This window comes from Chamaea fasciata, unplaced genomic scaffold (genome assembly GCF_029207755.1).
Source record: "Chamaea fasciata isolate MVZ Bird 193981 ecotype frontalis unplaced genomic scaffold, bChaFas1.0.hap1 SCAF_13, whole genome shotgun sequence".
In the NCBI taxonomy this organism is placed as follows: domain Eukaryota; kingdom Metazoa; phylum Chordata; class Aves; order Passeriformes; family Sylviidae; genus Chamaea; species Chamaea fasciata.
In genome coordinates this window covers 4,016,396-4,139,788 of record NW_027094098.1, presented here as the reverse complement: position 1 = coordinate 4,139,788, position 123,393 = coordinate 4,016,396, and the positions used below count along the sequence as shown (strand labels likewise).

General features: G+C 45.8%; 4 protein-coding genes and 1 long non-coding RNA gene across 12 annotated transcripts; 3 read left to right on the top strand and 2 right to left on the bottom strand.

Moving 5' to 3' along the window:
- Positions 1–32,176: 32,176 nt before the first annotated feature.
- On the top strand, positions 32,177–41,325 carry TSEN2 (tRNA splicing endonuclease subunit 2). 2 transcript variants are annotated; one of them, XM_066195588.1, is made up of 12 exons: positions 32,177–32,216; positions 32,993–33,182; positions 33,940–34,021; positions 34,709–34,745; positions 36,377–36,881; positions 36,972–37,049; positions 37,509–37,559; positions 38,206–38,344; positions 39,299–39,335; positions 39,963–40,074; positions 40,482–40,571; positions 41,010–41,325. In XM_066195588.1, exons 2-12 carry the CDS (start codon positions 33,009–33,011, stop codon positions 41,067–41,069), a joined length of 1,365 nt encoding a protein of 454 aa, XP_066051685.1. In that variant the 5' UTR covers positions 32,177–32,216; positions 32,993–33,008; the 3' UTR covers positions 41,070–41,325. The 2 variants fall into 2 exon arrangements, with proteins under 2 accessions (XP_066051685.1, XP_066051687.1); XM_066195590.1 differs by lacking the exon at positions 32,177–32,216 and adding an exon at positions 32,804–32,853.
- Positions 41,326–41,629: 304 nt separating this feature from the next.
- MKRN2OS (MKRN2 opposite strand) lies at positions 41,630–45,869 on the bottom strand. Of its 3 annotated transcripts, XR_010722915.1 has the most exons (5): positions 45,660–45,869; positions 45,146–45,195; positions 44,365–44,527; positions 42,618–44,101; positions 42,254–42,499 (listed from the first exon to the last, which is right to left on the bottom strand). XR_010722915.1 is itself a non-coding variant. In XM_066195472.1 (4 exons), the coding sequence occupies exons 1-4, from the start codon at positions 45,854–45,856 to the stop codon at positions 42,086–42,088; spliced, it is 663 nt and encodes a 220-aa protein (XP_066051569.1). In that variant the 5' UTR covers positions 45,857–45,869; the 3' UTR covers positions 41,630–42,085. The 3 variants fall into 3 exon arrangements, 2 of the variants coding, with proteins under 2 accessions (XP_066051569.1, XP_066051570.1); XM_066195472.1 differs by lacking the exon at positions 42,618–44,101 and having other exon boundaries at positions 41,630–42,338; XM_066195473.1 differs by having other exon boundaries at positions 42,254–44,101.
- A 73-nt stretch (positions 45,870–45,942) lies between these two features.
- On the top strand, positions 45,943–54,411 carry MKRN2 (makorin ring finger protein 2). The gene is made up of 8 exons (XM_066195471.1): positions 45,943–46,024; positions 46,523–46,651; positions 47,651–47,799; positions 48,418–48,734; positions 49,472–49,686; positions 50,618–50,728; positions 51,755–51,899; positions 52,381–54,411. Exons 1-8 carry the CDS (start codon positions 45,999–46,001, stop codon positions 52,522–52,524), a joined length of 1,236 nt encoding a protein of 411 aa, XP_066051568.1. The 5' UTR covers positions 45,943–45,998; the 3' UTR covers positions 52,525–54,411.
- A 724-nt stretch (positions 54,412–55,135) lies between these two features.
- RAF1 (Raf-1 proto-oncogene, serine/threonine kinase) lies at positions 55,136–116,372 on the bottom strand. 4 transcript variants are annotated; one of them, XM_066195470.1, is made up of 19 exons: positions 92,837–92,863; positions 83,518–83,573; positions 75,164–75,379; positions 74,343–74,455; positions 73,211–73,313; positions 71,427–71,584; positions 70,399–70,497; positions 68,803–68,956; positions 67,283–67,342; positions 65,479–65,506; positions 65,259–65,386; positions 64,112–64,229; positions 62,817–62,901; positions 61,814–61,990; positions 60,872–60,918; positions 59,393–59,511; positions 58,055–58,186; positions 57,327–57,461; positions 55,136–56,212 (listed from the first exon to the last, which is right to left on the bottom strand). In XM_066195470.1, exons 3-19 carry the CDS (start codon positions 75,368–75,370, stop codon positions 56,072–56,074), a joined length of 2,004 nt encoding a protein of 667 aa, XP_066051567.1. In that variant the 5' UTR covers positions 75,371–75,379; positions 83,518–83,573; positions 92,837–92,863; the 3' UTR covers positions 55,136–56,071. The 4 variants fall into 4 exon arrangements, with proteins under 4 accessions (XP_066051567.1, XP_066051565.1, XP_066051566.1 ...); XM_066195468.1 differs by lacking the exons at positions 67,283–67,342; positions 92,837–92,863 and adding an exon at positions 116,353–116,372; XM_066195469.1 differs by lacking the exon at positions 67,283–67,342 and having other exon boundaries at positions 92,837–92,937.
- LOC136296402 (uncharacterized) lies at positions 116,284–117,903 on the top strand. Of its 2 annotated transcripts, none has more exons than XR_010722916.1 (3): positions 116,284–116,618; positions 116,737–116,917; positions 117,367–117,903. It is a non-coding gene; the product is annotated as an uncharacterized lncRNA (long non-coding RNA). The 2 variants fall into 2 exon arrangements; XR_010722917.1 differs by having other exon boundaries at positions 117,352–117,903.
- The last annotated feature ends 5,490 nt before the right edge of the window (positions 117,904–123,393 follow it).

Genomic DNA, 123,393 nt, shown 5'->3' with positions numbered 1-123,393 from the left:
TGCAGACCTTGAAATCCTTAAGCCGACGCAAATGATGCAATAAAGAAGCTGGGAGAGGTAAATATGAAAATTAATCCTTCAGCTCCTGCCTTCTACACTTGGAAACGTTTCCTGCTGCTGATTTCAGGTAACCTCTGGGCCTGAGGTCAGCAGTGAGCGTTGTTCCCACCAGGAAGTTTGGGGAATTGGATCATTCAGCCTCCAGGTTTAGAGCCCCCGGGTGGAATTGCACTGAGCTGAAGTCACAGAGAACAGCTTTGATCCTGCCAGGCTGGCAGTGAGGTCATTTCAGGTAGCTCAGAAAGGATGGCCCTGGAGCAAAGCACAATGTTGCAGCTCATGCTCAGCGCTGCAGGTTTGCTGCACGTTTCAGGTGGTTCCAGCTAAGCGTGGCACTGGCAGGAATGACAGTCACACTTTCATGGCTGTTACAATGCAAAAGAAAATACTCTCTCTCTGGTTTAAGTTGTTTTCCCCTGTTCCTTTGAAGTGTTGCCTTCCAACTCTGAATTCCTGGAACAGCAACACCCAGCAAGAACCAGGAATGGGAGCCTGTACTTCTTAGACAGCCCTATTTCCCCCTGGCTTCCCTTGAAATGGAAGTCCAGAAGCAGTTTCAAATAAAAAAGGAATTCTAGGGCATGTCTGTCTGTCCTTACAAAAGTAATTTTCAAATAATTTGGAAATAAGTGGCAGAGGTGCTCTGACAGGGAAATTCAGTGCTTTGTTAAAGTACTGAAAAAAAAAAAATCTGTGTAAGCCAGCAGCACATTAACCAAAGAGCTTCATCCCACTCCTGCAAGGGGCAATATTTCTGAAAGTGCCCATTCAGCAGTGACAGAGTCTAAGCCACTCAGTCCAAAAATCCCTGTATTTTGAGAGTGGTAATGCAATCACAGTCAGAAGAGTTTTGCAGGAATGGGTGTTATCCTTCAGGAGGATGAAGGCACTGAATGCCCCAAAGCCTCTACTTCTCTTTCAACTGTATCAGCTGCTCTAATAAAATGTATTGTTCTCCCTACACCCTGTCTTCTCTCACATTTTGATATTATTCACCCTGTTTTCCTCAAGCCGTGCGAAGTGTTAATTTTTTTCTGTGAGTTACTAATCACTGACATGTTCTGATTCTAAGCGGTTACATCATGGTTAAGAAGTTTTTGCCTGAAATACTTTTCTACAAGAATAGGTCTTGAGGGAAAAATGTTCATTTAATGGACAATTGCTATGTACTAATTTAGAACAAATGACTGTTATGAGGATATGAAAACATCTTCTCAAAAAATAGCATTTTCTCTTGTGAATTCTATTCAGAATTTTGATCTAATTGTAAATACTTTCTGTTTCTATGGGACTTTATTTATTAAAAACAAAAACTTGCTAATGGGAGTTCATCAGGAGGTTGTAATACTTTCAGACTCTCCAGAGTTTTGGGCAGAACGGGCTCCGCCATAAATGAACAATTTGGGTTTTGATCTTCAGTGCTACCAAAAACATCTAACAGCTCAAAAATAGAAGCAGTCAGCTGGTACATGCCTGCCTTTGAAAATTTGCTTTTGCTGGTGCTGTGCTGTTCCTTAGTCATCTGTGCACTACATCATGACATCCTCGGGGATGATGTGGGATCCTGGAGGTTCCCACAGGCTTTGAAACCTCTGGGCTGTTATTCTGTCTCGTATTTCACACTGCTCTGCTTTTTCTGTGGAGGAACTGGAGGTAAATTGAGTGCAGAGAAAGTCACTTGGTGTCCCTGCACACATCCAGCCCGTTCCCCTCGCCCTGTCAGGCATCAGAACATTCCTGGTAGGAGCTCAAACGTCCCTGTTCAACCTTCATCAAAAATTACCTTCTTCAGACAACATTGGTGAGCGTTTCTCCAGCCAGTGTTGCTGTGAGGGCCTGGAATGAGAACGGAGAGGAGAGAAAAGCATTTCCAGCACCCCCATTGTCGTGGCAAAGGCAGCCCAGGCAATTTTAGTCACGGTTTCTGTAACAACGAGGAAAACCCCTTTTTGTCCCCCTGGTGCAGGTAATTCACCAGCCTTCAGCACTCCCCAGCAGCACCTTCTCCCGACACAGCCAGCCCTCGGCACCCCAAACCACTGGGAAATGGGAAATAATGGGAAATAATGGGAAATAATGGGAAATGGGCTTCCCAAGAGCTGCTGTCCCACCTTGTGTGACTGAGCCCCTTCCCTCAGCTAACACACCCAGGGCTCCAGTCCCTGTGCGTACAGATAAGCCCTGAGGGATCAAGATTTAATATTTGTTTTGTAGCTGTAAACTCTGCCTTGAGGTTGGGTATGTTTTAATGGGACTTTTTTTCCCTTTTAAATCAGAGGTAATATCCCTTAAATGGATGCAACATCAGCTTTGTAAACACCGGCAATACAAAGCTGCAGCTAGAGATTTATAGGAGGAGGAAAACAAAACGGAGGGGGAGCAACCCCAGCAAACAGCTCCTGGATCAGCAGCTCAAACATTTCAGGCAAACATTTCAGGTTCTTATTCAAGCACTGGGAAAAAATTATGGGAGTCATCATAAATCCCATTCCAGGTGCTTTGACTGAAAACCAGTGGTTAAAAATCAGCTGCACAGGGGCGTACCCAAATCCATGGGTACGAGAAATGTTCTCCCATTCTTCTCAGCACTACCCAGCCCTGCAAATGATGGCTGCAGGAAGAACAATTTCAGAACTTCTGGCTTTTCATTTGGGTACTCAGGGTATGGAGAGGAAATTAGGCAGCACATCTTCAGTGGCTTGAAGTAAACACTCAGGAGGCAACGACTGTCCCAACAAAGGAAGAAAGGAGGAAATGAATCCACAGCTTTGGATGCAACAAACAGTGTTAGATATGTGTGTGTGCAGGGCGTTTGGATGCAATAGAAATGCAGCTTTGGATGCAATATCACAGTGTTAGATATGTTTGTGTGCGCAGGATTTCACCTTTATTTCTTTGTAAGAGCCAAATGCTCCATGGACCTGGTGTTTGCAAGAAGTTTTAATGTGCCAAAGCCAGCAAACAGCATCTATAAATTGATGTGCTCCCAAAACAGGGAAAGTTTGTTCAATTCCCTGTCTCTTCCACTACATCTTTGTTGCTTAATGTGGTGGATGGTGAAGCGTTGCAAGTCTGTAGCTTGGCTGGATCATATAGCAGGAATTCTCTGGGCAGGTCTTGCTCTGGGCAAGCATTAGTCAAGGCAGTAACTCTCAGATTTTGGGGGTTAAATGCTTCAGGACTTCTTTTAAATGTGAAATTAATTTGCTTCAGTAGATTTTTGCGAATGGCTGAGGTCAGTTCCCAGCTCTCAAACTGGATGAGTTTCTAATTAGGATTTTAACTAACCGAACGTGGCCCTCAGCCCTGCTTTAGCGAAGGGGAAAGCCAAAAAAGAGCTTTAGCTGCTGGTGAAAATAGCCCTTCTATTGAGACACCAACTAGTTAAAGGCTTTCTTTTTAATTATTAAGTTTCCTTCTTGAGCTGGAAATGGGGGAGCGTTTTCACAACAGCGTTGGCCAAGAGGAATATCCATTGCTCATGATGTTATATTCTGTTACCCAACGAGGCTTTTTTAGCTCAGTGGAGACAGCAAGGGAGAAGTGGAGTCTCCAGAGGCAGGGGAGGGAAGGAGGAACACGCAGCACCATTGGTTCTCACACTGGGAAGAGCTGGCAGTGCAGGAGGAGATCTTGTCCTGCTTGCTGCAATGATGATTAAAGCATTCTGTGGTGTCAGCATATCCTCGGGTTGTTAGTGCTAACTCTCAGCTGGCCATATCCTGCCAGATTTGCAAGCGAAGCCTGCCAAGCCATCTCAACAAAAAAATGTAGCTTTAAATATTATAAATGATGCTGCATTTTGCTGTGGAAATGTTTCCTGAAAAGGCTGTTCCAAAACATCCTTTATTGTTGGGGGAGGGGAGTAAAAGGGGCCTGGGAGAGGGAGGAGGGAGGAAAAAGAGCTACTTTTAATAGACTTTTTTTTCTTTTGAGGCCACAGATTCATTTCACATCATTCTGTAAGACCAAATGGATATTTATTTTTTTTTTCCCAGTGACTATAAAACATTACAGTAATAATTCTGTATGTAAGTTTTGGCAACTGAGCTGGAGTGGGAGGAAGGACAGAGGGCATCTGATTTTCTGAAGGATTGCAGTGAGGGATTTTGCAATTGATCAGTTAGTAAAACCTTCTTGGTGAACATCTGCTTGCTGGCAAGGGAGATCTGTCTTCCTCCTGCTGTAATAAATGGAAAATCTCAGCAGAGTGGAGGAGGTGGCCCCTGTAACCAGGGCAAGCTTTGGGTCCTAGACCTTCAAAAAAGGGATTTGGGTCTCTGTTGATAACAGGATCACATCAGGGGCTGATCAGTGGGATCCCTCTGAATCAGCTGCTCTTGGTGAGCTTCGGTTGCTGGGTTTCCTTCTCTCCCTGCCCGTGGCACAGAACCCAAACCAGCAGCACTGAGCCACGAGCGGCACCCCGAGCATTTGTGCAGAGGCACAAATTCAAACTGCCCACGTTCACAATTCCAGCTGGGGTCCTTTTGCACAGGGAGGTCCTTTTGGAAAGGATGCAGACTCACAGAATTCCTTCCCGCTTCAGCCTCAAAGCAGAACAAATGAAAGGGAAGGAATGATCAAAGTCAGAAGTAAATGAAGATGTGTACAATGCGAAGGAAAGGGTTTGTCGCTGTGTGTCGGAATTCAGATTCTGTTAAACTTGCTGTCTCTTAGCTGAGCTTTAATCAAAAGATCCAGGAGCTCTTCAGCTGAATATTTCCCCAGCTGAATATTCCTTCTTTTATATTTCTTTTCTCTTCAGTTTTCACGTTTTAATGGAGATTAGTGTGATTAATTCTAGGCTGGTAGGAAAGGCACAGAGACGTGCAGGTTCCTCTTCATCTGGGCTCTGCCTGAACAGCTGGAGTAAAATATTTGATATTTTCAGTCTAAGCATTTTTACAATAAAATATAAACAGGGGTAATAAAGCCAGATTCAGAGAAGATGAGACTTCCACAGTGCTTTGCCTTTGCAAGATCAATTTATGGAATCAAATTCCCTGAGTCCTCCTATTAAGCTTGGAAAAAGACAATGGAAAATGACTATCAGAGACAGGCTTGTTCTAAATATTAAAAATAAATCATACCAAATTCAAAGTAAATGCAAAGTAAAGTCTTTTCTATTTTGCAGTTGTTATTGACAAAAAAAGAAAAAAATGAAGGTGGTGGAAATTTAACCAGGAGTTCTTCACCTTCTCTTCTGGGTGGGCTCTAGAGCAAGGACTCTGCATTTCCCATTGCAATTCCAGGGTGCAGAGCCTGCTTGCAGGTGTAATTCAAATGCTAAAGTGGCCTTGGGGGCAAAGGCATCGTATCAAAATGAAGTTACAGGGGATGAAGCCGTGCTAAGAAATGGATTTTGAAAACGCTACAGAGTTCCAGCGGTGCCCTGTAGGAGTTCCTTGGACAGTCTGGGTGCTGAAGAGGGCACTTTTAGCACCCAGCAGTAAAAATTCTGTGCCACAAAGAGGGTATTTTCTGATGTCAGCTATTTTTGGTTCCCCAAAGGCGTCGCTTCTCATTTGCTCCCTGTCGGAGGTTGTGAGGTGTTCACCTGCCAGCTCCAACATGAGCGGTGCCACAAGGAATTTTCAGCAGTGGAAATGAAACAACCCAAACATTATCACAGAAGGGGTTGGGTTGGAAGGGACCTTCAGGAACATCTAACTCCAATTCCCCTGCCATGGGCAGGGATGTGTTGTGAGGGAGGAACCGGCAGGCTGTAAAGCACCCAGTTATGAATTTGATATTTAATCTCTCCTCCCTGTTTGCTCTGCACTTCCTTTGGTACACAATAAAGCTGGGCTTAACCAAGCCTGGCACGCAACTAACCCAGAGTTCCACTGGAAACTGCCCAGTGCAAGGGAAGAGCCTCCAGTCTGGGATCAAGCCTAGATGGGGGAAGCTGCTCAGGTTCAGAGAAAAATCCCATTTGTGTTACCAGTGACACCACTTAGGGGTTTATGGTCTGGGCTGTGTTCACCCCCAATCAGAGAAGGTTTCCAGAAGTCTTTGAGGCAGGACTTGGAGGATTGGCCTCCATGGAATGAGGTACAGATGAGTTCCATGGCTCCCAGGGAGGAGGGGTTTGGGTGCCCAACATGAGCAGGATTTGATCCTAAATGGAACACTGGGGATACCTGATATACCCCAAACCTGCAGAGGGGATGTCTGAAGAACAGTAGAGATGATTTGAAGAACAGATCAGCCATTAAAGACCGTGAAAAGGGATTGCCATGAGCAATGAATCAGGCTGTGAATCCTGCACTGCCAACCTGGGCTGGGCTCAAGCCCCACTGAATTCCAGCAGCTGAGGAATTTCTTTCCGTACAGCCAGAATCCTCAAACTTCCTCTTGCAGGAACATTATTATTATTATTATTATTATTATTATTATTATTATTATTATTATTATTATTATTATTCAGTTGTGGGCATCATTAAAACAAGAGAGAGAGAGGAGATTTTGTCATCCCAAGGTGTCTGCCTGCTTTGCCAGGTTCAAAAGCACAAGGAGCAGAGCCAGGGCAAGGCAGGGGCCAGCCTGTGGCTCCTGCTGCACCCCAGATTCTTCCCATTGTCCCCAGTTCCTGTCCTGCATCCTGCTGTCCTGCCAGTGTCTGTCCTGCCCAGAGTTCTGGCACGCTGGTTTGCAGCCAAGGAGTTGAGGATACGAGAGGAGCATTTCCTTCCCCCAGCCCACAGTGCCAGGGCAGGGAGCTGGGCAGCTCCAGGAGGAGCAAAACCTTCTCCCAGCAGGGTGGGAGGGAGTTGAGAACTCATCATTTAAAGTGCTTGTATTAGTCAGTAAGAGAAACCCTAAAGCTTAGTTTAAAGTTTAGTGATGTTATTTAAGTTCGTTAAATTTTAGTTATAACAAAAAATAATGTAGCTTTGTTGAAAATTCTTAGATGGGATAGATGGAATTCTATACGTAGTAGAACTTGTGTGAGAATTTGTGTTTGCTTTCGTACATGAATCTTAACCTAGAATTGGTTTAGTAAGACTACAGAAAACATTTTCCCTGCTGACTGTGGAAACAGGAGAACCCTCCTGCAAAAGCAGATCCCAACGAGATCCACAAAATGAGGGTTGGTCTGCACTGGGGCAAAACTGAGACAGTTCAAAGCTTCCACGGCCACATCAAGAAAAACCCTTGTGAAGCTCAGCCAGGCTCTTATTTTGAGCCTCAATTCCGGAATTTAATCTCCCTCACTCCAGCACGTATCGTGGTCATTGCAGGCAGTGTCTCTGCCATTGTTTTTCCTGTTGGAAAAAAAATTATAAAAATATTATAATATCAAAATGTCCTCTTGCACTTTGCAAGAATGAGCAGACACAGAAAGTCCCAGTGCTCATCTGGAGGGACTGGAAATCCCTGTCCCTCACACTGCAGCTCTCACTCATTGATCGGCCTCTCCCCGTTTGGCATTCCCAAGGTCTGGGATCCAGAAGTGCTGAGCAAAAGGCTCTGCACACACACACTTAAATCCAGATTTCAGAGCCTGAAATGAGTTAGGCCCTGGTGTCGAAATGCTTGTGCAATTCACACTGCACAGGCAGTGCAGGGACAGCAGCGTGTCCAGGAGACACAACAAACATCTCTTTACTTTCTAAATGAGCCTTCCAGAAGGAGGAGATGGAGCTGTTACCCAATCTCTCATGGTGCTTGTTGCTTGGTTTTTGGAATTTTTTTAAGCCCTTCCAAGGTGCCCTCCAGATTTTTCGAGAAATGTCTTGTGCCCTTTTTTTTTTCCTTTTCAGTAAAATGACAACAACAGAACGAACGAGTCCCATGCTGCAGAGCAGACATCGTTTCTTCACGGGGTTTTAAAGCTTGTCGTTACACAAACACAATTCCTGCTGCCAAGAGCAAGCTGATATACTCTTGGCATGCCTGGTGAGCCTCAAATCCCAGGCAGTGGGTACATCCTGCCTGACAGCCAGAGGAGCAGAACTTTCACTGTGACGGGTGCAGGGTAAAGAACTTTCTGTTCAAAATCGAGCCTGTCCCTCTCTGCTCAGCCACACCAGAGCTCAGGAGCTCCTTTTGCACGTCAGGACTGCAGGGCGGGCAGCAGGATGTTGTCAGATGATTCCATCTCCCGATTTTCTTAGAAACCGCCCCAGCTGCGTTTTAATGCCGCCGCCAGAGTTTGAAATGAGCAATTGCTCAATGGATGGAGAGGCCAGCGTGTTTTATTGGGCGTTTTAATGTGTCTCTCCGATGTGGTTTGCTCAGATAACATCTCGGCCTGCCAACTGCACCTTCACCACGGGAAACTCCTTTTTCCACCTGGCCATTCCCAGGAATGACCCCTCCAGAGGAGAAGGGGAGTTCAGGGTTGGGCTCCCAGCAAATTTCTCCACATTCTTTGCAACAATCAGTGCCAACTGTGTTTATTTTACTGCTGGAGGAGGCTGGAGCAATGGGGCTGCAGGTTTGGGATCAACCTCAGATTACCCAAAAGTTGCACACCAAACCTCATCCTCAATTCCCTTCATATGGGATCTTCTCCAGGACACCAGAAAATTTCCCTTTTTCCATGAAAAATCCATTATAAATTACCACTAGAAATAATTCAATCCACAAATAAGAAAGCTAAACTGGGAAATTTTCCTTTAAAATTCTATTTTCCCGGCTGTGTGTTCACTTGGAGGTGAGCAACTCTTTGAAGTTTTAGATTTTTTCTTTTCCTCCTTTTTTTCCCCCTCCTGGTGGTTTTGAGTGTTACACTCTCAGGTCCTGAGTGTTATCCACGGTGCCTAAATCCAGGTACCCTAAATCACCTCAGGTCAGTGTAGCTGTTGATAGTCAGTAAATTCAAATTAATCTCTCCGGTGATATGTCCTGCCCCCAGTTTCTGGGCTGGGGCACATCACTGGCAGCTTTGTTGGGCAGCTTTTTCCACCCTGGCTCTCAAATCAAACATTTCCCTTCTGTTTGTGCAAGCCCAGGGTGGGAAATATCCAGTGGAGCTCCAATATTAAAGCAGCAAGTGAGAAGCTTGCAAGAGGCCTTCAAGGAGATGAGAAAAGATCCTGTGCTTTAAAACAAACAAAAAGATAAAAAATCCCAGCACTGCCAAGGGAAGATGAGGAAATAGCAGAAGAATAAAGATTAATTGTTCAATGGTTTCTTTTGCTTGAGTCTTCACAGCAAAAGGTTAACTCCCACCAGATGCTTAAAATGATTAAAATTAGCAATAAGCTGGGCTACAGAGAGGAGGAAGAGAAGAGGTTAAATATGTTCAGCTGGGTTAGATACATTCAAGTGAGCGAGCTGCAAGGAAATTTACCCTGGAGTATTTAAGGAAATAGCTAAAACAATCTGAACCATTAAATGATTATCTTTAAGAGCTCACGGATCACGGAAAAGGGAGGCCTCAGAGGACCCAGGAAGGAAAAATTTCTTCTTTTTTTTTTTTTTTCTTTTTCTTTCTTAAGAAAGGACCAATTACAGGTTATTCCAGCCTCAACTAGCTAATTAATCATCGATTTTTTTTCACTGTCCATCTTAGGATACCCAGCCAATAGCAACATTACAGGGATTTTTTTTTTGTCAAAAATCATGTCATGTTAATTTAATTTAATTTAATTTCCTTTTTTGACAGAATAATTGACCTTGTGAATGTCGGGGAAGCAGTACATGTGCTGTGCAATGTAACATTCCCAAAAATAAGCTGGGGAAGCATTGAAAGCCGAAACTATTGCAGGTGCAAAAATGGATTTTAAATTACTTTGGAATAGTTTGTTTTTGGGATGGTTTGCTGCCAAACTGAGAGCTCATCCCAGCTGGGGTGCACGAGGGGTTTTCTGGGTGCCCCTTTGCTTCATGACTGGGATAACAAAATACACAGTGCACCTAGAAATTCTAAATGCCATCAGAGACTGGAGCGCTCTGGAGCCAAGATTTTAATCCAAGCTGATCCTGAGCTGCTGAGATAAATTCCTGCAACCCACACAACAAGGCTCAGCCCCCAGAAATGTGAAGTTTTACTCCTACAAGGCAAAACTTGCCATCCCAAGCCATGGATTAAAGGCAGTGGGGCAGGAGGATGAGCAAAGAGTAGATCCCAATGCTGCCGTGGCTAAAAAAAGGTGGTGGTTTGGTGGCCAAAACGTCTCCTTGGTGGCCAAAACATCTGCTTGGCTGACAACTGGCTCTCACCAGCACTGTCCATCGTGGTTTGTGCTGGGGTTTCGTGGTGCTGGCAGCCCAGAGGTGCCTGAGAAGGAGAACTGGGAAACCCCCAAGCAAATCCACTCATCTCTCACCCAGGATTGCTCTCCTTGGTGAGGGCAGCCACCCTCCCAATCCTGCAACAAACCAGCCCCTGCCACATCCAGGCTGGGCTTTCCCTGCTGGCATCTCCGACTCCTGGCTGTCAGGGCCTTCCCAAAATCCAGGCTGTGCTTTGGAGGCAGCAGCTCCTCCCAGAGGCATTTTTGGAGCCCAGGGATGGCACAAATCTGCCTCTGCCTCTCATGGCTCGCCCAGGCTCTCTGCACAGCCCACTGTTCCCACGAATTGCTGCAGAGGGAGGACTTGATGTTCCCCAGTTCAAGAAAAAGCCTCAGGAAATTGCAAAAAGTCCTAAAAAGCCACAGTTTGTTTTCATAACATTCTTTTCCTTTTAGAGAAGTAATTTCTTTTTTTTTCTTCTTCTTCTTCTTGACATTCTGTCTGATATTTCAGGAGTTAATGGACATCAATGATCTAAACACCGCAGAAAAAAAGGATGGCACAAGACACTGGAAAGTGTCCTGGCTAATTAGCAGGGCTTCATTTATGTAGGAACAAAAGGATGTTTAAGCTACACCAAGGAGACTCAGATTTATTTTTTTTTCTGCCATCATCTGGTCCTGAATGAATTTCTAGGCTCCCTCTGGATCCTCTCCTCTAACTCTTTGACTATTTACAAAGCAAAAACGTGCGTTTATGTCACGGCTTGGTTTCCTAATCTTTCATTTCAGTCTGTCCAAAAGCCAAGCATCCAATTAAACTCGTTCTAGGATGGGAGGAGCTCAGCCTGGCAATAATCTCCTGCAGGGATTGATATTTCAGGCTGGGATTTGCCTTGTTCTCCGGAGGTGCTGCTCCTTCTGCAGGCTCTGGATGGAAATTTTAGATGACTGAGTAAAAATGAGACAAATCCCAGTCTCCACAATCGTGTGCCACCCCAAATCTTCTTTCCAGTCATGTACAGGAGCTTCTTTCTCTCACTTAATGCATGACATTTTAAAGAAATCTGCTACTATAACTCAATAATATCATTTATTTTTGGAACCTAGCAAAGCTCATGTCATTAATCCGTTCTTCTCTCTTTCTTTTCCTTCTCACCTTCACATCCATGAGACTTGTAAAATAACCTGGTATTGGGGAAAAAAACCCCGAGGCACAAGAAATTTTGAGTCTGTCTGAAAAAAAAAAATCTAGAATTTTCCTCTATTATACAAAAACTTCACTTGATTGGTCGTATTTGCTTCTTCCCATGCTGGAGTTGGGTTGCCAAGGCTGTTTCCAAGCCTTCAGGGTATCCTGAGTGCTGCAAGGATTTTGTGTCACTGCAGACATTTGTCACTGGCTTTTCCTACGACCTGGACAAAGCCTGGCTGGAAGTGCTGAGATTTGCTCTGTCCCACCCAGCAGGAGATCCTTGGAGGGGGATCTTTGCCATCCCCTTGCTCTTTATTCCCAAAAAGATGGCAAAAGGGCTCCCAGAATTTTCAGAAAACAAAATAACTTCAAAATCTGTCAGCCTGAATTCAGGGCTCTCCGGATGAAACCATCCCATAAAAGAGGATCAGGGTGACTTGGTGATACAGGTGTGATCTGATGGTGATATTTATCACAGTGTTCGAGAACAAACAGATCCAATTTACCTTCCCAAAAGCCTGAGCCAGCCTTCCCTTGTTCTGATTGCACTGTGCACCTTACTGGGCCCTCTCCCAAAATGTTGGGTGCTTGGAACTGCCTGTTCCAGGTGACAGTTCCCCTCTTTGTTTCCAGCTGTTGCATTTATTATCAGAGGACAAGCAACAATACATGAAATGCTTTCTTAATGTTTGTTTCTCTTAGGCAATTGCATCTGCCTTGGGGATACCACGCAATCAGGGCTGGAAGGAACAGCAGTGTTTGCAAATCTTGGGTGGCTGAGCTGGAAATCTTCACTGGGTGCACCCAAGAGCAGAAGGGGAAGGGTCTGCAAGGCAGGGTTTTCATCCAAGTGTGGTGGAATATTCCAATGTGGGAAAATTGAAAATTCTAATTTAGCAGGAAATACAGAAAGCCGTTAACAGGTGGAATTGGGCAACAGAAGTCACACCTCCAGATGCTGCTGCTGCTGCTGCTCCTGCAGCCAGTGCTGCTCTGCTGGCCCCTGTGAATGACCTGCAGTTTTATTACTTTCAAAGAGAGAAATGTTCATTCTGTATATTTATAGAAGATAAATATTCTATATATTTACATTCTATAAATATATGTATAGAATAAATACATATATATATATATTTATATATTTATGACCAGGCTGGTCTCATTAGCAAAGGTTTAGGCAGTGAAGCAAACAGTAACTGCACAAATGTCCTCCCCCACTGGCCTTTGATAGCAGGAGCTGCAAGCCAAGGGGGTTTCATCCAGCTGTGCCCTTACTTTAGCTTCAATATCTTGGGTTTTTTCCATCTCCCTGGTACCAACAGCCCCGGAGCTGCCAAGGAAACCCCACCTTTGAGACAACAAATAGACTGAATTTCTGTTTAACTGTGTGGGAACAGGCAGGTCACAGATCTGCTCGTAAAAAGCAGGAGATGGTGCAGCAGGACAGGCTACACCTGCCATTGTCCAAAGCTTTGTGCCTCTGCCCTCAAATAAACCTCCAGTAAAAGGGGAAACTCCACAGAATGCTCTTCTCCAGCAGCCAATCTTTCACATTCTCTGCCCCAACTTCTGTTTTCCCTTTCAGTCCACCAGGAATAGCTCAAGACTCTCAGCTCCTGCCTTGGAGCAGGAGAATGGATTAGATCTCTGATCCCCTTCTAACACTTCTCTCCTAATTCTCTGTTCTGAATGTGGCATTCAGGTCCTTCACCAGCCCCCCCACCCTGCTCCTCTTCAATCCATCCCTGATGTCCCAAGTGTTCTCCAATGCTTCTTTGAATTCCTGTCCTTCAGAGCTGAGAACAGCTTGATGCTTCATTTTACCTGGAGTAACAGTGGGCACCATGGTAGATTCAGCCTTGCTTCAAGCCCTGCATTTTACTGAGTTTTCCACATCATTTCTGTCTTCGAGTAACAGAAAATAAAAATACACACTGGGCTAGTTCAGCAGAGGCTGAGGGTTTCAGCCTAATAATCACCACAGATTTCCCTTGATTTAATAATTGATTTCAACAGGAAGAAAATAGAACTATAAGATATAATAACTATCATTCCTCTGACTCAGTGCTCCTGGAAATCTGTTCGTGAAGTAAACTAGGGAAATCAGAGTTTATCTATTTTTCAGCACAGCTCTTTTCCCTGTTATCAGCTGCCTGAAAAATGTGTGCAATAACCTAGAGCTGAAGGGAGCCTCCAAGCCTCCCCCTCCCCTCCCCAGGTTTTGCAGTTGCTCCTAGCAAATATAATGATATTTTAATGCTGCTCCCACACTGCCTGGGCTCTGCTCTGGAATGCACTGAGCCTAACACACCTCTGGCCACAGTGTAATACAGGCAAGCAGGTGGGAAAATAAAATACGGTTTTATTTTCCTGCCGTCCACTAACTTCTTACTACACCCAGAGCAAAGAGGGATTATAAATTAGATCTCGCTTTTTGTTTGTCACTTGATTGATGAAGTGTTTAAGTAATTCTCACCAAATGCATTTAAAGCATATTTTTTTCCCTGCCACGGTGTGCTCTTGGCTTTCTTCTCCGGGAGCTTGTGTTTATAGAGCTTTGCAAAGCCTCAAGTGCTGGAGCTGAGTGAGCAAAATTCCTTGGCTGGGTTGTGTAGGATCGGGAATATAGGCAAAACAGTGGAGTGGCAATCTGTGAGCAGAGTGCCACTGCCAGGCTGATGGCAGTGCCTCCTGGCAGCTGATGAAGGAGTGATGAAATCACCAGCCAGGGAACTTTGGGACTTGCAGCCTGTGCTGGGGGAATCCAGGGTGGGTGAATGTGTAACCGCAGCAGCGGCAAACCCCAGCCCTGGCAGTGGGTGACTGATTAACTGAAGAGCAGAAGCTCTGCTCCAGCCAGGTGAGCGGCACAGGCTCCTGCCAGGGTGTTCATGGGCAGCTCTGGGTTTGCTCAGCTGATGGACATGTCCTGAGAGAAGCACTGCAGAAAACACTAGCCAAAAAAAACCCCAAAAAACTCGAAAGGAAATTGTCAAAAAAACTCAAACAAAACCCCAAAACTCCAAAATAAACCTCAGTCTGGTGGTGGTTTCCAATAGGTTGTCACCCTCCTGTCACCCTGATGGCACACACCCCCTGATTCATCAGCATTCCTGTGTGAAACAAGGGGAGCACTCAGAGCAGAGCCTGCCTGGACCTTGTATCCTCACAGGAGCCTTTCATGCCTGCCTGCCTGGCTGCCAATTAACCCCAGGAGATAATCCCCTCACCAAACCCAGTTTGGACACTCCCCAAACTTTAATTCCAGACAACAAGTGTGTAAACTTTCCTCCTTGTTGTGGCCCTGTTTGGCAGCAGCCTCTGTGTCCCACGTGTATAAGGAATCTCAGCCCAAGTCCTTTTTCACTCAGCTCAGAAGCGCAAGGTGCAGGCAGCTTCTCACAGGCACGACGTTCCCTCTTCCCAGTCTGAGAAAGAACGTACTTTGTGTTGTTTCACCAAGCCAAACCCACCAGGGAGAATTGCTCTTAGGGTCAGAAAAAAATGGAGTGAAACAGAAGCACTTTTAATAAAAATAAATGCTGTTTTCATTCCCCGCGAGAAAATTTCCTTCTCCATGAAGGACAGAGTATTCTGTGACAAATGTTCTCATTCCTCTTTTATTTTTAATCCAAATTCCCAGCTGTGATTGGCCTCGGGTCACATGCTATTTGTTCTGCCTGAACATCCTCAGATGATGGCAGAAGTGCTTGTGAGTCATGTTGTGAGAGAGGCCGCCCTGCACAAAGTCAGAGTGGGACAAACTCAGAGAATTCCCCGTGTGTGCAGAGAGGTGATTTGTGCACACCTCTTGGAACCCCGGGCACTGAGAGTTTCAGCCGTTCTGTGCTGACAGGCACCGACCCCCAGGCAAACACTGCATTGACCTGAGGCCGTGGAAAAGGCTCCAAAATTGAGTGACAGCGCTGGGATTGTGGGTGTGGGGTTTGAACACAAGTGTGTGATAGCACAGGGGGAAAAACTTAGAGTTTAAGGGTTTAGAATATAGTAATATATATAAAGCAAGATGAAGTTTTAGGGCCTAGGCCAGTCCTTCTTTTTCACCTTCTTCTTCATGGCTCTGGGTGGGATTTTGTAACTGGATAGAAAAATCCACATTGTGGGCCCTGGGTGGTTGGTTATTGAGTTAAAAGTAAAAATAATTTAGGTGTCATCTCTTAATTGGGCAGTTTATCCTTAAAAGGCCTTGTAGAGAGAGAGATGGGGCTCCATTTTTAGTTTGTTAGCTGGAAGTGCTGCAGAACTTATAGTTCGTGAGACTGTAACATAAATAAGAATTAATAAACATCTGAGTCCAAACACGAAATACGGTCTGGTGCATCTAATCCCGACTCTGGCAGAAAAGGAAGATAAAAAAGAAGATAAAAAAGAGACACAAGTCCTCTGTCCACACATCAGTCAGGGAAGATTGATGGGGCAGTGGCCTTGTCTGGCTGCTCACAGTGGAGAGGAAGCTGTCCTGGCAGCAGAGGAGGGGACAGCAGAGGTGACGTGCCAGCTGTCAGGGGCACTGAGGGAAATCACTCCTCCCGAGGTGCTGCAGGACAGCTCTGTAAACAGAGCCACCCTGGGAAGAATTACTGCCATCCTGCTGAAATCTCAGCAGGATTTGGGTAAACAGCTTGAGAAATGCTGATCAGAGAAGAGCTGGGGCTCGTGTTTCCAGCAGCTCTCTGCAGCTCCCTCTCCTGACTTCTGACTGTGCATTTTCACTCGGTCCTTCCAGCTGGGTGACATCTAAACATCTCCAGTGGGCTAAGCCGCTCTGATCCCTGGGTTCCTCCTCCTGCTTCCTCGGCTCCAAGGAAGCCTGTGAATTTCTGGTGGCTGATCACTCCGTGTCACTTTGTTTTACAGCTGCCTCTGGACAGGAAAACCTTTCCAGATGCCGAAAATTGAGCACCACCGGATTTATGGCTGGATGCCACTGCTCTGCTCGTGGAGATGAGAACAGGAGCATTTACTCCAGGAAATTGCTGCTTTCCCTAATTCAACAAAATGACGACTCATTTGAAGCTTCTTGTGCCATCCCCATGGCCCCTGGGGCGTTTTCCTGCAATCAATGCTCTGATGTAGGAGAGCAAATCCTTTATCATCCTCATGATAAAGGATTTGTCTTTGGGGCCGTGGTGTGACCAGCAGGTTTTCCAAAGTGACAGAGGAGTTGTGGGGAATATTTTCAGCCTGGTCCTGGATTTGGTTCTGCATGTCACCCCAGCAGGTACACAGAGCTCTCCTGGGCTGTTTTGTGACATCTTTGACAGAGGCATTCTAGATATCCAACCCTACCCAGATTTAACACCCTGGCTCTACCTCACAACCACCCAGAGGAGCTGGGGAGACTCGATAGGAAGAATTTTTATTGTATTTTCCCTCTCTAAGAAATGAAATCAGTGGGGTCAGCAGCCTATTTCAGCTGCTTCTGCCATATTCCTCCACGGATTTGAGAAGAATGGCTGGATTTATGGAATCCTAGTCAGGTTATGTCTCAGCCATTTGTTTCCTCCTCTTTTTATAGAGATGAGACGGATCAAATCTCTGGAGAATGAAGTCAGTTTACCTGCAGAACAGTGGGATTCAGCAGCAGGGCTGCTTGAGAAGTCCCTCCCTGCAGACACCAGCCTGGAAAGGCACCTTTAGAGCCCAGATTAATCCAGAATTTGTAACCATTCCCTCCTGGTCCTGCTGAGCCTATTGACAAACAGTGCTCACTGAATTTCTGCTCCTTTGCTGTAAGAATGGGCTACAACCACTCAGTTTTCTGTGAATTTGGCTGAGCCATGCATACAGCCCAGATTTCATCCTCTGGGCAATAATCAGGAGTTTCTCTGCTATGGAAGATCCCTTGGTTCATGGCCAACACGATGGGTTTTTTCAAGGAACATTTGTATGAATTTTTTTTTAATGCGATTTTCCCTTTTATTTGTTTTTTGTAGCATTTGTATGAAGCAGAAATAACAGCTGCCTCCCGAAGCAAGGCCAGCCTCAGCCTGTTTTCCAGGTTCTGGGATTATTATAGTTTAACTCAGTACAACTTCTGAAATCTTTTTGCAATGAGCACAGCCCCTGCTGCATTCCCCAGCTCAGGCTCCTGTGGCAGCCACAGACATTTGCACTGAATTTAGACCCTGAAGTTTTGCGTACCAGAAGCTGCAGATAACACCAGAGCTGAGCTGCTGCTGATTAGAGATAATTATACATTGGCCTGCTAATTTTTAGAGCAATTTGGAAGCTTTCACAGAAGAAGGAATGGAATAATTTCTTGTCTTAGCAAATGACACCCATTTGTATGCAACTGTGTTAAGGACTGCTCTGCATCCAAATTAGTGACTGGAACAGAGCCAGAACTCTGAGGCAGTCGGTGGGGATGGCAGGATGCTGGCTGAGGGGACAAGTGACAAACCTCTCCTCTTTCCATTTCACCCAGCAGTTTAAATACAGAGAATTCAAGTTTTCTTCCTCTTCCAACCAGCACAGGCACAGAAATTGCTGTGCCCTGACTCAGCAGAGGAGGGGAATTGCCTTTTGCAGCTGCCCCACGCCAAGCACTGGGCCTGGAGAGCAAAAATAAACTTTTACAGGCACATCTGGAAGTGAAACCTGTTGACCAACAGCCTGCAGGGTCTTGTCACCACACGGGTGACTCAGCACGGGGGCCGTGTGTGGCACAAAGGAAGTGATGGAGCAGCAGTGACAGCACTGTCAGGTGACCACTTGTGCTGGTCACACCACACTTCTGACATTCATGGCTCCTGCTGGGCTGATTTTAGGGCCCTGATTTGTTCTGGAATTGGACACGGAATCCTTGTCAATGAAAAATCATCGTGGAAAAAGCTGAAGGGTTCACACAGGAAAAATGTTAAATGATCCAATACTGTTTTAAAAGATGATTAAGTTCCAGAAGAGGCTGTGCATGAAATAATAACCAGGTTATGCTTTATCTGCTTATGCCAAAGTGGAAAATAAGTCGTGGCAGAATGGTTCATTCCTTGCTTTTGGTGCTTCTTTGGGAAAAGGGGGCAAATATTTCCTTGTGGGAAGGAGCAGAGGTGAGCAGGGCATCATCTGCTTCTGCCCCATCCATTGGAAGACCTGGAAGCCTCAGTTTAGCAAAAGTTTTGACTTCTGCTTCAGTCTTGAATTGAAATTCTTGGTGAATCCTGAACTCTATAGCCAAAAAAAAAAACCAACCAAACTCTGGGGACACTCTTGGAATAATCCTCAGGCTGCAGAAAACCGAGGGATAATTCTTGGCAGGAGGCTACTGTACTTTGTGAGAGCCTTTCCAATAGTCCCGCTTTATTAAACAGAGAAATCGCTCTGGATTCTCCCTCCTTCAAATCACAGCCCTCCCTCCACATGTCCGTGGAGCAGCTCCTTTATTCCCCCAGCACCCAGGCCTGTCCCATAAATCACCCTGCTACAACAAATAGGATTAATTATAGACCCAGAAATATTCCTGCCCACATTCCCACCCCTGCACAGCCCACAAAGCCCTGTGGCAATTAAAATATGTGGATTATGGGTTGTTTCCCCCAAGGTCGCTGCAAAGCTCAGGACAGATGCTTGGAATCCTCTGGCTGTCAGGAGTGCTGCTGCTCTTTTAGACATTAGTCGCAAATAAATAAATAATCTAAAGCCAAGTTGGTTTTTTATTCTGTTTTGAAACCTCGTGTTGATGCAACAGGGCCTTGCAATAGGGCTGTTTGAAAAAGACAGTGAAAGTTTCACCTCGGGACCAGACAAAATCTCATTAATTTTGTTAACAGCGGGCGTTTGGTGCAACTCCAAACTGGGAAGAGCTGCCTGTGGTACTCTTGTCCTCAGTGGCCTTCCCAGGCCTCCAGAGTGATGGAAATCCCAGAAATCCCAGCCTGGTTTGGGTCGGGAAGACCTTAAAGCCCATCCAGTGCCACCCTGCCATGGCAGGAACACTTTCCACTGTCCCAGGCTGCTCCAACCTGGCCTTGGACAGTGCCAGGGATCCAGGGACAGCCACAGCTTCTCTGGGAATTCCAGCCCAGGCCCTTCCCACCCTCCCAGACAGGAATTCCTTCCCAAGATCCCACCCCAATCTCCCCTTTCCCAGTGGAAGCCATTCCCTGTGTCCTGTTGTCCCCAGTCCCTCTCCAGCTCTCCTGGAGCCCCTTGAGGCCCTGCCAGGGGCTCTGAGCTCCCTCTGGAGCTTCTCCTCTCCAGGTGAGCACCCCCAGCTCTCCCAGCCTGTGGATGAAGCTCAGTGACCAAATTTTTCACGTTGAGAGGTCAGAGAACATTCCCGTGGAGAAAGACACGAGGGACTGAGTTTGCCAATGCAACTGGAAATACTGGAACACAATTAAGACAAAAAAGCTGTGGTCAAAACATCAGGGAAGTCAAGGAAAGTCCATAAATCAGAGATTTCTTTTTCCCTGAAGTTCTGTTTCTTGGGATCTTAAAAGCAAGTGTACCCTGGTTTTTAGGGTAAACTTGAAAGTCATTTAATCTTCCTGAGGTGCCTCTTTGTCTCTTATTACAAGAGCTTCTCACACCTTGAGAAGGCCCTAAAGAGGAGTAAGGGGTTTGTTCTGCACTCCTGCAGTGAGTTGCATGGAATTCCTTACATTTCTCTCCCTCTTTTATTCTCCAGTCGTTTCTCTTCCCTCAGAACATTCCCTCCTTCCTGGCGGCCACGTGAAGAGCAAATCAATGTTTCTGAGCCAGGAAGGGTAAAGGGGCCAAGGGCTGGAATTGTGGCTGGCCCTGCCTGTGTCACACCGCTGAAGGGAAGAAGGGGACAAATTCTAGAAAGCTTGAGACACACCGAATTATTTCTTTATGGCAAAGAGCTCTTCTAGAATTTACCATTCTATTTACGTTCAGCAATTCAGATCGAAGAAATACGCAGTGGCAGATTTTTGAGCCTTGAAAGAAGCTTAGAAAACATTTCATAAAGGCAGAGCAGGAGATGATTCAGATCAGGTTTGCTTTCAAAGTCCTCTGTGACTTTCCCAATTTTAGCAGAAGGGAGGAATTCGCTTCAGCATCATCAGAAAAATTTATTTTGAGGACATATTGATATGAATTAAAGAGACTCAGAAATTTTACAGTAGAAATCTGCTCTGTATGGGCTAAAAATCCTTTTTATCCCTTTCACCTCTTTTATGGTTGCAAACATTGCAGCATTAGTTCCACAAAATGACCGCTCTGGACCCTTGCGTGAAAAAACCTCTCCTAGAATTAATGTTCTTAACATTGCTCCTGTGTTTTAAATCATTCATTTGCTGTGTCTGCTGGGATTCCTCAGAGCAGCTGATGCACCGAGGCTTCCCTCCTTCCCTAAGGACCGGATTTACTCCAGCATGAGCTGGAAATTCTGCAAACAGGTAGGAAATCACAAGCACACGGAGTTCCACGTCCTGGGAATGCCACCAGGACATTTTTACTGTCCCTGTGTGTCCCGTGGCACTGCACAGATCAGCACTGGATATCTCAGAGCAGAGCTCGTGCTCTGGCACCTCCTTTTTGTTTTGGCTGTGCAAGGATAAGATCCAGCAGACTCCTGGTTTTTTCTTGGGGGATAACTTCTTGGTACCCACTGCCTGCTTTCTTCACTGATAATTAGACTCTAATTGTGAAAAAAACCCATGTTGCCTCACACAATGTCATGCACAGTCCACCCCTGAGCTCTAATCCAGCATCCCGGACATCCTGCAGTGCAAATAGATGTTGTTATTACAACTGAAGTAGTAAACTCCATATATTTAAGTTATTTCTGTGCGTTGGCGCGATTTAACATTGCACCAACGTGACAGAGACTAAACACTGGGGTTTGCCTTGACTTTCTGATATGTGGAAGAAGCAGTGGTGAGATTAGGCTGCAGCAGTCTAAATTCCAGTGAGGGGCTCCACATCTTCCCTAATTCTAAATCTCTTAGTTAAAAAAACGAGAGGCAGAACCGAGCTGAGTGCCAGCCAACCTTTCAGTGCTGTGTGTGGCTGTTCTGGGCCCCTCTGAACAGATCACACGTGGGAGGGAGCAGCAGGGCTGGCACTGCGGGGAGGTCAGACCACAATTCCAAAATCCATCCCGGTTTGTGGGACGCAGCTGGAAGGGGAGAAGTTCTGCTGCTGCATCCACGGCCTCAGAGCAGCCATCAAGGGGAGGGATCCCTCCCTCTGAAATGTGGTGTAACCTGGCTGTTACTTGGTGAGAACGAGCTCAAACCCAGGCAGTTCAGGTTTATTGGTCAGATTTCGCTCATTTCTCCCACAGCCACAGCTCCCATTCTAGCAGGCAGAAGATTCCGCAGAAATGCAACATTTGACCTTCATTTTTCACATCTTCCTTTGAAGAAGGAGGAAAGTTCACACTGCAGATTAGAACTACCTGGGCTCTGGTACAGTTTAGCAATTCCTAACTTCTTTTTCCGTTTTGTTTTTTGTTTTTTTTTTTTTTTTGGCACATTTGGAGACTTCAATTTGCCATCCATAAAAATCTGGATTTCCATGGGAAGACTTTGATTAGGAGTGCATTAGAGAGCCTTTTCAGATTCCTGCTGCTTACCTATGAGAGCAGAATATTCCTCCTGGAGCAGGGAGGTTTATGGAGATTTTAAATGTGCATTATAGATACTTCATAGGATGAGGAGTAAATTTGCATTTAGATAGATGCTACTATTGCTGTGAATGCATAATCACTTTGAAATGATTTTTTTTTTGTCAACAAGTTGCTTTTAAAGGAGTGTTAAAAGGAATTATAAGAAATAAAAGGTCTTAAATAACACTCCTATTTTCTGTTAATATCAGAGTTAGTGGTAGGGGAGTGACTTCATTCCTTTTTGCAAATAGAGGAGTGAGTAACGGAGGTGTTCCTTGTCCAGTGCCTGTCAGAATGGGCAACAGAATCCAGAATTCAGGTTTTTTAATCTGCCTAGACCCTGCTGCCTCCAAAAGCCTGCTGGAAAGGTGTCAGAAATGTGGCATTTTTGTGAAAGCCTGTGAGGAAAGTGTATAGACCTTGCACAAGAGCTAGTTGCTGGTTTATTTATTCCAAGTATTGGAATGCAACCACGAGTCATTTTTTAATCAGACGCTGCTCTCTGGGGGGGCTGGGATGCCCATTGCAGGAATTGATGCAATCGTGCTCCAGTCTTGCAAGGAGCTGTGGTCAGAGTTTGCAAGACTTTCCCCAAATTCCCATTTCTGCCATCAAGCTGCCACTGGGTAACCCTGCTGGTAGTGGAGATGGGATCCAGCACTCTCACATGCCAAGGGTTTTGCCTGAATCCAAGGATATTTTCTTACTTTATATAAGGATATTTAAAGAAATATCCAAGAATATTTACTGTGGTTTTTGTAGTGATTGACACCTCACTTTGAGGAGTGTTGGAGGACAATAATCACATATTTATGTGTTTAAGGAACTACATTGACCACAGACCTTGCAGGAACTTCTTGACTGCCAAAGTCTGGCAAGTTTAGCTTGGGTTCTGGAGCACAGGATCTGAGTTTTTCCATGCTCCTTGCATGTGCCCAAAATGAAAAGGTTCCAGAGGTCAGATGAGGCCCTCAAACTCATCCATGCCGTGCCCCATGGCAGCAAACCCTCAGTGACCCACCTGCCACAATGCCTTTGGCTGAAACTCAGCAAACAATCCTGTCTGTAGACTCAGGGGATGAGCTGAAACCCGCAGTTCACTCTCTTGGAGCTTTGTTAACTCTACAGTATGAGCAAAAAAATGACCAAAAAAAATCCCTTTTTTCCAGCTGCTGGGCTGAGATGAGCAGAGGACAGCGTGCTCCTGAAGCAGCAGCGCTGAGAGCTGTCTCATTTTCTGAGGGGAGCTGCGCTTCATCTAAACCAAACAGATGTGAGTGCATCTCAGGGAGTTTGGGCATGAACCCACGGCATGCTCCAGGCCTGCTGAGAGCCAGGTGACACCAGAGAGAATGTTCTGTCCCTTAATGGTGTGACAAACACTCCAGGCTGGCCACCCTAGCACTGCCTGCACCGTGGCAGTAAGTTATTAAGTTATTTCTGTGCGTTGGCGGTGTTGATTCAACAAGATGGGAACAGGAGGGAAAAGCAGTGGCTCAGCAGCAGCTGGAGTTTGGCAAACAGCCCTGGGGGGCACAAATACCCTTCCTGGAAGAGGAAAATCATTCCTTTAAAAGCCGCATCTCCCCGTTTAAAATAAGACAACATCCTGCTCAGAAAAACTGCCCCAACAGCCCCGCAGACACCTAAAAAACCTGAATTTCCCACCTGGTTCCTAGGTTGTCACCTGGTGAACTAAAACTTTTGGTGGCAGGCTTGTGAGCTCCCTCCTGTGACATTTCAGTTCTGAAAGGGCAGAGTGGGGGCTGTGCCCACCACCCTCCAATTTTTGTTCCACAGGGAGTAACTCAAAGCACTCCACGGCAGGCAGTTCTGCTGTCAGACATTTACCAGGCAAGAAAATGATATTCCTGCTCACCCTGAGCATCACGCTACGGAATTCAGCCCCGGTAAAATCCTGAAGAACAGATTGGGGTGTGAGGAGCTGCAGAGCCTCGGCAGATGGGACTGCAAAGGCTTTTCTGACAGAAAACCAGCTGAGCCACGCGGAGATGAATGAGCTGACACCCAGAGTTCAAGTGTGGGGAAGTTTATTTGGCCCTGCAAATGTCTTGATTTCCAGCCTGCTGTCTATACCCTTCTTGGGACTAAAAATAAACCTCCAGACACAGTCAAGAAAGACATTTGCTGGCACTTGGGCCTGATTTAAGAATTGAAGAAGAAGGAAACATTAGTTGCATTTCTGGAAAAAGCACTTAATCAGCAAAGCAGAGTTCCTTTAAAGCCTCACAACGGTTAATTCCCCTTCCTTTTACTAAGCAGTCTTCCCCTTCAAGCTTCAATAATTATTTCTTTTCCCAACAAAAGCCAGAAATAGTTTTAGAACAACTTTTCCTAATGTATACTGTGGCATATCGTGCTTATAAAATCTTTTTAATCTGTAACCATTTAACTTTCCTTGGCAAGATAAATCCAGGGTGATAGAGATATTTTGTAAATACCACTCCAACTCAGCATCTGAGTCAGAAGCAGATTATAAAAGAAGGTGCCATTTCAAACAGAGCGGGGCTTGCAGGGCAGCAGGACACATTAAGAAAGAATTTGAGGATGAAGCAGAGTTGAGGGTTCAGGATGTTCTGCATGGCACAGACGGCAGCTCTGTGCCCTGGACTTCTGTGAGGGCATTTCTGAGGTCAGCAGCCCTCCCTGGGGGAAGTGAGTCAGCAGAAGCGTGAGTGATTTCAACACCTTTGGTATAAATTCCATAGATTAGTAATAGGAACTTTACAAAACTCCTGCTGATTCGGGACCTGTGAGACTTTCCACTGGGTAACTTTAAAAAATCACTGCCACAATATTTGCACTGCAGCAGCGCTGGGACTCAAGCAGGAGCAAGATTTGACTTTGCTGCATTTGAAAACTGCCCCTGCCCCACAAAAAGGGCGAGGCGAGAACAAAGCCCTGGCTCGCTGAGCCTGATGTTCCCCTCTGAAATGTCAGTGCCTGTGCCAGCGATTGGCTGTGTGGCTCAAGGAAGATGCAGAAGCACCAGGTGGAGGTCACACATCCTCCCCAGCTCACGCCCAGGGACGTGAGGTGCTCCCAAACCCCCCAAAAAGCCCCATAACACTGCCCATGCTTTCCAGCCTACCTGTCCTTTACACGGCTTGACAGATGGAAACAAGATTTCCCTGCTGTTTGCACTTCCTTTTATGAGTTATTTACCTTTTTTTTTCCTTTTTTTTTTTTTTATCTGGCCCTGGGTTTGAGACACTCCTGTGCCCACAGCTCTGCTCCTGGGGAATGCAGTCAGTGGCTGTTTGTGGTTTAGTCATTGTTTAAACAAACCCACAGCACACCAGGGCTGTGTGAAGAGAGCTGGCCTGGTTTATACAGTTTATAGGTCTATCCTACAGAAATAAAACTGCATTTAAAGAAATGAAATCCTTTTTGACACAATTTGGCCCAAATTTGCCGTAGTTACTGCCTTTGCCACAACGAAACAGGCAAGGCCAAAGTAAATCCAAACACTTCTGTAAGGAGCTTTAAAGAGCTTTGAGAGCTCTTTGTCATTATTTCTTCCAGAGTCCGGTCCCAGGACTGACTGTGTAATTAAAAACCAGCCCTTCAGTTGCAGGTTTGTGACAATACTCAGATTGTTGTCCGAATATCCTGAGCTGGAAAGGGCCCGCAAGGATCACCAAAAGTGGACTCAGCAGCAGAGAGGGGATAAACCTTCCCCCCAACACTCCCATACCCAAAGCAGCAGAGCCCAGCAGGTAACGGGGCAATGGAAAAAGGGGATTTAACCTGCTCTGGAATCCAGGAGGTGCAGAGAGAGGTGAGGAGCAGAACACAGGAAGGGCAGGGACAAAGGAGCCAAGGAGCTGCACAAAGAAGTGCAAATGAGACAACCAAGCCATCAGGAGCTGCTCCCCGGGTTTATGACAGTAATTGTTTGCCTTTGTGCGCTCATAAAGGCATTTCAAATAAACAGAACATTTCCTAGTATAGGCCATGGCACTGTTTTCTTCCTGGTAAAAGTTTCAAGAATACCAGAGGAATATTAAGATGCTGACATGTGAAACTCAACAAAAGAGCAACAAGCCTTTTCCTGTTATTAAACAAACGGAAAGTAAATATTCCAGATTGGGATATATTCCATAAGAGGATGTTCTGGGTCTGGTTGGTTTGGGGTGGATTTTTTTTTTTTTTTTTGGTATTTAAAAACATGTATACCTCTGGCAGCAAGTTGGTTTATTTCTTTCAGTTCTTAGAATGTGATGATTTAGGGGTTTTTCTCGATTTGCTTGTTATTTTGTGCTTGTGTCAGCTGTGACACGTGAACCTAGAGAGCATTTGGGATGAGCTCTGAGACACGTTTCAGGTAAAATCTGAGTTCCACAGGATTGTTCCTGTGCAGAAATCTTCAAGCATATTCCTGGATCAGGCACGCTCCAAATTAGATGGAGTGGCACCAGATTTCCATTTTGTTCTATAATAAAACAACCTATTCTGCTTCCTTAGCATTGCAAATGAGGTAAAAGTTTTGGAGCCAAACTCAGTTTTAGATGTTACACTCACAGCTATGGGAATTAGAAATCACTAGAGCCTCGTTTGCATGTGGTCCTGGATGTTGCCTTCAAATGGTCTGGCACATAGCATTCCCTAAAATTCTAAGATATTCTCTGCCTTACATTTAACAAACTGAAAATGCCTGGGAAACCAGAAGAAAAACAGAAAAAAAAAAATTTAATCTGCTGGGTTATTCCTAGACTGGAATTCAGTAATCTTAAATAAGGCCTTCTTTTCAGCTCCTTGGAATTCCCTCGTATCTGAATGAAATCACTGCTCTATGACCTCTTATTAATGAATGGAGCTGCAAATCACAAACACAAGGAGTGAAACACATCTTCAATAAATGAGCACCGAGGCCCAAAGGCTGCTACCTACAGCTTGTTTAAAATTGGGAGCATGAAAAAGTCCATGTGCTCACTTAGTGCACGAAACTCTGCCTTCCAGCATCCATTAGATACCCAGGAAAAGTAGGTAAATATTAGACATCAATATTTGAAGAGAAATGTAATGAGCAAAGCAGTTATTTAACAATTAGGCAAGTGCTTCTAAAAACCTGAGCCGCTGCTTTGGGGCTCTGTGCTCACCTGAATGCAGAAAAAAAAAAAAAAAAAAAAAAGAGAAAAACTGGAAGTCAAGCAAAAAATATTTTAAAATACCTACTAAAAACCTGGAAAGCTTTTTTCTGTTTGTTCCTACAAGTTAACACAAAGCACGTGATATTTTGAATAACATTAGAAAAAGCAAGAGAGGCGATAATCAATATCTGAAAAGTCTGCCAGCCCTTATGGGACTGGTTTGAGTGTCTAAGATGCGCAATTTAAAGGTGGTTTTTGAGTGCTCTGCGCCTTTTTAGACGCAGGCCCAGGTGCACACTTGACTGATATGAAAATCTCTCTCCCATTTCCATCTTCCAGTGGAGCAGAACCGTTGCTCTGCGTTTTGCAGGGGCCGAGTGGAGCCCTGAATGAAAATTGCTGAAACGTGGACACCTAGTGGAGACACCCGACACCTACTGTGCTCCTTCCAGCCGAAACACACACCCCAAAAAAAGGGATTTTTCCTGCTCGTCTTGCTGGAACCGGGAGTTTTGTGCCCAGCCCACAGTGCTGAGCCGCACGAGGTGAAGGTGATGGAGTCAGGATTTGGCCAGACAGAAGCTTTGCCTCATTGAACAGCTCAGCCAGGGGACTGGTGGAGCAGAAAAACTAATGAGCCACGCAGAAACAAATGGTTCTTCAGCTAAAGGCAAATAAATCTGGGGCTGGAGCTCCGGGGCTGGGTGAAAACCAGGGGGTTTAAGTGCCCTTAATTCCCCCTGGAATGGCCAGCTCAGAGCTTTTGCATTTGTTTCCAGGGGGAGGAGGAAAGCAGTGGCTTTGGGGAGACTGGATGCAGAGAAAATGAACGTTCACATCATTTTCCAACCCATCTAGAATACAAATTGAGGGCAAAGAGTGACTGTGATGCTCTCAGAGAAAGCCCTTCATGGGATGGGATTGATCCTACAAGAATTCCTGATGGGATGGGATGGATCCTACAAGAATTCCTGATGGGATGGGATGGATCCTACAAGAATTCCTGATGGGATGGGATGGATCCTACAAGAATTCCTGATGGGATGGGATTGATCCTACAAGAATTCCTGATGGGATGGGATGGATCCTACAAGAATTCCTGATGGGATAGGATGGATCCTGCAAGAATTCCACATCCAAGTACGTTCAATCTCCAAGAACACACAATCACTGTCCATGTCTGGAGTAAATATACCCATGACATACTCATCTCTAAAGTCCTCTTTTCTCATGCTGTAAGTTCCCTCCACTGCCATCCACCCCGGGATTGCTGCTATTATGGGATTCCTCACTGGGTTGATGCTTGGCCAGTAATTGACTTCTCTTTTTCTTGTCCCCTGTGAAAACCATCTGAAACTAAGCAGAAACCAACCTTGATTTATTTCTTTAATAAACAAAATTAAGATGCTGCACGTTAATAAAAATGAAAAGTATTCCCTAGTTGGGTTTGTTTTTTTTTATTTAAGTTTCCAAAAACAGTCCCATATCTCTGTCAAAGTTAATGTAACCAGAATTTCCATGGGAATTTCTGTCAGTCTGGGGAAACTGGAACTGGCTAATGTAAATAACTGCAGCCCATCCTCCCACTGCTGTCCACATCACCTTGTGAGAAAGAAAAGGGCTTTATTCAGAAAGGAGAGTGTCATCCTGGGGGTTTGGTGGACTACAACTCAGATGGGATAACAACATTTTACAGGAACGTGCTGTCAAAGCCAGACAGAAATTATTGCGATGACAAATCATGACTTGAATTTCATGGGACTCCATGCAAAACCCTTTTTCTTTTTTGGCACGGATTCCAAAATTACCTAAAGACACTGTAAGAACAGATCTTCTTTTATGATTTTATGAGTAGCTTTCTACATGGGCAAATAGTTTTACAGGCTGACATTTCTGTTTCTTTTAATAAGCCTAAGCATGTAAAATATGTATTTAAGGAGTACCTGGCCTGTATGTTTTGGCCGAGGTAGGACTAAGAATTAACTCCCAACTGCCTCTAAAATCCCCAAACACTCAAAAAACCACCTTGGATAACAAAACCCCCCTGTACCTTCCTGCACATGGCAACTCCATTTTACTGGGGTGGAAACTTCATAGCACAGTAACTAGTTAATATTAGCTGTTAAATATTAGTTCATATCATATAAAACGAGCTCCTATTTTAATAAATGGAATATTTCTTCCAAATGCTTCCAGATGGGCTCTGCAATGAAGCAGTGCTTGTGGAAGGACACGAACCACAGGCAGGCTTTGCAAAAATGTTGTGCAGATTTTAAAGGAAATCACCACTTGTGTGGTCACAGGAGGAGCTCAGCGAGCCTGGCAGGGAGATCCCGTCTTGCCATTGGTTTTCAGCTCCATTCCTCCACCAGGGCCGGAGAAATCCTGTGACAGCACAGAGCAGGAGCGTCTTCTCCCTGGAAAGATCTTGGGAGTTCAGAGGGGTTCCTATGGGTGTGCTGGATCTGACAGGGGTGCCATAACATATCCGTATTTCTATCCATATAGCCTGGAATTTCTGGGGCTGGCAGTGCAAACAGTGGGACACACAGCCAGGCAGCAGAGCCGAAAACCAGGCAGCAAAGGCAACTGTGCCAGGGTTGAAGGGTGACAGCCACGGTGATTTAGGGAAGAGTCTATCAGCTTGGACCTTAATTTAATAACGCAATAAATCAGCTCAGTATCAAGAAATAGTAAGCGATTGAATGCCCTGCGTTAGAGCAGTCAATCAGCCAGGGACAAGAGGGAATTGTGTGTTCCCAGGCTGCCGTTCCGAGCCCAGGGGCCGAGCACGGAGGGGATGAGGGGAGGGATGGCTCCGAACAGCTCCGGGCGTTCGGGCCCCCGCAGGGCAGCGCGGAGCTCGCCTCCTCTGCCGCACTGCAGGCACAGCAGGAGCGCTCCAGGAAGGGGAAATAAACCCTGGAAACTCCCAGGAAAGGGATCTCCGGTGCTTTTAGTGCAGCCCTGTGTCTCGAGGCAGGATTAGTTTTATTTGTGCTGTTCCTGAAAGGTGTTTGTTTAACCTGCTCTGAAAAGTCCCAGCAGTGGACACGGTACAATCCTCAGCCTTGTCCTCACTCACAGGTACAATGTGATTTCGCAATATATTTAGCTCCTCCCATATTCCAGTGGCTCTGCAGGCCGATGCGGGTCTGTTTTGTACATTTTACCGTCTCCAGACTGGGTTACTTCAGCCTCGTCCCTCTCTCCCCTTGGCTCCTGACAGCAGTGGGACATTTCTGACCCCTCGGGATCCCCTGAGACCTCAAGGGCCGCAGTTCAGAGCCTGTCAATGGGGAGCTGCCTGCTCATCATAGAAAGGGAGCCTGCAGACATTTATGAGAGTGTCTGTACAATTATTGATAGAAGAAATTGACAGATAAAAAGAAACGTGACTCATCTAAAACTTGTCCTTCAGACAGCGAGTTCTGGCTGCAGCATGATCTGGGCTTATCAGGAACGGGAGCAGATATCAGGTTGAAGAAATAGGAGTGTGATTGAGTTAATTGAGAGTCTGGCTGTGGGTTCCTCTCAAGGCTGCACACAGATAAGGAAATGTGAGTGGCCTGTAGCTCCTCGTGTTTTGTCTGCTCCTCCCTGCAGTGAACGTCTCATAGTAAATGTATGTGCACAAAGAGAAAATACAGATACAGCTAGCAGAGATAAACCTCGCTTTCATTCAAGTGAGACTTGATTTAGAATTTAGAAGGGATTTTGAATCAGAGTGACATCTTTTCACTTTCATTTTGTTGCCTGGAGTATTTCAATTTGGGTGTTTTAATGGCAGAGCTCAGAGAATGAAGCTGAAGCTACCAGAGCATCTCGGTACTTTGGTGACAGGAATACATCAGGCCCCTCTGAGGTTTGGCTTCAGCGCTTTTTATATGAATCAGTATCAAAACAAATTAAAAGTCCAGAGCTGGTGTATCAAGTGAACCTCTATAGGCAATAAATGTAAGAACACAAGCTGAGTATTTTCATTTATTGTGCAATAATTCCTGTCTGGCCTTGTAACCACTATTGCCTGCCCTTTGGCTCACCATAAAAAAACAGGAATGAGAGATAAAATACCTCCTAAGAAGGATGTACTATTACAACTTTTCATCAGGGAATTCACTGATCTCTGTTGGGAATCAGAATTCACTGCTGAAAATCGATGTCCCTGGAGCCGAATGGTTTTGATCCTCTGTGTGACTGTGGCACCTCCCAGGTTAATCCCAAAACAGGAGCAGGTGTGTCGTGGGTGAAGGTGACTGTGGGTTTAATGAGTAAGGCTCAAGCTGTAGAAAAAGGTATGCCATGTCCTAAATAATGAAAATGTTTTGCATTTTACTCAGGTGCTTTTATTTCATAGTTGCACAAGCACGCCCTGATTCTGAGCTGCAGGATCAGCCTTACCCGGTGGGACAGCGGTGCCTTGTCCCGGGTGGCCACGGGGTTTGTTCCGGAGCCAAAGGAGTGGAACATGGTCCCTGCGTCCCCCACACCGCTAAGAAACCATCTCCCCGTGTCGGCTGCCGCTGCTCCTGGAGCTTATGGCTCACTCCAAAAGCTTCTCTCGCTTGGTCACGCTGGAGCTGCCAGCGCCGGCTGGTTTGTCCCCGGGAGGGAAAAATTTCATCCCGGCGGGGACATCACCCCATCCCGGGTAACGGGGATATCACCGCATCCCGACCGGGACACCACCGCATCCCCGAGGGGACATCACAGCAGCCCCAGGAGAAGCAGGACCAGAACCCCTCGGGTGGGACCGGATCTCCCTCTGGGCTGGGACACAAGCGGGACCGAACCAGCGGCAAGGATGGAGCGGGGCGGGGACGGGGACGGGGACGAGGACAGAGCGGGGCGGGGACCGAGGGGGCGGGGCCGGAGCGGGGCGGGGCGGGGACAGAGCGGGGCGGTGACCGAGGGGGCGGGGCCTGGGCGGGGCGGGGGCCGAGGGGCGGGGCCGGGGCGGGGCGGGAGCGCCGGGCGGGGCCGAGGGGCGGGGCCGTTCCCGGGCGGGCTCAGTGCGCAGGCGCGGCGGCGGCGCGGCGGTGACGGTGCCAGTGACGGTGCGTGGTGCGCGCGGGCGGCGGGAACGGCCCGGGCTTGGTGTGCCCGGACCCACCGGGACAGTCCGGGACCGGACACTGCCCCTCAAGCCCACCGGGACACCCCGGGAGCGGATACTGCCCCTCACACCCACCGGCACCGAGCACTGCCCCCTGAACCCGCCGCGACACCCCGGGAGCGGACACTGCCCCTCACACCCACCGGGACACCCCGGGACCGGACACTGCCCCCGGAACTCACCGGGACAGCCCGGCACCGGCTCTTGTTGCACTGTGCCGCCCTGGGGCGACCCCTGGCCTGCCGTCCGTCCCCAGAGCGGATCCCGGTTTCAGGCAGGGAATCCTGCCGGGCCCGGCCCTTCCTGCGGAACGTGTTCCCGACCGACAGGGGCACGGGATGTGTTCACCCCAATCTCACCCTGTGCTCCTGGAGCTCACACTATCCAGAACGGATCATATTTAGGCACTTGTGTGGTTTCTGTTTTTGTGCACATTCCTGTGCTTTATTCCTGAATGTATTTTACTCCTTTATTACTGGAGTTTCCTTCATAAACTCCGGGCTGAGGAGCATCTCCGTCTGCCCTGCAGGGGATGAGCCAGATCAGAGATCTCCAGCACATCCCTGCCCGTGTTCGGTGTAAGAGTTCAGAATTAAACCTGGGTTACCCTGCAGGATCCATGGAGAATTTCCTGTTGTAGAAGGGGTCTTGCTGAAACACAGAAACATGGGTGAGCCTTACTTCCCGAGTGTTAAATCTTTTCTTTCCACTTTTTAGGAGGATAAGTTAAGAAATGGCAGAAGCAGTTTTTCACCCCCCAAGAAGGAAAAGAAGAGTTTTTGAGTCCTACGAGGCTCCCTTTCCTGTGGATGTAGGGGGGAAGGATTTCAGGCTCTGCCAGGCTGAGATCATTAACAACAACGTGATTGTGAGGAACCCCGAGGATATTGAACAGCTCTACAACAAGGTGCTGCACCCTGTTTGCACAATATTTGTAGTGTTTTAAATGCAGGTAAAACATAATGCTGGTTCAAATCTGCTGCCTTTGTGCTTTCCTGCCCCTTCAGCCTCCTGTGAATCTCCGTATTTCCCTTCTCTCCTGAAATCAGTACAAAAAAATATATATTCGGTATCGAATGTGGGAAGTCTTTCTTATCCAAGCAAATAAATTTTGGAATGAAATGAGAGTGTGAGCTAAGAAACAGCTGCAAAGCCTTCATGTTTGTCTCCTTTCAACATTTCATGCAACTTTTCAAAGCATTTTCTTGTTTTTAAAGCTCAGGACGTTGAAATATTAATGGTTTAGACATGTTTGTATAATTCTTTTCACTTCAGAGTGATTTATTCCTTTGTAAAGCAACCTGTGTTAAGTTTTTTGTGTCTGAAATGCTGCTCATTTCAGCAGTATTCTAATGCAGTGGTGTCTCCTTCGTTTCAGGTGTTCTTTTCAAACATTTGCTGGGAAATGTTGGCTGACAAATATTTAGAATTCAGGGGAAAAGACCCAACACTCTCCAGGCTAAATGGGATTTAAACACTTGGTTAAATCAGGTGTTTCATAGTGAACCAGTGACCAGCAGCTAAACAAGCTTTAGGCAGAGCTGAGATGCTGCAGGAGTTCAGCTGTTTGTTCCAGCTGATCTCACCATCCCCCATTTTATAACTGGGAAAGGAGTTATTTTTTGTGCCCTGAGATAATTTGGGGTTTTTCCTGTCCTTTGCAGGGCTATTTTGGAAAAGGGATCCTTTCCAGGAGCCGGCCAGTGTTCAGCATCTCAGATCCTCTGCTGGTGGCCAAGTGGAAAGGTAAATGGGGGCTCTCTGTACCTCAGCGCTGCTCTGGGAGCTCTTCCCTCACTCACTGAAGGTACATATTTATAAATTACATGCAGAAGAATAATCTGCTGGATTGGATCAGGTGAAGGAATCTCTCTCTCTCTCCCCATCTCTCGTGCCTAGGAAAAATCCAACAATATGAAATCCATGTGGATAATTCCTTAGTCCATTCTCCCAAACCTTCATTGAGTTGTTGCTTGGCAAGACTGAATTAAAAGGATTATCCTGGGGCTTTTCTTTCCCTATTTTTCCTGGGATTCCTGGGATAATCTGCAGGTTTTGGTGTCCCTGAAATGATGAGGGAAGGCTTGGTGAAGTTTTCAGTCTGCTTGTAGCCACTCACACCCAGTCTGCTCTTGGCTGTTTATACAAAAACTCAATCTTTACTCACCTCTCCCATGACAGTGAAGTCCCAGTGGTCATCACTGGATTTTATCCATAATTGCCTGGAGAAAAAAAAAAAAAAGTGTATGTAGTTCTCTGTGCAGGTTGTTGCATTTCCTGGTTCTGCTGTGTCCCTGCTTGAAAAGTGGGACCAAAATGGCTTTGAGGACTGAAAATGGGCACAATTCCTAGGCTGCAGATCACCCCAGGGATCAAAATCACACCAAACCATCTTTATATCTATGAAACAATGTATGATTTTTCTTTACACAGGTATTAACACAAACATGCCCATAATTACATCTCAAAAGTAAGTTAATTTGCCTTTTTCTTGGTGTTTTTAGGAAACAGATTGTTCTGGTTTCTGTTTCTCTTCCTGGGGTTCAGCTTGTTGGCTGTATAAATAATGAGGGTGTTTTGCCTCTGTTTCTTCTCTCATTGTTTCATTTATAAATCACTTTAGAAGAAGTAGAAGTAGGGTAGGGGATGATATTTGGGGTGGTTTTTCATGAAAGCTTGTAGGTGTTGATTGCTGAATAGAAGCCCTGAGTGCATGCACAGAACGTGTAGTTAATTAATAAAAATTAATTACTAATAACAATTAATTATTACAAGCATAATGAACATTCTTCAGGTGAGGAGCAGGAAAAGAAGTTTCTGGGCAGGCTATTTAAAATATCCCTTCCATTTCCACATGGGATTTTTATGGTGTAGCTGAAGCAGCTCTTGAACTTCTACAATACATTGATATTTTACTTTTTTTTAAGTATCAGTTAACATTGGTCATTTGTACACTTGGAAAAACAGAGCGTTGGAACCACATATTTATTTTTTTCTGCTTAAATAGTGTATAAACTATTAAGCATGTGCAGGTGAGTTGCTTGGTTTGAATCTTATGATAAGTTAAAAAATTCACTTAAATTTGAAAATTGTGCTCCTGTAGCCCTCAGTTTTAGGTAAGGAAAAACATTTTGTAACTAATGCCATTACAGTTACTACTGCCTGCAGATGCTGGGCATCAATACAAGTGTGATTTTATTGGTGCACAAAATGCTCTGCCTCAGTAGACACCTGCAAGTGCAAATGAAATGGTAACTAAATAAAAGGACAAGGAGGAGTGTCTTTTCTATCACAAAGAGCACAGCACTGAATTGTCCAGCTTTATCAGGAGCCTGCAGGAGGATTTGTATTTGTGTTGACACATGGAATTTGCATTTAATTGTCTTTGTTACCTGGGCTGCAATTGCTGCCTGAGGATTTTGTTCAGAGAAATAAAAAACACTGGATGAGATTTGCACTTTCACGGAGTGAAGAGTCACGTTTCAACTGGATATTAATGTTATTTTCCAAGAGGAGGGGCTGAAAAGGCACTAAAAATCTCTGTCATGATTGAAAAATATTAGAAACAGTAGCTGAAAGTTGTAAATATCTCAGTGATGGGATAACTGTCATTTCTCAGGGATGTAACTGAGGGGTGGTTCCTGCTGGAGATGTTTCCACTGGTGTTTCTGCTGTGCTGCTTCCAAGGCAGTTAAAGCAGTTTTGCAGCTCCTGCTCTCAGCCCTTGGCTGTGTAAAAGCTGAAGTGTGAGGGCTCTTGTTCCATGTTTTAATCCTGCAATTGCAGCATGGGTTTTTTGGGGAATTCAAGATTAAGGCTCCCGTGGGAGAAGGAACTTGGTGCCTGGTGAAGTTCCTGCTCCTGGAAGCTGCAGCTTGTGCAGGGCTCAGCAAGGGTGTTTGCTGCCAGAGAAATTCAAAAGGCCAGGCGCAGGCAGAGGAGGCAGCAGAATCCTGATGTTCATGAAACTCCCTAAAAAAATCACATTTGTGCCCAGCAGCTGCTGGGGGGTGTTTGTGAACTGTGCTGAACCCTCTGGGGTTTAAAAGTGTTAATTAAAGGATGGAATCCCCAGAGTTTCTCATTTTCTGTGTTCCCCAGGTACCAGCGCCGTGTGCAGTGGGCTAAAAGTGTCCTGCGGGAGCAGGGCCTTGACGACTGCTCCATCACCAAAATCCTGGAGAGTTACACCAGAGCCCAGGGGCTGCCCTTCTCCAGAGGGGATGGGGCTGGGGACAGTCCCCAAACTGGGGACGGCTGCACCAGAGGGGGCCCAAAGGCAGGGAATGCTGAAGTGAGCAGGAAACCTGCTGGCACTGAAGGAGCCCAAAGTGCTGAGGGACAGAACGGGGGCTCCCAGGAGGGAGGAGAGGCAGCCCTGGATGCTGGGAGTGGCTCCAGGCAGCAGGAACAGGAAAATTCCAGGGAAATGGCTGAAGGGTCCTCCCACAGGGACCTCTGTGGCTGTGAGGTGAAGCAGAGCCCTGAGCAGAGGGCTTGGGAGGGGTTGGACTCAAGGGAATGTGCTCCAGAATATGTGCTGGTGCAAGAGGAGGAAGAAGGAAACTCCTGTCCTGAAGATGACTCCACTCATGCACAAGAAAATGTAAGAAAAAGGATCCTAATCTTTTAGCAAAAGCTGCTTTCAGAATTCAGTGTTTTTTCCAGTTCTAACAATAGTCAATTTTTGTTACAGCTTGTCAAGAAGGAAGTATTAGTCTGCAGAAAAAATCCATTTAGGATTTTTGAGTACTTACAACTCAGCTTGGAAGAGGTATGTGTCAAGCACAGTGCAAGTTAATTTGCTTTTCATCTGAAAAAGTAAACCTTAATCTATGCTACATTGTCATTTAAAACATGTTTCTAAAAGACAGGGTCCTCCTGTGTCTCCTAAGTACCTTAGTCATTAAACTTAGCTTTAATAAGCTGTGGTAATTACATGAGATGGTTAAAAAATAGGGTCCAATCCTGTTTGCTTTAGGTGAGTAATCCCACTGACACAGAGACCAGTGACAGCACTTGAATATAGAAATACCAGGAACACAACATTCATCTGAATCCTGTTTCGATTCTGCTGCTTCTAAATATATTTCTGTGCTAGTTTTAGCACCATGCCTTCAGCAGGGATGACATTGTGGAAAATTAATCAGTGAAGCCTTTGTTCTTGCAAGGCTTTGTGTATAAACTACAGGAGGCATTTTATCAGTTAAATTGACTCTGTTTGTTTTTTCAGGCTTTTTTCTTGGTGTATGCTCTGGGATGTTTAAGTATTTATTACGGGGAGGTAAGAGATTGGATTTATTTTGGATTACTGGGGATGTTTTTTCTTTGTATATGGTTTGGTCTGAATCTTTACCTGTATGGCAGGGATTTGTGCTGTTAGTTCTGGAGGAGGAAATGCCAAACATAGGAATTGGGAAGATTTTCTTACAAGTCATGATATTTCTGTTTGGGAAATACAGGTCTGAAAGCTTTAAGTGTACCAAGACAAATACAATTAAGCACCGACTGTCTGCAGAGAAAGGATTTTTGTTGCAACTCTAGGCAGGAAATATAGGAGAAATAATATGGTGAATAATCACATACCTGAGATGGCAAAATCCCTTGGGAGTTTCCAACATTAATTCTATCAAGCTGATATTCATGTAATGATAATATGATAATGATTAAAAAATAATAATTGATAATGATAAATAATTCAAACCTGTGCTTTTAGTTCAAGATTTATCAGCCTTTCCTTTATCGCTCATCAAAAAACTCACTAAGTGTGGCACCAGGTTCCTGTCTTGAGTTTGGGGATTCTGTATTTTCCTGTCTGCAGTCCATGCTGTGTGCAGCAGCCTGTGGCATTCATTTGCCATTATTTGGCCGTGATGCTGTGAGCACGGCTGGTTTGTGTCAGTGCAGTGCCCTTGCTGTGTGGTTTGCAGGAGCCCCTGAGCATCGTGAAGCTGTGGGAAGTGTTCAGTGAGGTGAAGCCCGATTTCAAAACCACCTACATGGCCTACCACTACTTCAGGGGCAAGGGCTGGGTGCCCAAGGTGGGGCTGAAGTACGGCACGGATCTCTGTGAGTACCTCCCCAAAACTGGGATCCTTTCCTGCTCACCCTCCTCCAGGCAGGGCAGAGCTCCAGGCCCACAGAGGGGTTCAGTGAGGAGCTGCAGGACTGGAGCAGCCTTTGCTGCCTGCAGCTGGCAAAGGACATTTGGGGTTAGCAGTGAATTTGGGTTTCCCATGTGCTGTTGGTGAAGAGACAGCTTGGAAGGTCTGGCTTGCTTCATGAGGTTCATAATTCCTACAGGATTATCCTGAAATTCCCTTCCCAACTTTCTCTGTCCCCTTCTAAACACCTCTCCTGCAGTGTTAATATCACAGTCTCCAGAATAACAGGTTTGAGTCCAGATCCCAATTGACATTAAAGTTCATGCACCTCACTCATCCCATTAAAGAGAAGCTGGACTTCTGCTGAACTTACTGCTAAGACTGCTTCTTTGTGTGGGGTTTGGGGGGAGATAGAGAACGGACTTGGCTCTTTTACTATTGCTTGGGGGTTTAATATTACAGAAGTAATTAGTGGTGTCCTTGCCAAGGAATTCAAGAACTCCACTTAGCTCATGTCAACGTAAGCAGTGCAGTAAAGTGCATTACAGTGAGGTATTTTGGGATGTGAGGAGCCCGGCAGGTGTCTTAATGCTGCTGAAGTGGTGACACACAGTTTGGGGGTTGTGCTCAGCAAGTCCTTTAGGTCAGTGTGTAGCTCTGGCTGAATTCATCATCCCTGCCAAAAAATTCTTTCCTACAATTGCTAATTCCTCTGGTTCTTCTGCCTTACCTTTGATGTGGCCTGAGTCACTCTGCTGCTCTTGCCTCTCTCCACTTGCTGGGACAACCTAATTCTGAGCAGAATTCAGAAGAGAGGAAGTTTTGTCTTGTGTAATTAAAATTTACAGAACATTTGAGGGGCCTGGGATTAAACTCATTGGAACTCTGATCTAACTGAGGTGTTTCTCTTTCATTTCAGTGCTGTATCGAAAAGGGCCCCCCTTCTACCATGCCAGGTTTGACACTCCTGTTTCTGCCTCATTCCTTTGCTTCCAGTTAAATTTCACTCACACCCATTTAGCATCTTCACTGGTTCAGCACATATTCATCACTCAAAACACGTTGCCAGCTGTGTTCACACCTGGAACGCGACAATCCTTTTAGCAGAGGTGCTGAATGACACCATTTCTTTGAATATAAATAACAGGCATTAAAAATGACAAGCTCCAGTGGATTCAGTACTCATCTGACGGTGCACTCAGGAAAATAATTGGATTTTGTAATACTGACTTAGAAAAATATGTGGTCTGTGTCATTTATGTAATTTGGGAGAACTTCTAAGGGGTGGTAATTGTCTATATTTGTTGGGTAGTCAGGTTGAACTCCTGATAATAAATTGGTTATAAATGTCAGCTTGGCATCAACAAAGAGAATGCTGCAAACAGCAGGAGGGTGGGGAGGGAAGGCTCCATTGGGCACATCCACAACTTCAGTGTTTCTCCTCTTACAGAAAAAAGACTCAATTTCACAGCTTGCAAGCAGGCAGATTGTTTAATGCCGGTTTTTAGCCTCTAGCTCGTGCGTTGTCCTCAGAAAATGCCACTTTGCTCTCTGTGACTTGTCCTGCCTGCTGTGTTTGCCAGTTACTCTGTCATTGCTGAGCTGGTGGATGATAATTTTGAAGGTTCCCTTCGCAGACCCCTCAGCTGGATGTCCCTGTCTGGGCTGAACAGAACAACTGCAAATGCTTCTAAGGTACGAGCGCTGGGGTAAAACCAGGTTTGGGATGATGAAGTTTGGCTCCAAAGGGCAGGGACTTGGAGTGAGGCTGGGAAGAGAATCCTGCTGAACGATATGTTCATCTGCCAGTAGGGAGAGAAGTTTCCTTTGTCAATATGCAGGTGAATCCTGGAAGAATTATTATTAAATAATAATTGTTAAAGTAGGAATGCCACCTGTAGGAATGTTAAAAGTTGTGTGAGGAACAGCAAAAAGACCCAAGGGATGCTTGTTTCCTGATTGCCACTTCTGGTTTTAAAGCCCTTTCCATCTCCTAGGATTTTCTTTGGAGCAGTGAGACTGAGATCTCCCTGAGATTTTCTGTGTGAGCTTCACAGTGCTTCCATAATCCAGTGAAATTCCTGTTTCCTGGCTACCCACAGGAGCTCATGCTGTGCTATCTGATCAGACCTTCTGACATGACTGCAGAGGAGATGGCAACCCCAGAGTGCATGAAGAGAATCAAGGTTCAGGTGAGGGGTTCCTGCCTTTTTGCAGGTCCTTGGTGCCTTGTTCTTTGGCTGGATTTGGGTTTTGCACACGTGGCTGCAGTAAAATTAGATTCCTTTGTGCCCTAATCATGAAAAGTGCATTGCAGAATCTCTCTGAACTTAAAATCTTCTAATCTGAATGTGGATGTTGCTGATGCTGTGCATGTAAGCATTGGCATGGGAGAATAGGGATTTCTAAAAAACCTGTGGATTTGGCAGGGCTAAGAGAAGCTCAGAAACGAGGGGGGAAGTGAGAGTTCAGTTGACTTCAGGAACAGAGTCATCTACTAAAGTATCTCAGTGGTCACATAATACACATCACTTTTACAGGCCTAGTCCCCATCCCTCACTGATTTTCTGCAGCTTTGGGGGTTTTTTTTTCCCATAATAATTGCTTTATTTCAATTGTTTTTATTTCAGGAGCTGATCGTGACTCGTTGGGTTTCCTCCCGTGAGCGCAGTGAGCAGGATGAATTTTAACTCAGTGCACAAGAGAACTTCAGTTTTTAAAAACCACTTTTTGTTGTTGTTTACCTGATCTCCTGATGATCAGAACTGTTGCCTCAGAACATTTTCTACCTACATACTTACTTGGTGTGTATAAATGCTGTTTAAAATGAGGTGTATCATGTTTACTGGAGATCCTTTACTGTAAAATGTAACTGAATAGATGAAAGGGAAAAAATTAAAGCTGTGCCCCGACCCAAAATATAAAAGAAAAAAGGTGCATGTCTGAGTGGTGGCTACACTGGTATTGAAACAGTATTTCTGATATTATGGCAGCACAAACCTGACTTCACAGTCCTGGTGAATTGAGATTTGGATTTGGGGAGAGGTTTGGGTTGTTGCAGTTATTTTTACAATCACAGCTCAGAATTGAGGAATTCTTCCCAGAATTTCAATTTATTCTGGGGCCTGGGCACCTTTCCCCATCTGGGTGAGATGTGTTTCCTCCCTTGGGATTTGCAGTTTCACATTCAGGTATCTGAATTCCACCTGGGCTTCCTTCCTTTGCCATGCAGCTCAGAATGGAAAAAGAAATCTGACAGGCAAAGAGGCTGGGTTTATTTGCTGGTATATTTATTAGTAATTAAAGGAAAGGCGATTAACAGGGATTTGAGATTTCAACAGCACACAAGCACACGTTCCCTTTTTTTCACTCATCAGTAAATAGATGTGACAGGAAAAGGCCGTTTTGGTTTGCTACAGCTGAGGTTGCACAGTTTATCTCTAAAGCCCTGAATTCCACAGCAGTTCTGATTTCTGGTGTGAAGTGCCTTTGCAGAACAGAGCACACAGGGAATGCTAAACCAGAAAACATTTTTCCACAGGAATAGCTCCCACGGAAATCCTCTGTCACGTGTACATTGTGTGTGGCTTCACTGAAACGCACGAGCTCAGGATCCTGACCCCTCCCTGAGGCGCAGGGTGAAGTTAATGCCGTTTTTAACCACATGAAACCTTCGAGTGGAGCCTCAGCCCTTCCTTTCCCATGGCTACTCCAGCAGGCTGTGCTGCGCAGCCTCGCTGTCCCGCTCGTGCTCCTGCTCGGCCAAGGGCACGATGTAGAAGTCGCTGTGGGCCAGGTGCCGGTGCAGGCTCAGGTAGCGGGAGGCGGCGGCGGTGTGCGGCAGCAGGAAGGTCTCCGTGAACTCCGCCTTGGCCAGCGGCCGCCGGCCCCGCGCCCGCCGTACGCCGTTCACAAAGGCCAGGGCAAAGCTGAAACAGTTGTGCTGCTGCTCCTCGTACCTGCGGAAACACCTCCTCAGCCATTCCCACTCACCAAAACATCTCCCAGCCATTCCCACTCACCAAAACATCTCCTCGGCCACTCCCACTCACCAAAACACCTCCTCAGCCATTTCCACTCACCAAAACACCTCCTCGGCCATTCCCACTCACCAAAACACCTCCTTAGCCATTCCCACTCACCAAACACCTCCTCGGCCATTCCCACTCACCAAAACATCTCCTCGGCCATTCCCACTCACCAAAACACCTCCTTAGCCATTCCCACTCACCAAACACCTCCTCGGCCATTCCCACTCACCAAAACATCTCCTCGGCCATTCCCACTCACCAAAACACCTCCTCAGCCATTCCCACTCACCAAAACATCTCCCAGCCATTCCCACTCACCAAAACATCTCCTCGGCCATTCCCACTCACCAAAACACCTCCTCGGCCATTCCCACTCACCAAAACATCTCCTCGGCCATTCCCACTCACCAAAACACCTCCCAGCCATTCCCACTCACCAAAACACCTCCTCGGCCACTCCCACTCACCAAAACACCTCCTCGGCCATTCCCACTCACCAAAACACCTCCTCAGCCATTCCCACTCACCAAAACATCTCCTCAGCCATTCCCACTCACCAAAACACCTCCTCAGCCATTCCCACTCACCAAAACATCTCCTCGGCCATTCCCACTCACCAAACACCTCCTCAGCCATTCCCACTCACCAAAACATCTCCTCGGCCATTCCCACTCGCCAAAACACCTCCTCGGCCATTCCCACTCACCAAACACCTGCTCAGCAGGGACATTCCCACTCATCCCCACTCCCGAGGGAGCGTTCACTCACGGAACACTCTCCAGGAACTTCCCCTGGATCCCAGTGGTTCAATATATCCATTACAAGTGGTACTTCCCAGCCTGAACTCTGAGCATAAAAATGAGAGGGCTGCAAGGCTTGACAAAAATGACTTTTTTTTATGCTTATTTGGCTTTTACCTTGTTAACTTTCGCCCTTTCTCTATTACCAACTCCTTCCTGCAGCCCCAGAGTTGTGTGGGAGCTCATTTCAAATCCTTCTATCGGTGATGTTCTCCACTACCCTTCAGTAAATGAAAAGCTCTCAAGAAAACCAGAATTAGGCTTGGCCTGAACGCAAAGGAGTTACAGGATTAGTTCAGTGCAGTTCCTGTCCACTGAAAATGTAAGCAGAGGATTTAATTAAGAGAGTTGTTTTCAGTTCAGATGTCAGTGGTGTGGTTGTGGAAAAAGGTCACTGTGTCAGGAGGAGGCAGATGGAAACCAGGGAAAGCTTGGAGAAGGGATACAGACATCTCTGACCCCCTGCCAGTGATTTTTTATGTCAAGGCAGTTTTAGTAGTACTGGGAACTGGAAAAGTGACCCAAATTCTGGTGGCTTTACCAGCTCTGTAAACATCTAAAAGTTCTGCTCTAAATCAAATTTTCCATCTCCTTTAGGGAGGTAATGTTTGATCCCTGACATTTTATAGTCAGCACCTGGAGAATTGCAGTCAAAATGCTTTTGATTTAATGGGATTTTTTTCTTTTCCATTATGGTTACATTCATTCAGTGACAGCCAGGCAGGCTGGGTGTTACAGCTGCTCTCACTGAGGGACAATCCCAGGACTGGTGTTTTCCTGGAGAGCTGGAAATCAGCCTGGTCTCCATTTCTGACCACCGACATCAAACACAACAACTGGGCGTCACTGTGCTCAGCCTTTAAATGCAAATACACCTCAAACTGCTGGAACCTAGAAAAATAATGATGGAATTGTGCCTGGACTTTTATACTCAGCAGCATGCAGGTCATGTTTCACTGAACTGGGGTTTTAATGCAGAATTCCCCGAAGCCACCTCTTGCTTTAGAGCTTTTATGTTCCAGCAGCTTTTAATTTTACCGAAAATTCAGAACATTTTGTGCAGGCAGGCCAGGCTGGGCTGCCAGGAATGTGTGTCCTGAAGGACACCAGGCTCTGACTGACCCCCAAACACAGCCCAGCTGTCCCCTACACACCTGTGAGGGAGCCAGGCCTCTTCCAAGGAGAATTCCTCCAGGAGGTTGTCCCAGTGCTGCAGGAGCTCCCACATGTCTGGCCGCACCAGGGGGATGCTGATGCTCTGCTCCCAGCCACTGGCAGCCCTGTGCACACCCTCCTGGTCATAGTGGTACACCACACCTGCAAACACAGCAGTGGGGGGCTGGGGAACACACACTGAGCCCTTGTTGGGGATTTTTTCTGACTCGACGTCCCATCAGCCGAGGAGGAAATGCAGCCCTGGCTTCCAGCAAAAACCTGGTCTCATTTTCACAGCGTGGTTTGGAAAAAAGCTTGGCTCTTTTAATAAGCAGGACCGCTTAATGACAATCAGGCTTCATTTTTAACCCCCAAAGGAGACTGGCTTTGTATTAAATAGACATCTGAAATGATGTTTTGCAGGGTGGCCCTGCTCTAGCTAGAACCCCATAGGACTTTTAATGTGGGTTTAAAAAATGTTTTTTTAATTAGGGGCGGTTTTAGACTTCACAAAAACAGTGCTAAATTCAATTAAAGTGTAATTCCTTTAAAGCCAGCCTAGACTTTCATTCCAGGGCTGGAAGGCACCTGTTTATCCCATTCAATGCCTGTTTAATCCATTCAGAGGGATGGGTTTGCTCTGGAGCTTTGCTGCAAGGTGTGAGACCATTCCCTAGGACCCCATCCCAGGATATCCCGAGCTGGAATTGCCAGGGCAGCAGGAGGGGCAGCAGGGGGGGCCCGAGGGGGCACAGCCTGGCAGGGACCCTCAGGGGTTACCCTTGGAATTGGTGATCCCGACGTGGAGGTCGCCGTGCCCGTCGTAGCCGCTGGAAGGGGAGCAGAGGGGCTGCTGAGGGACAGCCATGTGCCCACACAGCGCACCCAGAGCTCCACCGACACCTGCACGGGGTGACTGCGACCCCAGGGCAGCCGTGGGCCCTGTCCCTGCCCCTTCCCATTCCCCTTCCTTCCCCTTTCTCCCCATTTCATTTCATTTCCTTCTCCCTTCCCTTTCCCCTTCCCCCATCCTTCCCTCTCTCGTATCTTCCCATTCCCTTTCCTTCCCCCTTCCTTCCCCTTTTCCCTTCACTTTACCCGCCCTCTCCCTCCCCATCTCAGTGCCCGCCCCTTTCCCAGCCCATTTCCCTCCCCTTTCCCCTCCCACTCTCATTACCCATTCCTATTACCGCCCTTTTGTCCCGCCCCTTTGCCCCGCCCCCTTTGCCCCCCTTTTCCCCGCCCCTTTTCCCTTTTGCCCCGCCCCCGTCCCCGCGCGCCCCCCGGCGGTTACTGCAGGAAGGTCCCGTGGCTGGGCCTGATGAGGAAGGCGCGGGGCTGGCCGTGGCCGTGCCGGAAGGGGCAGTGCAGGCGGACAGGCGCGGCGGTCAGCCCGGCCCCCCGCAGGTCCCCTCCGCAGGCGGGGCAGCGCGGCGGCGCGCGCCGGCAGTACACCAGCGCGCGGCAGTGGCGCACGCGCAGCACCGCCATCGCCCCGGCGCCGCGGGCAAAAGAGTCCGGCTGGAAACGCGGCAAGGGGCGGGGCCGCGGTGGCGCCCACGCCCCCTCCCGCCCCGCGGAACCTCCGTGCGCGGCGCGAGGAGCCGGCCGGGCGCGGCGGCGCGGCGGCACGATGAGCACCAAGCAGGTGACGTGCAGGTGAGCGCGGCCCGGCCGGGCCCGGAGCCCCCGCGGCCCCCGGACAGCCCCGAGCCCCGGGCCGCGCCCTCACCGCCCCCCCGGACACCCCTGAGCCCGGGGCCGCGCCCTCGCCGTCCCCTCGTTCCGCCCTCACGGCCCCCGCGCTCCGTGCGGGGCCGGCCGCCCCCCGAGCCCCCCTTGTCCCGCCCCCTGCGCCGGCCCCGGCCCCGCGCTCTGCCCCGGAGGCTGCTCGGGGTCCCGGCCCCGCGGGGTGCCCGGGAAACCAGCGCGGTCAGCAGGGAAAGGCTCCTCCGGGTCTCCTCGGGGAAGTTTTGTTCACTGAAGGCGCTGGGGTAACGGCAGGGCTCCCGGGGAGCCGCGGAGTCCCATCCCTGGCGGTGGCCATGCAGCGCTCCGGGCTGGGCGGGCTTTGCCAACCTCGGGGATTCTGTGAGACCAAAACAAAGCAAAGCGTTCCTCCGCCGGCAGCGCCGCTCTGACCTCACCTCTCCACAGGTACTACCTGCAGGGCGTGTGTCGGGAGGGAAGCAAGTGCCTGTTCTCCCACGATTTGGCCACCAGCAAATCCTCCACCGTGTGCAAGTACTACCAGAAGGGGCAGTGTGCCTACGGCGCCCGCTGCAGGTACCGCGGCCCCGCTCCTGGGCACGCCCAGGGCTCCTGTCCTGTCAGCCGCACCCCGGGGCGGTCACAGAGCCGGCACCGAGCACCGGGGGAACGGGGTAATCTATTAAATGCGAGTTTTGCCGGAGCCTAGAGCAGCTTTTGCCTCCAGTGGTGGTGTTTTGCTCTGGCTCAAGTTTCAGGGCTTGTTTTGCTCTGTAGAAATGGAGCCTTGGGTTTTCCATGCAGTTCTCCACGTGTTTTCTGTGCAGTTCTTGCAGTCGGAGCTGCAGAGGCTCGTGGAGAGGCTGGAAGCTCCTGGTGCAGCTGCCAGCCTCCCTCCTGCTCATCCCATTCACACTTTCGGGGACTTTCAGGGCCCTTCTCGTGACCCCTGGTTGGTGGGAATGCTGAGCAGCTCCACAGCTTTCCCTGGAGTCTCCAGGTTAAAAAACCCAGAGGAATGCTCTAGGGAATGCTGGGCGTTGATCCGTCAGGGATGTGCCACAGGGCAGCCCCTGGATCCTTCCTGGAGGAATTCCCCGCTGCCTGAGGAGCCTGGAGCTGCCCCCAGAGCTCCCTTCCCTCCCTCGTCGTGTGCCAGGCCGGGCTCAGGGGCTGGACATCCGTCATTCCATCGGCTGCAGTTGGTGCTGTGGGATGGGCTGGGCTCAGGGATGGCTGCAGGATCTGGGTGTGTTCCTCCACCTGCTGGGCTGGGATTTGGGCACTCGGTGCGCACGTGTCCAGGTGCGGAAACAGACGGGGAACACTTCACGGAATGCTCTGTGAAAATATTGTAGGGTCTGGGTGCGTCCTTGGAGCCCCTTTGGAGCCCCTTTGCTCCCCTGTGCTCCTGCTCTGCTGCTGGAGTGTCCCCTAATTTTACTGGAGTATTTCCTCAGTTTCCCTGGAGTGTGTCCCCGGTCCCCCGGGATGTTTGGGATGCTTTCCCTCCCCTGAGCCCTGTCGGGCTGGGTGTCGGGGAGGCCGGCCGCGATCCCGGATTTCCTGCCGCAGGTATGACCACGTGAGGCTCCCTCCGGCGGGCGGAGCCGCGGCCCCGCCGCCCCCCGCGGCCCCGGGCAGCCCCCGGCCGGGCCCCGAGCACGGCCCCGCCGCCCCCCGCAGCAGGAGGGAGAAGAGGACGCTGGTGCTCCGGGACAGGAGTGAGTGGGAGGCTGCTGTGGCCGGCCCTGGGGCTGTGGGGAGCGAGGGAGGGAGGGAGGTTGTGTCCGCTGTGATTATCGGAGTGTCAAGGGCAAAGCTCCCTCCTGCAGACTCTGCCTGGCATCCTTTTCCGCGGCTCTGAGGAGCGATTGCTTCCGCCCTGCTCCCGGAGGGGTGAGAGGGGAGTGTTCTGTCACCCTGGCGGGAGGATGGAGTGGGGCCATGTCAGACCATCAGCAACAGGACAGGAGGAGCTTCACATGCCCAGGGAGGGTCAGGCTGGACATCAGGAAGAATTATTTCATGGAAAGGGTGGTCAGGCACTGGAAGGGAGTCCTCATCCCCTGAGGTGTCCAAGGAACAGCTGGATGTGGGTGACAAAGTGGGGGTTGGTCAAACTTGATGATTTTGGGTGTCTTTTCCACCCTGAACGATTCTGTGATTTATTTAGTCTATTTGCCACCAGAAAACACCTGAATAAACCCTGCAGTTGAACTCTTCAGTAGGCAGCTCAGGAAAATCCCTAGAAAGGGCTTAGAGATGGGAAGAAAACTTGAAGTTTGGGGAGGAAGGAGCTGTTGGGTGTGGATGGCAGCGCCCTGTGCTCGTCCCCGCAGATCTGTGCGGCGCCAGCGAGGAGCAGCAGCGGCCCAGCGCCCCCAGCGCCCCCGGGGCTGTGCCGTGCTGCAGTGACCCCGGGGACAGCCAGGAGGGCAAGCCCCACTCCTACCTGGAGGCCATCTGCAGCGGGCTGGAGGAGCCTGGCCCCGGGGGCTGCCCTGGGGGCCCCGGGGAGCAGCTGTGTCCCTACGCCGCCGCCGGCACCTGCCACTTCGGGGAGCGCTGCCTGTACCTGCACGGGGAGCTCTGCGAGATCTGCGGCCTCCAGGTGCTGCACCCCTTCGACCAGGAGCAGAGGAAGGCCCACGAGATGGTAAAGGGGGAGCTGGGGGAGCCGCTGTGCTCTGGAGATGGGCTTTGTACAAGAGCTTCCTCCAAGGAGCTGCTGTCGTGTTGCTGTGTCAAGAGAACGGTGCTAGGAGCAGTCAGCTCAGGCCTCTGGAGCTGAATTGGCCGTGATGCTGCAGGGAGCAGCGGCTGGCTTTTCCCATTCTGTCCCCATCAGACTGGCCTGCTGCCTTCTCCCACAGCGCCCTCAAAGTCTCCCAGGGGAGTGTCTTCGGGAGATCTCTGACTGAGTCACCAGCTGACCTTGCAGTGCTGCGCGAGTGGGGATGGATGGTGGATTGTCACTGCTGGGATGAGAAGCTGTGGAGGAAAGCCTGAAATAAGAGACTAATTCCTTAACTGGCTAAAAATTAGCCTCTGGTGAATGAACGTGGCCTTAATCACAACCAGAGGAACACCTTGAGTGTGGCACCTATTCAGTGAGGTGTTTTTTGGAGATGTTTGAAGCATCAAATAATTCAATACCTGTTCTCAGATGCAGAAAGGGGTGAATGAAGCCCCCTGGCATCTTTATTTCTGACAACTGAGAGAACACTGAAGGCTGAAATAACATGCTTGAATTTAATGTTCTTTAAATTAAACTCCGACAGTGGCAGGTGGGAATGATGCCCTTAGTGTTCCATGTTTTCCCTGCAGTAGATCCTTTCCAGAGGGAATTTGCTGTGACAGGCTGGCACTGACAGTGACTCTCTGCCCTGACAGATGTGCATGGCAACGTTTGAGCACGACATGGAGAGGGCCTTTGCCATCCAGGCCAGCCAGGACAAGGTGTGCAGCATCTGCATGGAGGTGGTGTATGAGAAACCCTCAGCCTCGGAGAGGAGGTTTGGGATCCTGTCCAACTGCAACCACACCTACTGCCTGTCCTGCATCCGCCAGTGGAGATGCGCCAAGCAGTTTGAGAACCCCATCATCAAGTGAGTTCTGGCTCCTGCCGCGGCCTGGGCCTGCTCACAGGGCAGCTGCAGGTGTTAACAGAGCTCAGCAAAGCTGCTCCAGGTGCTGGCCAGGCCCAGGGCTGGGCTGAGAGCTGCCTGCACAAGCTGCAGGATGCACTGGGTGTCCTCTGGTAGCGTTTCCCTGAATTCCATGGCCCTACCATGGTGGGAAGTTTGGCCATGGAATTCCAGAGGGGCAGCTCAGCCCTCTCTGATTGTGTGGTCAGTGGGCAGAGTGGACTCTGGAACACTTGGGACCTTGCAAAGCTCTGCCCCTTGCGTTGACCCGTGTGCAAAACCAAGAACTCCACTTTGTCCTATGTTTCTGCTTAATGGTGGTTTTTTTTCCCTAAATTAGAGCTTGCTCCAGGTAAATGCCCCACTAACTACTCTTTCATCTGTCTCAGTAAATGCTTTTATCTTCTAGCTCTACAAAAAATGTGTTCCAGACATGTTCCCCCTCAGATGAGAGAATTTAAAACATCCAATTAGGGAGGTTTCCTTCTTTAAGCGTCTCTCAAGTTACAAACATGCTGAAGAGAAGGTGGGAAATATTTTCAGTCTTTCACCAAAAGAGACTTTCCTGCACAACTTTTACTCCAAATTCCATTGAAGTGACCATCAGCTCCTTGCATGTCAGAAGGTTGAGACACCTTAGTTTGTGGTTTTGGCTTCCTGCTGCACTCACAGAACACGTTTTGTTAGTGCACATTGAGGAAATCAATCCCTGTTGCTTTTGCCCAAGTCCAGAAACAAACACAAGCCCTGGGTGCCCTGGATTGGGTTATTCCAAGTGGAATGCGCACAGTGTGCTGCCTGAGGTGACAGAGATCCCCTTTCCCTGGGGAGGATCCTCACCTGTGGCAGGTTTGGGGAGGTACAGAGCCCCTCTCGTGTCTCGCCGCTGCAGGTCCTGCCCCGAGTGCCGGGTGATCTCCGAGTTTGTCATCCCCAGTGTGTACTGGGTAGAAGAGCAGGAGAAGAAGAATGAGCTGATTGAAGCATTCAAGCAGGGCGTGGGGTAAGTTCAGCAACCACCCACACCCCTCACGTTGTTCTTTAGCTGCTCTAAGGCTCAGTCAATTGCTGAGCCTTTATTTTTAAACTTAACGTAATTCCAGACCACTCTGCAGAGAGCTCCTCAGCTCTTGGTCACACTTCCACTTCACTCTGTGGCTGTGGAATTGTAGTTCAGAAATTCAGCCTCCTTTCTGTGCTCAGAAATGTTGAAGCTATTTCAGCTCACTTGCCAAAACTGGCTTCGTGTGGCTTCTGTGGATCCCTCAGCCTTGGTGGCTGAGGAGAGCGAACAGGGAAGGAAAATGGAACAGTGGGATAAAAATTCACAGAGCTTTTGTAACATCTGCTGGAAATGGCAAATGCTCCAGGACTGCCTTCCCTGTGTTGTCCAGTAGCAGTCTGGCTGGAATGTGTGAGGCCTGTGCTTTCCAGAGCAGTGAGAAACTGACACTTCCCTCCTGCTCCCTCTGTGCAGGCTAAGCAGGCACAGCTGGGGCTGCAGTTTCCTCTTCAGCTGTTTTTCATTGTAGAACAATTTAATTGTGGAACAACCCACCAACAGCCCCAGGTCCTGGGTAAGGACCCACCCTGGAACTGCTGTGCAGCCAGGACAGTGTGGGTGATCAGCAGAGCTGAGGGAAACTTAAATTAACAAAGTATTGGCACAGAGCTGGCAAAGGAGATGAGGAGAGAAATTGGGTCAGAAAAGTACAGTGGTAGGAAATGCAGGAGAAAACACAGGCTCGGAACATAGTAATTGCTTGGCTCATGGTAACGTTCTTTGAACGTCCTTCCCTTTCCACATCTTAAGGCAGTTCCATTCTATTTGATTTTTGATGCTGGGGGTTTTTATCTGGTTTTGTTCACTTTAATGATCTTTGCCCTCTATTTCACTGCTCTCAGCTGGGGAATGGGAGGCCAAAGCTCTGGCTGCGTTAGCAGAGCATCACTGAGGCTGTGGGGACTGAACTGCATCTCCTTCCCTTCCAGCTTGAAGGCAATTAACTCTCTCTTCTCATTAACTCAGGAAGAAGCCCTGCAAGTACTTTGAGCAAGGGAAGGGAACGTGTCCCTTTGGAGGGAAGTGTCTTTACCTCCACGCGTATCCCGACGGGACCCGGGCGGAGCCCGAGAAGCCGCGGAAGCAGCTCAGCTCCGAGGGCACAGTGCGGGTAAGGAGGGCCCTGCTGTCACCACACCTCCCTGCAGGGTCACCTCTGCTGCTGGCATGGCTCCTGCCACGCAGGACAAGTGAGAAAAGCACCTCCCAGGGCTCCTTGGGCAAAGGTTTGTCGTGGCACAGAGACAGAGGGCACCTCTCATTTTTTCTCATTTAATTAAAAAATACCATTTCTTCGTTTTTTCAACCAGTCCAAACCTTTCCTCACAAGAATTCTGCCCTTAAAGTTTTCACCCACAGTACCCAAAGCTCCTCTCCTGTGCTGGCCCTGAGGGCAGCTGGAAAGGGTAAAACCTCGGAATGCGGTGGTGGCTGTGCCCCCTCACAGCCTGCTTGGGACAGGAGAGCCTGGCTGTCACCCTGAGCTCAAACCCAGCTTTGGCATCTTTCTGACTGTTTTTTCATGAGGAAATGCCTGCCCAGGCCAGCGTGGTGCCGCCTGGGGGGCGCTCAGAGCTTTTTCTCTCTTGCAGTTCTTCAACTCGGTGCGCCTGTGGGACTTTATCGAGGACAGGGAGAGCCGGAGCGCGCCGGGCGCCGACAGCGAGGTGACGGAGCTGGGGGAGCTGTTCATGCACCTCTCGGGGGCTGAGGAGGATCCCAGTGCTGCCCAGTGAGCTCACACAGCCCCCGAGGCCTGCAGGGTCAGCAGCCATGCTCTCGCTCTCTCCAGCACACCTAGAACAAAGCCTGCCCTCCTGGTTACTTGTGCAGTCCTGGTAACATTTTTGGATGGTTTTTATACGGCAACAACAACAACAGGATGACTAAAATATATTTTAAAAAAAATTAATTGGCTGCATGGAAAAAAAATCCCTTAATCCCAGGAGGGTTTTCTCCCTCTCTGGCCTTAACATATGCTGTCTTGTGAGCTGAGTGGTAGTGTAAATACCGGTCCAGTGAAAGCTTAAGCTGGTAAAAACTGTTGCTAAATAGAGTTTGGGTGCTTTTGGGTTTTTTTCTCCACTAAATCAGCTAAATGTGTAACTACAAAAGCCACTGGGAATAATGGTCAGTGGAGGGTTTTCTCCTTAAAAAGGAGCTGGTACATTATACCTCAAATAGCAGCTGGAGTTGAGAGTTTGGTGGATTCTCTGGGTGTGGGGACAGGGCTGGGCAGGGCCTGGCTCTCCAGGTTCCCAGCCCTGTTCTACACCAGTTCCAGTGCTCCTGCTGGAAAGCAAATGCAGCTGCACTGATTCCTGAACTCCCTGCACAAACTGGAGCTTGGCAGCTGCAGCAGCAGTGAGGTGCTGTCATCCAGGAATGGCTCTGCAGCAGCTCAGTGCCTCCGTTCCCCTTCTCCCCAGGAGGGCTGAGGGATCAATGCACATCTCTGCTGAGTTAACAGAATTGTTACTGAATTCTGCCTTGGGTAAAAATGGGATTTCTGTTGGTGTGGCAAAGGCAGTTTGATTGTGAAATCTGGTACCAGACTTATTCAGAATTAATTCTGCCAAGTCCTTTGTATTAACTCTGCAGTTAAACCAAGAATTCAGCGTGCACTCGGGTGCTGCTGAGCAACAGCATGGACAGCCCTGAGCATGAGCTGTCACTGACTCAGGTCCTTGTAAATCACTGGGGGTTGGAGTGACACACTGAGCAGTGTCTGTAAATACAAACAGAGATGTGGGGTTTATTTTAGAACAGTTTGGTTGCAATGGAAGGCAGGTGTGTAACTGGTTATTATCTAAAGCAATATCAAAGCATAAAAACAATACTTTGAACTGTGTAAGAAAGCGAGCAAGGCTAAGAGCAGAAAGGTTTGTAATCACCACCCATGGGGCAGAGATGGTCAGTCTTGCTCTACCAGGGAAGGAAAATGATGAAGCAAAAGGTGTTCAGAGCCCTGGGCAGGACAGTGCTGGCAGCACCACCCTGGGCTGTGACACCAGCTCTGGGTCCCTGCTGGGTGGGAGCAGCAGGAACCTTCCTCTGGGATTCAAACACCTGGAACTGTCACCAGAGCAGTGATTGCAGGATTATCCACCCAGCTGCTGTTGGCATTTCTGGGTCAGGAGCTCCTCCTCTCTGTCCCTGCCAGCTGTGCCCTCTCTTCTGACCTGGAAATTCAACTTTCCCATCATTATTCCCCCCCAAAGCTAATTTTTAGCAGTGCTCACTGCACAGTCAGGTCTGGCCTGGGCAGTGTCTGCAACAATTCCCAGTTTCTTGGTAAACCTGGCCCAGCAAAGGTCGTAAGTCCAATCAGTGTAATTGCTCAGCACTAATTACAAAGGGGAAAGCAAATCGTCCCTAAGAGAGATGTCACACACTAAGGTGAATGTTCCAAGGGCACCCAAAGATCTTTTCTACCCCAGAATAGTTCCCCTGCCCTCACCCTCCCACTGAAGCTCATTTCCATCTGCTCCTGCACATAAAATTTGGGGTTTTTTCCAGAAAGAAAGAATGGCAGGAATGCACCTCTAAAAAAGAAAATCAATGGAGAGGATGTTCTTTACCTGAAACATGACATTCCTGATTTACTTTGCCCCAAGAAGTCATGAGGAATAGTCTGAAATTAAAAAGATAACTTGTTTTTCAAAGCGACCCAGGGACTTAGCATGTCTGAGTTTCTAAGTTCTTCACTCAGCACCTTTCATTTAACTGGACATCAAGTGCTGGTTAAAACAAACCTACTTACCAAAATTTTTTCAATAGACACATGATCTGGTTTAAAACTCATGGATAATGGTTTCTTTTGGGAAATCAGAGTTAAAGCAGCTTACCTCTTCTGGGGTTTTTTTTTCTTCCATGTTTTAAGCTTATTATGATGAAGTGAAAATTAGAGATAAATAATGTTTAGAGAGAGTTGCAGCCCAAATACCAATAGTAATATTAAAAATCATGCAGAACTATATGGAGCAGTCTCCATAGATTTATCTACCTATTCCTTTCCTCCGTGGAGTTCAGCCAATACAAAAACCTCACCTGCACCTCACTAAACAAGAGAAAAAAGAGAAGTGGTGCAGGGAAAGAGCCTGAGAGCACATCAGGGTGGGTGTCCAAAGCAGCTGCTGCTGAAAGATCATTGCAGCAGAGAAAACCTGTCTTGTCACATGTGACTGAAATGTAGAGGTTGTTCTGTCAAGTGTGTTTTTACTTGCACTGCTGTTATTTATCAGTGACTTTTTAAACATGATTCAGAATGTCATTCCTTGAGTTTTCCAAATGCAGATGTCCCACTCAGAACTGTGGATGGCTACATTAAAATGATGACATTGAATCTTAAACCTAAAATTTAATTTATTTTATTAAAATAAGATAATCAGAAGAACCTTGGCTTACAATAAATGCATTTTTTTTTTCCTCAGGAGCAATAAAAACAAAATTAAAACCCAAATCAACAAGAAAAACTGTATATGCTCAGTTTCCTCTTGCTAGTGCATCTCTTGGACGACAGCTTCCTCTGCAGGAGGTGGGAACATCCCTCACGAGCCTTGTCCAGCCCCTAGCCCAGCATTCCTCACTCACTCACCCCTGCCTGGGCTGCAGGAACAGGTCCATAGTACCAAAGGCAGCTGGGAGGCTTCTCCAGGTGACCAAAGCAGGACTGGCTCACCTCCTTCTCTGAGCAGGATAATTCACAACAGATTCCATCCTTTTTTGCAAGAGTTTTTCTTCTATGTGCAAAACTATTGCAAAACTATTTTTTTTTTTTGTGTTGAATTAGCATCTGAACTTATTTCATTGGCTTGGTGAAGCTCTTAGGCAGGAGCTGATTTCCAGAGTTATTTCCTCTTCCCACTCCAGGCACAAACTCCCCAGGGTGAGGTGGCACTTGGCATGGGGCAATCAGAGCACCAGAACATCACCTGTCCTCAGAGCCAAAAACCCGGCCACAACCACTGCCAAACAAACAGCCATCGCTTCTGGGAAGGGGAAAATAAGGCTCAAGTGCATCTATTAAAAAAATAATAATAGATCTCTTGATTTGTAGTCTGTTACCTCTCCCAGAACAAGAGATGGTAGCAAAGGCAATGAGGAGCCGTGTCCCTGCGGGCTGAGAACCGCACGAAGCCGCAGCAGCTTCTCTGTCCAAGTGGGCCCGGGAGGAGCCTGCGGGAGGAGCCTGGACGCCGTGGGAGGCGTGGGAAGCACAGCTGGGGGCTCCTCCTGCTGCTCCAGCCGGGGGAGCGGGGCAGGAGCAGCTCAGGACTCTGCTCAGAACACGGGCAGCCTGGTGGAGGTCAGCGTGCACGAGTTGATGTCCTCGGTGTGGGCGGCGCGGTGCAGGGACGGCTCCGAGGCGCTGCGGTTGATTTTGGGGAGAGAGTGCTGCAAGAGCTCGATGGAGGACAGGATCTGGGGGGAAACAGCAGCTTAGAGAGCCTTGTGGGACCAGCAGCTCCCTCTGCTTCCACTGACTCAGTCACTCCTCATTAACTCTTTCATTCAAGTCTCATCCAATGCAATCACAGCTTTAAGTTTTATTTTAATGCTCCGTAGGGCACTGAAAACCCAACTCTGCCCAGTTTATTACACACCCAAGCCCTCCCCACACCTCTGCCTTTCCAAGAGTCTACTTTGGGAACAAAGAAACGGAGCTGTGCTCAGTGCAGTACAGAAACATCAGGCAGGAGTGGCACAAGTTCCATTACCCCTGGAAAACTGGGACTGTCCTCATATCCATGGAATCCGTATCCTGTGCTGTTCCCAAGCGCCTTCATTTAACTGTGCCCAGTTTTGTGGTGTCTGCCCACCACTGTCAGTGCTGGGAGGGCCTCAGGGACTTTCATCACTTTTGTCATCACTTCACAGACATTAGGATCAATTAATAAGCATCTAAACCATCCTCCAGTAGAGTAACAAGAAGGAACTGCATCTCCTGCCTGACATTTAGAAAGAACTTTCTAAGCAATGCTTGATTGCAACAGCAAGAAGTTCTTTTTCCAGAACTGCTGATAATTAATTAATTACTCTAATGAGTATAAGGAAGTACCTGCCCCATGCCCATAGTGACAGGAAAAGGTAAAGCACCCCTTGTAAAAACACCAGAAATTGCTACATGAATTTACATCCCCAGTGGATTTTGCTTGTTCAGAGCTGTGAGCAAGGAAAGGAGGAGTGGCCTCTCATTTCCCTCAGCCCGACTCTAAAATGAAATGGGTATCCAGAGATAATTTCACTGTTACTGTCTGAGGGTGGGGTTTGGCTTCTCTCTCCACAGGCCAGGGGCTGAACGCCTGCTCTGGTGTTAGCCCAGCACAGCCTCAGCCTGGCACACGCTGCACGGTGCGTTTCACAACCTTCACGCAAACCGCGAGTCCGACCAAAACACAAACTGCCAAAAGAGCTGCACTATGAATAAAGACAACAACAGGACACAGGCTGCACTTCTGTTAACCCAAATTTCTATCTGAGCAGATTCTTGTGTGTGCTGATGGCTCTTTATGAAACCTCAGGACACCCCACTCACCTGTGGGAACAGAGGTCGTTCTTCCCTCACTTTCTTCAAACAATCTGCTACGAGCCTCTTCATGGCTTTGGGGCAGTTCTTGTACAGCTTGCTGAGGTCTGGGGAAGCATAGCCCCGGCCAACCATGAAAATGATCTGGACAACAACAACCAACAGCACAAAGGCAGTTACACCAGGGCCTCACCACTGCTGGGCAGCTTTAGTGCCCCCCAAGGGGAGGAAACCCAGTCCCAACAGAGCCCTGCAGGCCTGGCTGGGGAACAGCTCAGTGAAGACTAAATGAATATCCAATATTCAACGGCTGGGTAACAGGACAGCTCAGTAAAGACTAAATAAATATTCAATATTCAAAGGCTGAACTAGAGTTACTGGGGTTTTTTTCCCCTGAGTAAAAAGCACCAAATCCAGTGTTCCACATTTAACACCAAAAGGGGAATTTCCCATAACCGCAAATGTATAAACCAATATTTTACTGTATAGCAAAAGTTATAACCTGGGAATAAATTAACAGGGCACTTCAAGGAATTTTGTTTCCTTTGAGTACCTGCACTGTCAATACTGAGGTGAACACTCAGTTACACACTTACTGCTGAAACAAAGCAGGTTGTCAACACCACTTCAGCTGGTTTGCATTTGGATTTATCCTGCATTTCTGGAGGCCAAGGGGATGTGCCATGGCCTGAAATCAACTGGAGTTTATTTCCAAGGCTAAGCAGAGGGTTCCTCACCTGATCTCTGTTGTTGATGTGGGAGTAGGGCAGCTCTCCTGTCATCAGCTCATATAACACTATTCCATAGGAGTAGACATCTGACTGGAAGCTGAAGGGGTTGCTGTCCTGCATCCGGATCACCTCGGGGGCCTGCCAGGGGGAAAAACAAATTCTGAACAAAGCCAGAATGCACAAGTGGAGGGAATGTATTTGGGAAGCAGAGACAGTGAGCTCAGCTAGAAATGAGTGAGTACCCCCAAATCTTTGATGAGTTCACCTAAGGCTCTGGAGAAGTTCAGGCAGGGCTACTCCACATCTTATTAAAAATATCAAGACAGTTCAGAGCGCACACACACACACAAAAAAAATCAATGCTTTAATTAAATAAGCATTTTGCCATTAGGAAAAATATTATTATTTGGATTTGCAATGTTTATTGACTCCTGTCACAACTTACACAGAACTGAGCCCTGAGTTTCACCATCAGTTCTTAAACTGGTATCAATGTTAAATGGGAAAAAATACAAAACTCAAATCTCTTGATACCAAGGTAGACACCAAATTGATCCCAAAACGTGGACAGGGACTGAGAAAACCAAACACAAAACAGCACATATTGAAGATCAGGGAAGAAATGTAGGAACATTTTAACATATTTACAAAATTATGAAGCTTCTTAAAATAAACCACATCAGATGACTGAACAAAACAAGGTGTGAACCATCAAAAGAACTCTCCCATTGGCCAAGACTTGTTTTTCCCTCAGAATTACTCAGCAGAGCACTGAAGTATAACAGCACAAAAACCACAACAAGGGATCACAGGAACAACCTCCCCTTCTATGACAGTTCACCAAAGATGGGCTGTAAATGACTAACATAAACACGTTTTTTTAAAAAGCCTGCAATGAGCAAATATGCAAGTTTGGTCTTATTTTCCCCCCCCCAGGTCCGTTTCATGTACACAAATACATTGCACGGCATTGGGCAAATTAGTTTTAAGCCCTTTTATGAAAGTTTTCAAAAATTTGGCTTTTTGTACAATTTTTTTCAAGAACATTTCCGCTCCTAGAACTTTGTTTCAGGTGATTTTACAGAGCACAAACCAGTCTTAGCCAAGCATCTTGATATTTTTAATACACATTTCCAGATATAGTGGCAGCCCTAAATATTTAAAATAACTCACAAACCCCAGTGGAGAATCCATGGGCGCCTGGTGCCTACTTTGCACAATTTTAACTTGTCCTAGATCTGGAATAAAAATCTACACAGCACTGACAGACTTGAATTCTCCAGACAGCGTTCAAGGGCCAGATGCACGAGGAGAGTATTTCAAAGCAGGGAATGTTTTGCTCACCATCCACAGGATGGAGCCCGTGGGCTGCTCCACCTGCTGGGATCCACTCCACCTGGATTTGACAGTTGCCAGACCAAAATCTCCTATTTTCACTGTGAGGCCTTCATGAAGAAATATATCTGTAGTTTTGTTAAAGAAACTGCAAAAACTTCTCACACTTGTTCTGTATTTTCTGACCTGATTAGCGAGTGCTGCTCGTTTTATTTGAACCTGCTGGGAGCTGCATGTGAAACAAAGGAGAAGGGATTTTATGGCAGCCATGCTTAAATGAGCATCTAACACTAACCCAGAGCAGATGTTCCTGCATGATCTGTAGATTTATCTTTATGGTGAGCTAGGACAGAAAGCAACAGCTCGCTGCCATCCATGGCTGCAGCTTCTTAAATAACTGAGAAAGGGAAACAGCACACAGGTCTCACAACTCAGAAATTAAAAAAACCAAAACAAACAATTACAAGTAGCTACCAAAATAAAATCTATTTCCATAAAGTTCTCTGGCAGATCTCCTGAGATTTAACTATGATTTTAACTGGAAATATCCACACTGTTTATAACTATCTCCTTCACAGACCTGTCTGTTATTGATACCAGCCCTTTCTTCGCTGAGGTTATTTTAAGAAGATATCATTTCATGATTTCACCTGGGTATGTTTTCAGTTCAGAAAGATCATTCAGAAATATAAACATGACTGAGTCCTCACTTCTGTGTCAGGAGCAGAGCTAATTTATTCCACAAAAATGATCATCATTACGAGGAATCACAAATTTCTGGCCTCCTATACACTAAAATCATTGGGGTTTTTTTTTTTAGTTTAACTGGAAATGGAATCCACTGAAATTCTGGAACTATTGAACTTGGCAGATTTTTTTTTTTTAATGACATTTGCCAAAACATCGTGTTCACATTTGATGGAAAGAAGCCCCAGTTCCTGCTGGTAGCTCCATGGATGTTCTGGTAATTCCAAAATTTAGCATTTCAAAGGTGAAAGACATCAGCTCACAACATTTTCACTCCAGATGCATTACTAAATACGTTTTTTTGCACGAAATACAATGGTAAAAGGCTGCCTTTTCTGGAGTTTAAAGTAGTATTTTTGGATTCATTTATGCCAGTCACGTGAGGAGTTCTAAATATATTAAAAATACACAAGAAACAGAAATAAAGCCACGTGTGCACACAGATGAACAGGCCCACACACCTCCCATCAAGGAGGAGAGCAGCATTTGGGTACCAGAGCACTGAATAAACCCCATTTAAGTAAAAGAAGAGACTTGTGGAGCACAACTGTTGCACATCTTTATCCCCAGTGTGGTAAACAAGCACAGATGTTCTGTGGAAATCCTCGCTAGCTCATCAACAGGGATTGCCCATTACTAGTTATATATATATAAATAGATTTAAAATAGCTATTGCAACTCCCACAGAATGAAGAATAAATCCCTCCCTCCCTGCAGGAAACCCAGATTCAGGAAGGATACTATTGGATTTCATGTCTCTGTGGATGATGTTCTTTGCATGTAAATAGCTGTGAAAGGAAAAGCAGAAGAGCCATTAGCAGGGCTGCTCACAAAGAGCATTTTCATTCCCCACAGACAGTTTATTCAGTTTATTACACACCCAAGCCCTCCCCACACCTCTGCCTTTCCAAGAGTCTACTTTGGGAACAAAGAAACGGAGCTGTGCTCAGTGCAGTACAGAAACATCAGGCAGGAGTGGCACAAGTTCCATTACCCCTGGAAAACTAGGACTGTCCTCATATCCATGGAATCTGTATCCTGTGCTGTTCCCAAGCGCCTTCATTTAACTGTGCCCAGTTTTGTGGTGTCTGACTGGAAACCTGGGCCCTGATCTACAGAATAAATGAGCTCTGGCAGCTGCTTCTGTGCTCCCAACACCAGAACAAGGGCTGAGAGCAGAGAGGTGGGGCCTGGAGCCACTCAGACAGCTGGAAATGCTTCCAAAAACATCTGGAACACAGCAGCCCCCCCTCATCTGACAGAGAATCAGTCAGTGTGTGTCAAACACTGCAGTGGGACAGCAACACAGGGGAGGAAAAGCCCCTTCACTCTGTATTTACAACAGGATTTCAACTGCTGCACCACAGCGAGCCCTCAAGCAGATAAAAGCAGATAAAACTAGATAAAAAATATATCTATATATACTAAATCTAAAAGCAGATAAACTAGAGAAAACAGAAGTGATAAAAGACATGAAGTAAGGCAAGAATCCACGGGAAAAAAATAACAAAACCAAAGCCACATCAAAAAGAACTAATCAGTATCAAAAGAACTAAATCAAATCAATTAAAAAAAAATAACTGAATCAGTATCAAAATAACTAAATGAAGCCCACCCGCAGGGAAGAACCAAGCCCATTCCAGGCCTGTGTTTGGGGGCAGGGAGGGAAGGGAGCCCACTCACTCCATGCCCTGCGCGGTCTGGCGCGCGATGTCGATGAGCTGGAACATCTGGAACTTGGTCTCCTGCACGTGCAGGTGTTTGTAGAGGCTGCTGCCCTCACACCACTGCGTGACAATGGCCAGGTTGTCCTTGGTCATGTAGCCCATGAAGAGCAGGATGTTCACGTGCCGAGTCTTCCTGAGGGAGGAGCACCAAGAGCAATCAGTGGCTGCATCCAAAAAACCTTCTGAGTTTTTCCAAATGCACTCCCGGCTGAATGGATTGCAGCTTTGGAACCCTAGGTCGATGTGTGAGTGGAGTTTGGGCTTCCAAATCATTAAAATATACCACAGATGCCTTTTAAAAAAAGACATTTCAGCTGTTTTATAGTTACAATACTTCCTTTTAGTTATTTAAAATCAACGTTAAAGAAAAGGATGGCTGAAAATCCAAATGGTTTGACATCAGTAAGCAACAGTCACACATGTGAGATATTAGAAGATACTGGAATGACAGAAATCATTCTGGAAGCTGGGAAAAAGTGCCAGCTTTAGGTAGAAGACTGAAACCCATGAGGAAACCAAAGGATAACTATAAACCATAAAATAAAGGAATTATCAGAGGAGATGGTTTTTATTTATCTACTTGGTTCTTTTACAGGAGTTACATCACAGACCCTTCATTAGACACCAGAAAACTTTAGGATTTCAAAAGCAGAAGCAGAAAATAGTGACCCTGAACAGTGTATGTGCTTAAGGAAAAGAAAAATCATTATGCTGCAATTTGAAGAGGAAATTCAAGTGTTGAGAATTAGGGCAGAATTTATTGATCCTCACCTTTTACTGCCCAGTGTGGCCTGAACAATGTGGGTGTAAAGAGACCACACAAATACTCTGAATTATGACTGTCTTCTTTATTCTTCTCTGGAAATCTGCTTTTCGTGCCCAGCACACACAGAATATTGGGCCAGAAGGCTCCAAGGAGGGCTGGGATCTCTGGATTTAGCAGGGAAACAACAACTCACCTCAGGACAGCCACTTCATTCCTGAAAGCCTGGAACTGCTCTGGGGTTGGGTCTACAACCTTTAGGATCTTCACTGCTACATCCCCTGGAAATGAAATTACCACCAAAGTTACTGAAAATGCAGCTTTCCTTTCCTCTTCAAAATAACATTAATAAACAATGTCATTAAAATTCCTCATTTGTGCATAGCACACCTCTACTAATTTGTCCAAAGGTCAAGATTTCCCTGCAGACTAATTTCTGTGGTATCAAGCAATTAATTTAGCTGAATTTCGGTCTAATGGAAGAAGTCATTATTTAATTATTCACACACCTCTCTTCTGTTTTTAAGGGCTCTGTTTGGCCAGAATGCCTTTTGCAGGACATATGTACACACACCTTTGTGGTTTCATTATCAAATTTCGATACTGAAGTGTTTATATACTTAAACTTAAAATCTGAGCACAGTAGAAAACCCAACATCTCTCCTTCACGCAGAATTCCTTTAATTATTGAATTCTTGATACTTGGAGAGGTGTGAATGTTGTATTAAAATCAAATCTTAACATGAATTCATTTTTTATTAGGAAATCTTAGTGAACTTATATTTCCTCTTCACTTCTGTGCCCCATTTCATTTCCATAATGAAAACCAGGAACTGTTTGTTACTTTTAGTGTAACTATAGTGCTTCCCTTGCAGCTGACAGTATTTGGGCTTTGAGACATGCAAGTATTTGCTCATTAGAAATAGAGGGCAGCAGGTAAGTTTCCAGTTTTGGCTTTTTTTTCTGACAATACTGCTGTTTAAATGAGGGCCTGGAGGGGTTTCTGTGTGTTTCTTTTCAAAATCACAAGCCATGAATTTGGAAACAAATTCTGCAGCTCTGCAGGGCGCCTGTTTTCAAAATATTCCCACTACCAACAGATCAAACTCTCACATTAAGCATTTCTTCACTGAAAAAACTCCACAGTTTATGCTGATTTCCTTTCCATCCCACCTTGAAATGAAGACTGCTAATTAAGCCACAAAGGTTTTAAGAGAAGGTAAATAATTTATCAGCAGGCTGTGGAATTTCCCAGCTGACAGAAAATAAACCCTTTTCAGAAAGCAAGCTGCTGTGGGAATGGAGAGATCAGCAGAGTGAAAATGGAGATGCAGTTGTGACATTCAGCTTTTGGTGTCTGCTTTGCTTTCATTCCAGCGCTGCTCCTACAAAGCAGTTCCCGTTTCTGCCTGGTGCCTTTGGTGTAGGCTGAGCACCCAGCACCCCTAAATCCCTTTTCCCTGGGTTGTGTCCCCCCAGATCCAGACTCACCATGCCACTTGCCCTTGTAAACTGTCCCAAAAGAGCCTGAGCCTATCCTGGTGGAGAGCATCACTTCACTGGCTTCTATTTCCCAGTAATAACTGGAGTCTCTCTGGCCACGAGGCCTCTGAAACAACAATTCACAGGGATTTCATTTTTAATCACTTTTTAATTTTTATATACACACACACACACACAAAAAAAAAAAATTTAAATAATTTCCTTCACACAAGTTCAAGATGACCTGAAACCTTGCAGGGTTTCTCCTGCAGTTTGGATTTTTGTTTTTCTCCTCAGTTTGAGAGGGTGGTGGGGGTTTTTAGCAAAAGAACCCAAACAACGAATCACCACGTTTTCTTGGATGTCTTGAACTGTTTATGATGAAGGTCTGCTCTAGAAAATTAAACCCTAACCTGAGATCCCCAAAGGAATATATGTTTTATGATCAATTATTTAAAAGCAGCTGAAAATATTTAAGAAAGTGGTTCCTTCAAAAGCACAACGGTAAAATACTGGGATTCTTACATATTTAAATGGGGTAAGCCAAACAGATGAGTGCAAAATTCTCAAATGTCTAAGTGAGCAAAAACTCTGAACCCCATTAAGCAACTGTATTTTCACTGTGAAAGCTTAGAAGCCTTCAAAACTTTCAAGATATTGTCAACTATTGTTCTAACTCTTCTTGCTTTCCCCCCACGCCTAAGTTTAAATCAAAGCTTTGAGGGAAAAGTTGCATTTTGTAAAATCTCTTTTGCCCTGAGACATTTCTCCAACGAAAGCATTGGCAATATCCACTTTCTATGGAAACAACACAGTTCAAATAGTGCTAATAAAGCAAATTTTTCAATACATTAAAACTGAATCAGAAAGATGCAACCTCCAAAGTTTTAAAAGGTTGGACCTGCACTGACAATGTCACACCACTGCCTGAAATTCATTTGCAACCCAGAACATTTTGTTCTGAGTATTTATAACCCAAGGCAATCATGCCATCATTCCCAAATTAATTACAATTAACTTGCTCCTGTACACACACTGCAGAGCAATCCAAGGTTACCTGCACCTTTTAGTGCAGAAATTTATCCCAAATTTACACCACTCCTCCCAGCATAGTTTAACTATTTTTTTTAATTAAAACAAACATGACCACACTTACAATTTTGTTTTTTTCTTGTGTGTTAGATGCGGGGGCTCTCTCTCTTTGGGCTGGGACTGGGGTTTTAGGCTGAGACCAGCCAGTTGGGCTCATATTGTTAGGACTTCCAGACAGAGCAGAGGGTGAGGCTTGAAGACAGAAATACAAGAAAACAGTTTATGAACAAGAAAAACAACCACAGCAGATCATACTAGAGAACGTTTTAATTTTGAAACCGTACCTGATTCACTATGGCTTCGAATTGCATCCTGCAACAGAGAAGGTGGATAATAAAGTTAATAAATGTAAGAGAGCACAGCAAGGACCAAGCAGGGCTGCTGGGGAAACCGCTGGGCCAGTTTTGGTCAAGTGCAATAATACATCACTGGCCAGCAGCTCCAGGATTGGGGATTTGCTCATCACACCAATCCTGCAGGAAACCCATGCAATTTGTGAATTCTTACAAAACAGGGAAGAGATTCACAGCATATTGAAAGGACTGCTACCAAAAAGGAAAGAGAAAAAAAAAAAAGGACACAGAACAAGAAGAGCCAGCAGCAATACTGTCTGCATTCCCCCTGCACCTCATGCTCGTGTTCCAAGTGTGGACAGAGCTCCTGGGATGGCCTCTGAGCCCAGGGGAACAACTCCCCAGCAGCTTTTGGGTTCAAGTAGGACTTTTAAAACCCCCCAAAATATCCTAACTCCATATCCATTGTGAAATAACTCTACATACTACTTCAAGCCCCAAGAAAGGTCACATCAAGTGCCCCTAACACACACCCCTCTCCTTTTCCAAGCACATTCCCACAGGGAATTTGGCATTTGAGCAGTGTTTTCCCACACGTCACCAGGACAGTGCCACAAGTGTCACCTCATGCCACGGGCACAACACAACTCTACAGCCATGCACAAGAGAGAACTAAGCTCTGACAAACAGCACTGCACAGCTTTTCTCACCTGCCATTTGTTTTATCCCAAAGTACAAACAGGAAAGGGAAAATATCCAGGGACTGTGTAAGTACAAAGCAAGAACATGCACTACAGAGAGGTTAAACACTGTCAAAGTTAACAGAAGTCAATTCAAACTAACTAATTAGTAGAATAAGAAATGTAAGATTTCATAGGAGGACAGAACAAGCCCACAATTCCACTCCAGAGTTTTAAATTAGGATTATCCTCAGCAAAGATTCAGTTATGAAATACATTGTTTTAGCTCATTAGTTGCATTCACCCAGGCTGGACTAAGTAAAGCATTCCTGCAGATTGCCACTGCTCCACACCTGAGTGGATTAAAATCTGCATAAACAACCAATGAAGAACTCCTCAATTTATTACTTTTGTTCATTTTAAGGGTAGTAAAAACCTTCCAGAACCTGAGTAACAAGTGATCGGTTTTGTACATCGGCCTGAGAATGTAACTGCTTTCAAGGAAGCTGGCAAAGGATAACTAAAGAATTCAATTTGTTTCTCATGCTTATCTATATGGAGTTCTTACTTTGACGAAGGATTTTTGAGCTTCAATCCTGATGTGAGTATTTGCTTATTTGCTTCTGAATTCAACAGCAAACAAACCAAACCCCCTGCTCTTTAGAGCTGCCCTCACAACACAAATAACACCATCCCCAGGGCTGTAGTCTGTCAACTCTACTACGATGGGAAATAAAAACAGTACAACTTGTTCTTAATCTCAGGGCTTTGGATGGGTACAGTCAATAAAAAGCATTTCCAGAGGGGAAAAGCCACACAATGGATGTGTTTTGAGAAGGTTTTGCTTTAAAGGCTGTGTGACCCAATGCATTTTAATCCAAGCCTATTCAAATTCAGAGGAGGATGAAATCAGCCAGCTCAACTAAACATGAAGCTCTTTATCAATTTGCCTCTTCCAATTAACAGCCTCAAAAATATTTCAGTATAAACATGCTGGAAAGATTCTCATCAAATCAGCTCCAGATTAAACACTTCACGTGGACACTGCCATGGCTCACAAGTTACAGCAATCCTGTTAATCACAAGAAAACAAAAGGCACCAAGGAAATACCTACTCTTCCCCTCAAACAAAAGCGTCTGCACCAGGAGCTGGGAGAAGCATTCAGGCTGTTATTCTAGGCCAACACAATAAGAGATAAAAGAAAAGAACAGAGGAAGTATAAAAATGTATTTTTAAAACTTAAATGTTAGGCTAAATGAAAGAAAGAGTAACCTAATTTGCTTGATAAATGATAATTAAGGGCAGTAAAATTTTCAAGTCATTATTCGTGCTCAAATCCAGAGAGGTTCACTAGGATCTATCCTTGGGTAAACCACTTTTTTATGATGGTTTTTCTCCTGATGTACTAGAAAGTCTCTGCCACTTTCTTTTTCCATTGCTTTGGGGCTTGTTAAAAGCCTTTAGGATGTAACAATTATTTTTATGATAATGTGAAGAGCCAGAATAGAAAGTATTTCTGTCTTGACTGCTCTGCATAAAGAATAAAGAAAGCAATGTCTCCTTAAAGACTCATCACTCTACCAAGGTCAATAATTCAGATCTCCTTGAGAGCCTCATTGTGGTTTGTGCCATCAAAGATGGTCAGCCAGGCCTCTGAGGCAGCAAAAAGGGCTGGGAGCCAAAGAAACCTAAAGAGAAAGAAAGGGAGGACAGCATTCCCCATCAACCCAGCTGATACAAAGCCCCTGACCAAAAATGCTTCCTGGGGCTGTAGGGCCCTTTGGCTCTGCTGCCAAGGTCCAGAGGAATTCTCTAACCCCCTTCAGAGCATCTTCACATTTCACAGAAGCCCATAAATCACCAGCTGAAGATGCAGGTGAACCCAGCAAAGGCTTTTGCTTGCCCTCCTGAGTTTTTAAACTACTCCAGAGGCAAAAGCAACAAACACTGCTTGCTCTCTCTTCCAAGTCCTGCAGCTCAGCACCTGCTTCTGCCAACCTTCCCTGAGCACCAGTTTGTTGAGGTTCTCACAAAACAAAATCAAAAAAAACCCAACCACTTTAGGCCTGATTTCCAAGAGCTTTCCCTTACTGCCAGTCTAAGGTAGGAAAATACAAGGAAAATGTGCTTAAAGGCAAGAACAGCAGGAATAGTCTCAGACAGAGCTGGCTTCAGCCCACAGGCCCAGAACTGTCATTAATTCCATACAGGGGCACACAAAACAGATAACCAGGAAGCTTTGACCTGAGCATTCCAAATCCAGGAACTACACCCAGACTCTGGGCACCTTTAGTCTGACTTCAAATTAACACCAGCCTCCCCACAAACCCAGACTTTTAAATTCAGAAGAACGTTTTTAAACACGTCTAAAAAGCATTTCTTCACAAAACTTGAGCTTAACTGTAAAGCTCCACCCCATCTTTCCACACCCCTAGAAATTACCAATTACTCCAGCAAAGCTGATAGACTGCAACAGTTAATGATTAACTTCTTATGCCAATGTGTCTCCCAAACTGTTCACCACTCAGCCAAGTGAGGCAAACAGTGAGCAAATGAAAGGGAGGCAGGAAGGATGAGCAGCCGGTGCCTGTGCCTGGGCAGTGGCAGCTGCAGCTGAGCCCCCAGCATTGTTACCTCGATAATCCGGCTGTCCACGGGCATCGTGGTGCTGACCATGTGCACGTTTGGGGTGGATGTGGAGCGCTGTCTTTGGGACAGAGAGCCCTCAGAGGAAGGGTTGGATGGGTTGAAAGTGAAGGCATGAGGTGTAGAATACCTGTGCTGGGAGCTGAGAAGGAAAGAGAGACAAAGGGAGAGTTGTGGTTATTTTTTTTTCCCCTCCGGCAAGTGAAAAACACGGTTCACTGTAAACTGCCCAAAAGCAATACACACACGGTTCCAAGCAGAGAAAAAGCTGGGATTTACACATCAACTAAACTATTTGGTCAGCTGAACCATTCCCAGTTTAATTTAAGAAAGAAATCTGCAAAACTCGAAGATCTTGTCAGCTCAGCTCACATATTCAATTAGTGTGTTTAGCTGAGGTCTGGTTCTGATGTTAGAAATTTTGCCACAGTTCACCTCACTCCCCATCAAACCACATTTAATACACTGACAAAATACTAGCTCTAAGAAATGAATTCAGGACTGTGAAATTAAACAAACTGCTCATTTCAAGCCTGTTAAATGCACAGCTTAAGAGCCAAGCCCTGAATTTGTAAAGCTTTGCAAGGCTGTTCAATGGTTTGCACAGAACAGCCAGCAAGGAAGTCATGAAACCCAACACCAGTTCAAAGGAGGCCAAGACTAAAATGCAGCTCAACAAAGAGTTATAAATCACAGCTAAGGCCACTCAGACCATAAGGATCCCCAAATACAAGTGTATCTTAATGGAAATGGGCCAGCCTTCACAAAACCCTTCAAAACATCTATAAAGTTAATAAGTCACTGTTCAACAACACTGGAAATCAGAATAAGATGGCAAAGATCAATTCCTGACGCAGTTCCCATGAAAAGAAAGAAATAAATACATAGAACCATTTACAAGTCAGCTACGTGCTCTGTGCCTCACTCCTGACCAGATTTTTCAAATGGGTGCAGAAAAAACAAAAGCTGGCCTGCTCTCTTCAGCCTCTAGAATTTCAAGGGAAAGAATACAGGCACACGTTAGGGTCAGGGGACAGGCCCCTTGGAAAGGGACACAAGTTTCATTTCAGCACTTCAAACTACAGGAATGTTCTCTTTAAGTATCAGAATTTTCTTGAAGAGGAGTGTATGTTCAATTCCCACTGTTCTCTCTTTAAACTCCTATCTGTCATCATCATATTAGAGCATTAATTTAGTTATGGATGTGAATCATCCACCATGAGACACGAACCCTCAATGCACACTACCTGATCAGAAAAAAATATAATTAATTCACAAAAATACCAAAAGGGAGCCTTGGATTTTCTTAGGCAGGAAAACAAAGGTCTCCAAAAAGCCTTTAACAGTCTACCTTAAAATTTTAAGGCTAAAAATTGACACTATGAAATCTCAAATCAATGCTTTGGTGGATCTAAGAACAAGAAAGAATCATCTGTGAGGAAGTGGTGTTGCTGCCTTGCACATTCATCCCAACCTTCTATCAGATTGCTCTGCTTTGGAGGAGCTGGGGGTCTTTAGTTTAGATTGATTGTTTTGAAAGAAGTGTATTTCCCAAAAGAGAAATGACAGGAAATACAAGCTTACCTAACAGGTATCCGGGAGACAGACTCCCGCATCCGTCTCATTGTCAAGGGAGGTAGTGCAGGGACACCACTGTCACTGATATTTGAATTTGGGAACAATCTGAAATATCAACAAAAACAATTACAACTTCAACTGCTACACTACCTCCTGTACAATGCTCTTGAAAGCTGAAGTTTTACAGGGCTGTTTCTTTGCAGCATGATTAACTTCATGAACACATTCCTGTCTTTACATTGTGTTTTTCCTCTGGGTATGACTAAAGCCTCTGCCTTCAGACTCCCAAAGAAAAGTTCCACGTGTTCTTTTGAAACTTGAGAGACAAAATCTTTTTACATCAGGCTTCAGATTTTCCTGAAAGGGCCCTTGACAGAATTAAGTTCTATTAAAGTAGCACCGAGTGGCACAAGTCATCCTGAGTCTCTTGAGAAAATGCACAACTACATGACCAAGTTTAGTTATAAAAAAATACAATTGCTAAGACACATAAAAAACAATTACAGGCTTTCACACTTTTGCATTAAAGAACTTCTAACATAATAATTTTCAGCTTTCTGTAACTGGTATTAGGAAAGTATTATCCTCCATCTGTTTTCTCACTGTTCACCATTTTCAGCAGTGTCAGAAGTTGACGTGTAGAACAGGTGAACACTGATGTTTCCAACAGGTAAAATCCAACTGAATCATGGCCTGGTTTATCCCTAACACGTGCTGTGCGAGAGGAATTGCTGACCCCCTCTTCAAACAGAGCAACAGGCACTGGAGCAACTGCCTGCTCATCCAAGGTGCTTGCTTGCTTGTCCCAGGATATTAAAATCTAGAGGAAGAACAAAACGCAGCTGATGTGCACGGCCTTCTCCCCTGTCTGGGAACAGACACTCATTGCTGGCTGTTCCACGAGCTCAATCCGCAATCCCGCACACTGATCACAGGGACTGCCTTCCCAACAAGCCAGGAGCATCTCTGTGATCAGAGCTACAGACCCATGTCACCCAGAAGTGCTGCTGCCATGAGAAAGGAGCAGTCCTTACAAGAGCTGCCTGATGTTGCTCCAGTCCACACACATGGTTGGCACCTTGGTGCTGCAGTGCTCGTGGAACTTGTAGCCGCACGTCTGGCAGCGGAAGCCATTGAGCAGGAACTTCTGGCAGATGTCACAGAAGGCAAGCTTCAGAAACGTCTTCCGAGCCTGGAGAACACAGCAAGTGATTAATCTCAGCTAATTACCTCTTCAATCACTGAGATTTGGATCTTCAGAGCCCGACAGAAACAAATAACCATGTGAAAATGCTACCAGAGCCCCCAGGTTGCTACTGAGCTTAAAACCGCACTCAAGTATTCCAGCATGGATTTCCAGTTGGGTTGGAAACCTGGAAAGTTTAAGAACACCAAAGGCTTTATTTACAAAAAAAAAACAGACAAGTTAAAAAAAAGGACAAGTGTTCTGTCAAATGCAAAAGCAGTTTTTTTCCTCAGCAAGGTGACAGCGCTGTGTGAGCCTAAAGCTGGGGTTTTGTTTGTTCTTAGCAGCCCCAAAGAGGAGAAAGAGGATCAGACTGGAGGCCCACCTCAGGTTTTTTTAATTAGCCAAAACTCTGGGTGTTTATGACTAAAAAAAACCCCTTGCATGAGAAATACATTCCTTAGCAATCAAAATATTCTAAGGAATTTCTACTTTTTTAAATGGCAGCCTACTTTGTTTTCTTTAAGATACTGAAGTATGAAAAAATATTAAAATGAACCAAGGGGTTTCTTTCCCCAGAACCTACTGGAGAGGAAGGCTCCAACTTTCAGCTTCTTCCAGATCTGGAGAAAAATATTCATTTTCTGCTGACCAACGGCAGATTATATTTTCTGTAGGTTTTTTTTTTTTTGTTAAATGTAACATAGAAGTAAAGTGGCTTTCAGGTTTTGTAAATCCTAACCTTTCTAATGGATGTAAATGACAATCCTTTAGGATTTAGGATTGCCACAATGTATTTCTAGAACAAAACAAGAAAAAAGGTAAAATATGGGAACAGAGCTCCTTCCCAGGGAGAAGACAATAATGCAAGGTGAAACTCTTGGAGTTAGGCATTATCTCTTTGTGAAAACAAAGATTTTTTAAAAAATTTAAAAATTAAAAATAACGCACAAAGCACAAAATCATCTTCTACTTATTTGTTTTGTATGGAATAATAATAATAATAAATAATATAAATAAATAATAAATAAATAATAAATAATCCATTTTTGAGAAGGAGCTACAAAGTAAAGCTTTTCATTCCCCCACAGAACACTCTGTCAAATTACACAGCAGCATTAGCTCAAAATAATGTCATGACCTGCAGAAATAACAGCACCCCGAATATCCAGTACAAATAATAAATATTGGACTATCAGTCCAGTAAAGCTGCTGAACTTCTTCAGTCTTCTTTTGACTGATGAGCCAGAGACTGAAAATGCAAAATTTCTCCCTTTTCTAGACTGTAAAGACACGGGTCTCTTACCACAACAGCTACAGACACAGGTACTTACAGAAAATAAAAATGGCAATTGTCAGACCTGTGGGGAATATGCACCATGTCACCTTTGACAGCCTCTGACCCCTGGGGATCACCAGTGTCATGAATACAACTCTGCCATTTCCCTGCAAATTGATACTTATGGAATATAATTTGTGTGGAATTTTCAGTGGTGAAAAGATCAACCACAACTCCTGAAAATCCCTGTGTCCAGAAAGCCAAAAGCTGTCTAATGCCCAGAACACTCCTTGGCCAAATCTGTGGTTCAGCTGATAAAATTCCCAGCAGAATGCAGAGCAGGAAAAGCTTACAAAATTGTGTGTGGTGAGTGGCACGTGGTCAAGGAAGTCCACTCGCAGCTCCTCTCCAATCAGGGAGGCAGCATCTGTGTTCCAATCCAAACGCACTTTCTTTCTGAAAGAGGAAACAGGGACAACAAAAACACTCTGGAGATAAGTCTGGCCTCAGCAACAATTATGTTTTGCCAGTTTTCTTGAGTGAACTGAAAGCAAATACCCAAAAAAAGCATGGCTAACCTCTTACAAGTGAGCTAGATGGATCTCAGGGTCTTTCACTCAAAAAATCAGAAGCAACTTGGAATACATTCCAAGTCACCTCTTCTTCTGCTCGTTTTTAACATGTTATTTAGTATGCAGTGACTGCAAACTTCCTCTAAGTTTTATAAAATATTTGACATAAAGCACCTGGAAGCTTTAAGGGAGCACAGAAACACCCTGATACACAGAACAGAAACTGTGAGTGACACGCTCAGTGACACAAAAGCCATTATCAGGTGCTTGGGCACTGACAGGTGACCCCAGAATGGCCTCAGTTACTCAGAGATGTAACCCCACAAATGCCTGAGGTACAGGGAGCTTTAAGCCCAAGCCTTAGGAGGTGTGAAGTTAAGTGCATGAACTCCATGAGACACCTTCACTCCCTCAGCTTGTAAAACAATCATTTGGTATTTAATAGCAGCATCCCTGGTCCTACAAAAAAAAATAAGGAATATCTGAAATGAGACTGAAATCCAAACATTGGGAAGCTGTAGAGGAATGTAGAGCCTTAACACTGAGCACACACATCAGAGAAGTGGGCTAAGAATCACTGACACTGAATTTACAAAGGCAGCATAGAAATGCACCTCAAACATGAAGGAAGGCATCACTTCACCTAGAGCATGGCAAAACCCCCATTAAGGGGCTGCAAGCACTTGAGTGAACCCCTCCATTTTAATTTTCAACATTCAGCTTTAAAACAAAAATGAAATTGCCAATACACAGGAAACTGACAGAGCTACTCTGGAAGAAGGCAAAGAAAGCAACACAAAGTGTTCACAACCAAACTGCTTTTGAAAGAAATTAGCCAGAGGGAAGAAAATATTATTGCTGCTATTCCAAATGCAACGTTTTTACACTCTCTGGCAGTAAGTTTCACTCTTACCCTTTTGGTTCAGCAAGAAGTCGAAAGACTGCACAGCATTCTGGCTGCAGACCTCTGACCTTCAGTGCCTTCATCAGACAGTCGTGCAAGGTCATCCCATTCCGCACATTCACCTGTGAAAGGGAAAACAAACAACAAAACATTTAGGCAGTGACTGCACACTTCCTCTGAGTTTTTCCAGGAGTGGAAGACCATTTTCTCATTTTCCTTAGGAATTCCGGGAAAACTGCACAAAGTGCATTTTTGTGCACTCCTGCAAAGGATGTTCTGAAGCCATTTTATAACTTCTCAGTTTCCTACAATGGCTGAGTTTCTATGAAACAGGATTTCACACAAGTAGGCAGCCTACAGAAGGAACAGAAATGCAGGCAAATGGAGTTACCTCAAGTACAGCAAAAGGCTTAATTTAGATTTCAGGGAAGTTTGGGTAAGACTATTATTAGGTACACCCAGCTCCAAGAAACTGAACAGAAGTGATCCCACAAAAAGTTTCACTTTGCCTTAAACCCCCACACTTCACTGTGGGCATCCAAGAGAGGAAAATGACAGAACTGCCATGCAGGCATCATTGTTTAGGTCAGCCAACAATGACAAAAAACATGGAATATGCTCATGAGCATTAGAAAATTCACAGCATTGAGGCAGAGCAATACAGCTTCTCCAAATACGGATCCACGTTTAAATTAAAATATAACCCCTAAAACCAACCGGCTGCTGCCCATCACTTCATCCCAGTAAGGTCCATTTGTCATTCCAGATGCCCATGCGGCGTCAGCAGTGGGAACAGGCAGCATTTCTGGGCCCAAGGACCACAGACTCACCACGGTGCGCTGCTTGTTGGGCAGGAAGACACGGATGGTGTTGCTGGTTTTGGACGTGTCGGAGATTTTGCCGTCGTCGGAGGCGCGGCGCTGGTAACCGAACTGCTGCACGATGGTGGGGGAGATGCAGTTGGGGCCATCAAACACAGAGTCCTTGAGTCCAAAGCCGTTGCTGATGGTCTTCCAAGCTCCCTGGATGTGCTCCATTGATGCAGCCTGAGGAGGAGCAGGAGAGTCAGGGAAATGTCCTTCACTCTTCCCGACACGGCCAACCCTCAGCCTTTTCTGGAAGCTTCTGAAGCTGCTCTGCCTTGTGCTGTGATCAACCTACACGTGCAGGGTACAGCTCACCCACAGCAGCTCACCCACAGCTGCACCCATCATCCTGAAGGCTTTGGACTTTCCCCACACAAACAGAGCACAGTGGATGTGTAACTGCTCCCACTGCGCCTCAGGGCCACAGGAGCACTGCAGGTTCATCTACGTAATCAGTGTCTGAGGGGCTTTCAGAAAGGGCCACATTACAGAATCACAAAATATCCTGGGCTGGAAGGGACCCATGTGGATCATCACAGACCTGTCCCTGCACAGGCACCCCAAAATCCCACCCTGGGCATCCCTGGAGCTCTGGCAGCCTCGGGGCCGTGCCCATTCCCTGGGGAGCCTGGGCAGTGCCAGCACCCTCTGGGGTAAAAGCCTTTCCCTGAGATCCAACACGACCTTCCCTGGTTACAGGAGTGAAGAGTTCTGCAGGAGGGAGGCCAGCACAACAGTCCTGGAAACCAGACGTGCCACACAAGCATTAGCCCAGACTGCTGACAAAAGAGAATCAACAGAAGCTACAATAGCGAGAATTAATTAAGGGATCTATTTTTATCACTGATTTTGAGGCTTTGATGATTTGTTTGTTTTTTTTAATACTATCACAATTTACAGAGTGTGAAATAGCAAAAAACAATTTCTCCACCCTCACACCCACTATGCTCAGTTACATTCCGGCATAAATAAAGCCTGGGAGAACTGGGATTGTTCAGCCTGGGAAGGAGAAGGCTCCAGGGTGACCCAACTGAAACCCTCCAGCACCTGAAGGGAGCCAACAAGAAAGATGGAGAAGGATCATTTCCAATTAACAGGACACAAGGAATGGTTTCAAACTGACAGGGGGTAGGTTTAGATGGGATATGAGGAAGAAGTTCCTTCCTGTGATGGTGGTGAGGTCCTGGCCTGGATCCCTGGCAATGCCCCAGGCCAGGCTGGACAGGGCTTGGAGCAGCCTGGGATAGTGGAAGGTGACCCTGCCATGGCAGGGGTGGCACTGGGTGGGCTTTGAGGTCCCTTTCAACCCAAATCATTTTATGATTTTACAAACATCTCCAAGTGCAAGGACGCCAACAACCCCTGCACACGTTTCTGCACATGCAGGGACAAAGATAAAGGTGTCACTGGATTTCTTCCCAGCTATCCCAACTGCATTGCAGCTTGAGCTCCAATTACACTCAAACATCTTAGCCAAAATTAGGCAAAACCAAAGACTGTACTGAAAGCAAACAACTTAATTCAGATCACCCAACACTTCATGAATGAACACCTGTCAGCAGCTGCTCAAGCCTCATTTCATGGGTGGTCCTGCACCTCCTTTGTTGCAAATTATTTGAACCCTCCAATACCTTTCCTCATGTTTACATCAGAGAAAAGCCAACAGTGTCTGTTTCAGTTGAAAAGCTAAAACAATGGAACTCCTGGATAAAAGAAGATCTCCACTAATGTGAAGTGTCCATTCTGGAGTGCCCAGAAGGATGAGGTGAATTTCAGAGTGTTTTCCTTCACAGCACAGCTCTGAAAAGCCACAGCAGACTTGCAACTCTGGTCCAGACCTAAACCCAGGTGTGACCAGCAGCCAGAAAGGAAATGTAACAACCCAGTTCCAGAGAAAGGTTTGGTTTAGGTGAAGTCATTATCACCACAGCAGAGCCCAGAGCAGCAGAACCCTCATCCTCAAAGGGAACTTTCACTCAGTTCCTGAATATCTCCTTCACTGACAAGGCACACAGTGACAACGTATCCCCTCGTTCCCTCCTGCCAATCCCTGCCATTCCTCAACCCATCCCCTGAGCAGGTCCAGTTGTCCAAAGGGTCAGAATATTTAAATGGAAGTAAAATTTAAACTCCATGCCTAATCATCTACCAGGATTGAGATACTTGAATTTTTTATCTTTAAATCTATGGCACATAAATGACAAGAGTTTTATATTTGATGTAAAAAGGGAGTAAGGAATAGGAAGACACTGAGACATTCTGAAAAATGAGAGATAAAACTGAGGAACACAACCAAGTCCACCACACATAAGCACCAGCAACATCTCACAATTCCTAGGCACCAGAAAGGTGAAAAACAACTGGGTTGTTTTTCAATTATATGGGTGTTCAGTTACAACACCCATATAATGCACATGGCAGCTGAAAGAGTAACTCCTGAGATGGCAGCAATAAAAACTGAGATAAATTGTTAGATAAGAGGGGACAGATGAAACCCTGAGAGTTCCTCTTAACTTCTCCTCTACGCGAAACTCCTTTGTTTCACCCTTCCAGGTAAGAGATGAGACTAAAAAAGAGGAGCTCCACTTGATTTTTCTGCTGAGCTGAGCTAAGGAATAGCAGGGCAGCCACAAAAACCTCCTTGTCCCTCCTGATGTGAGTTCACAACACCCCAACATTACAGCCTTTATACTTAATATTTTGATATGCTGCCAACATTTCCTGAAAAATTCCGGAGAAAGCAGGAAATGACAATTCAAACTTGCATTTTGACCAAAGATAAGCTTCACAGTCACCAAGTTCCTTCCCTGCTCTCGGGGTATTCTCCCTCCCTAACACTGCCCACTAAAGGGAAACTCACAGCAATGTATTTTAAGGTTGTTGCACACACAGGAAAACACAGACAGCAACTGCTCTCAGCCTTCTGTAGAGCCACATGTCAGTTCTATCTTTAATTAGGCGTTTGCATCCTTCTCTCCCAGGATCTTTGCCTCAAGAAGTGCTGGACAGTCTCAGACCTGGCTCTGAGTCCTCCCCTCCAGCAATGCCCTGCTCCCTCTTGCCATCAGTGGGGCTTTGCCATCTCTTCTGGCTGAGGCTTGAGTCCCTGGCAGCCTGAGTTTGCTCACAGATGTTGAGAGTTTTTGCCCTAGAAAATGGATGTCGCACACACCATCCTCAGCTTTCCTTCCTCCCTCACCTGAGGGCTCTGGTGGCACTCAGGGAGGAGCCAGCACTGAAGGGAAAAGATGAGAACAGAGGTCAGACCTGGCCTGGAGCTGACAAAAACCTGCCAAGTGGCCTGAGGGTGGAGGGGCACAGCAGAAGAAAGGGAACTTTAACAGATCTTCAGTCTCCTGGGGAGGGACAGGGAATCCCTGCTGGAAAGTCGCTAAACCTGCTCCAGCATCCACTGCCCAGGGGTTTGCAGCTGGAAAACTGGAGCTTGCTGAAGAAACCCAAAGTGCCCTGCTGCTGATTCCTGCAGCTATTCACAGACAGCCCCACAAACACCTCTTCACTTGGGCCACCAAGAGTTTGGTTGGGAGCACACAAATTCTGGCAGAGCATGGACAGCCATGTTCATCTCCCAAGCCTTATTCCAGATTCTTCCTCGTGGAAGAACAGCCAGCCAGAAAAGCTGCTGCTGTGGAGGTGATTTCTGAGTGACTTACACCTTCCTCCTGCCCTCCAGTGCAAAGAAAGCTGGCTTCGAATTCATATAAATATATACAAATTTTATATAAATATATACACCATCCCCCTGGAACTCCAGCACCTCCCTGCATGCCCAGGGATGAGGGCAGAGAATTAATATGGCACCGAACTGAGCAGCTCAGAGCTGACAGAAAGTCACATTTAATGACACAACCTAATACTGCACATCCACACAAACCATTTCTGGCTCATGCAGAGAGCCCTGAACTGGCACAACAGCAGAGAAAAGCCCAGGCTGGAGTCCACCTTCGCAGGTGACTGACGTCCAGAGCACAGCCCACCCTGCAGTGTCCTGTACCCCGGCAGCCATTTGATTCCCTTTGGGTATTTTGCTCCAAGCAATAATCGATTAAAGGCATTTTTTACACACTACTCTCATTTACTCCAGCTCCCCCAACATCCACACCAATTCACTCCAGTGAAATGATGTTTGAAACTCTGCTCTAACGAGAAATTGAATTTAAAATGAAGGAGGAAAGATTTTACAATGATGCCTTCGTAACTATATTCTTCTTAGGTTTGTCTCTTCCAGAAAAACTAGCTTTTCTCTCTTTAAATTAAGTACAAGCATATTGCTGAAACATAATCATTACCAGATACTGGATTTATGTTTATGCCATGCTCAAATAATCCACTGCCAGCTGGTTGTTTTCTTGTGTATTTCTAAAAGTTTTCTTTAAGTCTTTTCTTCCTGCAGCTCATCACTTTCATGAAAACGACTTCAAACAGCCTTTCTCCAACCGACCAACAGCAACAGCAGCATTCAAAGAATATTTCAAGATATTAAATCTTGATCCAGGACTGCTGGGAAACTGATACCGATGAGTTTCAATTCAAATGTTCAGCCTAAGCAGAAAAATAATGTCATTTACTGCCGCAAGTCCCCCAGGAAATGTGCACACTGTGACCAAGACTACACTTTTCATGAGCGCTTTCTGCACACATTACAGATCCTGCTAATGAAGCACTGGAACAAGTATTAAACCAAAAGCACAGAACAGCTCTGGAATGCACACATCTGACAGGAACAAATCCCTGGAGATCAGTCACTCATATACAGTCAATACATTCACGTCATTCATTCCAGTTCAAAAGGTATTGGAAGTTACTCTGATTTGTTCCATGAGCAGGACAAATTGCTGGGCTGAACTGTAAAAAACTTCAGCCTCCCTCCCTAAGAAATGTCAAAACTGGCACAGAATTAGGCTGAAAGTTCACATGTTACAAAGCTGAACCCTCACTGCGGAGTTTAGGTATTCTGTCCTTTCTTTTTTCTGGAACAAACACCCAAAACTTTTAAAATCACGTCAAAGCAGTTCCCCTTGCCAACACACGCATGCTGCCATTCTTATCCACACAAATTCATGGAATTTTGTGCTTCAGGGAATACACCCACAAAGACAGAACAGCACAGAGCAAAGTCCAGAATCCATTTCAGACTGAACACTTCTGTCAGTAAATATAAGCTTGAAAAGCTGCTTAGAAGCAAAGTTTTCATCTCCGACAGAGAAAGAGCAATGATCCATTTAACTGTGGCCTTTTCTTCTCTCATACAGTAATTAATTGATCTAATATTGCCTGGGTGACCAATTCCCTGGGGGAAAACCAGAAATTCAAACCACACAAATCTCTGTTGTGATCTGTAGCAATATTTTTTTTAAAGTAGCTTTTCAAAGGAGTAGAGGATAAATATGGACCCATTCCTACATTAATAAATAAAGCTGTGGTCTGTGGAAATATGAACACAGGGCATGAGTTGGGAGGAGTGTAACAACACAGGCAGATCCCTCTTATACCTACAGGGTTGGTGCTTTTCCTTCATGCGTCCTTCATTGGAAGGGATCAATGCCAAAAAACAAACTCCTCCCTAAGACAACTGACAAAAATTTAAAATTAACAGAAGGAAATGTCAGTATTCAGGAAAAAACCAACCAAACGGAACAAAAAACAACCGAAACATGCAAAATTTCTGTCTCTTGTTCTTTTCTGCTCTTTTTCTTTATTTACCAGAAGTATTCTGGTTGTAATCGCTACTTCAGCCTTCAGGGAAAAAAAAAAACTAAGACTGGTTTTCCAACACGTGGGTCCTACAGTATGGAGGACATAACAACAACTCTCAAGCTGCTTTCAGACTTAGCCATTTGCATGATTATTATCTTGTTGTATTTAAGAGCTGCTGTCAGATTAGAACTCTGGCTAGTAAGCACAAAGCAGGTCAGACTCCCTGGCTGCAGCAGGCTGTACTTTGGGCTCTGCTTTGCAGGAATCTGTCACCAAAACAATCTGCACCTTTGGCCACCCTGCGCCTGCTCTCTGTTGGCTGTAACAGCTCCAGGCTCCTTTCCCCAGCCAATTCACCTGTTTGGTCTGTCCTTTCCACACAGATCATTCCCATGTCAGTCACCCATTTCTTTCCACATGGTATTTCTAGGAAATTCAAATGTGGAGCTCTAAGCTTCCCTACAAGACCACAATTCCTACAGTAGAGAAACAGGAGGACTGAACCTCCTGCATCCAAAGAAGGTATACAGAATCCAAAGCTTTGGCTCTCCCAAAGCAAAAATCCAATCCCAGGTAAAAAGAAAAATGCAGCAGGTGTTTCTAATCAGCCAGAGTGTTTTTAAATTGGATTTAAGTACAGCTACAGAGTTTATATAGATCCACAAACAACTTTATGGAATTGCTATTGAAACAGCAGGAAAGGGGAAAGCAAGCAAGGGAAGTGCTCATACATTTTGTACAGCTGCTGCTTACAAAGCACCTGAAATCTGCCGTGGAAAAAAACTTCCATTTTTCTTTAGTGTAATATTTCATAATTTTTTTATCTAATGTGCTCTTAACATTTAGAAAACTATTAAAGCTGAAGTAGTATTTAAGACATGCTCCTTTTTTAATTCAATGAACTCAAACTGACTACTAGAAACAAAAAGCACTGAACACTGCTTTTTAGAGCTGATTGTATCAGAATCACAACATATGACAGTCCTGTCACTCAGACTTCTTGTTTCTGTGCCACAATGTTAAATTCTTCTCAGGAGAATCCTCCAAATGGAGATTTGTAGAGAGACCTCTTTAACGTGGGCCTTGTACTGCAGACAGAAGTGGGACTACAAGCGTTTTGTCTTTCTTCACATGGTCAAAACACTTTGGACAAGCCTTTTTCCCCCCAAATCTCTCAATCAAGTGCACATACCTTCCCAGCCATGTGCCTGTTCGCATTCTCCACTTGCCCATGCCCCGATTGTTCCCAGTCTGAAAGCCCCAAACTGTGTTTGCAGTTGCCTGGAACTCATCCACTTTACAGCAAGGATGAAAAAAAGTCACTCAAATGTCAGCAATCCACCAAATGCCCTTCCCACACGAGTTCTCAAGGATTAAACAAAAAAGTGACTGAGGACCTCAGCACAAAGAATGCCTGGCTCTGTCCTCCCTCGGTGTGTAGGAAACGCAGCAGCACTGAGAACAGCCCAGATTTAGAGCTCTGGGAGAAGGAACAGCCTGGGGGTTATTAAAGCAGCTGTGTATGTCTCAGTGCACAGAGAGCCTGCACGGTGCTCTTACACAGCCCTGCAAAGCACCAGGCAAGGCTGAGTATCTGCACATCCCAGCAGGATGCAGTGCTCCTCAGCCAGGTGCTCCTGCCTTCACTCAGGGCAGCCACTGCCAGTAAAGTGGTGCGATGATGTGATGAAATGTGGGCTCTGGGCCAGGCCTGCAGTGCCACGTGGAGCTCCATGATGTGATTCCAAGAGCTGGGAAACACCATCCAGACGGGCAGAGGGCAGGGCACAGGGACACCAGCCTGCCAACGGCCTTGAGAGATCTCTTGGAGGAGATAAAATATCCTCCCTCGTGTTTTATAACAAAATGCACCTGGATATATCCTTCCACAACATAATGCCTGGCCAGCTCTAACAGCTTTATTCTCTTGGTTTGTATGCACCTGTATTTGCCAAGAAACCAGAATAAAATGGCAAATAAGAACGGAATGTACGTAAAAATTTAAGACCGTATACAACAAAAAATACTTAAGACTATGTCAAACATTTACTGTCCTGAGAGCCTCCAAAAAAATTATGCTCCATTTGAACATTACCTTATTAAATACACCCATGAAGTTACAGTTCTGGTTTGGGTGGGTTTTTATGTATTTAGCAAAGTGCCATACCAGCCTTTTTGTTGCAGAGACAGAGTCTGAAGATAATGTCACAGACACGAGTTATGTCAGGTCTGGACTACTCCCAACAGAGCTGCAGCTGTGTGCAAAGGCAAATGCTGGCTGGAGAAGACAGGCAAATATCAAGAGCTGACTCTGAACTGAGGAAGGGCTTTTCCCCTGCCAAGTAAATACCCAGGGAGACTGACTCAGGTAAGAGCTTAAGGTAAATACACACTTCTGATAAAGCAAATCCTGTAACAACTGTAGTGCCATAGAGATTTGGGGGCATTTTCCAAAAAAACAAAAGGTGAATTTTAGCAGCAGTGCAAGAGCTGGGCTGAGCTGAATTTCCCTGCCTGAAGGAAAGGCCCAGGTATCCCCAAAGGAAGAATGGGGCAGGAGAAGGAGGAAGGGAAAGAGAACAAGAAAAAGTTATTAATACCTTTAGTTTTCCTTTCAGCAAATGAAGTCCTATGACAAAAGGATGAAGCACATCATCTGTAAAAAACGAAAAAACAAAGGATATTTATAATTTAACAGAAAAACATACACATGCACTACATACCAAATAAATAACAAAAAAAAAAATCACATCAGTGATTAATTATCACCCTTCTACTTTCAGAGTTTTCAGGGTCTTCCAACCTTTCATTATTTTGTGCAGCATTTCAGTGTAAGGAGACAGAGTGCATGACAACCAAATGTTACCCAGCTTCACAGCATCTCATCCTTATTCCAAAAATCCAACTCACTGAAGTACAAATGAAATAGGAGTTGAATACTCCCTTCTCACACACTGGAACACCTTGCTGAGTCACAAATGTTGACAAATCTTGGAGACAAAACAAACAGTAACAGGCAGCCAAGCCTCTGAAGGCTCTTTGTATCTCGCATAAAAGCACCGACTGTGAGAGGAAGAATTCTTGGTGAAGCTGAAGAGATCCTGATGGGATCATCCCCCACAAAGATGGGGATTTTCTTTCTCTTCTCCAGACCAGCAAATCTCAGCTTCCCCATGTCTTCATAAGAAATGCAAGAAAAAAATCAAGAAGAGATCTTATATTGCCAGCTTACTTTTGGTTACAGGTTTGGTTGTCTCTTCTGGACAGAGCAGGTGAGGAAAAAATTAAAATGAATAAATCAAAAGAAGCTGCAATGATTTTATCAAGACAGCAAACTCTCAAAGATCAATGAGAAACCAGATGAATGCTTTGGGACCTCCACCTTGAGTTGTTTCCAGTCATTGAAAAAGTAAAATCTGCTGACAGTCTGAACTGTGAATTCACCCTGCTTCCACCTAGCACACCTGTCTCCAACAAACATTAAGGAATGTGGCATATAAAATATTGTAAATATGCCTTCCACCATGGAAAAAGATAAGCAGGGTGACTGGGGAGAAGGAAGGAATTCTGGTTTTCTCACACCAGAGGAAAAGGGGAGACATTTAGTTACAACCAAATAAAAGAGATGACAATGAATCACTAAGATGGATAATGTTGCATGAAAAAAAGGAGAGAAAACCGACAGGGAAATTGCACTTACAGAATGAAAACCCAAAGCATTTCTATAGTAAAATCAGCAAGGAAAAGAAATCTCATGTATAAATGAAGAAGAGACAGCACAGCATAAAACAGGTGGGATGGGCTGAAGAAGCAGGTGCAGTATTTCTGTCTGCCACCAAAGCAAGAGTTGCATGGCAGGAAAAATTACTTCTTTTTCTTGACAGATGAAGAGACGTGACAAAAAAAATCAGCAAGAACATCTGCTAACAGAACTGGCAACAAGAAGGGTTTAGGAAATAAGAGAGTTGCCCAAAAGCCCAGCTGTTACTGCAGATGTGAGATTCAATTAAACGTGAGCAGAACTGGTCACCTAAGACAAGGGCAGAGCAGAAGGGGAAGAAAATCCCTGTCCTGGAGGAAGTTTGCTGCCTGCAGGATTTCCACCTGACTGAGGAGCAAGGCCTGCAGGGGCCTGTAAGGGGAACGCTGAATTCACACAAATTCATCACACTTCAGGGTCAAACCATCCTTTGGAAAGATCCTGCCCCAAATCTACTCCTAAAGTGCACAAAGAGCCAGGACAAAAGCCTGAGGTTTGGGTTTCAGTGCTGTCTATCACTTGATGTTGATGGTTTTAGAAAACACACCCTGTATCTGACATAAGGAAATGACAAATTTCAGACATTTCAGCAGTCACACATCTCTGTGGCATACTTGTGCCGCTGAACAGCCCCGTCTCACTGTCAGGGCATTTTTGCTTTTTGCTCCGGTTTCCACTACAAATATTTGGGTAGATCCAACATTTTGTCACTGGCAGTGCTGACGATTTACTCCCAGAAAAAAAAAATATTAATTTACCATAGTGTGCAGCAATACAAAATAAAATTCAGCCACCATCAGCCTGGTCTTTTAGGAATTAGGACAAAACCTCCTACTCCACATATAAGGGAGCTACACTATTAATCCCCATCTTTAAAACTCACATTGCCTATTTGAAGTCTCCACATGAGAAACTGAGAAAGACAAAATAACCGATATACAAAGGAACCTAAAATTTAAAAAAGGAAAAACTCTGCCAGACATAAAATACACAAACAAATTGAAAGAATCTCTCGTAGTCACAGCTACAGTATTATTTGTGCTGACAGAAGAAAAACTATTTTTCAGTGTGAGACAGAAAACTTACTGAAAGTTTTCTTCAGCACACAGCACTCTGTAACAGAAAATCATTCCAGGTGCTGTCCTGTAATTGAACATCACAAGGGCAGATCTTACTGGAATAGGTAAAAATAGCAGCAGTGAGCATGCCAAAGGACAGTCTTTCCACGACAGGGGCAGTGCTTACATTGCAACATCAGCTGGCTCTCTTTTTATAACCTCCCCGCTGCCAGCAGGGAACCAGTCCCACAGGCAGCTGAAAAGGCTGGAGAGACGCAGGAGTGAGCTGTGCCCTGTTTCTGAGCTGAGATCCATCCCCAAGGCTCTGCTGCAGCACTGTCACTGCCTGGGTGAGCTTCCTACCTGCTCCAAAGCCTTCAGCACACAGGGATGATGTCACTCAGAATTCAGCCTATTTCTTGGCAAACGTCAGCACAAAATTAGAGCCTTGCACACTCTGTTGCCCCTTTTGGCTGCAGAACACTGGAAGCTCCTTCATTTACTCCGTTCTCTGCCAACCACACGACCCATCCTCTAAAACTTCCTTTTATCCCATTTCTGCAGGTCAAGCAGCCTGGAACAACCCCTTGGGTTTTTGTCCCCACATAAAGATAACAACCATCCCAACCTGAGCATTCCAACTGTGAGCCCAGTGATCAAACAAAGGCAGAAATGTTGTTTTACCAGCAGAGACTCTGCTCACAGCCAGCAGCCTGACTTGCAGGTGACCAAAAGTGCTTAGCTTTCTAATTAGGCACCGGGGAAAGCTGCACCTCCCATCGCAGCACCACAAACAGGTTCCTGCCTGATCATCCTCCACATGGCCATCCATTGGACACAGCTTCCCAAAGGCAGATGGGGAGGGAAAAGAAAGCTCAGGAAAAGCAGGGAGTCACTGAGCTGCTCTCACACTTCTCTGCCTCAATCTAAGAAAAACTGACTGGTCATCAACATATTTCTATTCACCACTCCTTCAACCTGCAAGTCCTGGGATCATCAGTGATGTTTGTTATTTGCACACAGTGGCCCCTGTACCGTGTGCTTATTTTAAAAACTAACCATCAGTCTCATGTAAATTCAGGAGTCAAGAGAGTTTAGACACTTAATGCATCAATTTTATAACACAAGTCTCACCAATAAAAACCCCAAACACATCGCAACAGAATTAGACAGGAACTGAAAAAATATTTTAATGGGGCTATGCAAAGATTAGATCTGTAGGAATTCAATTTCTATCAGAAATCATCAATAAGGAAAATATTAACCCAACAGTAGTCTTGGAATTAACAATTACCAGATAAGCTCTGAACTTCAGGAATTGGAAAAAAAAAAAAATCTTCTTGAGTGTGAAAGTGAAGTCACATCCTGTACCAAAAATACCAGCAACTTTCAGAGAAACTTTAGAACAAAGTTTCTAAAGGAAAGTTTAAACAACCCCGAGCTCCCATGTATCAAAATAGACCTTTCCAAGTGAAAGCTGCACAGGTAATAACAGGCACTCTTACCTCCACATTAAGTGGAATTAAAACCCACTTTACTTTCTCTTTTACAAGAAGCTTTTAATAGTCTATTTTCTATAGCAATGATTTGGAAACAATATAAATAGCATTTTTGAGTGGCAATAAATTAAGCATTTAAAAATTTTTTTTGAAGTATGATTAACCAGTATTTTTTCTTCCCAGCAACACTTCTAGTGTCATGTTCCCCCCCTACATCTGCTCTGCAGGATTCTCCCTCTGTGTTCCTGCATTTGTGCAACAATTCCATGCAGAAAGGGAGCACAGGCAACTTCACCAGCCTCACCATGCTCCTTCAGTTTCTCCAAGTCTTATGTAAAATCTCACGTTTCTTATACACAAAGAAAAATTGAATAAAGAAAAAAGAATGCTAATTTAGTCATGTCTGCCACAGGTAGCAAGTGAATAAAGAGAGCAGCGCCTGTTGTGGTGTGCTAATAGACTGAAAAACCACTATAAAACACTGCAAGTATGAGCAGACTTTGACCAAACACTGAAATGGCTGAGAACTAGAAAGAGGAAGATGCAAAAGCCAGCACAAATTACTGGTAGAGATGACAGGGACACACACTGGAAGCAAACAAAAGACATTAGAGAAAAAGGAAAATTGGTCATATGTTAAAATATTTCAATAGATCCCTTAAATATTTTCCCCCTACAAAAGCATTAGAGACTTCTTTCTCCTAGTTCAGCACTATCCTGCATCTCCCCCTCGGTAATCTCCAAATGCCCACTTGCAGAACTCCAGCTTGTTCTACGGTGATAAAGTTTATGTAACAGAAGACAATACTGGGGGCTCAGAGCCATTTCTTAAAGCCTGAACCTCTGAGCCAGCTTTAATTAATCTGGTTAACCCCACGCCACACCCAGCTGCGAGTCAGGGAGGCAACAACCTCCCTCCCCGCGCCCGTGAACTAAAAATACCCCCGTGGCTCGGGTGCCGCGGCGATCCTCCGTGCGGCCATCGGAACGGCCCAGGAGTCAATTACCGCCCTCGGGCAGCTGCTCCTCTCCCCCGCAGCGCCCGGGGCCGAACCGACGGCACAAACCCGCAGGGAAACCCGAGCCAAGAGCAGCAGCCCGCAGGAACCGAGGCACGGACACACCGACGGCACAAACCCGCAGGGAAACCCGAGCCAAGAGCAGCAGCCCGCAGGAACCGAGGCACGGACACACCGACGGCACAAACCCGCAGGGAAACCCGAGCCAAGAGCAGCAGCCCGCAGGAACCGAGGCACGGACACACCGACGGCACAAACCCGCAGGGAAACCCGAGCCAAGAGCAGCAGCCCGCAGGAACCGAGGCAGACACAGAGGGGGCTGAGGTGGAGCTGGAGATGCAGGTCCCGGGTGCGGACCTCGCACAGAGCCCGCACACACGGCACAGGCGGGCACGCTCCCCACACGCACGGATGGTTTGCACGGCAATTCTCCTGCCTGAAGAGAACAGCCCTGTTGTAACTGTGCCGCTGCTCCCGGGCCTTTGGAGCGGCACAGGAGACACGGCAGAGGTGCACCTGCAAACCAAACCTGCAGTGTCCACGCCGACCCGGAGTTCTGCTGGTAAAATCTCCCATTCCCCAACCAAAATACACAGTTCAAGCACAGGGACTACATCACTTCAAAGCCTGGCAGTAGGATACTTATGTAAACATGCTATTTATTAATTATCAGGTCTAATTCCTAGCTTTGAAAACTAATGTCTCATTTACAAATGACTCCAGAGCAGCACTTTGTTTATCCTCATCCGCTGCATTTCAGTACACAAGATGACCATATTCTATTAAACTGTAAAAGGTCAGTACACACTGCTGCAATAAAATCAACTTTGTGTAAAACAGATGACATTTATAGTACAAACACAATATTCAAGTCCCTAAAGGAACCAGCGTGCGCCAGCTGCTTTTCAAAGCAAAAGCGTTGTTTACAAAGAAACAGCGCACGCAGCAAGAGCCAGCAAAGCTCGGAGAATTCCTCACACAACTTGGGCCAAAAGGGACTTTCTTTTCAGAAAAAAGTAAGAACATCATTAAACATGGGTTACCCATACAGAATAAATAGTATCCACTTCATGCTCCCTCAAAAGCCATGAGCTAATGCGGGCTCATTGCTAAAATACCTTGTTAATTTGTCATAAAGTCAGGATTTTAGCCAAGTCCCTACTGTCACATCAACTCCTTTTTCAATTAATTTGGAGAGCTGACCAAATGTTTCCACAACCTTATTCAATATGCAGTGGATATATTTCCTACCAGAAAATACCAAAGGGTTTTGCATAAGCAATTACACAAAATCAATCAAACCCGGTACAAGTAGATGTAAACATGTCTGTTTCCAAATTAAACTTACATGAAACTTACTGAAATCATGCTTCAATCACAGTGCTTGAAATTTGGTAAATCCCAAGTTTTCATATTGTTTTGATGACTTTTGTCGCTTCCCCAAAATAAAGATTACTTTAACTAACGCAATTTGATGGGTTTATTACAAATAGAACACCAAATACTATTTTTCATTAAACACTCTTTAGATTTCTGTGTTTTAATTCACAAGATGGACCAGGAACTTATTTCTTACAACACAATCATCCTTTTCAATCATTCAGTTGCACACAGTGGCCAAACATGCATTTGTTCCCAGAATTGCCGTGGAAGTTTTGGAAATGTGGCTGCACAAATCCCGTTATCCTCCTTCCACTGGAGGTAGGTAACAGTGGCACCCAAGTCTCCTGCTCCTCCTTCAGCAACTCCTGGGAAATTCTCATTTCTAAAGCCAGGCAGAGGCACAAAGAACGGGGCATTCCCACAGGATATAGAAATAGGAAGCCAAAGCATGGGGGAATTCCTTGCTCTCCATCAGCCAGGGCACCACAACAGCAGCACGTCCTCAGCGAGGAGCCCAAATCCAGGGCAGCCCTCCCTCCTGCCCAGGGAGGCAGGGCAGGAACCGGGACAACACGGGAAGGGGAGGAGGAAAACATCTGCGGGAGCGGAGGGAAGCAGGAGCAGAGGGTGCCGGAGGTGTGACAAAGGTGTGGCCAAGGGAACGGCTCTGGCAGCACGGGGAAGGACAGACTGTGCACAGACACCCAAATATCAACCTGCACTCGACTGGCCAAGCTCATTGCTCTACCAACTTAATTAGCAATACAAAACCAATTTAAACATCCTGTATCCAGAACAAGAGTTCAACTCCTGCACTGAAATCTTCACTGAAGGCTCCTTTATATAAAACAATTCAACCTCACAGCTTTTGGTTCCCATCTCCTACAGGAGCCTGGAAACCACCAGCTCTGGATTTCATGTTTTCCAACAAAGAAAACTTGGTTTTCTTCTCAACTCCTGCTTTTCCAACAGTGCAAAGAGCCACATAAATAATCTGGGGGAAGGAGGGGAGTAGATGTCCCAGAAGAAATTACTGCTGATGCAGCGTACCAAGAAGTGCTGACCAATGATTTCCGTGGGTCATGTCTGTGGTTTAGAAAATGAGTTCTTTTAATAAGATGTAGTGAGTTCAGGCCCTGAGACAGCACTGACTTCATACGTCATTTGAACAGAATGCATGGTTGGTTAAGAATAAAAAATGGAAAAGGAATTAAACTGAAAAAAATAAGGTTTAGATCTTCCTGGGGGGAAAAAATGGCTTTTTTTTCTGCCACTTCCAGCTTTTCCTTCAAAGCAGGTTAATCAGCAGTGTTGCACAATAAGTTGTACAGTCCTGAAGATATTAAGAATAGCACCAAACCATATGAAAAACATACTCCAGGTCTCTGAAAGCATCACTGCCCCAACCTAAGGATGCAACTTCACTTCTGACTTAATCACCTAAGATTAAATTGCTTACTGCATTAATCAGTCCCCATATTCATTTCACGAGCACACAAAGAGATCCCCACATCTTTCATGATTAATTGCTGCCTTAGAGTTTGCCTGCAGAAAATTCTCATTAAGACAAACTGAACTAAAGCCACTTCCATTCTGAGTGGGTGTCCCCAGAAGAGATTTAAGTGAATTGCCTGGAATTAACTCTCACATTCATCAACTCAGTCTCTCCTTCTGCACTGACACTGCAGACACCTCCTGAAGAATAAGCGTGCCCATTCCAATGATATCCCAGTTCGGCACAATGCAGTGATCCTTCAGGCAATAGCTGGAGCTGAGCTCTCCAGAAGCATTAAAATAAAAAACATCTTCAGATATTTTAAGCTGGCTTCAGTTTTGGAAAGATTTTGAGTTTTACATCACTGGAGACCCTTCTGGTTCTGCACACCTGCAGCTGGAACACAAACTGTGCTGCAGCAATCCCACTGCTCTGCAGTCTCACCGGCAGAGCTGAAGTCCCTGCATTTATGGCTGTCACCTCAGGGCTAAAAAGGAAACAATTCTACACAAATCCTTTGGCCTGTCACAGGCGAGATGAGCAAGGGACAGCAGTGGGACAGGCAGGTTACTGGTGTGTGCAGTCAGGCTGGAGATAAGGAGAGGCTGGAGCCCGGGCTCTGCAGGAGCACCACTGCTGCAGGCAAGGCTGAACGGCTGACAAGGCACCAGGACACCAAACCATCTCACTCCTCTCAGCAAATGTCTAACGGATTTAATAAGCAAGCAATTCCAACCGAAGAATGCCGGAGCAGAAAGAATTCAGTTGTGCTGATACACCTAAAGGCGTTTTCTACTCCCAGTTCAGCAGGCTGCGGATCACAGGAACAGGAGGGACAAAGCTACAGCATCACAGCGGGGACCCGAGGGGAGTGAGCCAGCACAGCCCCGGCTCCAGCCGTGCGGGATGTTCATCCCACTGCTCATCCCACCCTGCACAGGGCACAGCTCCAGCCGTGCGGGATGTTCATCCCACCCTGCACAGGGCACAGCTCCAGCCGTGCGGGATGTTCATCCCACCCTGCACAGGGCACGGCTCCAGCCGTGCGGGATGTTCATCCCACCCTGCACAGGGCACAGCTCCAGCCGTGCGGGATGCCCGCTGTTCTCTCTCCCCGCTCAGGGCACGGCCCCGGGATGCCCGCTGTTCTCTCTCCCCGCTCAGGGCACGGCCCCGGGATGCCCGCTGTTCTCTCTCCCCGCTCAGGGCACGGCCCCGGGGCCGCGGGATGCCCGCCGTTCTCTCTCCCCGCTCAGGGCACGGCCCCGGGATGCCCGCCGTTCTCTCTCCCCGCTCAGGGCACGGCCCCGGGATGCCCGCCGTTCTCTCTCCCCGCTCAGGGCACGGCCCCGGGGCGCTCCCCCCGGCGTTCGGCCCACCCGCGGCTCCGCGCTGGCGCTGACAGGCGGCGGCCACGACCCAGCCCCGCTGCCCCGACCCTCGGGCACCCTCGCCCCGCCCCGGCCCCCCCGACACCGACCCCCCCGGCCCGGCCCGGGCAATCCGGCCGCGAAGCTCCGCGGGCCCGAACCCGCCCGCTTTTCCTCCTCCTTCCCCGGTGTCCGCCGGGGCCGAGGCGGCGGCCGGGTCAGCGCGCCCGGGGCCGAGCCCGGAGCGGCGCCAGCGCGGAACGGAGCGCTGTAGAGAGAGGAAATACGGGGAAAGGCTCTCCCGCTCGCCCCCGGCCCTCCCCGGCCACCCGTACCTGCGTCCCGGGCCCCCGGCGGGTCCCCCGCGCCCCGGTCCCGCCCGGCGCCTCTCGTTCCGCGGCTCAGAGAAAATGGCGGCCCCGCGCCCAGGCAGACATTTATCCCCGCCCATCGCCCGCTCGGCGCTCGACGCCGTCCCTGCGCCCGCCTGCCCGGCCGCTCCCGCCTCCCCGCCTGGCTCGGAGCGCCGAGCTGCGGATCGGCCGCTCCGCCCCGCCGCCATTTGGGAGCGGCTGAGACGCCGCGGGCTGGGCTGAGGGAGCAGGGAGGGAAGGAGGCGATCCCGAGGGGATCCCGCCGCCGCCGCGCCTCCAGCCCTGCCCGCACCCGGCCTGGGAGGGCGGCGTGAGCGCTGCCGCCGCGCCGGGGGCTGGAGCGGGCGCCGGTGGGGTGACACAGACGGCTCCCTCAGGGAACCGCAGCGCCGCCGCCTCAGCGGCGCCCTCGGCTCCCGGAGCCGGCCGCCTCCCTCCGCCCCGCAGCAGCCCTGCCTCGGCTGAGCCCCTCGGTAGTCTGACAGTTAATTCGTTAATTAATCAGCCCCGACGTGTGGGCACCGAGGGCACCGGCCGCGCTGGCGGAGCAGAGCCCTGAGCTGTGCCGAGCCAGCCCTGCCTTACCTGGGCAGAGCGAGCCCGGTCCTACCTGAGCAGAGCAAAGCCTGGCTCTGAAGGGAGCAGGCTGCAATTCCCAAGGGGCGGTACGTGCTGAGGGGTGGGGTGTGAGCTGCTGGGAAAGGTATCTGGGGAGAAATAATAAATAAAAAAAAAAAAAAAAATAGCGTGCAAGCTCTTTTCCTGGAGGAGACAGGGACCAGCTGTCAGGCAGCAATCCGTGTGCAGCTCAGCACAGCCTCCATGGAAAAGCAGGGACAGCAAAGGGCTCGCTCTTAACTCACTTGTTTCAGCTTTGAAAACGTACAGAACGGCACATCAGAATAGTAAACAAATTATCACCCCAAAATACAGCTTCTCAGGGTAGCCATAGCAAAGGAAAACATTTCTCCCAGAACTGTTTTTAAAGAGCATTACACGTTTGCGTTTACAGTCATGTAAGTTACACTAATTGTTAATTAAATAAGCGTTACTCTAAAAAAGAGCCTCCAGCAAAATTCTCAGCCTTATTTTGGATTTCTCGACGGACGAAAGTTCTGAAATAAACCAAAACCTGAGTTCAGCTAAAGTCACATTACCCTCAGAGAGGCATAGCAAGGACAAGGAAAAAGCAGCTCTTTTGGGTCTACCTCTCCTAAGCACCAAATAAGAAAAAAAAAAAAAAAAAAACAACAAAACCCCTAAACATAAGAGAGTCCTTAGGTCCTGGTGCTCTCCAAAAATACAAAATACAAAAATACACTCAAAGCAGTGTGTACAAGAAATATTCACATGGCTTTGGACCAAGCACGTCCATGTAACATGGTGGAGTAGTACAGATTTTCCAGAATATGCAAAAGGATCTTAAAAGACTGTAATATAAAATATAAACACAACGAGGAGCTTGAAAAGAAAGAGAGGAAAGAGGGGAAACCGCCTCAAGAAGAGGAGGTTTTGACAAAGACTTTCCATAAAGTTTTAAACTTCTTTTAAAAGAAGACTGCAACAGTGAAGGAGTGTAGTCACAGAGCAAATAAACACAGATCTGGACGAAGGCAAGCCTGATTTCAGAATTAAACAATGCAACACATGCAAAGGAGGACAATAACTGCAAGAAAGAAACAGAAAACCAAACAGGGAAACGGCAACATTACAGCACTGAAGTGGAAGGGAAACAAAACCTGAACGGACTTTCCAAAACAAACTGAAAATTACCGGCATTCTTCCCCAGGCTGATCTGGTTTATGTTACTGGTGAGATGTTTGAAGTGTGAATGTCCAGGTATGAGACTTTCATTTGTCCTGGCCGTACATTTTCACCATCTGGAGGGTTTCCTACCTGTATAAAAAGCAGCCTGGGGCGTGATTAGGAGGAGGATGAAAACCACGGGGCTTTAGGCTGTGACAGCACCGTTATCCTGAGCTGTGAGGCTGATCTGCCTGGGGATTAATTCCCTCTCCTCCAGTGGGTTTTATCCCACAGGCAAAGCCAGCTCAGCCTCCTCACAGTCCAAAATGTGAGCGATGATCCCCATCCTTGAGAAGAGTTTTCACACTGACTGCTGGGAAGGAGCATGGCAAAGGGAAACCTTTCCTGATTTGTGGCGGTTCCATTCGTTATGTGCAGTATTCCTGTATTCCCTGTCTTTACCTGGGGATTCTCCAAAAATATCAAATGTTTGAAGTGGCACCACATAACCTTAGTTGTATTCTTAATACCTCTAAGCCTCAGAAGAATGAGCAGCAAGAGTTAGGAGTGGAATGCTGTCTGGGAGAAAGAAGAAATGCATATACACACTTTATCATGGAAATTTTGGGGTTCAAATCTTCCTCCCTTCCTCCTCAAGCCAAGGATTGCTGTAGACAAACTCTGCCATTTTATCCAGCCACAGTCAAAGCAGTGTCCTTCTGCAGGGTTTGATTATGCTACAAATTATCCTCACTCCTGCAGAAGTTCTTAGTTTGGTTTTGTGTGTGTGTGTGTGTGTGTGTGTGTGTGTGTGTTTTGGTTTGTTGTGTTTTGTTTTGGGTTTTTTTTTTTTGAGTAAGTGAACATTGCTTAGGAAAAAAATTTAAGTCAAGTTAGATACAAAAGAAGGCCAGCATACAGAGACCATGAAGAAAGTGGCCTTGAACAAATCAAGCATTAGCAGCCTAAAAGAGAAGCCAAATAAGGCATCTCTTATTTGTATGATGATGCATAAACTATTTATATTTTATCATCCAGCTGAAAGGCTTTATTATTTCCCTGTGTCACTGAAGTGTTCAAAGGAGTGGAAATATAATTTTTAGTTTGGGTTTTTCATGCATTGAAAATTTAAATTTCACAAACTGTCTTACAACAACAGGACAACTTTTATATGAAGCTGTTAACAGCACAGTAAACTTGTTTTGCCGGAATGAAAACCACTATTTTTGTTGCTTTGTCCTGAACAAATTGTCGAGTTTTTCACTTTATCCATATCCAGCCAAAGGTGGTTGTTATTGGGCTGCTTACAGTGCACACCTTTTTTACCCTGTCCAGCAGCTTTTCAGCCAAATCTTGGGAGCCAAATCTCTCTCTTCCATATGAAAATCTCTTTACTCTCATCTGCTAGGGGTTCATCCTTATATGGTTCTTGGGTGTCTTTCTACAATATTAACAATATATTATTTTTTATTATTATTATTGATTAACAATAAATATGTTGGATGAAAATATCAGTTATGTAGATTTTCAGTACCAGTTTGTGTGGGAACACTTCAGAGTATAAATTGGAACAGTTTTTCATTAAGCCTTGCAGTAATTAAATAATTCTGAGAGTGCAGCTCTATAAACAGTAAACAGCAATCTCCTACTGAAAAAAATGACGTTCTATTAGCCCTTCCTCACTGATAGTCTCCCAGGAAAGATTGCTGGAATTTTCTGGGAGCTGGGCAGCAGTGTGCAGTGCTGCTGCTGTCATTGATGGCCCTGCAGCTCTGCAGTGTCTCTGGCCTGGCTCTGTGCAGTGCAGCCCAGCATTGCTGCCTCTCCAATTTCAGTGCAATGCAATTTGCTTCCAGGAAAATCCAGGGCACTGCACTCCCCCAGCCAGTTCTCTCAGCCTCTCCTGCAGACAGACTGAGCTCAGTGGCTTTCCTGAATTTCAGATTCTCATTTGCAGCGCTTATGGCCGAGATTTAACTTTCTCCTGGTGGGACAAGAAGCTGTGACCTGCGAGAATGCTGCTCAGAGCTTCGAAACCTGAGCTGTCGAGAGCAGGTCCTGCTCACAGATAATTCTCCCTCTGCTGTTCCACACATTGCTGCCCGTTTGTTTGTACAGATCCACTGAGAAAAAGCAATAGAAAATATCTCTAAAGCCACGTGGCTTTAAAGTGCTCTCTGTCGTGTCTAACAGGTACAGATGTATTTTATCAGGTGACTGTAACTGGGTTTTCCCCATAGCTGGAAATGTGTTGGAGGAATAGCAGTTAAATTCCAAATAATGTTGGAAAGGTTTGAGAAGCTGGGTAAATCCCCTTTCAGAACACAGCAAGTTCCAAAAAGCACAAGACAAATGCACCAGGTCAGTTGGGGTGGCACTGGATACTGAGAATATCAAAGCAGGAAAATAATTTTAGAATAACGCTTTATAAGTTTCATGTGGAGATGCTGAACTGATGAGTGCCACCTGCACAGGGAATAAAAACTCAATCTGAATAAGCATTATTTGAGCTCCAAAAAGAGGACAAGTTTTTTAAAAATGAAGAATCTAGGCTATAATTTGTGTGTATTTGAACAGTCATTCCTACTGCAGAGACAATAAATACAGCACTTGGATTTACACGTGTATTCTATTTTTGAAACCTAACCAAACTGGTTTATTTGGTTTATTTTGACTTTCTGAAAAAGTCTAACCACAACAAAATCTCTTCAGAACTAGGTACTACAGTTTAAAAATAACAAAGCATAAATAGCTCTTTCCTGACAAACATTTTTAGAACCCAACCTGAACATATCATAAAAACCTCTTCTGCAGCAGAGCAGTTACACCTGAGAGAGAGCTGCATAAAGGACTTCTCACCTGATTTAGTGTGACATTAGGCTGTGCATTGACAATTTCTCATGGTCACTGAACTCCACTCAATACTTAGTTTCTCTCCAAGCAGAAGAATTGCAGCTGTTCACTGTAATAACATAGAGGATGACAGCAAAATTTCGTTTTTCTGCGAGGAATCGTGGGTATTGAAATGACTAGTGACAGGGCCAGATAGGAGGTTGGTGTCAGACTGTAGCTGAGAAATACACAAACCTTCCTTTACCTCTTCAAAATAATTTTTGTTCTGTTTCTTCATCAAAAAGCCCAAGTGGTTTTTTTATAGATCTGGTGAGAAACCTGCTCTCACTGCAATGTGTTTGTACAGAAAGCCTCGCTCCTGCCCTGCTCACGTCACTCTCGGCTTCCATCAAAGGCAGATTCCAGAGACAAGGAAACCCAGAGCAGGCAGTGAATCCATCCTACTGCTGTTCCCAGATAACACATGCTAATTAACATCTGGGTACAAGGTCATAAATACCTGCACCACTCAAAGGTTCATGCAGGCAGCACCGAGACAAAAGTCCATTTTAGCCATGTGTCTGCATTCCTGCCCTAAGAGCAATGCAACTCTCATGAACTGGATTCTGGTACAAAAAGCAATGCAAAATAAGGAAAAAAAAAAAAAGCTGTCTGGCTTTCAGCTCCAGCCTATTTATCCACGGTCTTTCAAGTTCATCTCAAACATTGGGATAAACAAAGATAGGTGATCAAAGGGCTGTGCTACCTTTGGCGATACACCCCTGCTGGAACCAGCCTTTGATTCTTGTCCTCCATGTCCTACAGAGCAATTGGAGCTCCGAGGGCCAGCACAATTAAAAGTCCCACTGCAAGCACCTACCTTCAGCAGCAGTGCACTCATGAAAATGTGCCAGCAGGGCAGGATTTTGGTCCTGCAGCAGGTGAGGATTGGTGGCTGGGCAAGGGGGAAGTTCTCACCAGCCCTGTGCAAAGCACGGAGCATTCCCAGAGCTGCATAGGCAGAATTCTCCCTCTGGGCTGATGGACACATCCTTCACAGGCATCAGCACTGCTCTGTCCCAGCACTAGGCATCAGGAGATTCCCCCTGGGAAGCTCTAACATCATACACCAGTGTAGCTATGCTGTTTTTTAAAAGCTTGCCTATGCATATGGCTCATTTGGTGTCTGATTATAAAGGTGAGGGATGTTTTTCTCAGATGTTTCATTTGTTAAGGACTTTTTTGCTGTTGCACTTTAATTTCTCAGACTGGCCAGTGGTGATCAGGCTGATTATAAATATCAGGATATACTTCTGCTTCAACAGAAAAGTCAATTTTCTATTGACTACTCTGATTAAATGAATAATGATGTTCACTTTGGTCTTATTTTTGACCGAACTTCTTTTTTAATTTCTTTTTGCAAGATAATAAAAAAACCCAAAACAATGCTATGAGCAAAACAAGTAAATTACTTGAGCAGTAATTAGCAAAGACATCAGGCCAAAGGAATGCAAACATACAAGTCTCCTGCTGGAGCTCAGAGCAGGAGCCCAGTGTGCTGCGTTAGGAGATTTGTTCCATCTCTCAGCAACTGCAGAGAAATGAGTGTGGACATGCCTGCTTGTACCTGAGTACTTTTAATACTTTGGAGATACACATCTAATACTCACAGGTATTCATGTCTTCAGACATTCCTCACCTTCAAACCTATTTCTGGTGGAGACAGAAGCTTTGCATTAGCAACAAATTATGCATCGCTTGCTTCTGCCCTCCACAAAAATGGAACAGTGACACAAGGGCTTGAGTAACTGCTGGCACATCATTGCTGAGACATCCACTTGATTTGATAGTGAGGCCAAAGAAATACCAAAAAAGCAAAATCTAAAACAAGCTAAAGCCTTTGCTCCTCATACAGCAAGTAACTTGGAATAACTGATTCTGTGTTCGCATACTAAATTCTAGACAGGAAATGAAAAAAAAAAAAGTGGGGTTTTTTTTCTCCCCTTATCACATACGAAGTGGAATGGATGGAAAGGAATAGCAATGTCTTGTTGCTGGTATGTAATAATGTATTTAATTATAATTCCAGCTTGCGGTTTGATGACTTCAGCATCCCCCCTTTCAATTCTTACATGGATTCCATGCAGTGTGAATTTGACCTAAATTCTGAGCAGTGTTGCTGCAGGGTCACAGGCACTGGGGCTCTCTGCTGGCTCTGGAACTGCAGGAAAGCCAAAGCTCTCCCGAGGCAGGGAGAGTGAAACTCCAAGGCATTATTTCCATCTGGGGACCTTCAGTGCTGAGACATCTCCCCAGGACACACCTGACAAGATTTCACCTCTTTCAAGGCTGTCATTTGAAAATAAACCAAGGTGGATTTTCCCCTCCTCTTGTGAAAACCTTGTCCTTGTAAATAAGGAACAGCATAACCGGAAATATCTTAGGTTGGTGCAGGCAATCTTCCGATGCTTTGCCCCAGCACTCTCTGGGTAAATTATCTAACTTCTTGTAGTTTTCAGACTTCAAAAATAGCTATTTTAACTAGATTTTTTGGGTGAAACATTCAGCACAAAGCAATAAATTATTTCCTCAAGAAATGGATTTTGATGTATCAAGTTTTCAAGTAGGATCACGCTCTTGGCTGACAAGAATGCAGGCAAAATTATTTGCCTTCTTTTTACCCCCTCTCCCTCTTCATTTATCTTTTTATATCAGTCAACTGCACTTATTCTTAAAGAAGTATTGCTGGTTATAGCCATAGTTTTATTCAATATAAAAATGCATAATTTATATGCAAATTTAATAATATTTCAGTATAATATACAGTATGTGTACTATTATATACTAAATATATTATAAAATAGTTTTTCACTTCTGCTTTGTTTATACCTGGAGAGTTCAGGATATTTCCATTACAACCAAATGCCTGAATTCAGATTTTTTTAGTTCTAGCAGAGTAAAGTACATTACTGAGATTGTATAAAACAGACCTACTCAAGAGGAATTGCCATTTCTGGAGCAATCCTTGGAAGTCTTTGAGTAAGGATAAGAAATAGGATCCATTCTCATATTTGACACAATAAAACATCATGGATGTATTTCGTTTAACACAAGGTAATTCACTTGAGTATTTAACTTAAGCAGGTGGAAAATCCTAGTTTCTCTTAGGGATAGGAAATAGACTCAAGCAATTAAAAGTGTTTGGTTACTTTTCCTGGTAGCTTTTTGTTCCTTGTTTTTGCAGGAAGTTATGAATTCTCGGAGGAAAGCTCCGAGCTGTTTGCGTGGCTTTGTGAGCAATGGAAGGAATTTACACAAAATACGCCACTGCTGTGTAGTGATATGGAACACTAAATAATAAAATAGGCAAGAGGTAGAAATTGCTCAGACTCCCTTTCTATAAAATCGCTTTTCCTAGAGGAAAGTGGAACTGCTGTGGAACAACTCACATGAAACAGTTGGGATGATAATTGCTAAGGAAGGCTGCTTTGGAATTTGGCAAGGAGCCACCGTGTCCTAATTACCTTTACTTTGCAGTTTTGGGTCTGGAAGTAGCTGGTATTGTGGAATTCACTAATCCAGAGTAAATGGGATTGTTCTGCCGCAGCAGAAACCTGGGCAGGCTTTCAAAAAATGAGAATTATTGAAAATACTATTTTTGAAAAGACGAGGATATAAAATGCTAGGTAGTCAAAGGTGAACAGCATTGTAAATAATCCTTTATGCCGGCTATTGAAATCAACTATTATTTTCTTGTGAAAATTGGTATTTTTCTCCATTCATTGAAGGAACAGCAGTCCCAAGACAACTTTTATCACAGAAGGTGAGAATACGGAATTACCCTTTCACAGCAACTTAACGCAGCAGAAAACTTTCAAAGCAATAAGCCCTATAAATACCATTCTTACCACAACTATTCACTACAAGGCATAACAGCCCTGCTCTTCATTAGCATTTTCAAATTAATGACCGTCATTAGGAAAGGCAGTGTGAAGCATAATTCACTTCCCAGCGAAGCAGCTGTTGCTGTGCCGTGCAGTTGTTTCAGTTCCACCAACACCTACCCTTCTAACAGCCTCAGCCGCTGAGTTTTTAAGCTCCCCCTGAACGTGTTATTGTGATTTCCCTGTTGATATTCCCCGTGCAGGAACAAAGAGGCTGGATCAGAGTGCGCCTCACCTGCGCCGCCAGAGCTGTGCCACCCAGGCGCTCCCCACCGGCACTGCCAGCTGCGGCTCCCGCAGAGGAGAAACAGGGCTAAGCTAAAACAGTTCGGTGAGTAATTCTTACGAGGCTCACACGATCAGACAGATTAACTGACTCAGGCTTCGTATTTCCTTAAAGAACTTTTAATTTTTTTGGCTTAATGTCCAGGCACAAGCACGGGCGGTATGAGCGGAACCTCCTCACAGGTGATGTGCTTTGTCAAAGGTTCCGATTTCGCTCGGCAGCAGGGTGAAAACCAAGATTTGGTTAAGAAATCACAGAGAAAAGCAGGGTTTGGTTAAGACGACGTGGAGAAAAGCAGGGTTCGGGTAAATTCTCTGACTCTTATCTCTTCCTCTGTGAATAAAGAGTAGCGCTGTGCTTTAGGGCTGAGCTGCAGTTTAACGGGACATGTATCGCTAATCATATCTTGAGTAAATGGGAATGTCCTGCTGCAGCAGAAACCTGGCAAGTCTTTCAAAAAAAAAAAAAAAAAAAGAACATACCGAAGATAATATTTTGTAAGAGAAGGCTCGACAAGGATAAAAAATCCAAAGGGTGCCAAAGGCACAGCCCCTTTTCCCCTTGCAGCCCCTCACCCCGGAGCAGCACTCAGAGCACTGCACTGAGCCAGGTTTTATTTTTTCTTTCTTTCTCCTGACTAACGCCGTCCCAGGGCAGGCTGAGGTGTGCAGGGACTGGAATCTCCCCATTTGGCAGCAGCCCACGGGGCCGAGCTCTTGGCTGGGAGCTGCAGCCTGAGCAGCTGGAAACTGATCCCACAAAGAGCAGCTTTTGCATATGCAAAGTCGATCTCCGCGGCCAGCCCTGCTTACTCAGCTCTTTATCGCGCTCGCATGAGCAGCAATATCATTACGCGCAGCCAGGGCTGAAGCCGTTAATTATTTTTTAATCTATTGTTCAAAATTCCATATACATTATAATTAATTTACCTGCCACGGGTATTAGCCGGCTCGAAGGAAGGCCACGTGACTTCTTCAAAATGTGATTTAAAAAAAAAAAAACGACAGCAGGAGGAAATTGGGAGGCAAGAAAATTTGCCAAACAAGTTTGTGATAAACCGAATTTTCAAGATACTTGAGACTAAAACACAGGCTTTGAAAAAGTGCAATGTTCGATGACAAAAATGTTGATTACACCTTATGAAAGTGGATGCAAATCAACAGCCTAGGAAAAGACAAGCTAAATTGTCCGTATTATCAGTCAGGGGCTCTGAGCTCTTGTCAACCAGATAAAGACAGGTGGGATTTACTGGGAAGAGCTCCCTAAAAATGCCAGCTGAGTGCTCAGCAATGGTTAAAACCAGAAACAACATCAGGAGTTCAGGATGGGGGAGAGATGACAACAGAACGGAAGAGAGTTTTTACCTAAATTGTAGAATTTAAGGATGTTCCCACCTTTTGAACACAGCATGAAGGTCTGTTCCTGCACTGCCATTTATGTGAAACAAAATTAAGAGGAACAGAAAAGAGCACCAGGGATTTGGAGAGATATAAACCAGCTCTTACATGATAAGCAGCTAAAGGCATTAGGACTCTTCAGCTGCGGAGAGAGAAGGATGAGAGAAAAAAATAAAGCGATTCTCATAAGACAAGCAGCTCTCACATGCCTATGTAGTCATCCTGCAGGGACTGAGAAGATTTGGGTAAGAAAACAGGGACTGTGCTGGGTATTTGAGGATATTCTCTATCAAATCCAGTGACAGAGAATCAGGAAAGGTGCTGCATGCAAACACAAAAGTGAATTTTCTCCCACTATGACCTCCAGTGTTGTGGCAATCAATGAAAGGCTCTCCTGCATTGGAGGCTGACTCTCTATTTCTAGGCATTTGAAATTCTTCTGTGATTTCTCTAAATTGCACTTTGGGATTAGTGGGCAGCTTGCTATGATTTTATATTTGAAATACCAGAGCCAAGAGCTTTTAAATTGTCATTTAGAAACAACTTACACTGTGACAAATGACTTCTTGGCAGCTAATATTGCTCTTTGTTTATCCTGTTTAGATTTGGAGGGAAAGATCCTTTTAGTTTTGTTTTTTTCTAATCAAAATGACTAGATCATGTTGAGTTTCCGAACAACCTGCAACCATTTTATCCTTTTGGCTGTTACTTCAAAATGCAGACAGAGATTGATAAAATCAATAGTCCATTATTGAAAAATAATGGATTTATAATATATGTTACTTGTGCATCTCCTAATTTAAGAAGTATTTAGGACACAAGGTTTAGATGCAGATCTGTTCTCCAAAATGGTCCATAGCTGTTGGAATCTGGATCTGCTAAGCCAGGACAGCCTAGGATTTTCAAAATAATTATGGCTCAGCTGTAGCGGTGCTCTTGTTTCTTCCCAAAATCCCGGAGAGCACATTTTGCCATGCCTGACCTTTGTTTAATTCAATAGGATAAACACAGAGTTGTTTTTCCAACGCAGAAAAAAATACCAACGTGACATAACATTACTTAGAAGGGTTTTGACAGTAAAGCAGAAAACCCACGTGGTTTAATTTGAAGGCTTAAGAAGCTGTGCTGTGTTTACAAAAATTCTACAAATAACTTGAAAATCCTTGACAGGTAAATCCTAAAGAAACACTTGGGGTGTTAATTCTGGAATAAAGGTGCACAGAGTATATAAAAAGATGTTGAACTCAGAGGTTTTGTTTATAGAGAGCTTGGCAACACAAAGCCCCATGAAAGCGTGCAACATGTTTTTAAAAAGCAAGTTTAAAACACATAGGGATGTCATCCCAGATTTCTCACAAACAAATAAAATTAGGAAAAAAAAAAAGGTTAAAAAAAGAGAGAGAGGATGGGAGGGGAAAGAGAAATAACATTTTCCCATGCAGGTATTCTGGAGAGAAGAGCAGGCTCGACCCAACAGACAGTTTGCAGAAAGCCAGGCTTAAAAGAGAAGTAAAATAAGGAACTCTGCAGTAAAAAAAACCCCAAAAATGCAGAAGTTCCTCAACTAAATAAATGTTCAGTGCTAAAATTTATCAGCCTGATTCTAGGAACTCAGTGATATCACCACAGGCTACAAAAATAACCCCCAAGGGGTCACATGGAGTGATGTCATGTGAACGTGGAATAAACCCTTGCTTTTTTTAAACTGAAAAATTTATATTCAGCCAAACTCTAGGAAACGGCACAAAGCAACACAAAGGGCAGTGACCCAAGTCAGGGGAGTTCAGCTGTGCCCTCCTGATGCTCCACCAGTGTCCTGTGGCAGAACAGAGAAATCCCTGCATGGAAGTGATGGTGACACCTTTCTTTCTGATTAAATGCATCATCACAAAGCTTCTGAATTCCTTCTCTCCCAGGAGGGAATGGATATGGAGTGTCCAGCAACCCACTCTGAGGTCCTGCCCTCAGGAAGGCACCTCCTGGCTTCTCAAATATAAACGAATTTTGCTTTTCTGTCCTATGATGGAAATAAAGGTACCCAGGAAATCAGGGTGGAGCACAGGGCAGTGACGGCATTTCAGTCTGGCCAGCCTGCACTCCCACAGTAAGCTGCTCCAGGTTCCCCAAAAGCTGAAGTATTTCAAAGAGCTTTTATTAAAAATATAATCCTAAACCATTTCTAAGTGAGCCAGAAAGAAAATACGATGACTTCCATTAGAATTCACCGGAAAAGACCAGGGTGCTGAGCTGTGACTGGTCAAAAATAATTCTAAAAAATACAACAACTTTTGAGATTTCCATTAGAATACACTGGAAAAGACCAGAGTGCTGAGCTGGTTAAAGATAATTAATAGCTGGATGCAGTGTGTTAATCATTGATGGCAGCAAAGAGCATCATTCCATAGCCCTGCTGCATGAGATCATTGGCCAAGTGGGTATTTCTAACCACATGAGAGAAGTATTGCTCCTTCCAGCATGGAATATGGCCAGAAAGGGAAGGAAAAAAAAAAAAAAGTTTTAGAATGTCCTTTATGAAAAAACCCCAAAGAATAAAGTGGCTCTGCTATGGGCTGAACGTGACTGGCAGGGTTCATCTTTTAGAACTGGTCTTGAATTTAAATCCAAGCCCAGAATTAAAATTAAGCGCAGAAACTGATTCTGCATTTTCCCCCCGTCATGACAGCAGTGAGGAATTGCAACAGCCTCTTTGGGCTGAGGAACCTGTCACAGCTCCTGCTTGTTGAAGTTACTCTCATTATCCAGCTCCATTAATTCCAGGTCTCTTTTCTAGACTACCTGAATATTCAAGTGTGATGCCTTATGCCAATTAATTCCCTTCATAGAGCTGTGTGTTAATAAGGAAATATTGTGGTTTTAAGATAGAATGCACAATAAAAATATACACAACAATATCGTGGCAAATTTTAGATGATAATGAGCAACAACTACAAAGGCTTTGGATTTAAAGCAGTGAAGGGCTCAAATTGTGGCTCTACCAGAAACTACTTAGCCAAGTCACTCAAGGGAGTAATTGAAATGAGCAGATCTTAATTGTTTTACTGGCTCTGAGATTAAGGTAAAAGCAATAAAGAGATGTCCAAGAATGGCAAAATGACTTTGTTAGTGATAGTGGAAACCAGCTGGGGAAAAGCGTGAAGTAGCAAGGAATAAAACCAGGGATTATTTATTGTATTGCACACCTGGAGCTGCCAAAGCATCAAATGAGAACTGTGAGATCACACTAAAATAAAGTGAGATAATCCTGTTTAGTCCTGCTTGTGGTTCTCCCCCTGTGCCTGGAAGATGAGGGCCTATCTCAGATTATCACCACCACTCTCAGTTCAAATTCTTGAGCTCTTTCAGTGCCCCACATTTCACCCTGGGTTGTTGTGTGCTGTCCCAGCCTTGCTGTGCTTGCAGTGTGTACAGCAGGGAGGAAATCAGCATTTCACAGGGGTCCTGTCCTGTCCTGACATCCCCAGAGGAGCTGGAACCTCTCCAACCCTCACAAGACCAATGCCCATCCTCACATGACCCGAGGCAGTCACAGGACTGGGTGACACTGAAGGGCTGAGGTGGAACCTCCAGCTCTGCTGTGAGATCTCCACGTGTCCCTGGATTTGGGCTTTGTGTGAGGGGCTCTGGAAGAGCCACTCAGGGCAGCTCCCACACCTCTGGTGGCTGGGTTTTCTTTTTCTTTTCTTTTTTTTTTTTGTCTTTAAGTCTCTCCTGATGGAACTGCTTTACTTTGTACAAATACACAAAAATAGGAGCAAAATCCTGGAACTTCTTTGTTCCGAGCAACTGGCCTAGACTGTGTGATAATTGGGAATGAAGGGAGGCATCATCTGAACCAGAAACTTTGCACTGAAACTCTGAGACCTTCCCTGAAAAAAAGCTTCACCAAAATAAATTGGTTTCCATGCAAAACTTTCAGCTTTCCATGCAAAACGGGGCGTGAGTCTGATTTTCCAATGAAAAAGCATTTTGTCAAAAAGATCCCTGATGAGTTCTTTTTCTGAATAAATACTTTTTGAGTAATCACTCTGTAGGCCAAGGAAATATTTGAAAATCTTGAGCTTCATCAGTGTCATCCAACAGATGCAATTTTATGTAAGTAATTAACTTGACAAACACACAGAAGCATTCTCCACTGGCTTGCACTTATTTTCAGGCAGCTGCAATTTATTGATGAGTGGTCTTTGCATATGAATAGATTTTGATCTGTGCATGACTAATTTCTACTTCTGAAAGAGATTTAACATCTTTTGCTTCCTGCTAGAAAGCAATTACAATTTCTGTGGACAATTCAGCATGGAACACTACCCTTAGATTGGAAGCTGGGTTTCATTCTCAACTTGTTTGCTTGCTTTTGATATTGCCCAATAAATTCCACTGAAGCAGAATCTTAAGGGCCCATCAAGTGATAATTTATGGGACTCTGAGCACTGAAATTAGAGGAACACAAGAGAATCTGAATGTTTTATATTATCCTTGTGTTCACTTCAAACCAGATACATGGAGAGGCTTTTTGCAGTTGAATGCTCACAATTTCTGCTCCACTGCAAGAGGAGATGTGACCACAAAATGGCCCTACCACGTTTTGTACAGGGAGATCAAGTTAAAGCAGCAGTTATCATGAAGGTCAACCTAGAAAGCAGCTTTAATGTATGGAATACATACAAATCTCCCAATATTCCAAATATTTCTGCTTGAGATGATTCCAGTGATTTTTACTGACCTCTAGATGGAACAAGATGAAAGCAGAGGTGCCTCCACACAGGGAGGCTTTGGTGGGAGTGTTGAAACACCCTCCACGTGTAACTCCAGGCAGCATCTGGAGAGGTTTGATGCTGGTGATGTAGGAAGAGCTCAGGAATTACTGCTCATGGAATTTACTGCTTAGTTCAGTCTCTGGGCACGGGTACTGGCCCGAAGATTTGGGCAATGCATTTTTCTTGGATGCTCTCTGGTCACCATTTGCACAAAAGTGACTGTGGACAAGACAAGCACCATAAATTCCCACTTTCAGTACTTTTCCCTCCTGACTTGAGCATCCTGTGTCTTATTGCTAGAGCAGAGAAGAGGAAACACCACACCTCTGCTAAGATGGTCAATCAGTTTTCATCTCCCCTCCAGCCCTTTTAAAATCCAGCACTGTCAATAGGGGGGTACAAGCTGCTAACACTGAATTCTGAGTTCCACAACCGTGTTCAAAAGAGCTGTGAAATGCTGCATTTTGCTTGCTGAATATGAAAAACAATTTCAGTTCACTGGCGGTTGGAGACACCTCAGCAATGAGATCATATCTTTTTATAATCTCAGTATTTGGTGTGTAATTGAAACCAGGAGAATAAAAAACTGCCTTTTGACGACAGAATGGCCCTGCTGAGTGAGCATCCACTCACATTTGGAGGTTCAGGATGCAGAAAACGTGGGATTTGGAGCAGTTTGCCACAATCAAAGGGGCATTTTTCATATAAAGGGATAGTTGATCATATAAAGGTGTGGAAAATAGGAAGAGAGGCAGGCAAGCACTGGATAAGAAGTTTTGTATTAGTGGGAAGGATTCGTGTCACACAAAGGATTCATTCCAACTGTATCAAAGAGTGATGGTCCTGCTGACTCCATGGTTCATCTTTGTCCATAAATAAACACTTTACCCAGTAATCACTTCATTTCCAGTGATCCTGATCAGATATCAGTGTGTATTCTGCGCCATGGCATCTATTTAGTCTCAACAAAAGTGGTTTAACAGCCACATCTGAATCTGGACAATTCTGTAAACAACATTGCACAAGGTTCTGATTAAGACCTAAATGTGTAAAACTTTGTGTGCCAGTAGCTCTTCATTAGCCTGCACTCAAGAATTCGAGTAATTCTTTGGTGAAATAATAAATTTCCCACAAGCCCTTGTTAGCACATCAATTTTGAATTGGAGCGGCATCTGCTCATCCACATCTCATCAGCTCCTGAACCAATATTCATTGGTGGAATTCTCCTGGCAGAGCTGAGGCTGTCACTGCATTCCTTCAGCTCTGCGTTTGTAGAACTGGGTCAAAGAAGGGAACAGGAAAAGGTAAGCAAAGCCTTCTTCAGGAATTTTGAGGATTTGAGGAAAGGACTGCGGGATTTTGGCAAGGAGTGAAGGGATCCAAAGGCAAAGCCTGTGAGAGAAACCAGATTCCCTGAGGTGCTGGAAACCAGTGGGAGGCACTGGCTGGTGAGATGGGAGAGTGATGAAGCCCAGGAAGCTGCCAGGGAGGCTGAGGTGGGAGCTGGGGGGAATTCCGGCAGCTTTGGGGTTGTTTTTAACAGCCCCACACCCAGCTGGTCCTGACAGCTGCGTCCTGGCCACGGCATTACCCAGCAGGGCAGGACACTGAACTCAGTTTGGAAACTGAGGGCTGCCTATCTGCAGGGCTGTTACCAGCCTGGCTCTCACAGCCAGGGGAAAAACATTTCCTTCAGATTGCAGCCACATTCCCCAGCAGGTGCTCAAGTGACTCCTACATCCATCCCTTGGCTGCAGCTTCTGATGTGCAGGAGAAAGGAGCAGCCTTGGGGAAATAACACAGGAGCAGGACACTTCCACTGGGATCTCAGAGCCCTGGGGAATAGAGTGTCCTCAGAGAAAGGTTTGTGTGGATACAACAGAGAAACCATTTTCCTTCATTTGCTCACACACAGAAAACTGAACTCATCTGGTTCTAGGCTGATTTGAACTCCTCTGAGAGAACTGAATCCTGTGAAAACCTAAGAATAATCAATTAATAATGAAGTAGCATGTAATGAATTTGATCATTTTTAGTAGCCTTTCAGCCACTGGTTCCTTCAGTTGAATTAGGAGAAAGGAATGATTATCAAATCTATTGGGGTTTGTTTTTTTTTTTTTTTCAATCTCAGTACATTACAGTCCAGGAACTCCTGTAATGTGATCTGATAGGATTTTCTCAAGAATAAAATTGCTGCAGGAATCCCCTGGTTCCATGTGCCCACACACTCCCACAGCATCACCCAGCCCTCAGTGCAGGATGGAAACTTGGATGGAAGGAGTTCATTTGGGCAGAGAAGAGCTGAAACAGCCAGCGAGACTGCACATTCCCTGGTGTGTGAATTAACTGCAGGGACTGGGTAAATTCCCCAGTTCTGGCTGCTCAACATAGGCCTCAGTATCTGCTTAGTTCTAAGCACTATTTATTTATTTATTTATTTATTCTGTGAGCTGAATGCCTCCAAGAGGGACACAAAACTGTCCCAAGGGTCTCTACCTACCTTGTGGTTCCATACAAAGAACTAGAGCTGTCTCCAGTCCGTGTGTGAAGTTAACAGTGGTATTTAAAGGCTTTTCACAACTAACACAGCCCAAATTTATCATGCATTAAATGGCTTTCATGTATTTTTGTACTCACCAGTGTATTATACATTGGAAGTAAAAGTAAAACCGTGTCCACATTTTGAAACAACAAAAGAAGATTTAGAAAGGCACATTCAACTTTAATATATAATCTGAAGAGCAGAGTTCCTTCTGCACCTTGAAAACTCCACCTTTGATTAAACAACGATTACAATCTTCCCTCAGATAATATATATATGTGTGTGTGTGTGTATATATTTATGTGTATGATTTCCAAATCAAAGCCTTGCACTTCTTCTGGATGTCATCTGCTGGCACTGGGAGCTGATCCCAGCAGCCCAGAATGCAGCCTGGCAGGAATTCATCTGCTGCTTATGAAGGGCTCTCTAATTGCCCTGGGTTTTCTCCCTTTTGAACTGCCTCACTAACCTGTAATTTCTCCTGCTATCTGCCCAAAGGTAAATGAAGTATCTGGTACACCCAAGGGATTCCTCTTCTGCTGCAGGTGACTTCAGGTTGGGAGTTGCCAGCACCGAGGAGGAATGGATTTAGCCAGATTTCAATAATATCCCCGGGCAGGAGGGATCACTCCTGCTTCCATTCCTGCCCTGGTTCTGAGCTCTGAGGAAAAGAAGAGCCAGGCCTTTGTGGAGCCTCCTCCTCTGAGCTCCAGCACAGGACTGCAGCTGGGAGAGATTCTGATCATTGAGCAAGTATTGACTTGATTTAACAAGGCAAGGAGAGCCTCAGAGAGCAACTGCAGTCACTGCTGAGCCATTCAGCCCCTTCAGCCTGACACACTGTTTGCTCCCCCTTTTGCAAAATCAGGGTTATTCTTTGCTTTTGGCACTTTGCACTTGGGCAAAGGCATTCCCATGAATCTTCCACTGCCTCAGTTTGAAAAGATTTGCTGTTCATAAGGAGCTGGTCAAGGCCAAGGCCATGGAATAGTGGGGAGGAGGCTGCAGGATTAAATGCAGATCAGCATGGAGTGACAGTGGGTCTGTGGCAACCCAAAAAAGTCTTGAGCTAAAATATGAAAATACCAACTCCTCTCCTTTTCCTCACTTTGAGAAACTCCTCCCTGCTGGTATCCTGGTGTGAAGCCCCTTCTTCCACTGGGGCCTCTGCCTTGTTCCACTGTGACACCAGGGCAATAATCAATGCCAAGCACCCGGAGTTTGGCTTTTGGAATGCACAGGAAGGACAGGATTTGTAACCAAGTCTGGGATAACCTTTATCCAGACAGCAGCACTGCTTTCTCTACCTCAACAGTCAAGCTTCTGTACCCAAAACTCTGCCCTTTCAGTGGTGCTCAAAACTACAAAGTTCATTTCAAATCCACTACAGATTTCCTGACCAAAAAAAAAAAAAAAAGGTGAAATAATTTTCTCTATGGAAGTTCTGTGAGGATAGTCAAGCTTTTGCCAGCTGGTTTAGCTATTGGTGAATTGGTGGGCAAACAGATTCCAAATTCAAGTGAAGCCAGTGAAATTATTCCCATGAATGTGCTAAGAAGTGAAAGTGAGAAAAAAACCCAGCCAGTCTGTGGGATGACTGTGTGTGTGTGTGTGGTGCTTCCATCAGCATTGGAGATAGTGGGTGGAGAGGTTGGAGGGGGTGTGGAGACTTTTTACAAAAGCAAAAACAACTTACAGGTGCAGCTAAAAATACTCTGCTTCAAATTCAGTCAACGAGTTAAAAACGCCAGTGAAGTCCCAGAGTGTGAACCTGCCAGCATCCATTAAAAATGTTTATTCTCTTTTTCCTTTAATACAGTTCCTTCAGTAATTATTTCAGTAATTACACACTGTAAGAGTTGGAGAGCTGGGGCTTGGCTCCTACAGAGTTGTTCAGCTTTTAGATTTATTCTTTTTTTCTTCTCCACCTCTGTGTACACAGATTTATTTGTATGCAAACAATATTTGTGCAGGTGCCTACCTGGAGTTTGGGGCACGCAAAGCCAGGGCTTGCCAAAACTCTGCATTTTTTGTTTTCCTTTTATTAAGCAAACAATCATTTCACATACCAGAGGGATGAATTCTGTATAAAAATCCACATTCTTTCTGGAACTATTATACCTTCTTCTTGCTAAGGGGGCAAGATAGAATAGAATAAAACCTTGTGACACAATTCTGGACTCTTTCTCTGCAGCCTCCAAAGAGAAAAGAAGAAGAAACTTTTTTCCAAAGACAAAGGTTTCTCTCTTGACCCCCTGATACACTTCCTGCTACCAGGGTAACAAAATATTTGAGCCAAGGAGAAAGAGTGATGATTCCTGGCTGGAAATATTCAGAGAAGGGGAAAAGCCTCATACATGAGGTTCTTTAAGCAGGGACTCCTGGACACCTTGTGGGATCAAAATGAGCAAGTCTTAAACCTGAGAGTCCGACTGAATCTGCAAAACTGACTGCAAAAGTTAATACCATCATGAGCATGAAAATGAACAAGTATTTCATTAAACTTCCAGGGCACTCTGATTAAAAATGAAATAAGCCCCAAACACATCTTTTATGGGAGACCTGTGTAACTACAGCAGGGTTTTGTGCAAGGATCAGTGAGCGCAGTGGCAGAGGGAATTTTGGAGGGAATGTTGCTCCATCCTTGCTTGCTCCATCCTCTGCCCCTCTTCAGGGCTTTCTCCCCAGACAGAGGAAGGAGCACAGAACGCCCCAGCACGCGGCACAGACCAGAGGAACATGCAAAACACAGGGAAAATGTCACATTCGGGCTGCAGAAATGAAGGAAGCAGTGACACATCAACTACAAGAGAGCCCAGACTCAGCAGGAGCTGAGGGAGGGCAGGGTAGGGAGCCTACATTCATTAGCTACATTCATTAACTACATTCATTAACTACAGTCATCCAACTTACAATGCCCAAAAGACTCATCCCAACCTTTTTCCTTCAGATTTTGAGGAAGTTTGGGAAACCTGTCAGTGAAGGGAAATGCAGTGTGGCCTTGGAGCTGAGAGGGGAAAATACAGCAATGTAACATTTTGGGGGAAAAAAAAAAACCTTAAGGCACTTCCATTTTGTTGTTCTTTCTCCCCCAGCTTGATTAATGGGAGTTGGTGAAGGATTTGGATTGGGGATATAACTTGACATTAGATTTAAGTTGTAAACTCCTCTTTCAAAACAGAGGATAAAATGTGTTCCATTGTCCAACACAAGCAGGTGTCTCTGCCAAGAAAAAGGACACTGGGCAAAGGGGTTCTGATGGCTGTTGTTTGGCACAGATCTGTGTTTGTAAAAACCTCCATTTCCAGTCACTTGGGTGGGGAGTTTTTATGGAACAAGCTTGATTAGGTTGCTTTCCTAAGGAGAGGAAGCTTATGTAATGGCTCAGTCTATCTCTTGCTCCAAATTTCATACATATTTGACACATGAGTCAAGGCCTCAAGAAGAATTAATTTTCTAAAGTTTCTTGGAAGTCAGCAGCTGAAGACAGAAAAAGGAGCCATGCTCATTCCACAGCTGAAGGAAAGGAAGAACTCGGGCACCAAATATTCCTGTTTCTGCAGCAGGCCGGTCAGTGCCCGTGCACCTGAGGCTGAATTAGCCCCAGCACGTGAGGGGTCTGCCCTCTGAAATGAGAACCACAGTTAAGATTTCCTTATTGATCATGGCAGAGGTGCTTTAGGGATGAGACCACGTAAACCTGTGGTGGAACTGCTTCAGTCTTGCTGTTTGTGGAGCAATGGGTTGGGGTTTTTTCCCCTTGAAATGTGCTCTGACATTCAGAGCACAGTAAGCTCAGTGTCTCGTTCTTAGAAAAACCATGGAATACTCGAGAAACTGGACCAAAGACGAGGCACAAAGTAATTAAAATACTGGGGAATATCCACAACATTCTGCTCCTTGGCTATTTCAGTCTGGAATGAATGGGCAGGGGCGGGGAATCACCTCTGATCCACCTCTCTCAGCTCACTTGGATTTCCCCAGGCTGCCAGAGAATGAGAACAGGAGTGGAGCTGCTCCAGTGCAATCTGTTGACTCTGATTTTGCTGAGGAATAATAGCAATGCGGTGATATAACTGCAGGAAGCTGTCCAAAATCATAAAAGATTTCATTTTTTTCCCCCTCCACATCTGTGTCATTCTCTTTTCCATTTGTTGTTCACAGCCTGAATTCCTCAGATAACTTTGCTGCAGACTCGAGTTTTACTGCAGATATGGAAAACTGCCTGGATGTTTTGCTCCTTGGTTGTTCTGGCTGCTTTCCAGCCTCAGTAATACTCAAGATGCAACACATCCAACGTGCTCCAGCAATCATTCTACAAAATACAGCAAAAAATAAATGATCCCATACAAAATTAGCTGCTACCTTAATTAATTACTTCAGGAAGCAGGAGAAGTGAGTCTGGGCCAGGTCTTTGGAGGACTAATTCTAATTCTGCTGGAGAGATGAGGTCAGCCTAAAATACATCAACACAGGGCTAATCTTGAGGTCAGTAAACATTGCAGATTTTCAGTTCATAGTGGGGTTTTTCTGTCCAATAACCAGAGGATTTTGGTAGCTCTGATTGCACCCTGAGCACACCTTGAAGCTGTTCCCTGCACCTGCTGCTAGAAAATGAATGTGGAGACAACCTGAGTTGTATCAGGCAACTGTTTTAACAAAACCTGAGCTGATTTCTGTGAAACAGAGCTTCGAGCAAGAGGAGAAGTCCTGGGCAGGGAATGGAGCTGCAGGAAGCACGTGAAGACAGCCAGGCAGGTTTGGCAGCTGCCTGAGAAGGTGACACACATCACACACTGCACATCCCAGTGCTGGACATAACCACAGCCAGGGGATGTTTAGGGTGTCTGTGCAGGGCCAGGGGTTGGACTGGATGATTCTGTGGGTCCCTCCTGGCTCAGATATTCTGTGATCCCATTAAATAACCCCTGTGCAGTTTCCAACACCCACCTAATGCGGGCAGGAGATCACCTCCAGCTTCCTTCTGGAACAGCTGCTGTTCTTAAGGTGAAGAACCAAAGCAAATCCCAAAAACGGCAGAGCAGGACAAGGTGCTGGGCCCCAGTGCTCCATCCCCTGCAGGAGCCTGTGCTGCAGACCAGGCTCTGCAATCCCCGAGCTGCTGGGGCTGCTCCGGGCCGAGCTCTCGGTGTGCAGAGCACAACCAGATGATCCTAAAGGTCTTTTCCAACCGGGGTCATTCCGTGATTCTCAGCACTCACAGAACCCTTCCGAGAGCCAGGATTAAACTGCGGCACACTTGGAGAGCACTTTACACAGGTTAATCTCCGCCGTCCCTTGGAAACTCCTGAGCCACTGCAAGGAGCTCCCGGTGCAGACGGGCTCCGGGAGCCCCAGGACTGTGTGGATATAATTCATTGTTATGCAAACACACAGCCGCTTTTAAAGCTCCCTTGCGCGCTCCTGGCGGGTTTCGTTTCAAAGCATCCAAAAGGGAGGCAGCAATAAAGCCTCCTGCAAAGAGGCTTCTGATTAAATCTAGAAAGGGATTTTGCAGACAAGTCAAAGGCAAGCAGCCGGGAAGCCTGAAAGTCTGGAGCTGTGCTGCTCCAGGAAAAGGGCAGCCACACTTCAAAATACAACTTTGTACCTGGTAAACATTAATCCCCGTATCTATCTAATATTTAAATGGAAAACGACAACTTCAAAGATTATTAGATTGTGGTTTTTGCTCAGAAAACGTGGAAATTTCCACCCAATCCTTCATACAAAAGTCAGAAACCTCCCCTTAGAAATAGCACCGGGGCTTTTCCATCTGATTGCAGACTAATTAATTTAACCTTTGGAAGCAGGTTGGGTAAGCACTTAATCGTGACCCTCTAGCCTGGACTCACAGATCCATTTTTAACCTTCCAGACAATTAAAAAGTGCTGCGAAAAGCCGTGAAAAGCCCATTCCCCACAGCCCGACCCCGAGAGGGCTCCGAGGACTCACCAGAACCGCCTTCCCACGGGCACCAGCCCAGAGCTTCGGGTCCAAGGAAAATCCAAAAAGGACCTGCTGGGCCAGGTGTACCTGGGGTCAGGAGTTCCTGGGGACAGCTGGGACACCGGGGATGCCTCTGCTTCCCAAGAGGCTCCGGCACATTCCTTGTGCGAGCACAAATACCTGGAGTCACAGCCCGGGCGCCGCAGGGTCACGGGGGTGACAGCGCCGAGAGAAGGGCAAACACGGAGGCTTCATTTAAACCGCCCCAAAATGTGAGTGTTTCCCCCCACCCGCCCCGCTGAGCCTCTTCCAGCTTTTCCTACAGCTTTCCTGGAATTTTAATATCCCGCTCTCTCCGGGGTTTGTGCTTTTTGGTTCTTTTATTTTTAGCCTCGGCGTTCTGCGGAGCCCGCTTGACGCCAGCAAATGTAACTGGATGCCGAGAGCCTGCGAGCCAGGAATTGCAGCCGGGAGCGGCACAAACCCCGGCACTGGGCAAAACCTGGGAGCCTGAATCCCGAACGCATCTCCTGCCTCGGGAAAGCAGGCGCGGGACTTCACCGGAATGGAGGCAAGAGCTGGGGAGGGTGAGGGGTAAAGCAAGTAAAAAATCCAAGGTGCAAAGAGGCAGCAGGTCTGTGTGAGCTGGGTTCCAAAAGCAGAAGGAGTTTACAAAAAAGCAGCTGAGATATTTCACTGCAGTAGCCTAGAAACAGGCCAGGCATGCACGCAGCGGGCTGCCTGTAGAAAGGGCTGCTCCAGCACGGTTGACTTGGGTGGATAAATAAGATTAGGGCAGCAGGTCACTGGTGACAGCACCTCCCAGGGCACATCTCCCAGGTTATGATGGCTCATTTCAAACTCACAGAACTGCCGCCCCCGGGCCTGTTCCAGACCAATCAGGGCCACATCTCCTAGCCTGCTGTCGGGTTTTTACCTTTCCCTTCCACACTGCAGAACTGCAATAAATCTGGCTGAATCACCTTACCTGAATTTACTTTTTAGTTTTCTGTTGTGTAGCAGAGAACCAAGTGAGGGATTGCCAATTTACCTGGTTGAGAATTTGTTCATCCTGACTATTCGAGGATCCGTAACCACAGCAACGTGTCTACAACAGAGTGGGAATGCTCCAAGGAAGAAAACCACGAGTGTATGGATGTGGGAAATGGATTTGTAGAGAATTTTTAAAGCCTGACAGAAGGCTCACATCTGTATGCAAACTTTGAGATAAGAAATGCTGACTTAGAAATGCCATGGAACAGGACAGACATTGGTGAGGGAGAAATGGAACTGGAAACGAGTTTCAAAGGATGGTCTTGCAAATAACACTGGATACTTTGAAGAAATAGAACTATAGAGGTGCATTGTAGTAGGACCCACGAGGAGTAATTTCAGATGATTGGCTTTAAGGCATTTGCAGCATTGAGTTGCAAAAGCTGACAGGCCAAAAAACACTTTAAATGTTTTGTAATTAGGAAATAATTTGGCTTCTGATTGTGATGGCGTGAATGGTGACATCTGTACCATCTCACTCTTCATGTGAGACTGAAAATGGAATAAAAGTTTTTAAAACACCTCTCAGCTGCCGCATCTCTGGGTCAGAAAAGGGATAATCCAACATATAGAGGCGTTTTACCTCCCAAAGGTGCCAGGATGAGGCAGCAGCAGAGCCTGGGTTGGAGTGTTCAGCCTGCCCATCCCGAGTGCAGCTCACTGCTCCTGCTGCAGCCTCCAGGGAATAAAGGTCCAAAAGCTGGGAATGCTCCCCTCCTGCCCTTTGCTGCGTGCCTGTGCTCTGGCAGGGCTCTCTGCTTGTTGCCAGGAAAGAGGAGAAATCCAGGAAAACAGAAAGCACTGGGCTTGCCCAGTGTGGAACAGGGGACAGCATCGAGCTGCACGTGGGGAGGCAGCAATGCTGGGCTGCCAGGAGAGATTTCCTGGATATCCAGTGACACTGACATTGTTCATTCAAAAATTAACGTTTTACAAGGCAGCTTTTCTGTCCTTTCGTCACTAACAAATGCAGAGCAAAACCAGGTTGAAAGCAGAGATCTTAACAGAGCAACTGCGACCTGTCCGTTTCCCCCACAGTATAAAGTTTACAGGTTTGGGGGGGTTTTTTATTCCTGGTGTATTTAAAACCAGTTTGGGCAAATCAAGTAACCTGAGCACGTTTTCTTGGCAAAGTTACGGCATTGTTTTGTATTTGCTCGCCTACCTGGGAGCAGTTCTGCCAGCTGTCCCTGCTGTCACCTCGCACAGGGGCAGGAGGTGTTCTGCCTTCACTGACAGGGAAGAGCCTGGAAAAACACACCTCATGCACCCTGTGTCCTCATCCTCTGGCTTCTCAGATACTCTTTGGATCACATTTCCTCTCGGTTCTCCTTGGTCCTGCTCATTCCTGACAAACCCTTTGTCCAAATCAGCAAACTCCTAAAAGGAGCCACAAGAAAAGCGACCTTTCTTACCCTCAATGCTGCATATCAGAGTTTCAGGAGCTGCTGTTGCCACTGTGATGCTGCAGTGTCTCATCTCATCAAGCACAACTGAAGTGAAAAACTTGCTCGTCTTTCACGCTGATGCACATTTTCCATAGAATTGTTCTTCTCATCAAGGTTTTTCCTGAAGTGACCCCAAGCCTCACTTGCTCTTCCTGCTGCTGGCTGGCAGCCTGAGACACCTCCTTGAAAGTGCTTCAGATTCAGGCTCCGTGATGAGTCAAAAATTGGCAATTTGCCCACGTCCCTTTGCCTTGCTCTTTTTCTTAAGTGGTAGAAGAGTGATGGTGATTTGCTAAGGGAATTTCTGATCTGCTCTTTAATTTTTCTGGTTTCTGACATTCTGGATGCACAGACTGTGCCAGGGAGCATGAGCTGACACAGCAGCTGGCAGAGAGCTCTGGAATATTACAACTGTCTCAGACAACTGTCTCAGAAATCTCTTGGCTTGGTCCACAGGGCTTGGAGAAGGGGATCAAGGCAGAAAATGCAGTGAGTGCTGAGACTGGGCTGGTCCCTGGGCAGGTGGGAGCAGCTCTGAGGTGGGCACAGCCCCGTCCAGCCTGGCCTTGGACTGTTCTGGGATCCAGTGTCGGGATCCCTGTGCCAGGGCCTCACCTCCCTCCCAGTCAGGAGGTATTTTTTCCCTAATATCCAATCTGAACCTACTCCCTTTCCATTTTAAGCCATTCCCCTTTGTCCTGTTCCTCCTGGCCCTGGTAAATAATCCTGCCCCATCCTCCCTTCAGGCACTGGAGCACCACAGTGAGGCCACCCCAAAAGCTTCTCCTCTCCAGCTGAACGACCCCAACTCCCTCAGCCCTTCCTCCCGGCAGAGCTGCCCCAGCTCTCTCATCAACTTGGTGGCCTCCTCTGGACTGGCCCTGTAGCAGAAATGAGCAGCACAATAGAAAATATGGGACACCACACTGTCTTGCTTGGGAAGAATATTCCATCAGAATATTCCATGAGGAATTCCATGGATGGCCACAATACAAACCCAAAGTATGATGGGGGGGGGGATATTATTTAATTTATCTATTATGAACATTATAATATTTAAAATAGATAAATTAATAACAACCTATTTAATAAATCTCCTGGCTAAAAGTGGTGTTAAGTGTGCTCTGTGTTTATAGAGAGCTCTGCACATGCAGGGCAGTGCTTTTGGGGTGAAAAATGGTGCACAGTGTTTGTGCTGGGCAGGGAAAGCAGGCAGATGTTCCAGGACATGCATAGGGCAGCCTGAGGCAGCTGTGGAGAGAAAAGGGGGTGCTGATGATGGAACACAGAGTTACCACTTCTGTCAGAATTCATTCATCCACTTTTTGCATTTCTCTCAGCAAGAAATACGGACCAGGGAGTCCCTGAGTGCAGGACACACAAGAAGCCTTAAGCTGCAGCCATGTAAATATTTGTATAGCAGACAGTGAGTCCTGTGCATCAGGGTAAACAGAAATTCTGCTCCTTTCTCCCACACAAAGGTATTTTATTCAAACCCTAATCTATGTAGCTGCCACCGAAAAACAGCTGATTTACAACCAATGTCTACAAAGAGATTGTTTCCTACCTGCCCTGACATGTCCCTGCAGGCACCTTGCTCTTTGCTCTGTTGATTTATTATTTCTTTTTCTTTTTTTAACATGGTCAAAACTGTTAATCAGGGAATTTGTACTGGGCAGAAGGCAGGGTTTAAACCCAGTTACACTGAGATAATTGTGGAAGGTGTGGATAATTCAAGTTCAAATCCAAAGGTTTTTACTCGGTCCTGTAACTTCGGAGAGTAATTTTAATGATGCTTTTCAGCAGGGATGAGAGTATCCACACAGTCTGATTTGCAGTATCTGCATTTGGGGTCTCTCAGGAGAGAAGTGGACTCTCAGTTTTGATTTAAGTTACTCTATGGAAGGTCTTGTCTCTCTTTTTTGTTGAGCACAGAGTGTGCCAGGACGAGCAGAGCCAAACCATTTTACATTAATTCCTTCAATATGAAGATTTTACTGCAGACTGGGGAGGCTGTGATCTCCTCTCTCTTGTTTCACTGGGAGAGAAAAATTGCTCCTCTGTCAAATGTTGAGCAGATCCAGCTCTCTGAGCTGCTTTGCTCAATCTGTGGTTTTCACTGACACATTTTTTACATGCAGTTCCAGCTCTCAGCTGACAATGCGTCTGTCACTTGTGCCATCGGCCAAAATGCTTCAATATCTACTTTCCTAAGTGCTTCCTTAAGCAGGGCAAGAAGTGTAGCCCTCATTTTTTAGGTATCATGGTCTGGACATATCCATAAACTGAACATTGATTAATAATACACACTTTTTTACTACCTTTGTACTAATTTTGACCTAAATTTTTGTGTGCAGGGAAACTACCTGAATTGGTTCACTGATGAAAAAGCATTTTTTTATACAAAGAATATTTTCAAGGAGCTCAGCTTCCTACCAACACCACTCTGTTACTGAGTTGGACTTGCTCTTTGAGTGTTGTTCCAGTATTTTCACTTGGTTTCTTTCTGGTTTGGGGTCTGATTTCTGGTTGTTTATGGAGCTCACAGGAAGGCCAGTGCTTGCAGAAGTGAGGTACCAGCCTGGATCTCTGCAGCAAACCAGAATACTGCCAGCAGTTAAGGATGTCACTACGAACATAAGCAAATAAATTCATTTTAGATGGTTTATTACAGTGGTTAAAGGAGTATTTTTATTAATAGATAGAATAATAATATTCTATATTATTCTATATAATAATAAACTATTACTTAGATAGTTTATTACAGTGCTTAAAGAAGTATTTCTATTTCAGAATCAAAGCAGGCCACCCTAGCTGGTCTCTTTTTACATCTCTTACCTTCTGATTGACGTAACTGCAAACCCTATTGATTAAAATATGCCCTATGCCCTCACTCCTGTAGCTCAATACTCAACAAAATTAGAAGTAAAATACCCAAATCCTGGGTTTCTTACAGCCCTTGCTGTACCTGGTCACTGGGACGATCGAGGATGAGGCAACAGTTAACATTTTGTTTGCCTTTCTCACGCAGGCTCCCACGCCCTTGAAGCCTCCGTGTAACATAAATTGCTTTATAGAGGAGACACTGGAGAGCAGGAGCCAAGTCTGAGCAGGGGAGTGAACTCCCCTGTGACCATTACATCACGGAGGAGTATCACCAGCCTCTCTCTTTTTTCAGAAGGAAGCAATCACAGCATCTTCCTGAATAGAAAAACGGATTTTGATTTTTTTTTGTACATCTGGGACAGGGCTGAGCCTGAAAACGATGCAGAAGTAATATCATTTTGGAGAAAAAGTACTCTTTGATTTTTTTTTTTCTTACCTCATAAAACAGATGACCTGAATAATTCTGGTGATTCTGATAGTTTGAGGTGAGCCGGGGTGTCAGGAGTTCAGGAGTGCAGCAGGAAGCATTGAAGTGTTGGATTTATAAAGTGCCCTGAGAGCAATTCAGCAGCTCAGGAGAGGCTGAACCAAGAGAGGATCCCAGAGTCCTCCCAGTCAGTAATTACACCTGGGTTAAAATCAGGATTTGTGAGCAAGAAATCTGGTCTTTGTTCTCTCTGCCATCCCATGCCCAGGGACGAATTCTCCATGATGCCCTAATTGATCAGATAATAGAGAACTGGATGTTACCCTGGCAAACAGGGCATCCCAAGTGCATGGGACACCAGCACAGACACACATCACTGGGATTTTGAGGAATTCGTGCTGGAACAAGGACTTCAGAGCGGCCCAGCTGTTCCTTCATGCCTCAGCCACAGGAAAGGCAACTCTGCCTGGTGTTTGCCTTCCTGCTGCAGGTCAGGAGGCAGCAGGAGAACAAAGGCACTCCTTGGTGCTGATAAGGGGCCGGTGCTTTGTGGCTGAAACTGGATCCTCGGTGCTGGGAGCTGGTTTGATGTGGCACGATGGGAGGAGTGCCCGGGCTCCATCTCCTGTTATCAGCTGGCAGAAATCGAGTGCTCGGTTCCCCTGCTGCTGGAGCTGGCTCCGACCTCTGCAGAGGGCTCCAAAAGCTGAGGAGCTTTGCTTTGTGCAGGACTTTGAAACTCTAATCAAAATTAAAATAGCAGCTAAGTTTCAGATCGAAGAATTTAACCACTTAGTAACAATAAGAGCTTCATTTTTTGGAGTTTGCTCTTCCAAATATTCCATGCAGTCACCTCAGGCCCTAAAAGTCAGAGCCACCCCTGACATCTCAGGGGTGCTTCTTGCACAGAGCCAGAGCCAGAGCCAGAGAATTCCACACAAAGCCACAGAGTTTTTTAGTGTGGCTCTAGGGGGGGTCATGTGTCTTGCTCAGTGCTTCCCTCAAAGACAGGTGGGAAGTGAAACCGCTCGTGGGTTGGGAAGGTTGTGCAGCACTGTAAGAGCAGTGCACAGGTGAGGACAGGAACTTTTTGCAGTTTTTGAGTTCAAAGGTGCAACAGGCACTGAACTTTTTTCACTCATTCCTTTCTGCTTGTAATACAGAAAACAGAAGATCTGGAAAAGAATGAAAGGAATACTAATTAAAATGGGAGGAGGGTACCCAGGAGTGTGT

Coding starts and splice junctions, on each gene's coding strand:
- MKRN2OS (XM_066195472.1), bottom strand. CDS start 45,856: ATGGCGGTGCTGCGCGTGCGCCACTGCCGCGCGCTGGTGTACTGCCGG. Junction 45,196..45,659: donor AGCCACGGGACCTTCCTGCA/GTAACCGCCGGG, acceptor CTCCCCTTCCAG/CGGCTACGACGGGCACGGCG. Junction 42,339..44,364: donor GAGGCCTGGCTCCCTCACAG/GTGTGTAGGGGA, acceptor GTGTTTCCGCAG/GTACGAGGAGCAGCAGCACA.
- MKRN2 (XM_066195471.1), top strand. CDS start 45,999: ATGAGCACCAAGCAGGTGACGTGCAG. Junction 47,800..48,417: donor GCTGGTGCTCCGGGACAGGA/GTGAGTGGGAGG, acceptor TCGTCCCCGCAG/ATCTGTGCGGCGCCAGCGAG. Junction 50,729..51,754: donor GCATTCAAGCAGGGCGTGGG/GTAAGTTCAGCA, acceptor TCATTAACTCAG/GAAGAAGCCCTGCAAGTACT.
- RAF1 (XM_066195470.1), bottom strand. CDS start 75,370: ATGGAGCACATCCAGGGAGCTTGGAAGACCATCAGCAACGGCTTTGGA. Junction 70,498..71,426: donor AGCAACATCAGGCAGCTCTT/GTAAGGACTGCT, acceptor TTGATATTTCAG/ATTGTTCCCAAATTCAAATA. Junction 59,512..60,871: donor CAGAGACATGAAATCCAATA/GTATCCTTCCTG, acceptor ACAAAACTACAG/ATATATTTCTTCATGAAGGC.
- TSEN2 (XM_066195588.1), top strand. CDS start 33,009: ATGGCAGAAGCAGTTTTTCACCCCCCAAGAAGGAAAAGAAGAGTTTTT. Junction 34,022..34,708: donor GCTGGTGGCCAAGTGGAAAG/GTAAATGGGGGC, acceptor TTCTTTACACAG/GTATTAACACAAACATGCCC. Junction 38,345..39,298: donor GAAGTACGGCACGGATCTCT/GTGAGTACCTCC, acceptor CTTTCATTTCAG/TGCTGTATCGAAAAGGGCCC.